At 37.6% G+C, this 118,020-nt stretch overlaps 12 protein-coding genes and 1 long non-coding RNA gene across 19 annotated transcripts; 8 read left to right on the forward strand and 5 right to left on the reverse strand.

The window, feature by feature from the left end:
* Positions 1-7,065: 7,065 nt before the first annotated feature.
* LOC126612078 (mitochondrial pyruvate carrier 4-like) lies at positions 7,066-9,789 on the forward strand. The gene is made up of 5 exons (XM_050280382.1): positions 7,066-7,152; positions 8,643-8,741; positions 9,165-9,217; positions 9,326-9,399; positions 9,530-9,789. The coding sequence occupies exons 1-5, from the start codon at positions 7,098-7,100 to the stop codon at positions 9,573-9,575; spliced, it is 327 nt and encodes a 108-aa protein (XP_050136339.1). The 5' UTR covers positions 7,066-7,097; the 3' UTR covers positions 9,576-9,789.
* Positions 9,790-11,629: 1,840 nt separating this feature from the next.
* On the forward strand, positions 11,630-14,423 carry LOC126610883 (uncharacterized). Its single transcript, XM_050279030.1, has 6 exons — positions 11,630-11,786; positions 12,173-12,421; positions 12,720-13,474; positions 13,738-13,786; positions 13,890-13,929; positions 14,111-14,423. Exons 2-6 carry the CDS (start codon positions 12,179-12,181, stop codon positions 14,248-14,250), a joined length of 1,227 nt encoding a protein of 408 aa, XP_050134987.1. The 5' UTR covers positions 11,630-11,786; positions 12,173-12,178; the 3' UTR covers positions 14,251-14,423.
* Positions 14,424-14,570: 147 nt separating this feature from the next.
* Positions 14,571-18,446, reverse strand: LOC126610884 (protein-tyrosine-phosphatase IBR5-like). Of its 2 annotated transcripts, none has more exons than XM_050279032.1 (5): positions 17,660-18,443; positions 16,844-16,943; positions 15,697-15,754; positions 15,303-15,409; positions 14,571-15,127 (listed from the first exon to the last, which is right to left on the reverse strand). In XM_050279032.1, exons 1-5 carry the CDS (start codon positions 17,894-17,896, stop codon positions 14,811-14,813), a joined length of 819 nt encoding a protein of 272 aa, XP_050134989.1. In that variant the 5' UTR covers positions 17,897-18,443; the 3' UTR covers positions 14,571-14,810. The 2 variants fall into 2 exon arrangements, with proteins under 2 accessions (XP_050134989.1, XP_050134990.1); XM_050279033.1 differs by having other exon boundaries at positions 14,988-15,127; positions 15,290-15,409; positions 17,660-18,446.
* Positions 18,447-24,588: 6,142 nt separating this feature from the next.
* Positions 24,589-27,818, forward strand: LOC126609916 (uncharacterized). Of its 2 annotated transcripts, none has more exons than XM_050277856.1 (11): positions 24,589-24,781; positions 25,397-25,530; positions 25,935-26,016; positions 26,177-26,247; positions 26,359-26,460; positions 26,559-26,648; positions 26,759-26,833; positions 26,934-26,966; positions 27,069-27,149; positions 27,314-27,373; positions 27,463-27,818. In XM_050277856.1, the coding sequence occupies exons 1-11, from the start codon at positions 24,727-24,729 to the stop codon at positions 27,637-27,639; spliced, it is 960 nt and encodes a 319-aa protein (XP_050133813.1). In that variant the 5' UTR covers positions 24,589-24,726; the 3' UTR covers positions 27,640-27,818. The 2 variants fall into 2 exon arrangements, with proteins under 2 accessions (XP_050133813.1, XP_050133812.1); XM_050277855.1 differs by having other exon boundaries at positions 24,591-24,781; positions 26,174-26,247.
* A 1,717-nt stretch (positions 27,819-29,535) lies between these two features.
* LOC126611761 (putative F-box protein At3g58860) lies at positions 29,536-30,576 on the reverse strand. Its single transcript, XM_050280128.1, has one exon. It carries the CDS (start codon positions 30,574-30,576, stop codon positions 29,536-29,538), a length of 1,041 nt encoding a protein of 346 aa, XP_050136085.1.
* A 710-nt stretch (positions 30,577-31,286) lies between these two features.
* Positions 31,287-32,871, forward strand: LOC126609918 (eukaryotic translation initiation factor 1A). The gene is made up of 2 exons (XM_050277858.1): positions 31,287-31,453; positions 32,184-32,871. Exon 2 carries the CDS (start codon positions 32,201-32,203, stop codon positions 32,639-32,641), a length of 441 nt encoding a protein of 146 aa, XP_050133815.1. The 5' UTR covers positions 31,287-31,453; positions 32,184-32,200; the 3' UTR covers positions 32,642-32,871.
* Positions 32,872-32,985: 114 nt separating this feature from the next.
* LOC126609915 (protein IQ-DOMAIN 33-like) lies at positions 32,986-45,737 on the reverse strand. Of its 2 annotated transcripts, none has more exons than XM_050277854.1 (6): positions 45,149-45,737; positions 44,700-45,059; positions 44,169-44,375; positions 43,867-43,980; positions 33,303-33,674; positions 32,986-33,178 (listed from the first exon to the last, which is right to left on the reverse strand). In XM_050277854.1, the coding sequence occupies exons 1-5, from the start codon at positions 45,218-45,220 to the stop codon at positions 33,351-33,353; spliced, it is 1,077 nt and encodes a 358-aa protein (XP_050133811.1). In that variant the 5' UTR covers positions 45,221-45,737; the 3' UTR covers positions 32,986-33,178; positions 33,303-33,350. The 2 variants fall into 2 exon arrangements, with proteins under 2 accessions (XP_050133811.1, XP_050133810.1); XM_050277853.1 differs by lacking the exons at positions 32,986-33,178; positions 33,303-33,674 and adding exons at positions 42,962-43,131; positions 43,256-43,627 and having other exon boundaries at positions 45,149-45,721.
* LOC126609917 (eukaryotic translation initiation factor 1A) lies at positions 40,898-42,793 on the forward strand. Its single transcript, XM_050277857.1, has 2 exons — positions 40,898-41,061; positions 42,137-42,793. The coding sequence occupies exon 2, from the start codon at positions 42,154-42,156 to the stop codon at positions 42,592-42,594; it is 441 nt and encodes a 146-aa protein (XP_050133814.1). The 5' UTR covers positions 40,898-41,061; positions 42,137-42,153; the 3' UTR covers positions 42,595-42,793.
* An 8,031-nt stretch (positions 45,738-53,768) lies between the features above and the next one.
* Positions 53,769-59,087, forward strand: LOC126609914 (transcription initiation factor TFIID subunit 6-like). Of its 2 annotated transcripts, XM_050277850.1 has the most exons (13): positions 53,769-53,937; positions 54,027-54,197; positions 54,439-54,525; positions 54,605-54,706; positions 54,793-54,901; positions 55,394-55,497; positions 55,585-55,722; positions 55,816-55,911; positions 56,370-56,494; positions 56,923-57,055; positions 57,647-57,772; positions 57,852-57,963; positions 58,576-59,087. In XM_050277850.1, exons 2-13 carry the CDS (start codon positions 54,072-54,074, stop codon positions 58,950-58,952), a joined length of 1,635 nt encoding a protein of 544 aa, XP_050133807.1. In that variant the 5' UTR covers positions 53,769-53,937; positions 54,027-54,071; the 3' UTR covers positions 58,953-59,087. The 2 variants fall into 2 exon arrangements, with proteins under 2 accessions (XP_050133807.1, XP_050133808.1); XM_050277851.1 differs by lacking the exon at positions 53,769-53,937 and having other exon boundaries at positions 54,064-54,197; positions 54,434-54,525.
* On the reverse strand, positions 58,511-59,683 carry LOC126609919 (uncharacterized). Its single transcript, XM_050277859.1, has one exon. It carries the CDS (start codon positions 59,623-59,625, stop codon positions 59,197-59,199), a length of 429 nt encoding a protein of 142 aa, XP_050133816.1. The 5' UTR covers positions 59,626-59,683; the 3' UTR covers positions 58,511-59,196.
* An 8,012-nt stretch (positions 59,684-67,695) lies between these two features.
* On the forward strand, positions 67,696-68,432 carry LOC126609920 (glycine-rich protein-like). Its single transcript, XM_050277860.1, has 2 exons — positions 67,696-67,774; positions 68,044-68,432. Exons 1-2 carry the CDS (start codon positions 67,696-67,698, stop codon positions 68,358-68,360), a joined length of 396 nt encoding a protein of 131 aa, XP_050133817.1. The 3' UTR covers positions 68,361-68,432.
* A 10,910-nt stretch (positions 68,433-79,342) lies between these two features.
* On the reverse strand, positions 79,343-85,152 carry LOC126609922 (uncharacterized). Its single transcript, XR_007618322.1, has 2 exons — positions 84,900-85,152; positions 79,343-81,854 (listed from the first exon to the last, which is right to left on the reverse strand). It is a non-coding gene; the product is annotated as an uncharacterized LOC126609922 (long non-coding RNA).
* A 676-nt stretch (positions 85,153-85,828) lies between these two features.
* On the forward strand, positions 85,829-86,909 carry LOC126609817 (glycine-rich cell wall structural protein-like). Of its 3 annotated transcripts, none has more exons than XM_050277737.1 (3): positions 85,829-85,900; positions 85,990-86,189; positions 86,385-86,909. In XM_050277737.1, the coding sequence occupies exons 2-3, from the start codon at positions 86,087-86,089 to the stop codon at positions 86,675-86,677; spliced, it is 396 nt and encodes a 131-aa protein (XP_050133694.1). In that variant the 5' UTR covers positions 85,829-85,900; positions 85,990-86,086; the 3' UTR covers positions 86,678-86,909. The 3 variants fall into 3 exon arrangements, with proteins under 3 accessions (XP_050133694.1, XP_050133693.1, XP_050133695.1); XM_050277738.1 differs by lacking the exon at positions 85,829-85,900 and having other exon boundaries at positions 86,379-86,534; positions 86,610-86,909; XM_050277736.1 differs by lacking the exon at positions 85,829-85,900 and having other exon boundaries at positions 85,972-86,189; positions 86,379-86,909.
* The last annotated feature ends 31,111 nt before the right edge of the window (positions 86,910-118,020 follow it).

Here is a 118,020-nt window from a genome sequence, read left to right on the forward strand (position 1 = left end):
CGGCCGGCTCGGCCTCTTGGCAGGGTCGTTTGGTTGGCACGGCCCGAACAGCAGCTTTATCCTTTTTAACCAGGGCCGATTTTTTCTCGACCATGGCCGCAGCAACAGCTTCCATTTTTCTCGAAAGCCGATGACCTGAGAAGATAAGAACAATTCAGTAAAGCTAATCAATATGCAAGGTTGGAAGGAACCGGTGATAAATGAAAAATTACCTTGAGGTTGGGGAGCCGAGGCCTTCTTCGGACGGTCACTGAAGAGTTTGTTTAGCAGCTCTTCGACCGGAGCGCCAAAGAACTCCCGGATGTAATTTTCCCACCACTCACCGAAGGTGTCGGTGCAATGGGTTTCTGGGGTGGCTGGTCGAAGGCGGAATTTTTGGCAGCGCTCTTGGAACTCCTTCACGGCAGTATTACATTCCGTCTCCGAGGAACGAGGCTCACGTCCACGACTTAGGATTGTTCGCGAGGAGAGAAGGGGGACGGGGCAGCCCTGAAGGTAGCCGAGCTGTCGGGCAAGGAAGTTCGGATGATATACTTCCCAACCCGACCGTTTCCCATCACAGCCGAGAGGGAGGTCGCGAGCAAGCACAAACGACCCCCAGGTCTGACGAAGATCGGCATCTTCCTCCGAACTCCATGTAGAGGTAGGCAGCCTGATGGAGAAAGGATAGTCTCGACGACGACATATCAGGAACTCATCGTTGGAGAAGTCGTCGAGAGCGAAGAGGTACCGAAATACCTCTTCGGCTTGATGGGGAGGTATCGGTCGGGAGGCCAACTGAGGTCCAAGCGCCTCCGTTGGTGAGAAGTCAGCTATGGCCGGCCGAAGGGAGACGAAGTACACTTGTAACCAGAGCTGGAAGACCCAGAGGGGACCATTCTGGTGTGGGTCGACCTTGTGGAGGGTTGCTTCGGCCAGGCAACGGAAGAGTTGGGCGAGAATGTTGGAACTCAGTGCCAAGACGTGACCACTAGCCAGGGCCTCAGCTACCGGCATGTTCTCGACCAAACACTTGTTTGATTTGGTACAACAAATATATTTGTTGTACCAATAGAAGAGGAAGGCTTCATGCTCTCCTTCTCGCAGGTCTTCTTCTCCTCGGCCGGCGAAGTGAAGATAAAGGGTGTTGTAATTACAGAAGTTCTTGTAGAGCTTTTGAATGTCTTCCTTCGACGGGATGTGACCATCGCGGCTCAGGGTCTCGAAGGCTCGACGGTCGAAAAGCGTTTTCAGGTCGATATTCGACGGGTGCCTAGAGAGAGTCGCGTCGACAGGGATCCCGGTTGCCGAAGTCCCTAGAATGGCGGTGATATCCAGGATGGTGGGACCAATAGGACCAAGAGGAAGAACCATTGTGTTGGTGGCCAAGCACCAGAAGCACAGAGCGGCTAGGAGAAGCTCCTTGTCGAGGACGACATCCATGGACGAGATGAGGATGGCGTCGTAGATGCCGAGTGCCTTCCATTGATCGCCGAAGAGCCGTTCCATTCGAACGACCCAGGCTGCCCAGGTTGTGGTCGTCGAGGGCCAGGAGCCCTGGGGTTTCACCGCGTCCCATCGCGACCATTCAAACCCTTGAAACAAGGGTGTTAGGCAGTGCTCCTGGAGGAGGCCAGTGATGGTCGGCGGTATTGCAGCCTTGAAGAGAGGACCCAGGATCTGGTGTTGAGTGCTCATGTCATTTTCAAACCGTATAGTCTTGATCGAGCTCCGATCAAGAATCTTCTGATGCTGGTCACATTCCTTTGAAAGTTTGGAGATGAAGGACGCCATTGTAAGAAAGAATCACGGCGTAAAAGGATTTTCTGGGTTGGGGGTTTAAAGACGAAGACTTGGAATAGAGGGATGCAATAGAGAGCAATAGCAAGGGATTTCAGAAAGTTTTGGGAGCGTAAAGTACAAATAAGAGATTTTCAGTATTTATAGGCTTTTGGCAAGAAGGGTAATCGTTTGAAATTCAAAACAAAGGGGCAAAATCGACCGAAAGAATCGCTGATCATGATGAAAATTTGGGAAATGCAGTTGAGAAGACCGAAGGTTTCAGATGTTGGGGGCGCACGATTGCGTGTGACGGCGAAATTAATGGCGGAAGACGTTTCAACGCCTGCACGATGAAAAGTGGGCTCACGAACTGAGAAAGTGGCTCGCGGATTGAGATAGTGGTCATAATGTCGACGGTTCAGGCAGCCGCACGCCTTGGACGTCATCATTGGGGTTGGTCGTATTAAAGAACGCCAGGTGGCAAGTTTGGTTAGCAGGATCAAGATCGTGCAATCGTGTTCAATAAATGCGCCTTGGAACTCGGGCATTAGGGTTCTGAGTGACAGATTCGCTTCTTCAAGGCCGAAACTCGGCCAAAGAATTCAGGCCGAAGGCCTCAGAAGCGAGGGGGCAATGTTTGGGCCCAAAATAACAGTTTGGGCCGAGTGTAGGGTCATTCTCGGCCCTGGAGGCCTTGCGGCAAGAATATCACGGATCATTCAGTATGTGGGCCTCCAAACCCAGGTCGGCTAGGTCATAACGCAAGAGGTCGAATCCTAGTGCAATAGGGACTCTCGACGAGGTCAATAACCTAGAAAGCGAATCCGGCTCAGTTAAGGACTAGATTCGTAGTCCTAGCGGAGATAGGACTGATCGAGGGGATGTTAATCCGGAGAAGGAGACCTAGTCCGAATAGGATTGGAACTCGGGCTCGATGTGCTGTTACTATAAATACAAGCCATTCAGCAACTGTGAGAGCCCCTGCAAATCAATACAAAATTGCCCTGCGCAAACTCTCACAACTTGTGATTTTTCTTTTCCCTTTTTCGCTGACACATCTTCCGTTGGCATCAACAGCACTGTGGAAGCAACCGGTGATATCTTAAGTCGGCATAGATAGCTCTGTCACCGTAGAGTCAGTCGGTCTCGCAGTATCTTCCGTTGGCATCAACAGCACTGCGGCGAGAACGATTGATTACCTATCCAAGTCTCGGTCGAGAAGGGTTTCTAAATCCTTATTGGTCGAGGTCATCTCATCAGCCTTCTCGGCGAAGTGAGGTGTTACAGTTATTACATTCGGCACATTGAAAGCCGAATTTGATATTGAACTTCGTAAGAATAGTAACCTTATCTTCAGGTTCGAGAGCCCAAGAGGCCGATACGTGTTCCTTTCTCGGCCGCAATCGCAAGACGCAGAAGTCAGTAGCGCGACCCAACGCAACATCAACAAATTTACTCCTCGGCCGAGCTCGGCCGACGAGTTGGCACGCCCCGCATTCACCGAAGGACGTAGTTAGCTCATTAATTACTCGGCCTGCGCGCCACGTAGGCTTTGTAGTTTCTAGGGTCAACACATACTCTCTGTGATATAAAGAAACCGGTATAATCACTGGTGTACATCTCTGTGAATCATGACTTTGTACCCCAATTGTTGTAACTGCCTTAGGTAATTTACCAGGAAAACATGATTCATCAAATACAACACGTCAAGATATAATACACTTCCGAGTTTGCATATTAAAACAGATAACTCCTTTATACCCCATAGAATAGCCCAAAAATATACACATAGCAGATCTGGCTTGCAATTTATTTGCTACATATGGTCTTAACCAAGGAAACACAGCTGAGCCGAAAATCTTGAATGAGTGTACATCAGGTATTTTCTTATATAACATTTGATACGGAGAGGACAATGAAAGAATCTTACATGGCATTCTGTTAATCAAGAATACAGAGTGTGTACATGCAAAATACCAAAACTCAGAAGTTAAACCAGCAACATTAAGAAGTGTGATTGCAGTTTCAACTATATGGCGATGTTTCCTTTCTGCCACTCCATTCTGTTGTGGAGTGTATGGACAAGAAATGAATGGAATTATACCCTTGCTAGCTAGAAAATTAGTAAAAGTTTTACTAACATACTCTCCTCCACTATCTGTTTGCAAACCCTTGATGTGCACCCCAAACTGAGTAAGTACAAAATTATAAAATCTCACAAAGATTGTAAACACTTCTGATTTATTACGTATCGGAAAAATCCACACATATCTGGTATATTCATCAATTAGAGTTACATAGTACCTATAACCTTCTAAGGACTTCACAGGAGAATGACCCCAAATATCCGAGTGTATTTTTTCAAATGGAGAGGTACAAGTAACTGATCTAATTGGAAATGGAGTTCTAGACATTTTTCCTTGAATACAAGAAACACAAACACTAGACTTACTATCTCTATCAGCCACAATATTCGACTTCTGTAACATACAATTCATGATTTCAGAAGTGGGATGCCCTAATCTCTGATGCCAAGTGTCACATTTGATAGCTTTACCCACATAAGCAACTGGACTACTTGTAATAGAATGTACTCCTCTTTGCCTTTGCACAACCAGAATCTGGAACAATTCTTCAGGCTTACTTTTTCCTTGATACACTATTTCCCTTGTCTTCTTGTCCTGCACAAAGAATTCAGATTCATCACATATAAACCAGCTCTTATTGTCAGCACAGAGTTGTTTCACAGATAAAAGACTTCTCGCAATATGTGGAACATGTAATACTTTGTTGAGAATAAGAGAGTGATTGTTAGTTTGTAAAGTAGTTGACCCAATATTTTGGATTGATAGATCAGTACCATTTCCAATGGTTATTTTGTCAGAACCCTCAAAAGGTGTGACATGATTCAAGGAATTGACATCAGCTGTCATATGATGAGATGCACCGGAATCAACAATCCAGGCATCTTGAGGAATGAATTGCGTGGTCTGTTGAGCATGCAATGCAGACAATGATGAGGGTGGAAGCTGCCCTTGATATGAATAATTGCTTCTTTGATAACAATCAAGTGCTGAATGTCCTATCTTGCCACAGATTTGGCATTCAACAACAAAGTTTGAATTAGAAGCATTGATGTTCCTCTGATAACAGTTGGATGCAGTATGCCCCATTTTGTTACAAATTTGACATTCTATCACAGCATTTGTCCTTGTAGAAGTACTCCCAGACCAAGAATTATTACCATTTTGTCGTGAGTTGCTTGAACCATATCCTCATCCCCTGAAAGTGTTATTATTCCTGTAATTATTGCCTCTGTATTGACTCCCATGTGATGCTCGAGGTCCAAATTGTGCTCCCACATTAAGCTGTGCACCATGATTATTTTGATCACTAGGATGACCAATAAAACCATATCCATACGACTCACCAGGATACATAAGAGATTGTGATGGTGGAAGATATCCTGCTGGATACTGTGAAGGAACAGGATAACCAGGATACTGAAATGGTGGTAAAGGCAAAGACTGATGTACTGAATTTTGTTGACCCTGAGAAGTGGAACCATATGGCACTGAAGTAATTGTTCCCGCAGTACTGGCAGGAATATGATTATGTGCCTGAGAATTTGAAGATGAAGCTGAACTTGAACTAGTGCTTAAACTCGAACCTTGAACATATAACGCAGACAAGTTCTGAGACAAAACATTAATCTCTCCTTCAATCTCCCTTTCTGCCGCCAATAGTTGTGCTCTAAATTCATTTAAAGTAATAGATGACTCTCTGGCCAAAATGACTGTACGAATAATCCCATATTCCTTTGGCAAACGAGCAAAACCAGCAATTATTATGTCATTGTCAGATACAGATTCACCTGCAGCAGTGAGTTGATCCCTAATACCTTTCAGATTCAAGAGATACTTATCAATTGTATCAGATCCTTTTTGAATGGCATGTAACTCGGTTTTGAGATGGTTGACTCTAGACTTAGAAACCGATGCATATCTATCAACCAAATTGACCCATGCCTCATGAGCAGTCCGACAACCAAGAACATATTCCATTGCATCATCAGTTAAAGTGGCAAGAAGTAAACTAAGCAACGCCATATCTGTAGACTCCCAATCCATAAACGCCTCAGTAATCTCCTTTGTAACCCCAGCTTCTGCATTAACCACATACTTTGATGGACACACAGTTGTGCCATCGAAATGACCAAACAATTTATACCCCCTCAAAACAGACTGAAATTGAAATGCCCATTTGGCAAAATTATCATCTCTTAGTTTAATGGTAAGCATACCCAGTATTCCATCGACTTTAAAAGGTGAACTACCCATGATTATCTTCAAGCAATAACAACTAATTACCAATTGAGATTATGCACAGAGACTGACACTCTGAGAAGAAAAACTGACACTTTCTTGAACCCACAATTTTCAACTTCTTGACTAAGAAAGATTGACACTTTCTTAAACACACAACTTCTGGATTTAGAAGGAATGACACCTTCTTGAATGCATGAAAGAATGACACTTCCAGCAAAACAATGCTTTCTAATTATCGCAGCAAATCAACATATACAAATCAACAAAAGAATCCAACTCTATCAAATCATTACTCTGCTCAAATTGAAGAAATGAAGGAATCAGAAACCACCTGAACCGAAAAGAAAATCAGAACCACCAATCTTGCTTCAATCGCACACCACCTTCATCAACCGCACACTAATGAAGCGACGAACAGCCACCAAACCGAACCACCAATGAAGCGACGAACAGCGGAGCAAACCAGGATCAAAATCAGTGACTAACCCACACCGGCGATGATACCATATTAACAAAGAGAAAGGAAAGAATAGCTTGTGAAAAACTAGAGAGAGAAAGAAACCAAAGAGAATACTAAAATGTTCAATTTCTTTAGAGAGATGAAAAGATGATTACAAACGCCTTACACATTTCGTTTATGTAGAGAAACTAACTATTACAAAAGTACAATACTACCCTTCTCATATTCTTTATCTTTCTAACAACCCAATCCTACTTAACAAACTTACAACTGTATAACCAACTATTATGATTATTAAGGGCAACACTCTTCTTCACCATTATGGTAGATGATCGCTTACCCTAATTTTAAAATATATTTTTGTCAAATAGCTTTGCTTATATTTTTCTTTTTGGTTTTTTGTCAGAAGATTACTTTGATTATATAATTATACAGTCACTTTCTTTGAATTCAACCACTATATAATGATTAATATATAAGTTCTTATCTCCTTGTTCCTCATATTTGCCGTATATTCAGTCAGATCTCGAGAAGGGATCTGTGTATTCATGGCAAATCCCAAGCTGAGAGCACTTTGGAACCACCCAGCTGGCCCTAAAACTAGTTTGTTTACTTACTCTACAAGTTTTTACTATTAATTTTCTGTTGGTTATTCAGTTATATTGTTCTTAATTTCTCAATGATTATCGTTGATGGATTGTTGATCTTAATCGATCATTTCGTGTTAATCCGCTAGGTGGTGCTTGATTAGTATGAAAGTTATTGAGATTAAAGAACATGTGGTTGAGATTATTGATTTCTTAAGTGAAAACTAAAACTCTTAACGAATTTTAGTGCATAACTGACTTTAGAACAGCTTTAACTAATGATTTTGTGAATTGTGTAGTGAAACTCAGATTTGAGAGTATTTTAAAAGCCTTTAAAACCCTAGTGTAGTCAATTAAAAGATTTTAAAGGATTTTAGAATCCATTCAAATCTAGGTATAGTCAATTAAAAGATTTTAAAGGATTTTAAAATTAATCCAAATCTAAGTGTATTAAAAAAATTAAGATTTTGGAGGATTTCAATAAGTTGTGGATTTTGTGGGATTTGAGAGTAAGAAGTATATATACCAAGACTAAAAAGAATTCAATCTCACCCCCTATGATTTCAAATCATTTTCCATCTGGGCAGTTCTCCAATCTCTACCAACCCCAGCCACATGTAACCACCATATACTTTGGTGGAATCTCTTATTATGACCCTTATACCTTAATTAGGCATGTATGATCATCGAAGGACATGATCGATCTAGGATTTTGGTTAATACTACTCTCTCACCATTAATATATGTAGTACTACAAGCACTACTGAAGTACCATAGCATACGTCTATGGCAAAAGGGCAGTCGGTGGTGATGGTTGTTGGTGGTGTAGTGCTCAAAAGCTCACCAAAGTTATGTTGATCTATCAATTGATAAAGAGATGGAGCTGGGATTGTGTGAAAGGGGACCCGAAAAGGGAGAGGATAAAGTAGCTATCGAGTATAGTAGGTCAAGGGGAAAGATTTTTCCTTTTTCTTTTTGATACAAAAATTATATGAAAATCCACCAAAATCTACAAACTAAATCCATTCAAATTCTTTAAAATCCATATGAATTTTGTAGGAGTATTAAATCCTCCTAAATCCTTTAAAATCTATCACTTCTAAAATCCTTTAAAATCTTAGTTTGACTACAGCCTTAAACTCAATGATTTGATGGCGTGGGCTTGTTCACGCGGCATTTTGCCCGCTATAGTTTTGCTCTTTTGAACTTGTTGATTTGTCATCTTTATGAACTTGGTATATTTCCTTTGTTTCTTGGTACTCAACTTTAATGTAAAGTTAAAGTTTATCTGATGATGAATATAATTTTTTTTTATGAAAAAATAAAATTCAATTAACACTACATGATTATACCATTTACCCCGGTTAGTCTTAGAATATATGGAGTTTTAATAAAGAAATTGTAATATAAAAAATTGTCACAAAAAGAAAAAGAAAAAAAAGAAATTGTAGATAGAACTCAGCCTCTCATATATTAAAAGGTTTTCTGTGTATTTTAATTTTGCAGTCCATTTCTGGGCCCCAACATTTAAATGGGGTCTAACCATTGCAAATATTCTCGACTCAGCAAAACCACCAGAGAAACTATCCTATCCTCAGCAATCAGGTTGGCCATGACTCCCTAATTTGTTTGATGGACTCAGGTTTTTCGACGCTTCTACTAAACAACCAGATATATATTTCTTATTTTCTATATATCTCATTACGTGATCTAACGGCTATCACATAATGAGAGTATTGAGATTTGTTTAATGGCCTCGGTCTTTCAAGGCTTCTACCATACAATTGGAGATATATTTCTTACTTTCTATATATCTCATTACGTTACCTAGCCACTATCACTAATGAGAATGTTGAGAGATATAAGAAGAAAGGGATATTATCGCCGGGGCAGTCAAGAATCTCCCATCTTGTCATTTTGTCGAAAAGTTTACTTACTGGTTGGTAATTGTTTTTGGTTGATTGGTAATTATTTCATTAATTTACTTACTGATAAAAACTTTTGGCATCCCCATTTGATGATCTCCAGCCCTTGCATCCACCGGACTTATATGGGCAAGATACAGCGCAGTAATTACACCAGTAATTGACTCTAAACCTCAAGTTATTAATTAATTACATCAACAGTTTACTGTATAAGTTTGAGATAGATTTTCACATCCTCATAGTTTGTCCATTTTGAGATTGCAGAAGAATTGGAATCTTTTGAGTGTTAGTTTCGCGATGTCTGTAACCGCTATGTATCAACTTTCGCGTAAAATTCAGTATGTTGTCATGTGCTCTCGTATTGAAAATTGTTCTTATAGCGCAATTAACTGCTCTCGTATTTGTGTCTTGTTTTGAATGGCAAGTAATTACAATGAATTGACTGTCACCAATTTTCATATTTTCCAGGCATGACTTATCCACCAAAAACCAAGAAGTTGCTGCAGAAGAATGAATAAAATCTCAATTATAGTAAACTTGGCGTGCTAGTTTCGAGTTGAACGCACTCTGATTCGAGTCATGTAACACTTATAGTAAAACATATTCGTTCTCATGGATTAATGTTCATTAATGTTGGATTATGTTTGAACCTCATGGTTCAATTAAGACCAATGAAAAATATTTTGTAGCATAATTTTGTTTATACAAAGCGACATCTTTATTCGGCACATTTACATAGAGCGCATGCAAGCCATTGAGAGAAGCCTAATTCCGTAGTAAAGAGTATTTATCCGCACACTCGTAGCAGGCACTAACAAGGGCTATGTGCCTAGAGAAAGTACACGATTATTTATTCGCATATTATTCGTGTACTTTAAATAGGAAAGTTATTAGCATTCTTAAAAATAAAAAAAACAGTTTAATCATTAAAGTTCCGTTGGTTAGACAAGGAGCGAGTTGATATGGATGGTTTAGCATTAAGGGCCACGTCCCAAGAAAATGCTCGAAAATTGATAAAAAAAGAAAAAAGAAAAATCTAGAAAGAAAATCAAATCTAGGAAATGTGGGAATTGAATCCTCTCCTAAGCAAATGTTGGGGATCCTCATGACTACACAACACGAGCCGTTTATTTTGATCATACAGTTACAATTATTATAATTTTGGGAAATTTTATTTAAACCCATCTAACCTATTTATACACCCAATTTACTTTTTTCACCCATTTGATTTTTAACTAAACTATTAGTATCTCTTTAAACCCAAATTTAATACCTAATATACCCTCATAAACCCAATTCAATATGTGGATTTATTTTTACACCCATTAAATTTTTAACTCAAAAGCTATCGGCTGTGTCATTGATTCTTCAACAGATATAAGATTGAATCCGTTATTCCACTATAACTTCCTTCTTCCTATTGCTGGATAGTTATGACGATCGTGCTGTTAGAATGCACGAGCTTGTTCGAGATGTTGCTATCTGGATTGCATCTGATGATAAAAAGGCCTTTTCAAAAGGATATGGAGATGAGGTGAAAGAATGGCCCGCTGAGGATTTATTTAAAAAGTACACTATGATCTCCTTAAGATCTTGCAAAATGCCCATACTTCCTGAAGTACCTTGGGAATGCCCAGAATTAAAATTGTTGATCTTGGAGAATAAGAATGTTGGCGACTCCCAGGAAATTCCAAGCAAATTTTTTGAAGGAATGAAAGAACTCAAAGTGTTGGATGTAACCAGATTCCGTATTCAGTCACTACCTCCATCTCTTCAATCCCTAATGCATCTCCACACATTGTGTTTAGATCAGTGCGAGTTGGTTGATATAACTCTTGTTGGACAACTAACAAACTTGAAAATTCTTAGCCTGATACACTCCAAGGTTAAAGAGTTGCCCAAAGAAATAGGGCAATTGACTCTGCTACAGTCGACGAAAACATGTGGAAGAATCGAGAGCATATAGAAGAGATACTATTTTTGCTGGAAAAACCCCAGTGGCCTCAAACTGTAAGTCTAAGCTAAAGTTAATGTAAGGTTTAATTATATTGTTTGGGTTTATTGATAAATTGAGTTTTATTATTAATTTTATTTTGTACTTAATAGTAATTATGCAATAAGATAAAATAGACAATTAACCTTCAAAATTTTAAGTTGGGTGTAAAAAAAGGTTGTATGGGTTTAAATAAAATTTCCCTATAATTTTTAAAGGGACCTCTTGTTTGTTGTGTGGTCATGAGGATCCCTAAATTCAACGGTTACAATTATTATAATTTTTAGAGATACCTCTTATTTGTTGTGTGGTCATAAAAATCCCAAAATCCAACGGCTATAATTATTATAATTTTTAAAGAGATCTCTTATTTGTTGTGTGGTCATAAAGATCCCCACCATTTGCTCGAGGGGATCCAATTCCGGAAATGTGTTCAGTCAACACAGTTGCAGTTTCTCTTCCCACTAATCCCTATGGCGATACGCTAGCACATACGTGACACGCGGTCAACGACGCACATCCGTTAATTCTAGCGGCAATCCCAACCATAACCACTAAAGTACGCCGCCTCTTATCCTACGCTCCCATGCCTATGTAACCAATTGATCGTCCAAATTATTTTACTTTTTTTTTTTTTACGCCAAAAGCATTTTTGCCTGATATTTAGGACAAAGCCAATTCTCAGAAAATCCGCTTCTCAGAAAAACCAGAGAGAGCTCGATCATAATCTGAGTAAGTCATCTTCTTAAATTACGAATTATGTTTCCATAATCTCTATGATTAATGCTTAATTAGTTCCGAAAATCTCTGTTCAATTCAATTTACTTCATTTATTTCTGTGAAAACTGTGTGCTCATTTCTCAAATTTCTTAGCTTTGAGCTGACTTTCGTTGAGATTTAAGATGAATTTTATGTGGGTTTTGTTGGGTTTTTTTTCTTTGTCAGTGGATAAAGTTCAAAACTTTATGTGGGTTTTGTTTGTGATTTAATATTTTGATGGTGGTACTGAAAAAATGATTCTTCTTCTTTTGAGATATTGAAAAGACTGGTAATTTTGGTTTATTGGTAGTTCTGGATAAATTGTTATGTATTAAAAGTTGAAATATTTGGGTTTGTAGGATAACATGGAAGATCCACAAGTGGAGCACAATCTTTGGGTCTTATGGGGAGGAAAGAGGTTTGATGTGAAGATCCATTTGGGTGCCACTCTTAAGGATCTCGGGCACGAACTGCAAAAGTTAACGGATGTTAAAGCAGATACGATGAGGCTAATTGTTCCAAAGTTTTCCGATAAAAGCTCGAAAATGTTGTCTCCTTTCTCTGATGAGCATCAGAACTTGAGTTTACAGGAAGCTTCATTTGTTGAGGTATCTTCTGAATACTTAAAACAGTTACCTAGATATTGCTATTTGCTACTACTTTTGGAGTTTGGTGGTTCTACTTGTTTTTAAGACGCGATAACTGCCCTATCAGAAATTTTTTGTGAGTGACTTAGACGACAAGAAAACTTTAGAGCCCTTCTAATTTATATTCAAGTTTCATAAATGAATATGTGCAATAAATGTAGTGAAGGGGATAAAATGGATGTAACTTTGATGGATTAAATTTCTATAATCGAACTTTTGGAGTTCTTGCATGCTAACTGATTGATTTGTTCTTTTTCAGGGAAAGTCCATCAGAATGATGGGAGTGTCTGAAAACGAGGTTGATGAAGTTTTACAAAATGCAAAGGCAAACTTGGAGGTTGGAAGTTCACACAAACTTCAGAAGAACCCTGATATGGAGCCTGATCCTGATGCCCAGTCTGACAATCAGAACAAGTTTGAGCCCAGTCCTCATGATTCTCAGGGCACTGATGAATCATCATCTCAATTTACGGGAAGCTGGACCTTATTTGGAAAAGAATTCAGTGAGTCTATGATCTGTCAACCTGAGTTAGCAGGGACCGAGTCTCGTGAAGAACCAGATCCTGATAATATGGATAATATGGAAAGCAGGGGGCAAGCAAGGAATAACGTGGACGAACCTGATCCTGATGCCGAGGATGCAAAAGCAGATAATTTAGGATATAGTTCCTATAGAAATATCATAAGACCTAACGACGACAGTTCTTTGGTTACTGAAACCATCAAACATGAAGACGATCCAAGGAAGGCTTATAATGAACCTGATCCTGATGATTCCCAGTCAAATGGAGTCACTCAGGCAGAGCCTGATCCTGATGCTAATTTGGTGCATCCACAGGAAACATCCAGAATGCAGATTGATGAACCTGATCCAGATGATCAAGAATTTCAAAGAATTCAAGACCCTGTTACAATCTTTTGTAAACGCTTGCAGGAGAACATTAAGATGCTGGAAGCTGAGGTTAATCGTGCACAGCCTACCACTGTCCTCCAAACTCTCTTAAAGATAATAAGGTATAGTAATCTAGTTTGATTAACTTGTAGCCTTTCTCCGTACACGTAAAAAGTTTCGGGCAGCATATACCAGCTGGTTTAATCTTTTTAGAAACGCCATGTGATAGGGTCGCGGTTATATTGAACTTGTTGCTCTGAAGCAATGTAGAACTCAGGTAGCACATGAAGTTGATAGAAGATAGAAGATGCATTGTTGGGTCATCTGTAAACCTTTGTGCGTTGAGATGTTGATTGTGGCTTATTCATACACTTTTTTTTTGTAGGAATGTGCTTGAACACCCAGGTGAGACGAAATACAGGAAACTTTGCAAGGTACGGACATTGTTACCAGTAATAATCTTTCATTAAATTTAGCTTGAACAGGTGGAGTTTCCTCTTAAACGTTTCTCCTAATAGTGATGGATATACATTGCAGGCGAACTCCACAATCCTAGGGAATGTGGCAAACTACAAAGGTATGCAACTTCCTGTACATTTAGATTCTGTATTTATTGATCTGGCTTGGTGAAATTTTCCCATCTTTAAATGGGAACCCTGAAGGGTTGGATAATAATCACAGGACGGTCTAATGATCGAGCTGCTGTAGCTTTGTGATAAACTTTTTTGTTTTGCCCTTTTTCAATTTTGCAATAACAGCTGCCATGGAATTCCTTCTTCTGATTGGCTTCAACGAAAGCGTCATGGATGGAAAACAAGAGACTTATCTTGTGCTGAAGCGGGATGATCCGGGATTATTATGGCTTGCCAAGTCCGCCCTTGAGACAAGCGTTTCCTGAAGACACATTTCCAAGCAAAAAGTCTGCTCTCTCTCTGTGATCTCTATGGTGTTGTGTTCCATGTAAATATGTAATGCATGCTTGGCTGTAGAACAATTGTTGTGTATATGACTACTGGGCATAAAATCATGTCAGGTGAACATTGTAATAAAAATAAAAATGGCTGTTTTAGATTTCGACGCTGCTCACTGCCCGTCGCACACCGCTCACCAACTAGTTTTCGGTGGAGTGGTACTTATCTTGCTAGATATACACGAAGAGGTCTCAAGTTCGAACTGCATTTGCGTTTGCAATAACACACCCAAAAATAGAAGTGCATGTAGTGAAAGATAACTTTTGTATTGGATCATACGCTAATGAAGAAATACAGCTCCACTTACAGAAATGAAACCAGAGAAAGAAAATGACAACTTCCTTTATCACCCTGTCAAATCTTATAAGCTTAAAAAGTATGAGCAGTCACTCCCACTTTACATCCAGATATAAATAAAACTCATCCGAGTCGGGATACTTTGCTCCAACAGTTTGATCCGTAAAAGGGGTTTAAGAAACAGGAAAACTCAAGAACCATCCATTGGAATATCACAGGGGTTTGAATTCTGCGGGTTTGCACTGCAAGCGCTTGCTGAGATGTTATTTTGAGGCTGGCTGGCCCTGAATGTAAAGTCTTGAGGAGGAATGGCTAAGGGAGGCCGGGCAAAAACGGAGGTAGCACCAACATTGTTAAATGTAGGGACGGGAACTGGATTATTGGGTCTTGGGAAGCCAAAGCTAAACAAAGGTGCAGCTGCCGGTGGGAAGGCTGGTGGGGTTGGGTTGCTCTTATCAGTTGATCCAAAGATCTTTTCCTCATACTCCTGCAGTTGCCGGTAATAAGCTGCATCCACAAACACAAATGAAAGTCAGAGATGTATAATTGTCCAGAACAAGTGGGCACTACTTTCATGCACGAACATTGCTAGGTAATATTCAGAAGGTTTGACAAACATGGCAGTCCACCATTTGCATTCTGCTCCTTCTAAGAAATGCCGAAACAGACCTTCATTGCATACCTTCAGTTAATTCAACAGCTGGTCTCCGTTCTTTCACCCACTGGTAACTCAGTGCTAGTCTCCATCCTCTAGACTTCATCAAATAAGCAATTACAATAGCCGGAGACCTGTAAAAATGAACATAGTTATTATCTAAAAAACAAACAAAAAAATTTGATGATTAATATTTCATAAAAACCAATAGGCTGGTGGTTTAGCAATATATTAATTGCTTGTGCTATGTGATGCAATCTTTACGGAACACTCTAGACACTAACTACAACAACAACAAAGCCTTTTCCCACTAAGGAGGGTTCGCTATATGAATCCTAGAATGCCATTGCGCTCGGTTCTGTGTCATGTCCTCCGCTAGACACTAACTAAAACGAAAAAAACATCATTTTCAGTAATTCACCTTTTTTGCCCTGACATGCAGTGTACTAAAACGCGAGCTTTGTCCCTTTCACATTGCTCTGCAAGATTAAGCACAGTTTCACTTCGATAAGCAAACAATGCAAATTTGAAATGCTAATTATACTAAGAATATCCAAGCTAGCATCAGCAATTCTGAAATTCAATAGCGAAGCCATTCACTAATAAGTATTAAAATTTTCAGGTCGGTTACAGTAATTAAATGCTATAAATCACTTCAGTGATGTTCTGCAACCAAAACGCACAATAGCTCAGTAACTGCAGAGCATGGACCAGTTATTTTTTATATTAACAACCTAGTAGAATGTGGTTCGCGTAGCTCATCTAAAATTGATCAATTTAAGATTAAAAGAAATATTCTTCCAACAAAGTATCAGAAAGGTGCTAGACTGCCAGTATGAATAAGGCCTGTCTCGTTATTGCCCTTTGTCCATATCTTGATTCTAATTGTCAATTGGGGAAGCTGACATGTAAACCTATGAGGTTGCAAATCTGAACCAGTGGACAGTACCAGAATGTGACAGGTGAATTCAGATATTTGGTCAAATAAAGCAAGAACTTAAACATGGCGGCAGTTAGGTAAGTGTGAATCAAGAAAGCATTCTGTGTCGTGTTATCATAATGATCAAAACAGGGCCAAGGAAAAGGTCTGGGAAACATATCAAATTTAACCATCAACCATCCAATCACCAAAAATAAAAAACTATTAATAATCCTATTCATCAAAATCCAATCCGTTATCATATAAAGATCCCACATTAAAGAACCCACCAACACAAATATCTTAATGTTCCCGTAACCAAGTTTCAGTGGCTCCGTACGTTCTTTGACTTAAATACTATGCCAGGAGGGAAGTCCATAGAAAAATTATGAACCAATTGAAGTAGCAAATGTACTCAGCTAAACTTAAGGCGACAGTGAACAATATGTTAAATGTGTGCATGTAAGCAAATGATGCAAACAGTAGGTCACAACAGCTATATATGAAGACTGAGTTTAAAAGGCAAATCAGTATTAGTGAAAATTATGAGCCAAATATCCCAGAATCAAAACCATATAATGAGCTGAAATCTAGAATACAATAAACAACATATGTGAATTCATTATGGTCAAAAAGAGAAAGTACACACCTAAAAATTGATTTGCATCCTCAAATTGCAAAATCTTGTCATCTTGGAGGTAGTGATAAGTGAAAGAGTTCTTGTAGAGATTTTGACAAGCAGGAACCGTCTGCATATAGAGGGAGAAAAACATCACACCAGAATGTCAAGACTTCGAATGTTGGAGACTGAATTACTATTTCAACCAAAACAATACGACAAGTAATCTACGAATATTAGCTCAGTAGTAAAGATCATCAAAACCAACCCAATGATCATAAATCGTCAAGGTCAAATAGTGAAACCTAAGTCATTATCCAAGTCCATATCTATTCATAACCCTAGACACAGCCTTAATCCACCTTTCTTACTTCTCATATGAAATTATATCTTCTATTGCAGAGGAGTTAACCACCTATGTGACCACTACAGAGCTTATCCTTGAATGCTACTATTCGCTTCTTCATGTTCGCTATCTATCTCAACAGCCAACTACTTCAATCTAAGAGACAAGCTAACTTTTGATCTCAACCATTCCGTTTAACAATGGATGCTCTTGCAGCTATCTCATTGACTTCCCTATTATTTACATAAACAATGCAACAAAAGCACTTCCTCATACCGCAGATAAAATTTCAGCTTTGGCATCTCTTATCCATCATAAATACAGTTCTCCAAAAGCACAACTAATTTGCACAAATCAACATACGAAAACAAATTCGGCTACAGAAATCGAACCTATAAACCAAACTGATCCATTCCAAATAGCAAAACCGAACCAGAAACGCAGTATCGTATTCACAATTCTATAACCAAAGCATACAAATCAAAAGTACAAAATCTTACATTTAGGACACGAGATATTCCCTGAGTCTTGAGAAGTTCAGAGCGAGAAGCGTTATCGTAGCTGCCCAAATAGAGGAACTCCGGCAAGATCTCAGACGGAAAAGCACTAACTTGGATCGAAGTTCTCTCAGAAACCGCCGGCATTCTATGGCCGCAGACCCCACAGACCTCCCCTTCTTCGTATTTGTGATAGTGCCCACAAACCCCACATGGATTCTCCCTCTCCCTCTTCCTCATACCCTAATTCCAGCGAGATTACGCACCGACCCAGGTGAGAGAACGAATTCCAAATCACAAAACAAGCAGAACCCAGATCAAAAACCAGAGAAATCGAAGTGGGTTCCTCAAAGATTGTGTCTTTGATAAAGACTAAGGTGGGAAAAGAAGAGAGGGAGATTTATAGAGAGAGAGAGAGGGGCAGAGAGAGAATTAGAAGGCGTTACAAGGAAGCGTCGTTTTTATCAGATTTATGAAGATTTATGAGCTCTCGGATTCGCGCTTTGGCTTTTGGGCGTCACTCACTGACAAAGCTGTCCTTACTGGCGGTGGGAGACAATACAGTAGAAGAGAGAGAGAGAGAGAGAGAAAGATAGGGTGGGGAGGAGAGAGAGGGGGGAAATCACTTCAGTACGTGTTTATCCATATTGTGTATATACTATTTCATTCCCTATTTATAATGGAGAGAGAAATATGAGAGAGATTTTGGTGTTGGTGTGATTTTTTGATTGATGCCTTGCTTGTTCCTTGTTCTTGCTGAAGGCTGTGCAGAAAAGCCAGACTTCCTTTTATTTTGATAATTCAATCCACAGGGGGTTATTTTCTGCAAAGCCCCACGGCCCCACCCATATTAGTACCCAATCATACTGTTCCTTTGGACCACATATTGTGTGGAGCCCATTTACAGTTTTCTCCAATTATGTGACGACATGTGGATTAGTATTCATGACTCATGGCAGCTTCTAGTTTTTTCATTGTCTTTGTTTTTGGACGTGAACAACTCAAATGGATAATGGAGAAAGTTACTGACAATTTCTTTAAGAAAAAATATGACTTTTACAAACCTCTTTTGGTTTTCACACATCTTTGTTTAAACATGATGTCGAAATCCGTTTGATTTATCCGATTCAATTATTAAAAATATAGAGGATTGTGTAAAAAGCTAAAAGTTTTTGTCAAAGAAGTTTACCTATTATAAACTGTCATGACAACGGTATTTCAACTCAATTATGTAATTAATCAATTTCCCCTTGTACTTGTAAGGATTGGCTAATTCCCCCTCCCCTCAACTTTAATTTTGGTCAATTTACCCTCCTTAACTCTCATAATTAGTCAATTTGCACCATACTGTTAATTTTTTTAATTTTCCATCTATTCTTTCGTTAATTAAGTATCCACATGACTACCTTTGAAAGGCAAAAAAAAGTCAATTTGCACCCTACTGTCATTTTCCATTAAGTAGTTTCCCTACACCTTACTAGAGGTAGACGAGACCGAGAAAGGAGGCGATGGGGTGTGGGCAGCTGCAAACTGCAAAAGTAGCATATCAAATTGATTGGGCTGCAAACAGCGGAGGAGGGAGGCGTTGGCGGCAATCACGGGCTCAGCTTGGAGAAAAGGAAGAAGAACATAAATTTTGAAGAAAAGGAAGAAGATAGAAGGTGTAGGGGAAATGACTTTTTTGCCCTTTAAAGGCAGTCATGCAGATACCAACTTAACTTAAAAATAGATGGAAAATTAAAAAAAATTAATAGTAGGGTGCAAATTGACTAATTATGAGAGTTGGGGGGGGGGATTGGCCAAAATTAAAGTTGAGGGAGTAAATTGACTAATTATGAGAGTTGATGGGGCGAAATTGGCTAATCCTTACAAGTTCAGGGGGTAAATTGATGAATACCTCATTAGAAAAATTATAGCATTCAACGTCAATAATACAAACACATGCCACATCTATATATTTATCTACAATACTATATGATATATTATTGTATCATTAACACGAAGCATTATTAGAAAAACGTAACTAGCTTTACTGATTTTGGTGCACCCAGTGGCTAGGCCCAAAGTCAAGCCTAGTAAGATATCTCAACGAAACAATTGTTTAAAAAAGTTGAACCCAAAAAAAGCCACGACCATTGCTGGCGCTCTGAAAACAATGGCTTTTCCCGCTTGGCACAAACTCTTCACTCGTCACTTGTCCTTTTATTTCTTCGACCCCCTCCACCTCATCGTTCTCGCAGAGTCGTCGTCACATGTACTTTCTATCTCCTCCCTTTTCTGTCTCTCATTCTCTCTGTAATCTTAGCTTGGTACGCTCTGGTATGCAAGGTTGGGCATGGTGACGCCATTGGGTTGCGGGGTGGAGACGATGTGGAAGAGATTCATAGAAGGCGATTGCGTAAGGGCACCGACCCCTGAAGATATCACGATGAACAACTTTGATTCAAACACCCAATCGTACACCTTCGACAAGCTCACCTTCAAGGTTGTTGCAATCGTGCCCTGTGGAAGTAAACCAAGTGAATTCAACGAGGAATTCTATGTGATTTCGATGCAATGTTCAAACTAGCAAATGCCTTCTCCATGCTACTCTCACCATGCCTATCAAGTCTTTGTTCATAACCCTTTAAAATGGCAACCACATCCTGAGCATCTATGGTTTCCAAATCCTTAGTATTTTCTATCACTGCTGCAATACTATCATACGATTTAGGCAAGCTAATTAACAGTATCTGGACAATTCTTTGATTACTCAGATTTTCACCATAGCTTCTTATTTGATTAATCAGATCAAATAGTTTAGCAATACACAGAGAAGGATTCATTATCATTCATGTGAGTATATTCAAAATCTCGTCTAAGACCTTGAAGTTTCACATATCTTACTTGCTTATCAGTTATCACCAACAAATTCTTGTTTCAGAATATCCCACGCAGCCTTTGCACTTTCCTGGGTTGCGATCCTCAGGAAAATTTGATCTGAAACAACACCTTAGATGATTCCCAGTGCTCTAGCATCCTTGACCACATTATTTTGTATCCGCTTCTTATCCACCTCCGTAAGCTCATCCTCCGTCTTCGTTGGAGTATCATAGCCCTTCTTAACCAGATCCCACAACTCATGTGAATGGAAAATGGTCTTCATTTTGATTTTCCAGAAATCAAAATTCTCACCATTAAAGACTGGTGCTCTGAGTTCTCCTCCTCCAGATCTAGCCATGTTAGACTCGATCGCAGATACAAGCTCGAATCATCGCAATGAGCTTTTGCTGTGAATCCGAGCTCAATCCTACACACAGAGACGACGCCCATAGAATTTAGACCTAACCTGGCTCTGAGGCAATGTTAGTGAATTCGAATTAAACAAGAATTATAACAGTGTTTATGGAAGAGAAACCCAGAAAACTTGAGCAAGAAGAAGAAATGTGATTAGAAAGCTCAGAGGATATCCCTCTGCTATTCTCCCATATATTTCGGACACACATTCTAAGCATGTGAGCTCATACACCAACAATATAACCGTTGGAGGTGAGAAAAAGATAGACACATCTCTAAATTCAATCTCAGCCATCCATTTCATACTACACTGAGATTAAGACACTTGTCCATTATCAAGCCCTATGAGACTTAATCAACACATTACATTTTTAACACACAAGCTCAGCCTATGAGCTAAAGCACAACACTAATCAGTTCATCAATCTACGCACTAACAGTTATCCCTGCGGACTTTTAGTGCTGCAAAATATCTAACTAGTTTAAATTTGGAGCATGTGGGAATACAAGGCTTCTCTGGTCTTGTACAACATTTGTCATTAACGTCATGTGTTATGCGGAGCAGGGTCTTTCTTTTTCCAGAATCCAGCCTCAAATACTTGGAAATTATATAATGCGCTGGTGCCAGGTTGATTGTAGTTCGTGCTATGTATCTCGAATCTTTTAAATTTGTTTCAGGTTCAGATCAAAGCTGGAGAATGAGATTGGAAGAGCTCGCGATCATGGGAGCTAAGAACCTGAGAAATTTTGTTTTATGTGGAAGCAAATTCTATGTGAGGGATGCCTTTATTAATCCAAAAGTAACGTTTTTCCTTTTTAATGGTTTTGTGAAGTCGATCTCTTCAATTAAATTGGCTCCTACAGGCTCATCAGAACACTTATCTGCGCTGAGAGATTATCTCGAAAGTTTTGATTGCTCCGAAGACATGTCCCTCTATATTCAAGATGCCAAGGTATATATATCGGTCACTTTACAGTTTGTGTATTTATTCATCTAATATTCCACGTTCTGCAGTTGATTCCTTACTAAAAATTTCCTTTTAATTCTCTGTGTTGTGTGAACGGTGTAGTCCTTCATCTTTCCAGAGAGTTTCAGAAAGACCTGCTCTCCACCATTGCGTAATCTCAAACATAACGTCACGGCCAAGATGCCTCCGGCAACTGAGGCAGAAGATTCCGAGTTGAGGGGCTCCTTGCTTTGGATAGCACCTTCTGCATATATACCACAAATCGAACACTGGACATAATGAAATGGAGGACCGATGATTTTTAGTTGTTTTCACTTTCGAAGTTTAGGGTTTAATACAATCTTCTTCATTTATTCGAAGTTTAGACTTTCAGTTAATCTCTAGCACAAAAGAAATTAAAATTTTTGACTTCTTCATGTGAATGGTTTCGTTGAAGACAGTTCGTATTCACTTCAGTATGAACTAATTTCATGCAGTAATTAATGGATGAGTATACGTAAACTGTTTTCCCGCAATGAATGAAATTAAATCGGTTGAAGACCATTAACCATGTAGCAACTAGCAAGCAGTTTTCTCTAACAAAACCATGTACACCGGAATTGTTACAAACGTAGAACAAGTTATACGTTACAATTTCTCACATTCAACGAGCGGAAGGGTTCTTCTTCTTCCCTCTCATCCTTACATACGAACATTGAACTGCGCTATTCAAAAAGGAACGCTGAGGCTTTAAATCCTCGTAAGGAAAGTCCAGGTCACGAATGATGTATGCATTTAGACAAAGTTGTGCAGAAGCCATTTAAGACTGATTGCGATGCCGCGTATATTACGTCCCTGCAGACCATGATTCTTGAACTCGAGCGTTTTGAAGGGTGAAGCCGTGAATGATTGGTAAAGGGAATACCTTGAGAAAACCGAGACACTTTTGGGAGATGACAACGGATGAGAAGGCTTGGTCGGCAGCTTGGACTTGCAGGTGGGTCGGCGGTGAAAGGAAGAAGGAAGCTATGAGGAGGAAGAGAACAGTTGGTGGCGCCATTGAAGTGTCTGGAGAAGAGAAGACAAAGAGGACTGATTCCTTTTTTTTTTTTTTTTTTTTTGTCTTGATTTTGGCTTCGGCGCAAGGACAAACATCGAAAAGAGCGCAAAGATTTAACAAACTAGGCAAAACTCTTGGTATGTGAAATGTCCAAAACACCCCCAGAGTTTTTGGCGTTGTTTGGTGGGTGAGCTTTTTGGTAGAATAAAACTTTAGGGAGAGTTTCACAACCTGCGGTAGGGCATACCCACCATCTCGAGTCGATATGATTTATGTGTAGCATTTAATTATCAGTTGTCTTTGGTAGTGGCGGATCCAGAATTTTAAATTCGGGGGATCCCAATAATAAAGGTCAAAAAATTTATAGACAAAAAACAACATTGAAAATTTAAATATAATACATTTCATTCAAAAATCATATACAAATTATAAAATCATAATTCAAGCGTCCATTACGAGGTTTCATAAGTTACTAGGGAGTACCTAAGTTATTGATTATCTAATATGGACCACTAAATTTAAAACACCGGTCAAATAAAACTCTCCCCAAACTCCCACTATCTTTCTAACCAAACACACCATTTTACTCTTTTACTAGTTTCCAAACATCCATTTTCTCTCTCACTAAGAACACAGCTGCCATACCTCCACCAATTGCCTCCTTCCCAATTCTCCTGAAGCCATGGCAGCTCCACCCCCAAATTTCACCAACCCATGACAGATCATATCCATCTTACTAACCTTATGTAGGAAATTTCACCCATAAGAAAAATTACTAAGGTGGTTGAAATAATTTGGGGAAATTTGGGCTTATGTACTGCCCCGCCAGACGACAGAGAAAGGTTGGAGGAGAAGTGGGTGGCATCGATGGATGAGACCATGGCAGAAGCAAGGAGGAGAGAGGCTGGAAGGGTCCCTATTTTCTTTCTTCTCCATGCGCGGTCATCTTCTCTGAGAAGAAGACAACCACTGCAACCTGCAACCTACAACCTGCACATACCTCATGCTCGAGTACGAAGGGTCCCTCCCTCCCCATTCTCCTGAAGCCATGGCAGCTCCACCCCCAAATTTCACCAACCCATGACAAATCATATCCATCTTACTAACCTTATGTAGGAAATTTCACCTATAAGAAAAATTACTAAGGTGGTTGAAATAATTTAGGGAAATTTGGGCTTATGTACTGCCCCACCAGACGATAGAGAAATGTTGGTGGAGAAGTGGGTGGCATCGATGGATGAGACCATGGCAGAAGCAAGAAGGAGAGAGGCTGGAAGGGTCCCTATTTTCTTTCTTCTCCGTGTGCGGTCATCTTCTCCGAGAAGAAGACAGCCACTGCAACCTGCAACCTACAACCTGCACATACCTCATGCTCGAGTACGAGGGGTCCCCGGAAAATTTCTAGCAGCGATTTAGGATCGCCGACTGGTCCTGGGACCTCCCAAGTTCATATGTGGATCCGTCTTTGGTCTTCGGTATGAATTTACGTAAGAATTTATAGATTTCACCAATAAAAACTGCTTACAGCGGAACTCAAATGTTACTAAGATTACACACAAGACAACCCTACCAATTTGAGCCAAGCGTTGTTGGCTTTGGTGTGAGCTTTAGGAGGGGAGTAAGTTGGGAAAAAAGTAGAGGGAGTAAAGTGGAATTTCCCCTCCACTGCTGCGAATGACACCACGCATTTGGCACAACTTTTAACTTGCCGTTGAATTAAAAATTGGATCTTTTCCTCGTGTGGGGGAAGAAGAAGAAACAAGAAAAGGAGGCCAAAGCAGCCGAAGATGGCGTTGCAGACGGGGGTATCCGGCTCCAAGGTTCTCATCCTCGTCGGAGCAGGTCAGGATTATTGAATTTTGTTCCTATTTTACCCTTTTTACTTTGTTTTCTTTCCAGTTTGATCTAAATTCTAGAAATTTGATTGATCAGAAACAAAATTCTGAAACTTTGAAGGATATAACCTTATTGAAACTGATATTGCACAGATAGCAAGTAAATTTGGGTACAAATAGCAATTAGTTGGTGAACTGAGTGATAAGTAGTGCGGACTGTCTTTTGGCTGCTATGGCTGCTGGACACAGATTCAGGGTTTAACCTGTTTTTCATTCTTCTGGGTGTGTAGATGTTTGTTTATTTTTGCTATAAACTGTTGTAATCTAATGGGATTGGGATTCGAACTTGGTGCAAGGAGGCCTCCTTGCCCAACTGGCCTAACTCCGCGTCTGCTTTTCTAGGGGTGTAGATTACTAAGTGGATTCTTGTTACTTTCATAAGTAATGATCCTAGTGCTTCAAAAGTATAATTCCTTTCTATTTTAATGAGAATTTTTAGTAGGAAAGGACGGAAAAACAGAATAGAAGACGAACGGTTTACAAAACACAGTTTGTATATAGTTCTTTGTACCTTTCCGTCTATTACTATTTTCCTCTAACTAGTAAATATTTTGCGATTCAGGCTTGACCAGTTCGATAGTTTTGAGGAGCGGGCGATTGTCTGAACTTATTGCACAGCTTCAGGATATACTGAAGGGTGTAAATGAAGCTGATATCTTGCCTGAGAAGTTTGATAGTGCAATTATCAGAGCTCAGGTATTGCAGCTTGAATTCAATTAGGTTTTTATACTTAAAACAGATTCAAAGTTTGCCAGAGATACCGTGCATCATCTCAGATACTGATGTTTTGTCATGGTCAAACGGTGACAAATGCTACAAGTTTCATCAATTTCGGTTTGAATAGTATTAATATGTGATGGCTCGATCAATATTGTCATCTACTTAAAGTCTTAAACCAAAAATTATATTGAAACTTTATTTATCTTTCTTTTTGAACTCTAGAAGTTGAGCGTGAAGTGCTATAATACCGGAACTCTTATGGTTTTGTCCTCTTTTTTCAACTGTTTAGTCCATAAATGTGGTTATATTATGCTTGTAGATACATAATTTCTTTGCAGGGTTTGTATAAGTTAATACTTACATTTGTTTTTTACCTTCAGATTCAACAATTGGCTCGAGAAATCAGGGAGTTAACCTCATCTGGCCCTGTAACCGTCTACAATGAGAATTCTTCCTCTAGTGGTATAAACAGTTCTTCAGAGGCTTTATAACGGTTTTGTGATTTTCATAGATTAAAGTTTCTATGAATTGTTCAGAAACCACTTTGCACATTTATTCTCTGCCTGGGAATGATCGGGACTTTATATCGATAGAGATGTTCACATATTTCATGTCACAGCAGGGAGTTATGCTTCATATTTAGTTCCAGCTGCTGCAATTGGTGCAATGGGCTATTGTTACATGTGGTGGAAGGTACCTCTCCAAAAATTTGTCGTGGCAATCACAAACACATTCTATTTAGTTCTGCACTTGTAAGGATTTGTATCATTGCTGATCTACGGGCATGTCTGTGATATCGTGCAGGGCTGGTCATTTTCTGATGTAATGTTTGTAACAAGGCATAATATGGCAAATGCTGTTGCAACCGTGTCCAAACAATTAGAGAATGTGCATGAAACGTTGGCGGTAAGTCAGATGTGTTGGCCATGGTGTGGTTGGCTTTTCCAGATGGTAATCCTCAAAAGGGTCTGCAGCACGCTGATGTCTCGACTGTCATTTTGCAGTGTACAAAAAGGCATCTGTCGAAGAAGCTGGAAAACTTGGATTGGAAGGTGGAGGAGCAGAAGGAAATAACTCAGCTTATCGCAAATGATGTATGAAACATTATATTTACGTACTTTCTTTTCAATGATGTATTTACATACTCCGATGTAAATAAGTACTCACTATGATCGTATCCATTTTCCATTTCATTTGAATGCAGGTGAATGAGGTGAAAACAAACCTTTCTCAAATTGGGTTTGATGTAGAAATGATTCATCAGATGGTGTCTGGGTTGGTGAGTTGATATATTTTCTTTAATATGTTCTTTTATGTTGCTCAGAAATGCTTTAAGCTTATCAGAGTACTTATGTTGTATTTGTTAATTGGCTCAACAGGAAGAGAAGGTCGACCTTATTGAGAGCAAACAGGTTATATTTCTGGTTATGCTACGACTTTGGAAATCTTCTGCATTTTTCTATTTTCTTTTCGTCTCTGTAGTCATTGATTTGACCCTTTTGTTTTCAATACAGGATGCAACCAACTCAGGTCTATTGTATCTATGCCAAGTAGCAGATGGCGTCAAAGGTCAGCTGGATACTAAACCCTTACAGGTCAGGATATTTTCTTTTTGTTCTTTAGAAAACTGATTACTAAATGAGCTAGGGGATATATCTAGTTAATCGATGAAATGTGCTTACTGCACGTCAACATTGTCAAGGACCCATCGTCCTCCTCGATCAGTTACTAAGTTATCTTAGTAGTTGTATATCTGCAGAATGTCTCAGCTAAGCTAGGAAAGCATTCACCAATGGCAATAGAGGATAAATCACCCAAGGTAGATTGACCCTCATTTTCTTATGTTTTCCACATTACGCTTTTTTAATATTTGGTTGTAACATGTCCAAACTTCGAAAAATACTTTAGGGCCTTCAATTCTTTGCTGACAATGAAGAACAGAGCACAACGGAGAAATCAATGACAAAAAAGAATGATCCCAACATCTTCCCTGGAGAAAAAGTTCCAGCAATAAAAACAAGAATACACCGGTCATATCCAGTTGGCATTTCTTTGACCCGGGACAAAATGGGCTCGGGTATATGATTTTTTTGTTTGTTTTCATCCTAAGTGATTTATTTCATGAAGGGCCGCCTTCGCAATTCATATTTCATATTGATTCTTGCTGTAACTTCTGACTTTTTGTTCTCTGCTTAAGGAGAATTACAGGGAGTGCAATTTGTGGTTGTCATACATGTATAAAATAAAGTTGATTAGTCTTGTAATTGTGATGGCATTTGTTCAATTTACTGCATCAATGTGTTTTAGAAACATCCGAGTACTATATGCCACATTTGTCGGAGTTAAAACAGAAGCCTCAGTCAGTCCCCCGAATCTATGATCGGGCTTGAGCTCATGGCCGGGAGCTCAAGGTCCGGCGCAGATCAGCTCATGGCCGAGAGCTCATAGCTCTGATCGGACTTGAAACTAACGTAAAAGGTTCAAGATTCACAGCGTCAACTCGAAATAAACTCCGATAGTGTACAAGTGTAATCTCCAGAGAATTTGAGATTGGAACATCAAACATGCATAAAACTTGGGCGTAGTGTTGCAAAAAATTCACAGCATTTTGTTAATGGCAAAATCTCGATGGAAGGACATGACCAAGTAAAGGCGAAGAAAGAAAGTTGAGTGATCCAACTCAGTTTCCAGGGACATGGAAGGGTATTAAGAAATGAAATATAGAAATTCTGGTTTGAAAAGGGAACGAGTACGTGATCAATTTTTAAGAGTTTTTATTAAACCATCATTTCCACTTAACGATAATATTGACAAATTTTTCAAAAAAAAAAAAAAAAGTAATGACAAAAAAAATAAAAATGAAGTCATTGACATATACTTGAAGGAATGGCACTTGAAATTAAAAATGAAGAAGCATTCAAAGTCATCGAACTCCACAGTTTTGAAGGACACACTTTTCAAAGATGGAAGGGTCATTGTATTAAAATCTTTGCCCTGTATTATGCTCACATACTCCAAATTTTAACAGGTCGAAGATTTTGCATCACCAACAGTATGCAAGAACAAGGAGAGGTAGCCATTTATTCCGTTCTTCAAAATTTTCTTTAGGGCCCTAGGCGGTTGCCTTGCTCGCCCTAGGTCAGGACGGCGCTATTAATCTTTGGAAGGCTGGTATCCAACTGTTTGACGCCTCCCCAAGTTGCAAAATTTGACCACTTATCTACCATAGTTGCGTCTCCATCAAAGTACCTCACGCAAAGAATGAATTTGTGCGCAAGATGTGCTCATTTTTCTTGCGGAATTAACAGTGAATCGCATCCCCAAATAATTATTCTCTACATGAGAATGTCGTCAAAGTATTATGATGGTCGAATATCTTCAGGAAGTGTCATCCAAGGCAAGAGAGCAGGTTAATGTCAACATATACATAAACTAATAAACTGATCGAAAGTATCTATATAACAAAAAATAACAAGTAGAAGACATAAAATTCATAGGCTAAAACTTTGTTCATAGACAATCTCTGCACTCAATGAAAAAAGTTCTGCAGTATGACGTTGGCTCAACTCCTACTGTGGTATCTCATTGCTCACGGCTCATACCATATCTGTGAAATATTAACGTTAATACTAGCTCCACCTGTTCCAGCGACATACTACTACGGGTAATTCTAACTCTGCCGAAGGAGCCATCCAGTGCACGGAGTTCCTCAACTCGGGAAGTTCTCTCTTTGTTGGAGATATCCTGGTGAGATGACCTTCAGATGCTTGAGATTCGGCAATGGTGGAGAGCATATCTTTCTAAATTTCTTTGGAAAGAAGAGATCCTAAACCATGCACACAAACAAAAATTTGAGAACGGAATGATTCATTGTAGAACTTGGAATATGTTAGCAAATACAAAAATTCGAAAGTGATCAAACCCATCAAGCATGCATAAATAGATACATGTTATATTTATATACCGTAGCATCATGAACTTTCAGTGTAATTTTTCTGGAGCAGTCAAAACTTTCAAGATAATCTCGTAGAGAAGAAAGGTGGTCCAATGAGCAGTTGTGGGTAATTCAATGTCTGGAAGTGTGATGCTAGCCTCCCATAACTTTGCAGCCCAAGCGCTAGCCTTCAAAAAACCACTGAATGATAAAGAAATATTTGGGATAATGATTGTGGCCTCCACATTATCTTGGCCTGCCCATATTACAAAGTTTCTCAGGTGCTTAGCCTCTCTGAGAGTGACGTGCTTCGCTGTGCACCTTTGATCCGAAGTACTTGAAACAAATTTAAAAGATTCCAGATTCTTAGCAGCAACTTCATTCTCCTCACAAGTGCAGAGTATAATTTTCAAGGATTTGAGACTGGACCTTGAAACAGAATAGTCCCGCAAGTTACATGACGTTAATGACAAGTACTCGATGGAAGGGCACTTGAAGTTATGTTTGAAGAAATCAGTGAAGTTATCCAATTCTACTTTTTTCATGGACAAACTTTTCAAGGATGGAAGGGTTATATCAACAGAATATCTCCACTGACGATTTATTTCCACATACTCCAAATTTAAACTAGTTAGAGATTTTGCAGCATTACCAATGGTTTCTAAAGATAAAGAGAAGAACTTATCTGGTATGTGGCAGAAATACTTCGTGTTTGGTTTGCATTCTACCTTGTCCTCCCAGTTTTCCTTTGGAAGGCTGATATCCAACTCGTTGACACCTCTCTCAATTGCAAAGTTTAACCACTTACATACAATAGTTGCGTCTCCATCGAAGTACCTCATGTGAAGCTTGAATTTGTATAAGAGCTGCTTGTCATTCTCACGGAATTGATCTAAATACCTGTCCCAATCTTTGATGAAGTTTCTTGGACGTTGATCATCAAAGTTATGATGAACGTGGCCCTCATTAAAATCTAGTACAAAAACTGAAGACCTAAGGCCTTCCCATTGCTTGGAAAGAATGCTCATCTGGGCCGCGGGTGTAGTGGGAAGGAGTGGGAGGATTCGGTTGATAACAGTCTGGTACATGACGTCGCAGCATCAGTTCGGCATCCTTCATGTTTGGGTCATCTTTATTTTCCTTCATGTCGTCTTACTTTCTGATCTTCTGTGTGGGTTCTTTCGGATGTCGCCTTACACTTTTTGCTTTGCTGGATTTTGTGAATGTCAAGAGAAGAAAGGAGGTTTATAAATAAAGTAGTAGGAAACCTACCTTGAAGTTCAAGCAATTGGAGACTAGGGTTTTTTCCTGGCCTAAATCGAAACCCTTAAGCCCACATATATCTGTATGATTAAAGCAGTGTGAATGCCCACTAAAAAAGCAGTGTGAATGAAGATTTTGAAAGATGATTAAAATTTATTATTCACTTGATGACTTTTGTTCCCATTAATATATTAAAATAACTCATATGATGGATTTGTTAGATCTTGACTTTTGCTTATAAAAATTGAAAAATAAAGGAAAAAAGGGAGATGAGAAACATACGAAAGAAAAGAAAAAAAAAAGGAAGGAAAAGAGAAAAAAAAAAGAAAAAAAGTACTATTGCTGCCCTAAAAACATAGGCACACTCGTCAAACCTCGTAAATGTTGTGTTTTATCAACTTTATTCTACGCACACAAATCCTTATTTTCACAACCAGTTGGTATTATACGTTGAGTGTGATTGTGAGAATTAAAAGTAGAAATTTTGTAAAAATCCTATAGGCATCGCCCTCCCTATTCCTCTAAGCTTGGGTCAAATTAATTTTACATCGACCCGGCCCAACTTGAACCCGCTTGACCTTTCGGGGTACAAATACGAGCTGCGTGCTAGGGCTTTCGATTCGATTTCCAGAAGCTCGTTTTTATCAGATTGTGCTCCTCCGTCGAACCCTCCTTCAAGTTTCGCCTTTTCGCAAACCAGAGGTATTCTCATCCCTATCTTTTTCGTCTTCTGAAATTGTTATCGATTCTAGGGTTTCGTAGTTTTCCTGTAAATCGCTATAGCGGGCTGTGCGTTGAATTTTTTTGGGAGATCTCATCTAATTACATATGGGTTTTTTGAATTTCAGAGAATTTGTTCTTCCTGAGGTTTCTTTTTTATTGGAATTTTTTGTTAATTTTATTGGTATGATTGTTTTTCCCCTAATTTTGATGAATTTTATTTCTTGAAGTTAAATTTATGTTTGAATGATAAAATTTTGAATCTTTTTTTCTTCGAAATCGAAATTAACTGTTGTTTGAGTTAAGCTGAACGGACCCAGAATCTGTTTTTTTGTTGGAATTTAATTTCTAATTCATTGAAAAAAAAAATTTTGATAACCTATATTTTTAGGGTTTTTTTTTTTAAGGAAAACTAACAAAAAAAAATTCTCTTTTAACGAAAAGCCTTTGTTAAAGGGATAGTGAATACGGCCACTTAAAAGTAAAACTATGGTATTTCGTTAAAAGTAAACAGTACCGAAAGTGTTTTACTTTTTTTTTTTTCATTGGTAATTTGAGTTTATATGCTTTATTGTACGTTTTTGTCCGATGAAAATATGTTTTCGTGAACTTTGAGGGTTGTGATCCAGTTTTGGTGTTTGTTGAATAATTTATCAAGTTATGGAAGTGGTTGATATTCATGTTTGAGTACCTGATTGTACTTTGGTTGCAGAAACAGAACTTGTAATCATGCCGAAGAACAAGGGTAAGGGAGGAAAGAACAGGAAGAGAGGTAAGAATGAAGCTGATGACGAAAAGCGTGAGCTTGTGTTTAAGGAAGATGGACAGGAGTATGCCCAAGTGCTCCGAATGCTTGGTAACGGTCGGTGTGAAGCCATGTGCATTGATGGGACCAAGCGACTTTGTCACATCCGTGGTAAGATGCACAAGAAGGTTTGGATTGCAGCTGGTGATATCATTCTTGTCGGCCTTCGTGACTATCAGGACGACAAAGCTGATGTGATCCTCAAGTACATGCCTGATGAGGCTAGGCTCCTGAAGGCATATGGAGAGCTTCCAGAGAATACACGTCTCAACGAGGGTATTGCTGGGGGTATTGATGATGAAGAAACCGAAGGTGGTGTTGACGACTATATTGAGTTTGAGGATGAAGATATCGACAAGATATAGGCTTTCAGGTTAAAACTCTATTTTGATGTTATGTTTTTACCGTTACCGATTGGCAGTTACTTGTCATTAGTATAAGTCAAACTTGGATTGGCAGTTGGCTCTGTATGGTTCTGTATTTCCAGATGGGGAATTGGTCATGTTCCATGTAACATCTGTTATTACTAATACATTTGATATGTTTGTCTTCTTTTTCGAATAACTAGTTTCATCACGGAGGTTCTTCCCTTTTACTCTGTTTACCTTGTTCTGTGTTTCGTTTGTAACAGCGTCGTTGACAACGTTTTGCCTAATTAGTCGTGTGTTTACATTCGTTGGTCTCTTCGGAGAAGATGAGGTTCCTCGAGTTGCATGTTTAAACTCACTCAGGTATCAAGCATCAGATTATATATAAGATATCAGATTATTTACTTGACAGAGATTCTACAGGGAAATCTGTGTTCATTAGAATGCAGTATTTCTGCACTTCCTTCTCCCCGTTTGCTTTTCGTTGCGCTCTTCATCTCTTTTGGGTTCCCTCGAACAATCCTTCTTGCTCACCTGTATCAATGTTGAAGCCAGTCATTGAATTGAACGCCGGAACTTAGTAATTTTGTTCTTCAAATATCGATCCTCTTTTGACAAGCTCAGTTCGGATCATAGCTTAAATGGGACAGATCCTTACCTTGGGATACTCTTTCCCACACTCGTAGCTTGGCATCGATTTTCGCCTTTATAGGCTTCTCGTAGCCTTGAATCTGTTCTTAGTTGGACTTAAACCATCCTTCTCTTCTGCTGGTACTGGAAAGTTATCAAATAGGACACCGACTTCATTAGATCCGCAGCTCTCTTTTTCTTCACCTGCAACGTCGAAGAATCTCTTTCCGATGACAAATCGTTGGCTGCTGTGAATTGGTTCAACGTGGTTGCTTATATGACTTTCTGCGGGGGAGATTTCAGCAGGGCGGGTTGCCATCCACCGTTCTAGCCAGCTCCAACCCATGTTCTGTTCTGTGCCATCAGATGTGGTGTGCCTTTTCTTTGAGCAGATCCTTAGCTTCAAACAAATAATACTAAGTTAATTAGTTTCCAAAACCGTAGGAGGAGTCTTCGAACCTCTTTTGATGTAGTCGGTTATTTATCACACACACACACACTCTCTCTCTTAATCACCGGTTGCACAATAGAATCCCAACTCTTTTAGGAATGAATTTCAGTATCTGTTGTGAAAGGAGTTCGAAGTTTCCTTGGTAATGTGGGCTTCTATCGAAGATTTATCAAGGATTTCTCGAAAATAACCAAGCCTCTTAGTGATCTTCTTCAGAAAGATGTTGTGTTTGAGTTCGATTCTGAATGCTTGTCAACTTTTAATACCTTGAAGACTCTACTTACTTCAGCCCCTATTCTGACAGCACGTGATTGGAGCCTTCCATTTGAACTGATGTGTGATGCAAGCGATTATGCCTTAGGAGCTGTTTTAGGGCAGCGAAAGGACAAACTTCCGCATGTTCTTTACTACGCAAGCCGCATTTTAAACAACGCATAGCTCAATTATTCCACCACAGAAAAGGAGATGCTTGCTGTAGTATTTGCACTTGACAACTTTCAATCCTATCTTATTTGTTCGAAGGTTATTGTATACACAGATCATGCAGCCTTGAGGTACTTGATGTCTAAAAAGGATGTAAAACCAAGGCTAATGAGATGGGTTCTTCTTCTTCAAGAGTTTGATCTTGAGATTAAAGACCAAAATGGGTCCGAAAATGTGGTGGCAAACCACCTGTCAAGGCTTATTCAAGATGGTGAGGTAGAATCAACTGTACCGCTTAATGAAGCTTTTCCAGATGAACACTTGTTTGCTGCCCAACATGGAGAAGTCCCATGGTTTGCTGATTTCGTAAATTATTTGGCTAGTGGTGTGATTCCAAACGATTTTAGTTTTCAACAAAAAAAGAAATTTCTCTCCATGGTCAAGCACTATTTTTGGGATGATCCGTACTTGTATAAACATTGTCCAAATCAAGTGATTCACAGATGTGTACCCGAAGATGAGCAAATCAGCATTCTCAATCATTGCCACTCTCTTGCGTGTGGGGGACATTTCAGTGCCTAAAAAACAGGAGCAAGGGTTCTCCAATTTGGGTTTTTTTGGCCATCTTTATTCAAGGATTCACATGTTTTTGTTGCCTCTTGTGATCGCTGTCAAATGACTAAAAATATTTCTCGTAGAAATCAGATGCCTCTTAATAATATTCTAGAAGTTGAACTCTTCGATGTGTTGGGAATTGATTTTATGGGGCCATTTCCTGCTTCTTTCTTGAACAAGTATATATTGGTAGCAGTTGATTATGTGTCGAAATGGGTGGAAGCTGTTACCGTTCCTACAAATGATGCTCGAGTTGTTCTCCAATTTTTGAAGGCAAATATATTCACCCGCTTTGGGACCCCTCGTGCTATTATTAGTGGCGGAGGAACTCACTTTTGTAATAAGCAATTTGAAGCTCTCTTGGCAAAGTATGGAATCACACATAAGGTTGCTACACCTTATCACCCTCAAACAAGCGGACAAGTGTAAATTTCAAATCGGGAAATCAAGCAGATTATGGAGAAGACTGTGAGTGCTTCGAGAAAAGATTGGTCGAAGAAGTTAGACGATGCTTTATGGGCATATCGCACTGCTTTCAAAACTCCAATTGGCATGTCTCATATCGGCTTGTTTTTTGTAAAGCATGTCACTTGCCGGTTGAGCTGGAACACAAGGCTTTCTGGGAAATCAAGACATTGAATTTTGACATGGAAGCAACTGGGAAGAAAAGATTGTTGCAACTTAACGAGATGGAAGAATTCCAAAACGATGCATATGAAAATGCCAAGATCTATAAAGAAAGAACTAAGAAGTGGCATGATCAGAACATTCTACGAAAATAATTTTATGTCGGACAGAAGATGTTGCTGTACAATTCCAGATTAAAGTTGTTTCTTGGAAAGCTTCGTTCTCGGTGATATGGTCATTTCGTGGTAGTGCAAATTTATCCATATGGCATGGTGGAAATTCAGAATTTGGAGTCGAGAAGCATATTCAAGGTTAATGGTCAAAGATTGAAGCCTTATGTGGAAACAAATTTTGATACCATGAAGACGGTGACCTCGCTTCGAGATCCAGCATAAACATCATATGGTTCGGCTGAAGACTATAAATTTAGCGCTCTATAGGAGGCAACCCATGCTTTTATCATCCTTTTTATTTGTTTTATTTAATTCAGTTTTGATGTTTGTTTTCTGCCTTCTTTGTTCGGCTACTTGCTGATAGATTTCTGTTGGTGTAGGGACGTCTAGCTGCCACATCATAATGATTGAAACCATGAATGTTTAAGTTTGGGGGTGGCTACTGCATTGAACACCATGGCTGCCATGTGAAGCATAAACCAGGGGAGTTTCTCTGTCCAAGTGATATTACTCATTCATCTTCCCTTTCTTCTTTTTAAGTACCTTATTTCTAGACATTGAGGACAATGTCTCATCCAAGTTTGGGGGTAGGAGTGAGATTTTTAAGTCCAGGTATCAGAAATTTGTTTAGTGTGAGTGTTTCATTTGAAATAAGCATGTTGTTTTTAACTGCCTGGATCCTCCCTTTTTAATTATTTACTTTTAGTTAGTATTTTGGTTGAAAAAAAAAAACTAAAACAAATCAGAAGCATTCAGTTTCAAAAAAAAAAAATATTGTTTTTATTTCTTGTTTTCAGTGAGATTTTTGTTAGTTTCCCGACCCAATGATGAAATTAAATTGAGTTTGAACCATGGTTATTGAGAAAGTCGTAAGCATGTTTTAAGTGAATCTCTTTATTCTTTTGTTAGCTTTGCTTTGTACATGTTCGATCATCCTTGGAAAACTGAATGCACATAGCCTTGTTGATGTAATACTAAAGCATGGTTTAACACTTCATATGTGAATATAGTGACTTAATGTAATCCTTGTGAGCTTTTGAGCCTATTCTATGGTTGAACTATCATGCATCAATCACATTTATTCTCGTGCGTATGATCTCATTGTTACATGTATCTCTAGAACTTGCTTTATACCTCTCGAATCATTCATCAATTCATGCAATAACTTGGAAGTGATATAGGCTATTTTTGGATCGTTTGAGCCTTTCATGCCTACCTTATATGCTATCTTTATCTTTAGTAGCCCGTTGAGCCTTTAACTAAGCCATTTCTTTGCTAGCCACATCTCTTTACCATGCTTCGATATTGGAGTTGAGCTCATACACAGAAATCGATCCCTTATTGTTTTGAGAAAGTATTACAAAGGTTGTGCTTTTGGGGTTTTGTTTATATAGAAAAAGTGGATGGAGCATGTGTATTACAATGAAATGTGAATTTGAGGGGTGATGTAGCTTTGCAGATTTGAGCATGATTAAAAAAAAGAAGAGGGAAACGGTTAAAAATCCGCAGGGTACTGTCATTAGTTGTGGTGGTATGAGTTTCAACATTAAAAAAAATTAAAAAGAAAACAACAAGAAAAAAAAGAGTGCTGAGATGTTGAAAATGTGTTTTGCACAAGCTTACTTCTAATCTTAAGTGTCAATGTTATCAAAAGTAAAGCTTGAGAATGCAGTTGTATGTTTTAGAGGACTAATCTTTGGATGCAAAATATAAATTTTCATTTGAAGTTGAGTAGGGGAGCAGCAAGTGCTACGGGTATGTTGTTTGCTTTCAATTTGAGTGGGTGTGATATTGGTGTTGGAAAACTACTAATGTGTACTTTCTCAAAAATTTTGGTTTCCATATCCTTTCTTTCATTAGCCTATCACCCATAGCCCCATTACAACCCAACTAGAGTCCTATAGATTCAAGTAATTACATGATATTAATAGCGAGGTAGGTTGACAAACAAGCATTTGGCGGCATGTTTGATTAAGATCACTTGAGTGAAACACAGTACCCAGAAATATGAGTGAATGAATGTATGCCCGGTGAGGATGTTACTTGTTTGCATATGATGATTTTAAGAAGCTTAGAATTGCATTGGCATGGTTATCGCACACACTACACTTCAAGGATGATTGAAAGGTTTTTGCTAAGAATTGGAATGTGGTTGATTCACTTGCTTTGTGCTTACTATGGATTTGATTATGATGTATCTTGAAAAGAAAAAAAAAAATTCGATGAGGCTCACGTAGAGGGAAACTAACGCTTTCCATGCTATTACTTTTTCATGAATTTCTTTTGTTTGCTCGAGGACAAGCAAGATGTAAGTTTGGGGGTATTTGATGAGCGCATATTTTACTACTTATTTTATTCTGAAAGCTACATTTTCTTGTGTCATGTTTGTTCTAAATGAATGAAATTACATGGTTTTGAGAAAAATATGAATTCAATCCTTTTAAGTTCAATTCAAGTAAAGTAGCTGGAATTTGGTTTTGTTTAGTAAGTGGATTGAGTTGAAGTGTGTATGTCATATTTTATTTTTTTAAGTCAAAATTGGTCTTAAGTGATATTCAAGAGTTGGGAAAATTTTAATTACATTTTTGGCTCATCCAAATCTTATGCAAATCTTTCCTTTATAAATTATACAACAACTTATTTGGTTGAATTTTTCTGTAGGGATCATATTGCTTTACAAGTCTAAAAGGAGCGTTGACTTGTCAACTAGACCATTCACTTGCGCGTGACTTCTTACCAATTGCATGGAAAAGAGTTTTTATTGTTTTTTGTTCCAAAAGAAAGGGAAGGCTGCGTTCACCTCTCGCATTCTACATGAGTAGCCAACCAATTCCATTTCAAGAAAAAGAAAAGAAAATGATAGTATTCAATTCCACACACCACCAGAGATAGTACTTCACACACACTAAATTTTCAATCGGTGGATCTCTGCAAGAAGATGAATTTGGAGCATTGGGTTGATTATCTTAACTTTTGGAGTCTTGGCAATTTTCGAAAAGTGGCAAAGACAACCTGGAAGGTGAAATTTGAGTTGCACAATTGGGGGAGAACGGAAAAGGAAAGCAGAGGAATGTTATTCCCATATTTTCTTGCTCCTAATTTGTTTGATTTTCTTGTGGTGTGTTCTCTTATATTATGGGTTTTGGCGTGAAGGCATTAAAGAGAGATTTGGCCGTTGATGTTTTAAATGGATTTACTGAGTTATTGAAATCAAGGGGTAAACAACAACAGGGAGATCAAAGGCACAAGTTTGATGCTAATAGAATCAGAATTCATTTGGGTGCTTTAATGTACCAAAGAGTGGCCAACACATAATTGAAAACTTCTACCGTTTCCTCTCTTTTACTGTAAGCAATCAATTGGGGTTAAGCTTTCATCGGTTACGGAAACGTAAAAGGGGAAAAGAAGGAGAGGAATAACGGATCAGACGGAAGGGACAGACGAAAGAGAACAACAGCAGCAGAGCACAAGGATTTTTTAGCGTTTTTTCTAAACTCAATTTTTTTCTCATTTTTATTATGAATTGAATAATATTTTTTATTATGTTTCGGAACTAATTTTCCTTAGCTAGGGCTACGATGTAGTCAGGACTATGAATGCTTATATTCTCAAGTGAATTATTTCAAGTTTTTAGTTTCATTGAGTATCGTTTGTTGTGTTTATATGCTTGGTTTTAATCTTGGTGATTAGCTACCATCTTGACTTTTACTTGGTAAATTTGATGCAAGTTGTGCAGATGCCATGTTTTCAACTTGAGTGATAGCTTCTTGCAAATAGATACTATGAATTACCTAGTATTTGATGCCATACTCTAGGATTTGTGTAGTCTTTATATAAATTTCTATTGATCGTAATGAGTTTCATGATGTTAAACTGTTCCAGATGCCATGGATGGTTGCAAATTGGGATATACGTAATAGTCTAGATGCTGTAGATATTACATGTGTTAGGGAGATTTGACTATCAATGAGGTTGAGTACTTGTTAATAGTTCACTGCAGAAAATAAGTTGGATTGGTTATGGTGAGTCGGATGTTCTAGCGTTTTACTCGATTGAATTACAATTTGTGTACTTGGCTGCCTCTTTTTGCATTGTAATCAAACTTTCTTGTTTTCATTTGTTTTTACTATTAGTTTCAATTCTCAAATCCATCTTTCATCAATATTTGCTAATTTTACTTCATTGTAATTGGATTTAAGTTAGTTGATAAGAATTAAATCATTTTCGGAGGGACGATATTAAATGCTTGCTTTCTATATTATCAAACGATTCGTATGCTTGCGAGCATAAAATTTAGAACTAAGTTGGGCTAATTTTGGTTAGTTTAAATTTCGCACCACTTACGTACAATAGTTGCGTCTCCATCGAAGTACCTCATGAATTTGTACAAGAGCTGCTTGTCATTCTCACGGAATTGATACCCCTCCCAATCTTTGATGAAGTTTCTTGGACGTTGATCATCAAAGTTATGATAAACGTTGCCCTTATTTAAATCTAATACAAAAACTGAAGACCTAAGGCCTTCCCTTTGCTTCGAAAGAAAGCTCATCCAGGCCGCGGGTGTAGTGGGAAGGAGTTGGAGGATTCGGTTGATAACACAGTCTAGTACATGACGTCGCCGCATCAGTTCGGCATCCTCCATGTTTGGTTCATCGTTATTTGCCTTCATGTCGTCTTGCTTTCTGATCTTCAAACCTTTTTGTGTACGGGTTCTTTGGGATGTCGGCTTACACTTTTGCTTTGCTGGAATTTGTGAATGTCAAGAGAAGAAAGGAGGTTTATAAATAAAGTAGTAGGAAACCTACCTTGAAGTTCAAGCAATTGGAGACTAGGGTTTTTTCTGGGCCTAAATCGAAACCTTTAAGCCCACATATACTTGGATGATTAAAATAGTGTGAATGCCTACTTAAAAAGCAGTATGAATGAAGATTTTGAAAAATGATTAAAGTTTATTATTAATATATTAAAATAACTCATATGATGAGTTTGTTAGGTCTTGACTTTTGCCTATAAAAGATTGAAAAATAAAGGAAAGAAGGGAGATGAAAAAAAATATGAAAGAAAAGAAAGAAAAGAGGAAAGGAAAAGAGAAAAAAAGAAGAAAAAAAATACTATTGCTGCCCTAAGAACGTAAGCACACTCGTCAAACCTCGTAAATATTGTGTTTTATCTACTTTATTCTACGCACACAAATCCTTATTTTCACAACAAGTTGGTATTATACGTTGAGTGTGATTGTGAGAATTAAAAGTAGAAATTTTGTAAAAATCCTATAGGCACCGCCCTCTCTCTCCCTACTCCTCTAAGCCCAAACCTCTAACATTCGGGTCAAATTTATTTTATATCGACCCGGCCCAACTTGAACCCGCTTGACCTTTTGTGGTACAAATACGAGATGCGTGCTAGGTCTCTCGATTCGATTTCCAGAAGCTCGGTTTTTTCAGATTGTGCTCCTCCGTCGAATCCTCCTCCAAGTTTCACCTTTTCGCAAACTTGAGGTATTCTCCTCCCTATCTTTTTCGTCTTCTGAAATTGTTATCGATTCTAGGGTTTCGTAGCTATAGTGGGCTGTGCGATGAATTTTTTTGGGGGATCTCAGCTAATTACATATGGGTTTTTGAATTTCAGAGAATTTGTTCTTCCTGAGGTTTCTGTGTTATTGAATTTTTTTGTTAATTTTATTGGTTTGATTGTTTTCCCCTAATTTTGATGAATTTTATTTCTTGAAGTTAAATTTATGTTTGAATGATAAAATTTTGAATCTTTTTTTTCTTCGAAATCGAAATTAACTGTTGTTTGAGTTAAAGCTGAACAGACCCAGAATCTATTTTTTGTTGGAATTTAATCTCTAAGAGTAAACTGTCGATTTGCCCCCTGAACTATCACCCAACTTTCGATTTGCCCTGAACTTTTTAATTGGAAAATTAAGGACTTAAACTAATTTTTTTTGGCCGATTTGCCCCTGCTGTTAATTTTTCATTCATTCCATCCAAATTTCTGTTAAATGGAAGCATATGCACAACATGTGTGGGTAGTTCGGTCACTTCATTCTTTAAAATAATTGAAAACCTTAGATTTCTAAAATATAAACCTATGCAAATATGTGTGATTCTATAGCTTTTCTGTCTGAAGGTCTAGTGAAATGACGCTTTTGTCCAAAAATGAGAGTTACGTGGTTTGCACATGATAAGAGTTAACGTTAATTTGGATGAAATTTATGAAAAACTAACGGTAGGGGGGAAATCGGCCAAAAAAATTAGTTTAAGTCCTTAATTTTCCAATTAAAAAGTTAAGGGGGCAAATCGAAAGTTGGGTGATAGTTCAGGGGGCAAATCGACAGTTTACTCAATCTCTAATTCAAAAAAAAATAATTTGTTAACCTATATTTTTAGGGTTTTTTTTTTCATTGGTAATTTGAGTTTATATGCTTTGTTGTACGTTTTTATCGGATGAAAATATGCTTTCGTGAATTTTGAGTGTTTTGATCCAGTTTCGGTGTTTGTTGAATAATTTATCAAGTTATGGAAGTGGTTGATATTTAAGTTTGAGTACCTGATTGTACTTTGGTTGCAGAAACAGAACTTGTAATCATGCCAAAGAACAAGGGTAAGGGAGGAAAGAACAGGAAGAGAGGTAAGAACGAAGCTGATGACGAAAAGCGTGAGCTTGTGTTTAAGGAAGATGGACAGGAGTATGCCCAAGTGCTCCGAATGCTTGGTAACGGTCGGTGTGAAGCTATGTGCATTGATGGGACCAAGCGACTTTGTCACATCCGTGGTAAGATGCACAAGAAGGTTTGGATTGCAGCTGGTGATATCATTCTTGTCGGCCTTCGTGACTATCAGGACGACAAAGCTGATGTGATCCTCAAGTACATGCCTGATGAGGCTAGGCTCCTGAAGGCATATGGAGAGCTTCCAGAGAATACACGTCTCAACGAGGGTATTGCTGGGGGTATTGATGATGAAGAAACCGAAGGTGGTGTTGACGACTATATTGAGTTTGAGGATGAAGATATCGACAAGATATAGGCTTTCAGGTTAAAACTCTATTTTGATGTTATGTTTTTACCGTTACCGATTGGCAGTTACTTGTCTTTAGTATAAGTCAAACTTGGATTGGCAGTTGGCTCTGTATGGTTTTATATTTCCAGATGGGGAATTGGTCATGTTCCATGTAACATCTGTTATTACTAATATATTTGATATGTTTGTTTTCTTTTTTGAATAACTAGTTTCGTCACGGAGGTTCTTCCCTTTTACTCTGTTTACCTTGTTCTGTGTTTCGTTTGTAACAGCGTCGTTGACAATGTTTTACCTAATTTGTCGTGTGTTTACGTTCCTTGGTTTCTTCGGAGAAGATGAGGTTCTTGGAATTGCATGTTTAAACTCACTCAGGTATCAAGCATCAGATTATATATAAGATATCAGATTATTTACTTGACAGAGATTCTACAGGGAAATCTGTGTTCATTAGAATGAAGTATTTCTGCACTTCCTTCTCCCCGTTTGCTTTTCGTTGCGCTCTTCATCTCTTTTGGGTTCCCTCGAACAATCCTTCTTGCTTACCTGTATCAATGTTGAAGCCAGTCATTGAATTGAACGCCGGAACTTAGTAATTTTGTTCTTCAAATGTCGATCCTCTTTTGACAAGCTCAGTTCGGATCATAGCTTAAATGGGACAGATCCTTACCTTGGGATACTCTTTCCCACACTCGTAGCTTGGCATCGATTTTCGCCTTGATAGGCTTCTCGTAGCCTTGAATCTGGTCTTAGTTGGACTTAAGCCATCCTTCTCTTCTGCTGGTACCGGAAAGTTATCAAATAGGACACCGACTTCATTAGATCCGCAGCTCTCTTTTTCTTCACCTGCAACGTCGAAGAATCTCTTTCCGATGACAAATCGTTGGCTGCTGTGAATTGGTTCAACGTGGTTGCTTATATGACTTTCTGCGGGGGAGATTTCAGCAGGGCGGGTTGCCATCCACCGTTCTAGCCAGCTCCAACCCATGTTCTGGTCTGTGCCATCAGATGTGGTGTGCCTTTTCTTTGAGCAGATCCTTAGCTTCAAACAAATAATACCAAGTTAATTAGTTTCCAAAACCATAGGAGGAGTCTTAGAACCTCTTTCAGTGCAAAATCTTGGATGTAGTCGGTTATTTATCACTCTCTCTCTCTCTCTCTCTCTCTTAGTCACGTGGTTTCTCTTATCTCTCACGTCGCGTGAGAGAGAGAGAGAGAGAGAAGTGTTAATCACCGGTTGCACAACAGAATCCCGACTCTTTTAGGAATGAAGTTCAGTACCTGTTGTGAAAAGGCGTACGCCAGTGCTCTCTCCCGCCTAGTTGTTGCTTCCAATCTGTTCTGCATTCTCATTCTTGATATGTTGCTACTAACTGTGCTGGCATCCCATTCTTCCTGTAAGTTTTTACGAATGTCAATGATCATACGTGATTCAATCTCAACACGTGCGTAGATACATAAATAACTTGTAAAATCCGAGTTTGAATTCACTCTTAAATCTCAATGTGGTTTTACCACATTTTTTTTAGCATCACATAGTTCTAACATATAAGAAAGAACGGTAAGAGTTGTTTCTGATCTACCTTCAACTTTAGCGCCTGCACTCTAGCTTTCTCTTGTGTCCGGTGGTGAGCAGCCGAATTTTCTCCTTGAATCGAGTAAACTTGCACAGAATTTCCCGTTTGAACTTCTACCGACGTGCCTAGAGACTCCCTACTTGGACTTTCCGCTCCAGCAATAAGCTGCTGCTCACCATCCTTGGATATAACTCCTCCATTTCGACACCTAATCTGAAATCCAAGCACTCTAATAAATATTAGCCAGAATTCCGTGTGCAGTAACGCATATTTTCCTCAAAGTTATCAATGAATAACGAGTTAGCATTTTCGAAACAATTATGGGATGACTGAGTTTTCTCTCGTAACTTAAATTGTAACATAAACCTGCAGATCGTGGGCGTAGGCACATGACTAGAGCTGACATTGTCCATTCAAAAGAAAATTGTAACATAAATACCATCAAAGATCTTTGAATACTTGTAATTTCTGTTGAAATTAAACTTATTTTTTTCTACAAGATGAGCAAATTGAAGTAATCTGATAGTGTCAAATTACCCGAAAGCCTCTAAATGCTGACTGGATGATGGTTGCTGCATGCTCCTCAGACATTGTTTTGGAGACTGAAGATTCTGTCTTTGCCACTTCCACATCTACCTTAGTTGCTTCTCTTCGGGTGTTTCCCTTGTCTCTCAAGTCTTCTGGCATCGGTTGCATGACAGTTGCCTCGGATCTCCTAACCGAACTAGAATCTTCGTCTGCAACGGCTAAAACTGAATTGAACTGTGTGGTGGCAGTAGCCACGGAGCTCTTAACTGAAGCGGAATCATTCTCTGCCATGACTGAGTTATATTCATCCCCACACAGGTACGATCTAACCGAGCTCCATCTTCTCCTCTCTGTCACATTGCTCCTCACCTAAATGCCATCAAACAAAAACACGAATCACATTAATACATAACACAACTAACAGGAGAGGGTTGATGCATTGCATGGTGGCAACTCACATTGCTCTCATGTGTCCCGAAAGATCGGTTTCTCGAGAAAACACTCCTGACCAAACCTCCACTGATGCCCATCTCAACTCAGAAGCTCTAAGAAGATGCTCAAAAGACCGTTGCCAATTACATATATATGCTTCAGGAAAAGTTTGATTAGTGCACTGAGATTCTCACTCAGTTATACTACTAACCATAAGTAAGAATCAGTGTAAATTTGTTCATAAAGCAAAGAAATAAACCCGGGATTGGTATTAACACTCCGAAAAATCATCCTGCAATACTCTCTCCCTCATTTTCTTTACCGACGAGGAATGTAGGATTGACTTTTTTGGAGTGCTAATTATACAGCTAATAAAAACTAATGCATTTTTAATTAGGAGAAAAGTACTTGTTAGATAGGATTAAATTAGAAGAATTGCAGAGAAGAGAAGGCTTTTAGAGCTGGATGGATCTGTACTTTAATCACAAAATAATAGAAGATGAAAAGTGAGAGATTAGATGATGAGGGGGGCAAGGTGTTTTTGCTTTTTCATCCACTTTTTGCACATGGGTTCAGCACTTTGGCCTCACTTAAAGCTTACTTGCTATTAGGGTTATGTCTTCCTTTCTGGTTACTTCTTATGCTCTTTTGTGGAGAAAAATATAGGATGTCATCTAACAATATCTACATCCACTTATCTGAGATATCTCACCTATCGTGTGATTTTAAAATATACTTCTTATAACATGTGATATAAGAATCACATGACTCTAACATATCACTCTATCTCACTCATTATACGACTTCTTATGTCCTCTTGTGGAGAGAAACTTGGTATACATACATAGGCGAAATATATCTCTATCACTTATCTCATTCATCACGTAACTTTGGATCATATCTCATTCACCACATGAATTATTATGTCCATTCGTAAAAAGATCTTTGAGTGTGACAAGAGTACATACCAAACACTGTCACTCATTGCATGACTTTTGTACCCCTGGACCAAATGAAAATCATGCCGACAACTTCAGGAACCGTTTGAGAGGCCAAAATCCAAAAAAATGTATTTCGGGATAGATATAAAATGTGTAGAGAAAAGGTGAAATACAACACTAATCTGTAGCAATTTAGTTCCTTGTGTGTTGTTGTGCTAGAAGAGGAAAATGAGCATTGGCTTTAGACAGATCCTTTTTTTTTTTTTTTTTTTTGTGAGATTAAACTTTGGAATTTTTAAGTAACTTAGACAGATGCTTTCCCCTTTCAATCTTTACCATCAAGTTTTTGCTGCTTAAAACCGAGACGAACTTCTACATTCCGGCGTCAGTTTCTCCGTCTTTGTCAAGAAGAACTTGCACGTTATGAGTTCATACCAAAATCGGTAGATGAGGAGATAAGTAGAGAGGGGACGATGAAGAGATAAAAATGGGAGATACTGGCACCAGAATAAGAAAGTATTTTTCATAAAAACAGGTATGTGATCTAAAAGGGAGTTTTAACGAAATATTCTCGGTACTGTTCATTTTAACGAAAAATGATATTTTTACTCTAAAAAATCACTCAAAATACTATTTACTTACAATACATTTTTGTTATTTTAATTAAGAGGTATTCATCAATTTCCCCCCTGAACTTATGACTATTGATCAATTTCCCCCCTCAACTTTAATTTTGGCCAATTTCCCCCCTCAACTCTCATAATTAGTCAATTTCCCCCCTCAACTTTAATTTGGCCAATTTCCCCCCTCAACTCTCATAATTTGTCAATTTGCACCATACTGTTAATTTTTTAATTTGATCATAATTAAAAAAGTGTGTGTAAGAAACTAAATAAGATGTATGTTAATCATTTTCCTATGTCTTTATCCTATTACAAATAGATTAAAATTTAGAATTTTACAATTTATCATAGATAGTATTATTAGTCATAATAAATCAGTATGGAGTAATTTTATTTGATTTTTTACTATACAAAATTGATAACGAAAATGATTGATGTGTACATTTTTGTATGTGAATACAATTTTCTTTATAAAAGTGAAAGCTAAGTTCAATTAAATTGCGGAGAATCGAGCTTTAGTGCAAAAATGGCTAGTCAATTCATAATTTTCGACTCCTTATTAAGAATAACCAATTTTATTGAAATATGTCTGATCCATGAGTTTAGGATTATTATTTCTTCTTCTACATTCTTTAAACCCGATTCATAACTTTTTCTTATAATCAACCCATATCACATACTAATTGTATTATGTTTTTGTACATTTTACCCTATATTATGCAGGTGAGTTTATGTTAATTTTAGTACTTTATTGGAAGTTATTAGAAAGATTGAAAGAAAAAAAAAAGAATAGATGGAAAATTAAAAAAAATTAACAGAATGGGGCAAATTGACTAATTATGAGAGTTGAGAGGGGAAATTGGCCAAAATTAAAGTTGAGGGGGGAAATTGACCAATGTTCACAAGTTTATGAGGGGAATTGATGAATACCTCTTTAATTAAAACTTAAAAATTTCAAAGCTTTTTCATTAATTTTCTTATAATTAAATCCAATGTCATCAGCTCAATCTGGTGGTCCTGATCAGGCACTTTTCCCTTCAGATAATGATTCTTTCAGTACATATTTTTTGCCATTAGGATTGTTGGATTATAAATAGACTGTGGCACATGCTCTGCACTAAGGACAGTCATCATGGGACTGACATGGTGCCCTAATAAGTTAACAAGAAAAAAATCTAGCACCACCAAAAACATGAAAAAAAATAATTTATTTCATAGTTTAATTAGACCATCTCCAACCCTTGGACTAAAAGTCAAATTTTTTAACCCGGAAAATTTGGCTTTTAACCCAGAAACATCTTTTCTGCTCCAACTCTTCTAGCCTAAAATTTTAGCCTGGAATTATTAAAGAATGAACTTAGGCTAATTTTTTTCTTAAATCAATTTTTTTTAAAATAAATAAATACGTAGATTATTGTAAATTAATTTTATGAACATTTTAATCTAAAAAAATTTAAATTCCGATAAACATTTGGCATTTAGCCCGGGGGAAAAGCTGAGGGGTATTTGGCCCAGAAATAACATTTGACATTTAGCCTAAAATTTTAACATGGATTGGAGAGTGTTTGGGGGGTAATTTGACTTTTAGCCCAGGTTTGGAGATGGTCTTATGAAATGATGTGACAAATAATATCACAATGTTCAGATTATTAAAAACTAAAAGTGGGTGACTAGCTTAAAGTGTGTTTTTATACGTCAAATGACATTCTACAGGAGTTAAAAAAAAAGAATTGGGAAATTTGGATAACTAGCCATATTTTGTACCATGAAATGATTTTTAGCCTACTTTTTATTTTTCTTACAAATTTAACCAAAAATCCATACAAAAGTTCTAAATTGCCCCCTCTTCTCCCTTGTCTCTTCCCCCTTTTTCCTAGCTCCCACACAACCCGTCTCTTCTCCCAAATCCACCACCACTGCCAAACCCGCTACTACTAATGCCAATCTCAGGTATTGAATTATGGACTGCAAACTCTTTCATCCTCCCATCTTCCCTATATGGCCTTACGACTACTCTTTAACATTCATGGATATCACAAAAACCTTCTTTTTCGAAAGCCCGTATTCGATTATTTAAAATTGGATTTGCAACATCTTGTTAAGCCTGGGAAAGCCTTCTATGTAGTAAGGTCAATTTATGTGAAAAAGGAAACATATGCTTACATTGCTATCACCAGACAATAGTGGGGCAATCTTCTTGCTACTTCTTTTGTTTTTTCTATATATTTTTTCATTCCGACACACATATTACCTTGCATCAGTTTTGAGAGGCTAACTGGATTTGGGAGAAGAAACGGTATGGGTGGTGGGGCTATGGCGGACTGGTGGGAGTCGAAGAGAGGGGGAAGAGAGTTAAGATACAAAGGAGAAGGGAGGGGCAATGTAGAACTTTTGCATGCATTTTTGGTTAAATTTGTAAGAATAATAAAAAGTAGGCTAAAAATCATCTTGTGGTACAAAATATGGCTAGTTATCCAAATTCCCCAAAAGAATTAGACAATTTGTTTTATCTACATTTTAAAAGGGAAAATTTGAAAAAATAACTAAAATTTGGATTTCAAACAGAATTATAGCTATCCTTTGAGATTTGTAATAATTATAACCAAAAGTTGATATGAAAGTACCAATATATCCTTACATAATAATTGTATCAAAATAAAAACTTAGAAAATGGATATTTAAATCTATTTCCACTGCAAGTTCAAAGACAAAACATACCAAAATCATATAATGCAGAAGAGGAATGGCAAATAAAAAATGATACTAAATTCGAAATCGACAAAACCCAGCTTATAGATAATCATCTTCTTTTTTATGCTAGTTAGATGCCCCAAACTTGTAAAAAAAAAAAATTGTGAAATGTAAACAAATCAATGTGTGTGGTGGGGTGGTGTCGCAGTAAATCTATGTGGACATGCTCTCCAAGAGGTATCAGACATGAGTGTTCACAAGTTGGAGCAATCTTCCTCAGTGGTCCACGAGGCATTCGCGGAAACAAATGATGTTCGATAGGTGTTGCCGGAGAAATGACTCGATGTGAACTGGATGTGCTTGAGCGATGTCAATGAAAATGCTGCTAGCACAAACATAATCCTCTCACTGGGCAAACACGAAACGAAGAGAGGAAACCATGTCCAGAAAACTAGGATACCCATGATGTTCAATCCTTTGTTCGGGACATTCTGCCTCGAAAACAAGAGCAAGATGTCTGGACAAACAAATTAACCCTCCCCACCACCTTAACCAGATAACAAGTTTTGTTTATCACGCACAAATCAAACTGAGAAAATCCTCGTGTTTGAGTTCTTTTAGATTTGTATTCAAACACTCTCCTTATCTCTTAATTTCTATTTTAAGGTATATTAGTATTTTTATATCAATTTTTTGTTATAATTATCATAAACTTAAAATTGTGGCTATAATTCTCAATGGGATCTAAATTTTGGTTATTTTTTCAAATTTTCCTTTTAAAAGCTTGCCACACAATCAATTTTGTGCATGTTTGAGACTGTTTATGAAACCGTTAAAAGTGTTTTTGGGCAGTCTAGTACGAGATAGAAAACGTAATAGTGAATTTGAGTTATAGAAATACTTTATGGAAAAGCACATGTCAAATAATTTTTTAGGAAACACCTCCAAATATCTTTTTATGAGTAATATAATTTTGGCTTTTTAGCCAAAATGGTCATTGAGATTTGCCTAACTCTTCTGTAGACATCGAAATTTCGGTAAATAAATGTTGATCGATAAATCAAAGTTTCAACGCTCATGTATTACATAAATTTTACACGTAGCGTGTGACTCGACGAAAAATTGAAATGAGTTGGAAAAGTCATCAAACCGGACACGTGTCAACACCTGGCAGAAACGACTTATTTCATCTGGAATATTATATTCAAAATTAGGCCTTGGAAATTTCTATAAATAGAAGGCTAATTCATTCATTTGAAAGGGACCAAAATCATTAGACAAAACTCTTGAAGCTCTGAAGCTCTGAAACTCCGAAGCTCTCAAGCATCCAGGTTCCCGAAGAATCAAGAAAGCTCTCTTCGTTCTTCATTCTTCGTTCATCATTCATCCTAAGATCAAGCCCAAACGGCCTTTTGGATCAACAATCATCCACCAATTCAAGATCAAGCCTCGATGGCCCTTGAAGAAAGTGTTCTTCGTTCTTCGTTCTTCGTTCTTCCAAGATCAAGCCCCGACGGCCCTTGGATCAACAATCCACCAATTAAAGATCAAGCCCCGACGGCCCTTGAAGAAAGTGTTCTTCGTTCTTCGTTCATCGTTCTTCTAAGATCAAGCCCCAACGGCCCTTTGGATCAACAACATCACCAAATCCACACAACTGTTCATCCTAAGATCAAGCCCCAACGACCCTTTGGATCAACAACATCAACAAATCCACACATCCAACCGTTCTTCAAGATCAAGCCCAAAAGCCCTTGAAGATCCGTTCATCACTGTTCTTCAAGATCAAGCCCAAAAGCCCTTGAAGATCTGTTCATCACCGTTATTCAAGATCAAGTCTCAACGACCCTTGAAGAACTCATCCTCAAGATCAAGCCCTAACGGCTCCTTGAAGATTCGCTCAAATCCACCTTCAAAGATCAAGCCCACGACCCTTGAAGAAACTTCCAACAGTTCATCCAAAATCAAGCCTCAACGGCCCTTGGATCAACGAAACATCCACAAATCAACACCTTATGGAGATCGAATCAGATGATCAAATTTGAGAGAGATTGTAACCCAAAATCATCAAAATACTAATACTATTTTGTGCACGTTGTTCTTGTCTCTTTTGTTTCGAGAATTTTTCGTGTTCACATCTTCACTTTGGTCTCTGAGATTTGAAATCAATAGAAGTAGTCACTGAGATTGTCCAACATCAATCATTTTGGTCATTCGGTGAAAAATTATGTTAAATAAGAATCCAAATAACAAAATTACCCTCAATATAATAAACAATAGTCCAAAATGATTTGACAAAAATTAAGGGTATTTGTCACACCTCGGTCCTGAAAAATATATTTTTGGGAATAATCCCGTTAATAGGCTGAATTTGAGAATCATAAATAATTTACTTCCATTTATCACCTTTCATTACTTAAATAACTCATTCACATACAAAACTATCAATATTAAATAAATATCAAAACGTATAGTTACAATACCAAATTGATGTAATAACATTAATTATTATACTTTATAAAAATTTCTTCATTTCCAATATGATTCATAAACATTATTATTTTATCAACCATACAATTATAATCTCAAGATATTTCCATTTTCGTTCAATTGACCAATGTTCTCAAAAGAAGAATAATTCTCAATTGAAGGAAAATTCTCGATTATTTAAGGCTGCATCTAACACTGTTAGACTGCCTCCGTACCTTTGAACGGGATCAAGCCTTTTGTAGTTCACCTTTCAAAAATTCAACCAAATCCCGAATATATTCCATTAATCCAACATATACCACAATCGTATTAATATCCAAACCTCAGTAGTTAGTTCTCAGAAATATAATTAAAATAACGAAATTTGGCATAAAACACAATGTCGGCTTTCTGGCTGTGCGCCGCTGTGGGTGGCGGTCGGCCACCCCAGCTCGTCGGAAAATTCAACTATTTCTAAAAATTCCCAAAAATTACAGAAATGAAGATCTCAAAGAGTAGAGCAAACTTTATACATGCGGCAACCAATTTGGCCGGGAAAAGCTCTAATTTAACTAAAACCCGATGGAACCCTAGAAATTGGTGGCCTCGAATTCTCAACTACGGTGCTCCACCGCCCTTACCATGGTTTGGGCTTTGTTTTAGGCCTCAAGGGGAGCCCAGCAATGGTGGTAATTGGAAGGAAACCTTTCACAATTGTTTAAAATCGAGCAAGGTTTCTGCGGCACCCGTGAGGGGTTTTCCCCAATTCTAAGACCAATTTAACTCCAATTTGTGATGGAATAGGTAAAAGAGATGATGAGAGATAACTTTTAGGTGGTGGGGGACCTTAATTTCGTCGAAAATTGGTCGGGAGACCATAAATCTCGCCGGTTATGTCTCACGGGTCAAAAGACCCGTTTTTCCCCCCTTTCCTTCTTTCTCCCTCCTTTCTTCCTTTTCTGATTGGGCTGTGCCCATTTCCTCCACTCACCATCCGCCACGTGGCTACACACACCCTACTCCAAAAGATCTGGAGCTCTCCAGAAAATGGTCAAATGACCATTTCGTCTCTGACTTTGTTTGTTTATAACTTTTTCGTTATAACTCTGTTTCACGAACGGTTTAGGCCTACGCGTTTGTAAGATCGAGCTCTAATAAAAATATAAATTGTGACCTCGAAGGGTCTATGAATTTTAAATAATAAATTCCCCAAACTTGAAACTTCGTAACCAGTTTACTTTAAGACTAATCTCAAACAAATTAATATAATTTCTCGAAAAATAACCTAAAATCTTAATAATACTAATACGTAGATTATCATAATTACTAGAAACAAAACTTTACAATTTTCCCAATTTTATTTTCGTACCCGTAAATCGGTTTATTTTCGATTTACTTCACATATTCATATATTTAAATTTTCAGGGTATTACAATATTTTTGTTATTTTATTCTTATTTTATTGAGATTTTTCAAGAAATGGCCAAAATGATTGATGATGGACAAACTCAGGGACTAATTTTATCAAGTTCAAATCTCATGGACCAAAGTGAGAAGTTATGCAAATCTCAAGAATCATTTTGGCCAAAAAACATATAGTTTTTAATAAAATTTCAACTTGTTTTCAATAAAACCGTTTTTAGAAAATGTCAAAACTTAGCTGTAGTATTTTTTATGGGCTCGTTTGAAAGTATTTTCTATAAGTTTTAAAAGCATTTTAAATGCTTTTTAAAAAAAACACTTCAAATGCTTTTCAATAATTCATTTAAATTTTTAATAAAAATTAGTTTCAAAAAAATTTCACAAAACTATTTTAAAATCATTTCTAAACAAGCCGTAGATAAGTACCGGCAGGTCGTGTTTATCGCTAGAACCCAATTTGAGGCCCGACCCGAATATTTGACTTATTAACCCGACTCGGATGTTAATCGGAAACCCTCTCATTTCATTTTTCTTTTGGCCCGACTCAATCTTCTTCTTCCTTTCCGAGCGAACGAACGAAGCCTGCAACTACTGTTGCTCAAGTTGACGTTTTTCAGTTTTTACTCGTGCGGATTAGGGTTTTGCTTGGCTGCCCAGAAAATTTGAAGGGTAAGAAATAAAATCTGTTTACGTTTTTGCTTTGTACTGAACAAGTTGAAAATTTTGATGGGAATGACTTACTGTCGTGATTGTTTCAGGGACACTGTTGTGTGACTGAGGTCGAGAGGAAGCATTCGAGAACAATGAGCATTGTGCCCAAAGAGAATGTTGAAGTAATTGCACAAAGCATTGGAATCAGCAACTTGTCTCCAGATGTTGCTCTTGCTCTCGTCCCCGATATCGAATACCGCCTCCGTGAGATCATGCAGGTAAATTTTCAACTTTTCCGGCGCAATTCTGATATGGGTTTGTTTTGACATTGTTGTTGTCAATCGTTTGAGGTTGTACTAGTAAAATTGGTAAAGTTTGGGAATTGGGTTTACTTGTTTATGTGGTAAAATTTAGATTTGTTTTGATTAGTTGGTCAACAAGATAGTGCAATTATGTTATTTTGTGGGATTTGAGACATTGGAGGGTTGAGTGTGATTTTTCCTTGTAATGGAAGTGCAGGAGGCTATTAAATGCATGCATCACTCGAGGAGAACTAGATTGACAGCCGAAGATGTTGATGGTGCACTCAACTTAAGAAATGTTGAGGTGGGGCTTTAAAATGATTGAATTAGCATGTGTGTGTTTATTATTTGAAATCTCATTTTGCTTATCCTGCTTGCACCAGCCAATCTATGGTTATGTTTCTGGAGGTCCTTTGCGGTTCAAAAGAGCTATTGGGCATAGGGATTTGTTTTACATTGACGACAAGGATGTGGATTTTAAAGATGTATGTGTTACTGAGCAATCTGATTTCACTTTCTGTTTGATTTTGTATGTTTCCTTTTCATTTTCCATATTTATGTTTGACTGTAGGTGATTGAAGCTCCTTTACCAAAAGCACCGCTTGATACTGGAATTGTTTGTCACTGGCTTGCTATAGAAGGTGTACAACCTGCAATTCCAGAGAATGCTCCTCTAGAAGGTTTTTCTCGAAGTTTATAGATTATGCTAATAATTATTACTCATAAATCAAACTTCCAATATAGGAGTTTTGATTGCTTTTGAAGGTTAATTAGTATTCTAGGAATTAGCTGTAGTAAAAGAAAGCATTCTATGAGTTTTGTAGCACTATCTAGACTTTAAAGTTGTGTGAAGCATAAAATGCCTAATATCTTCCTTCTTAAAAAATACTCGGTATATCAACTTCTTTAAAAAATACTCAGTATCTCCAATATACCAGAGATTTTTCATGATCTTGTGAGTGGAAGGTGGTCTGCAGTGTATTTCACATTCTTATTTTTTGTTTGTCTGGAATTCAATCTACATAAATTGTATGGTGAAATGAATCTTCTATTCACTGATAAATCTTTTTTGATATAATTATGAGGAACTAGAGTTAACTCCATTTTCGACTTTTCTACTTTTGTTAGCCCAAGTTTGTCTCACTTATTGAGTTTTTGTTCTTCTTCTGTAGTACTTGCACCTCCTTCTGATGGTAAAATTTATAACCAAAAGGATGATGGACTTCCCGTTGACATTAAATTACCTGTTAAGCACATCTTATCTAGGGAGCTTCAGGTACATATTTCCCTTGTCTGATCTTATACTGGAAGTACTTCAGTTTGCAGCTTGTTTACATGTTCCTTCTTTTTGTTGCCTTTGCAGCTATATTTTGACAAAATCACCGAGCTTGTTGTGAGTAGATCTGATTTGGTTTTGTTCAAAGAAGCATTAGTGAGTTTGGCCACTGATTCGGGACTTCATCCATTAGTTCCTTATTTCACATGCTTTATCGCTGATGAGGTGATGATTCTTGACACTATCACTGACAGCTACAAGAAGAGTATGATATGTAGCCATTGGTTATTTATACCAACCTTTCTTAACATATATCAGGTTTCTCGTGGCTTGAATGATTATGCACTTCTATTCGCTTTAATGCGAGTTGTTCGGAGTCTTCTCCAAAATCCTCACATACACATAGAACCTTATGTAAGTGCTTCTTTCTTCTTTCTTCTTTGTTTCTTTTTTTTCCATAGGAGAGCCTTATGTGAGTAGTTTAAGTTCTAATTGTCTATTAAGGTATTTATAGTCATGTGTACATCTTGATAATGATGTCTAAGTTGAATTCTGTAATTTTGACGATTATGGAGGCTGATTGTAGTATATCACCTATACTTTTTCTGGCCTTTTTCCTGCCCCTTTTCAGTTCCTTTCTAATAAATGAACAAATCTGCAGTCGTTGTTTTTCTATATGCATGTATTGGTAATCATAGTTTATCATCTTTGAACTCATGCTATTTATGTCAAAGGGGTTCTCTTGTCTGGACTCAGTTTTTCATCACGAGACTGAAGCATGTAAGGTGGTGATCAGGGTAAAATGTATTACTTATATGGAAGTTTTATTCTGAGACTTTAATTTTTTCCCGTTCCTTTTGGCTCTTGATCAGCTGCACCAATTGATGCCATCTGTGGTCACTTGCCTTGTTGCGAAAAGGTTAGGCAACAGGTTTGCTGACAATCATTGGGAACTTAGAGACTTCACTGCAAACCTAGTTGCTTCAATCTGCAAAAGGTTAGGCTTGTTATTTTTGTTTAAATGCATTTTACCTTCATGCTTTTCTTTCACCTGGCCTGCTTCCCTTTTCTTGCACTTTCTCTGGCATCTCTTCTTGAGATATCACCTACTTTTCTCTTGTGACTTGACCTCGGTCACGTCCTTTTCACACTTTTGTGATCCTGGTGTATTAAGTAACTTAACATAGGTTGAGTGCATATTCTATTCAGATTCTTGTTAATATTTATGTTTTTTCTCTACATTATGTTAAGTGAAACTGAGCTAGCATATTCAATGCTATCAATCTGCCTAGCATAACTGTTGTTTTAAAAATTTCTCCTGACCATGGAAGCAGAGCTCTGTATTTTCTCTTAAAATTCCATGCATATATTTTGGTGTGAATTTGTCATCTTACCTATGAGATTCAATATTTGAATCTGTTGCAGGTTTGGGCATGTATATAACACTCTCCAGTCGCGTCTTACAAAAACTTTGGTCAATGCATTTTTGGACCCAAAGCGGACATTGACTCAACACTATGGTGCAATTCAAGGTTTAGCTGCTCTAGGGCCCAGTGTGGTAAGGCCTCATGCTCCATGCAACTAAGAACATCAGTTCACCATTATGCACAAAGCCTATGTAAAGGAGTTTTGGAATATGAATTCAACTTGAAGTAATATCTCTCGTGTTTCTTCCCATAAGTTTCTGTTAGCCTATCCTTGTTATCTATTTTCATACATTGAAAGGAGAATCTATACTTGTAAATAAAGCTAGCTGGATCCGGGCCCAGGTTTTCCTGTGTCTGCAACTGGATTATCTTTATTACTCTTTATTCTGAGTCTGAGTCCTAGAAGTTCAATATGGTGGAATGGAAGATATTTGCAACACCTTTTCTCTTTTCCTAATGACTTGTACTTAAATGAAGGCATTGTAGTAAAACAAATCTAGAAAAGAGAGAGACATTACTCCATGCAACATATGAACTCTTATTCTTCCAAAGTTCATTTACCCCGCTTTTCTAGGTTATAGTGATTTCTGGATCTTTTTTTCATTGGAAATCTACTTCCATTATTTACTCATCTTCAGATATTTGTGTTTTCTCGGAATATGCATTTTTTTTAACTCAAAAGAAAGGATTCTCAACTGTTGGGTGATTATTTTTTACTATAGGTTCGCCTTCTTGTACTGCCAAATCTGGAGTCATATCTGCGACTACTTGAACCAGAGCTGCTTCTTGACAAGCAAAAGAATGAGATGAAGAGGCATGAAGCGTGGCGTGTGTATGGAGCCTTGTTGGTGAGTCTCCTTTCATGCCTGTATGTATATACTGTTTGAAAAATCTAAGGCTTCCTAATGAGAGCATGCACTTTTCCAGAATGCAGCAGGTCAATGCATATATGATAGGCTCAAGATGTTCCCACTTATGTCGTCTCCAACGCCGCAATCTTTTTGGAGGGCCCATGGAAAACTTCGTATTACTCTGCCAAGTAAGACATTCAATGGCTTATGTTTTCTTAAATGATGGCACTTCAACCACTTTGAATGAGTAATTATACAAGCATAGAATCAGCATATATATGGGTTTTTGGTTTTTATTTTTCCTTATACCTTTCTTCTACATCTTTCCCACCATCCTTCCACTCTCCACATCCCTCAAATTTCTCCCTTGTGTTTTGCCTCCATCTCTCACACAAAGTGAAAACCAAAAACCAAAAACAATATCAAAGGGCCCATAAATTGCTAGACTGATTCGTAAGTTTCTTGCAATAGAATAGATGATACTGCTCAAACGGGTATACAAGAAGCATAAGCACTGTCACATATAGCAGTTGAGCACCTTTAAGCTACAAGCCTATTGTATGTTTTCCGATTGTAACACATCAACCATGCAATGGTGCAAGAAAGAGTTTCCGCTTTCCTATCCCCCTGCAATCCCTTTCGGGTATGGGATTCTGCTCTTATATGTACTAGGCTTTGGCCATAATGAAGGAAGCACCCCTTGGAATAGGGTTGCTTGTCCAGGAAGAAGTACCCTTCACTTTTCAAGATTTATTATTTAGATAAAGTCTTAAACACTGATTCTTATGTACATAACCAAGATAAACGCAAGCGAAGTGTGGAACACATGGAAGAGCAACCGCCCCTGCAGAAAATTGCAACTGATGGGCCAACAGATATAGCGATAACTAATTCTTCACCATCTCACATGGAAGTAGACACAGCAGCTCCAGCTCCATCAGGGGATACTGATGCAGGCCCCTCGTCGTCTTCTCAGAAAATGCCGGATGAGAGCATTTCACACGGCACAAGTTCAAGGGGCAAGCCTGCTGGTCAGTCTCTAAAGAAATCAGCTATCCTCACTCAGGTTTGGAAGGATGACTTGAATTCTGGGCATCTCCTAGTGTCGTTGTTTGAGTTGTTCGGTGAAGACATTCTCTCTTTTGTTCCAGCCCCCGAGATGTGTTTGTTTTTGTAACTATCTGTAGCACTCTTGAAACTCAAGATTGGTGTACAAAAGTAAAAATAGAAAGAAAGATTTCAGTGAGAAATTTTTGTATAAATACAGTAGAAACTTAGATAAAATCATATCGATTTACATTTATTTTAGCTATCCTTGGTCTGTTCATCCTCATTTATTTGTGATGGAACTTGAACATAAAAATCGACAACGCAGAAGGCTCTTTGTAATTAAGTACATAAGTACAATCTCTTAAAAGTGCTTAATTAAGCAGCTGCTTAGTTTTGGCACTGGAGTGCTCCTTTTCCACTGCTTTCCTCAGCAAGCTATCTTCTTCCAACACCATTTGAACTGGCAAGAACCCCATACCATTGGCCATAGCCAGCATCATCCTCTTGGTTTCAGCCTTGAACTCCTCCAAATCAACCGTCCCGTTGGAGTCATGATCGAACTGCAAGAACAGCGAGTCGTAGACATGAGCAATCTCTTCCGGGTTTGGCTTCACATCAATGCCATAGTGGGTCTCGAAGACCCGTAGAGACTGAAGCTCCTTCAGCATCTCTGTATAAGAAAGCAGACCATCGTGATTGGTGTCGAGACAAGCAAAACGGTCCCGTACTGAGCGGGTGAATGCTTCTTCATCTTCCACAAAGTTGACAATGGTGGCACCATCCAGCACTTCTACACTCATCTTCTCTTATGCTAGCCTGGGAATTGATCACAAGGAAATTAGGATTGATTTGTATTTTGGTTGCAAATTAAAGAAGTGATGGAATGCTAAGTATTTATAAACACATGCATGGGGCACTAAGTTTTTTGTTTTCTTTTTGGCCCCTTGTTTCTGTAATCCATAAGTTTTATGGACTTTGTTTCTGTGAAGTTGATGGATAAACGTTTTACCTACTTTACAAGCGGCTAGCCAATTAAACGGAAAAAATAGACAACCAACTTGCAAGTGCTGGCTTAAAGTAATAGTACGACGGTTGAATTTTATGAGAGAGGATCCTCACTGGATCTTTGGGAATTCTTCAATCACATTCGTTCATCGTACATCGTGTGGTCAATAATGTACGATGAACAAATGTAATTGGAGAATCTTCGGAATCCTCACAAAGAATCATCTCTCAAATTTTATGAGTAGTTACGACTGCCCAATCTTTCGTTTTTTACCAACTACTGTTTGCTTCTAGTTTTTTCACCTTATGTACTGGTTTGCTAAATTTGTTTAATAGTTCGGATTAGTTATGAGCGATTATAATTGAATTGAGAGAAAAAAAACATTTTTTTTCTTACTCTCACCAATTCAATTGATTAAATGACGAACTACTCGGGGACTATAAATACAAATCCTACTTTAAGTCAAATAACTTGAATTCGTACATATTCTGACCTTGGAATTCATATAAATAGGATGAGGATTCTTTCGGAATTCTCTTCGTGGGGATCTAGGGATCCTCACATCATGCTCGTTTATTGTATATTTTACGATCAGTTTTTGTTAGGTGCTATTTGTGTTTAATTCTAAACAAAAAATTTTAAAATAATTTATGACTGCATAATGTACGATAAACGGCTAGATGTGAAGATACCTAAGCTCTTCACAATTTGGATTCGAATGAGATCCAAATCCATATAAATATTTATTTATATTATATATATATAATTCTAGATAGTTATATTACATTAATTAATATTAAAATGAAACAACTAGATGTCTTCAAGTTTTGAAAAAAAATATTGTTATTTGAACCTTCCTATCCAATTGGCCCTAGACAATTCTGGAAGGTCGAATTCAGAATAATTTGACCACGCACACAGATTAAGCTGGTGATGAACTGACGCGTGGGCAAACCGAGCAGAAAATCAACTTCGGTGAGAAAACCCACAGATTTTGCATATTACTGTGTGTGTTATTATTTCTCTTACTTTTAGTCTCAAGACAAAATATGTACAAGGGGCAATATTGTAATTACATCATCTAGAGATATTACTTAGTGGTTAAGAAATCGGTTAGTTTGTTGTATTTGCTTCCTTTAGTGGTTACAAGATACTTGTGTGTGTGTGTATATATATATCAAAAGTACGTATAACATTATTCTCTTGAGAAATGAAATCATTTTTGCCAAATATAGTATCACATGCCTTTTTGTTTAACGACTTCTCTCTCTTCGATCCAAACACTGCCGCTTCTCTCTGATTTCTTGATCGATTCTTCAATCGTGTTCGAGCTCTTCGAGCTTTCATCATCAATTTGGCAATGGTATCCCCTTTGTTGGAATCGGCTTCTCCAGTTCATCCTCTTCCAATTGCACCTCCAAACCCTAATTCTTTAAGCTCTGCATCAATCACGATCCAAAACATCGGATCTATGGTGCCAATCAAGCTCACCACCACAAATTACTTGACATGGAGTGCTCTCTTTGCTCTAATCTTTCATCACTACAACCTTACCGGTCTCATTGATGGATCTATGGCGGCGCCGCCTCAATTTCTTTTTGATTCTTTAGGAAATCACACTTTCAATCTTACCTATGTTTCTTGGTATGAGAATGATCAAAATATTCTCATTTGGATCAACTCCACGCTCTTTAAATCCCTAATTCCCTATACCTTTGGTGTGAATTCAGCTCGTGAACTTTGGGCGAAATTGGAATCAAGACTTGCCACGGCCTCTCAATTTCACATCCATGAGCTTCGATCTTGCCTTCGTAATCTTACCAAAGGTGATTCCACTGCTGCTCAATATCTTCAACAAACTGAGGTAATTGTTGATGCCCTTGCCATTGCTCGCTCTCCGATTGAATATTCTGATCTGATCTCTGTCACTCTACATGGTCTTCCCCTTGAGTATGATTCGTTTGTTGATGCTATTCAATTTTGACTCAGATCTACAACCATTGATGAACTACATGATTTGCTTCTTAGCAAAGAGATACAATTGGCTAATTGCAAGAAAAACACCTCTGAATCATCATCTTTTTAGGCTCTTAATACTTATGCTGGCATTCTTCCACTTCTTGCACCAAACCTTAACTTTCAGGCGTTTATTGCTCAATATCCTTCTACCTTTAACAATCAAGGTCGTGAAACGGATTGCACTTACAATCATGGCAATCTTAATCGCAACAATTATAGATCCTATAATAATCTGAGATTAACCAATTATAATCGCCAGAACACCACTAATCAGCATTATAATCGTGGAGGTTGAAACAATTTTCCTTTTTACAACAAGAAGAATTTTTGCCAGAACTATCATTAGTTTGATCATGAGGCATATGATTGCCTTTATCACATGAATCCGACCTATGGTGGAAAAGCCTCTCATTCAACAATGGTTGCTAACACCTCATCCTCAAATCTTACTTGGATTGTCGACTTCGGAGCCACATCACACATGACAAACTCCTATGCAACTGTGCAAAATCCTGAAGCTTACATTGGTCCAGAACAAGTATACATTGGTGATGACAAAGTTTGCCCATCACTCACTCTGGCTCTACTATTTTGAATACTTCTACTAGTGCGTTTAAACTCAATATAGTGTTATATGTGCCTGATTTGCAACATAATCTTCTCTCAGCAAATCAATTTTTGATTGATAATCAATGTTCTCTGCATTTTTATCCTTCTCACTTCACTGTGAATGATCTTTATTTGGGGATGATGCGTTTTAAAGGACCTGTCCAACAAGGTTTCTATCATTTCCATTTATACTCTTGTATAAATGGTCATCATAAGGCACTCACTGCATCTATAAAGGATTCAAGGGATGTCGGGCACCAATGATTTGGCCACCCCTTTGTCAAGATTCTAAATAAGCTTGCCTTGCAGTCTTGTATTTTAGTTTTAGCTTATACAAATAAGTCATTTTGCTTAGATTGTGCATTAGGAAAATGTTCTAGGCTTCTTTTTGTCTCTACAATTTGTACAACTAGCAAGCCTCTAGAATTTATTCACATGGACGTTAGGGGACCATCACCTATAGCTTCTTCTCAAGGTTTTAGGTATTATGTCATTTTTGTGGATGACTATACTCGATATTGTTGGTTATTTCCTTTGAAATACAAGTTTGATGTACTGTCAACTTTTAGGTAATACAAGTCTTTGGTTGAAAACTCTTTGTGTACAAAGATTATTGCTTTAAGGTTCTAGTGGAGAGTACTTGGGTAGTAATTTCTCAACTTTCTTGGCTACACATGGTATTCAACATCAACTCACTTGCCCCCACACCTTTGAACAAAATGGGTGTGCATAACGCAAGCATCACCATTTAGTTGAAATTGCTCGCACTCTTTTGGTAGCTTCTAAAGTATCTCACATCTACTGGGTTGAGGCATTTCACACAACAATTTATCTTATTAACAGATTGCCCACTACATCAAGACCATTTCCTTGGGAATTTCTGTATCAAAACTACAATTTTTTGAAAGTTTTTGGTTGCGCTTGTTTCCTATGGTTAAAGCCTTACACTTCCCCAAAGTTGGATCCCAAGAGTAAGGCTTGTGTATTTCTCGGCTACAATTTGAATCATAAGGATTACAAGTGTCTTGATCATACAACCAACATAGTGTACATTTCAAGGCACGTTCTATTTAATGAATCCAGCTTCCTATTTCACCATATATCAACCTCCTCACCCCCACCTCCAACCTTACATACTAGTGCCAAATCAACCATTCTATCCACCCTTACCTTTACATTTCCTATTTCTCCTACACCTGTTCATACCACTTCAACCTCACCTAATCTGTCCTCCTCACTTCAACTTACCATTTCACATATCAATTCTCCTAATACAACCTCAAGCTTTCTAGCGGCAGTTCTATAATCTATTACCACCAACCCCATTCCACCAATTACCACTTATCCAATGCAAACAAGTTCTAAGTCTGGCATCTTCAAACTTAAAGCCCTGACTGCCACTAAACACCCATTGCCCTATCATCTCTCAGTGAACTATATACCCAAAACTTACCTTCAAGCCTCAACGTTCCTTCATTGGAGCCAAGTGATACAAGCAGAAGTCAATGCCCTTATCAACAATGGCACATGGTCTATTGTCCCTAAGTCTTCAACACAAAATATTGTAGGCTGCAAGTGGGTTTTCCGAATCAAGAGAAAGCCTGATGGCATTATAGATGGGTACAAAACCTGGCTAGTTGCCAAGGGTTTCAATCAACATGAAGATTTAGATTACACTGAAACCTTCAGTTCTATAGCCAAACCAGTTACTATTAGACTTCTACTTACTCTTGCAACTTAATATGATTGGTTTTTAAACCAACTTGATGTTAGCATTGCCTTCTTACATGGGACACTCACTGAATCAGTTTTCATGCAATAACTTCTTGGTTTTGAAGATTCTACTAAGCCATCTCATGTCTGTCACTTGCATAAATCCTTGTATGGTTTAAAACAAGGTCCAAGAGCTTAGTATGAAAAGCTTTATGGTGCTCTTCACTCTCTTGGCTTTGTAGGTTCTAATAGTGACCATTCTCTATTTATCAAAAAGGCTCCAAATGTGGTTTTCATCCTAGTCTATGTTGATGATATTTTGGTCACTGGTCAAAATTTTGCAGCATGTCGAAAAGTAATTCAGCATATTAGCTGTATGTTCCCAATTAAGGATCTTGAACCTCTTCATTACTCTCTTGGACTTGAAGTTAAAAGATCCTCATCAGGTATATCCATATCTTAGACCCAATACATATTGAATTTGTTATCCAAAGCCAACATAACTGGTGCCAAAAACCATGCAGTACACCACTCATCACCTCTAAACTTGATCATGAATCTCCCTTATTTGAAAATGTTTATGAGTATCATTCTTAGTTAGTGCTCTCTAATATCTTACATGGACAAGACCAGATCTCAGTTTTGTAGTCAATCTTGTCTGCCAATATATGCACAATCCCATAATTTCACATTGTCAGGCAGTCAAGAGAATCCTCAGGTATCTTAAGGGTTCTATCAATCTTAGTTTATGGTTCTCGAAGTGTTCCACCACTCCCACCATCACAGCTTTCTTAGATGTCGATTAGGCTGGCTGTGCTCTAGATAGAAGATCAACTGGAGGTTATTGTGTTTTTTTGGGAAATTCACTGATTAGTTGGAGTGCTAAGAAGCAACCAACTATTGCATGATCTTCCATAGAGGCAGAGTATAGATCTCTTGCCAACACTGTGTTTGAGATTACCTAAATATGTCAACTGTTGGTTGAGAATGACTAGTGCTTGCCAAGTTCTCCCCAACTCTAGTGTGACAACATTTCTGCCATATCTCTTGCCAAGAACCCTATTTTTCATGGTTAGACAAAGCATGTAGAAATATACTATCATTACATTCGGGAAAAAGTCTTGGCTAAACAAATTTCTATGCATTTTGTTTGTAATCAAGATCAGGTGGCTGATATTTGCACTAAGTCTTTGTCTAAGTCCAAATTTATATTTCTTCATGACAAACTTCAACTTTGAATTCCTAAGTTTCGTTTGAGGGGGGATATAAGGGGCAATATTGAAACTACACCATCTAGAGATATTACTTAATGGTTAATAAATTTGCTAGTTTGTTGTATTTGCTTCCCTTAGTGGTTACAAGATACTTTGTATATATATATACCAAAGGTGTAACATTATTCTCTTGAGAAATGAAATCATTTTTACCAAATAATATGAAATCATAATACTCGGAAAGAAGAAGAAAGAAAAAGAACGATAAAAACTATAAAGACGTCGCTTTCATTTTTGTACGAGTCTTGTGATTCAGTTCAGTTGATTTTAAGCATTCTTTTATTACTCAAAATTCTGATTTTATTTTTGAATATGGTATGTTTTTGAAACAAAGATATTACCTAGAAAGCATTAAAAAAAAGGATGGAAAAGGCTGAAAAAGGAGAGAAAACAGTATACCAAAAATGGCTTACAACGAAGTAGAGCAAAAAAAGAGTAGAAAATATTTGAAGACGATTTTTGTCAATTATAAGTTGGTTGAAGTTGTATGAGATGAGCAATTGGTATAAATTGCAATTGGCAGGCTCCCCATATCTCCCTATCCTTTCAAGATAGACACTCATGCATGAACACGACTATTTGTACAGGGTAGTCCCCATCATCCTTCTCTCACTGACTCACTCTATATGCTCAAGGCATGTGTAAAATTTGACATGGAGAGCCCTCCCTCCCTCCTTCTCCCACCCAAGTAAATGAGATATGATCATAACATCAAAGTTACAATGTCATTCAATTTACGTCACTCATGACGCTAATATCATCTATATTTTCTATCCTAATTCCATATCATCTATCTTGGTTCTAATCTACAAATTACTTTGAAAGTATTCCATGTTGAAAATGGAAGTCTTGTTTAGTGTTTAACAAAAGCAGTGCATATATGTCCACTCATCGTTGATTGATTTTGCAATGAACGCGCACATTCTCAATTTTTCTAATACCAAATTAAATAGCCTTAACACTTTAACACATAGCTTGTCCTCATCAATATTATTATTCAGAAAAAGAAAATTAATGAAGCAAAAGCAATGAGAAGTACAGTCCAGTTATTAAGAAAATATATACGTGTTTTAAATTTAATAAATTTGGGGAGGCAACTCCTCAACCTCCAACTACACAGATGGTACATATACACAATTCCCAAGTACAGATTTATCGTACACTGCCCTCTATTTCTCTCTATAAATAGAGGCAAGAATGCTCCTCAATTCCCAAGTATTATACTTTCTTTTCAATTGATCAAAATGGTTTGGCTTTTTAGTCAAAATGGTTCATGAGATTTACATAACACATTTTTTTGGTCCCTGAGATTGAAAATCAATAGAAATGGTCCCTGAGATTGTCCACCATCCATTATTTTGGTCATTCTGTTAAAAACTCCGTTAAGTGTTCCGGAACTCTTAGCTGGAAGTTTGGGCAATTTTCAAAGATTTGTAATTCAATCGTTTCTTAACCAAATTTGACCCATAATATATCAAAATGAAGATAGTAAAGTGTAGAACAAGATTATACCTATTTGGAAGCCTAATGGTTGATAGCTTGAAATGTGACTGGTCCGCGGGAAAACTGGAAAACTCGTCGGAAACTGGGTAAACTTTAAATGTTTATAACTTCTTCAATACTCAACGAAATCAAGTGATTCAAAAACAAAAATCATACTTCTCAACGAGATGAAGAGAATGTTACATTTCTTGATTGGTAATTCATCGTGGTTTGGCCGGAAAACGGCTCAAAAGTGGCTAACTCAAGACCAAAACAGCTACTTTTGAGCAGTTTTCTGGCCAAACCACGGTAAGTTAGCCATAAAAAAAGGTATCATTCTCTTTGTCTCATCGAGAAGTATGATTTTCATTTTTCAATCAATTGATTTCGTTGAGTATTAAAGAAGTTATGAACGTTTAAAGTTTACCCAGTTTTCCCACGGACCAGTCACCTTTCAGGCTATTTTCTCGCCATCTCTAGCAACCATTGGGCTTCCAAATAGGTATAATCTTGTTATACACTTTCCTATCTTCATTTTGATATATTATGGGTCGAATTTATTGGTTAAGAAACGATTGAGTTACGAAGCTTTGAAAATTGCCCAAACTTCCAGCCAAGAGCTCTGGAACAGTTAACAGAGTTTTTAATGGAATGACCAAAATAATGGATGGTGGACAATCTCATGGATCATTCCTATTGATTTTCAATCTTAGGGACCAAAATGATGTGTTATACAAATCTCAGTAACCATTTGGCTAAAAAGCCAAATGGTTTCCAAGACTTTCATTTACTTTTGTCTTTTGCTTGTCATTGTCCTTCTCATTTCCTCTGAAGTGGCCACAGACGGTGAGCCTAATTTTCCCTTCAAATATTTGTAGAAATTGTATAGTGCTACCTAGTGTCACCAAAGTTGCTAAGCAAATAAAGTTATATATACACAATTCGTGAGCTTAATTCGTTGTACTTTCCACGACAATAATACTATAACTTCATTTACCAAATGAACATACGCAAGTGTTTTGCTCAAAATTAAATTAGGTTCTTAAATTCAAAAGATTTGAATAAATGAAACATTGTCACGTCATTTAAACATATGTTCATTACCTGACTTGCAGCTGCAGAGGCCACTATGAATCCCAATGGTGTACGTGATGCCAAGTATGGTGGCGGGTACCAAGGAGATCCTGGGCGAGGCGAGTATGGTGGCGGGTATCAAGGAGATCCTGGGCGAGGCGGGTATGGTGGCTACCCAGGTCGTGGTGGATATGGCAGTCGTGGGGGTTTTGGTGGAGGAGGTCGTGGCAGAAATGGAGGAGGGCGTTGCTACTATGGTTGCTGCAGATGGAGTTACAGTGGAAGAGAGTGCGTAAGGTGCTGCAATCATCCTGGTCAAGCTGTTGATACACAGCCTCACAACCAGTCCATTAGTTAATTAGGCTTCTGCATGCCCATGCATGCAGTGTGCTTAATTAATTAACTAATTAAATGGATATTATGTTGTATTGCATGTGCTTGATATGCTTGAAGCACTTCCCTTAGGTCGTATTCCTATGTATGAATCGAATAAAACTCCACTAGTGAGAGGCAATAAATATTAAAATTAATTAATCACGAGTGCTAGCTGGGTGGAATATTTCTACTCAGTTATACACTTAAGGTTTGACCGCTCTTTAATTAATTTTGTGATCAAATTCAAGTACTTGTGTAATGCAATGTCATCGATCGATGATATACGAAATCAGTGACAGATATAAGTAATGTTTGTATGTACTTTGTTCATTCTCTTTTGTTCTACTTCATTTTATTTTTCGGAATAGGGTTGGGAAATTAAGTTAGCGGGATATGTGTTTAGAGAGAAAGAGCACATAAAAAACCTAGAGGAATGATACCATACGAATTTGGAGAATTATATAATTAAAATTATTACATAAACCTTAGGGGTTAAGATACAAGAGGCAACTTGGTTTATGAGATATTAAGAATACAAATACATACAACTAGGGTAAGTTATCATCTCCTAACTTTAGGAGGAGATAGAATCATTAGAAGATTTTCCAACACTGCTCTTATTAGCTGGTACAGGAACACTATGATCTCTGTTCATCTTGGATGTCAGATATCACTGAGGAGATCACCGGACTCATGCACCATACCACCACCATACTGCAAATATATAGGAAACAATTTACATAACGTTGATTCATTATATAATGATGTTCTAACATAAAATTGATCAGGTGGATTCTAGTCCGTGTATTTGAAGCTGGTCTAAGACTGTTCTTACATTTTCCACTACGTTAATTTGTACTTTCCGAAGCTTTGGATCCTGAACTTTTTTCTCTTCCTTGCAATTTCAAAATCTTCGAAAACAAAAAATGAGTTTAATGGAGTCGAACCAATCCAAACCCTGTACCTATTAGTAACTGGTATATCTGTTGTGGCTTTCACTGACGAAGGTGTAACAAGCTCTCAGATTTACTCTTTGAAGATTATTATGGGTTTATCTGCTTTTGAAAATCCGACATTGGGTGCTGAAAGAATCATGTTAGTTCACAGAGGTGACCCCCATAGGCAAGGCGAGGCATGCGCCTTGGGTCTCGCTTTAAATTAAGTCTTACATTTTCTTCATGCCCTTGTTGTATATTATAAAATTTTCGCCATTCATTTTATTCTTGACTCGAAATAAAGAAAAATAAATTTCTCATTCTCATAAATCTAATGCATCACAAATTCATATTGTTGTGAAAAAGTTATATTATGGTACTAAATTGGGAATGCCTCAATTCATTTTCGTCTTAGACCTCAGTTTGCATGAGGGCGGCTCTGGTAGTTGGATAACTGCATTTTAGCAATAATACCCATTGTTTGCTTTATTTTGTTATTGTACCATGAACTTATTATAGTAATAATCAAGGAAGAAAATATCGGTAATATCGGAAATATCGGTAGTCTGAAAACACGGAAATATCGATGGAAATATCGGGATAATATCGATATCGATAAAAATTACATGGAAACCACGGAAATTGTAAGAAAAACTTGGAAATTTTTAATGAAACTTTGTAGGATGTTTATTTAGTCAATTATCTATTAGTTTATCACAAAAAATTGGAAGGAAATGCATTGCATGATGGATTTAATTGATTTAAGTTGATTATATAGCGAGCTGGCAAACATTGTGAGTGTAGAAAATATGTAGTAATTAATGAAAGAAGTTTAAACACACCATAATCATTTATATATAATTAATTAGTACAATATTTGGAGGTTTTATTTAGGATATTTAAAAAAAAAAAAAGGGAAGTGAATAAAATGATGAAGAATAATGTGCCGAATTTGACACTTTAAATTTCTTACACATAAGCATGCGTCTAGGCGTTGAAGTTCCAAATTATAGTATATCAATTAACGATTGAAAATCAATACATTGAATAAGACTAAACTTTAATTTGGATGCCGATTATGTTTTTTCAAGTTTATATAAAGTAAAAGAATTGAATTTTGGAAGCCAGGAGTGTGTCAATTGAATTTTGGCCGGCGTGCAAGGTATCAATCTCTTCGTCTCGTCGAGTAGTACAACTTTCCTTTTTGTTTCACTCAATTTCGTTGAGTATTGAAAAAGTTATACTCATTTGAATCTTACCCAGTTTCCGGCGACCTCAGTGGCTTTAAAGGCAATTTCCGGCCAAACCACAACGAGTCAGACGTCGTGTGAGGTACCATTCTCTTCGTCTCTTCGAGGGATACAACTTTCCTTTTTGTTTCACTCAATTTCGTTGCTTATTAAAAAAGTTATACTCATTTGAATCTTACCCAGTTTCCGGCGACCTCAGTGGCTTTCGAGACAATTTCCGGCCAAACCACGGCGATTTGACCGGCATTCAAGGTATCAATCTCTTCGTCTCGTCGAGTAGTACAACTTTCCTTTTTGTTTCACTCAATTTCGTTGAGTATTGAAAAAGTTATACTCATTTGAATCTTACCCAGTTTCCGGCGACCTCAGTGACTTTCGAGGAATTTGCCGGCCAAACCACGACGATTCAGACGTCGTGTGAGGTACCATTCTCTTTGTCTCTTCGAGGGCTACAACTTTCGTTTTTGTCTTGCTTGATTTCGTTGAGTTTTGACAAAGTTATGGCTGTTTAAAGTGGGTGTAAATTTTCGACCGAAAATTCTGATTTTCTCTTCCATTGGGCGAGTCCCACATCGCCCATGTGAGTGCAGTGAGCAAGCAAATTTTCCTATAAAACCCACATCCCCCTGCTAAGAAAATCCAAGCTTGTTCGGCCTTTGGGCTATGATCAAGTGAAGTATGTGTTGAGTTTTCTCAACATATTTAAGTATATTTTAGTATTATGTTGCGATATTATCGATAATATCAAAAATATCGCGATATTATCGATAATATCGTGATATTTTGACGAAAATCATTTGGATAGTTAAAAAAATTTCGGACCTCAAAAAAAATGATAATATTGGCGATATTTCGCCGATATTATCGATATTTTCTTCCTTAATAATTAAAGGAATGTCTACTTTTCTATTGAATTATTTGGGAAAAAAAAAAGGAATTTTCAGGGAGTGTTTTGCATTCTTTAATCACAAGCGTTAGCAAATTCTACGTGAAGTAGCACTTGGATCAACAGGATTAACAGCATTCCAGCATGTGTAAATTAGGATATAAATTTTAGATCTCGTCAAATGGGTCTTTCCGATGGAGGCGTGTCAGATTTGGTGGTGGATGTGTTAGAGTATATTAGTGGTCAAGATTGTGACATGTGTCATTGGATTATATGAGTTGAGATAGATAGGTTGACAAGTATTTATAGTGAAATATCTCTTGTAATAGATGTGAACTGAAGAAATAAAAAATCAGTTACAATTTTCCCTCTCTTTCTAAGCTTTCTCTCTTTCTCTCTCTAGTCTTTCCTGATCTTTCAGATTCCACAGCTATTGTTAACATGGTATCAGAGCCGATCACGGGTAACACCATTGATTGACGATCCTCTGCTTTCGCATTGTTTTGTTGTTCTCGTCGTTCGTCGTTCGTCGTTGATTGGCTTTACTGCTCGTCGTTTGCGTCGGTTGTTGAAGGTTGCTGGTGCGATTGATTGTCGGTTGAGTCGCGAATTCTATCTTTTGGAGTTCTTCGATTCGTCGCTGGTGTTTCGGCGGCTGCATTCTTTCATCTTTGAGCTTCAGGAAGGTGATCTTGTTTCTTCTCATACCTACTGCAGTATTCTTGCGATATTGATAATCTTGATCCCGTATTGTCTGAAAACCCTAGATTGTGGAATCTTGATCCCGTATTGTCTGAAAACCCTAGATTGTGGAATTTTGATTTCTGCGATTGTACCGTCATTTGTGGATTGCTTCTGAGTGTGCATTGTGTATATTTGCATTACTTGCTTTGTGGTATTTTCTGGTTAAACAATGGTTACAACGGCTCAATTGGCTCTTACTCAATCCCCAATTTCGTCTCTCATTCCCACTGTGGGTAATATTGTCACTGTCAAACTTGATGATTCTAACTATGTGACTTGGAATTTTCAAATGGAGTTATTGCTGGATGGCAATGGCATTTTTGGTTTTCTTGATGGATCTGTTGTATGTCCTGATAAGACTGAGTTGAATTCTGATGCTTATGATGTTTGGAAGATACATGATAAGGCTTTAATGACGCTTATTACTGCTACCCTGTCAACTGCTGCTTTATCATGTGTTATTGGGTGTAAGAGTTCTAAGGAAATGTGGACTAGTCTTCGAGAAAGATTTGCAAATATGACTCGGACCAGTATTGTTCAAATGAAGATTGATCTTCAGAATATTAGGAAAGGTTCTGAATCCATTGATGCATATCTTCAGAGAATTAAAGATGCTAGGGATCATTTAGCTGCTGTTGGGGTTGTTATTTCTGATGAGGACATTGCTATTGTTGCATTGCGGGGGTTACCTCCTGAGTATAACACTATTAAGTCTGTCATTCGTGGACGAGAAACATTGGTCTCTCTAAAGGAACTGCGGTCTCAACTGAAAGCTGAAGAAGATACGTTGAATGAAGTCACTAAGCAAGTTCCTCTTATGTCTGCTATGTTGGCTCATAAGTCTTCCTCTGCGTATGAAACTGGAGGTATCTCTGGTACTAAGGATGGTTCATCTAGCAACTATGTTGGCTCTCAGTCACCATATTCCTATGTGCCTCTTCAACAACCTCCTCAGTATTCTCCTATTCCTTTCTCACAACCTTTTTCACAGCCCCAATTACCCTATCCTCAGTTTCACCAACTTCCTTTTCCTGGACCCCTGGCTTTTGTCTCTCAAAGTGGTTCCGGTACATACAATAATTTCAGAGGGAATAATTTCAAACACAAAGGCAAAGGCAAGAAGTTTTATCAGGGTAATCAAGGCCAGTTTCCACAACAGTTGTCATTTGGTGGAAATCAGTATTCACCTCAGCCTCCTTTCCATTCAGTATCCGGTCCACAACAACAACAAATGCTCTCTCCACAGAGTTATCAACCATTGCAGCAATGTCAAATATGTGATAAAAAGGGTCACTCTGCTATCAATTGTTTTCAACATGGTTGTCAGATTTGCCATAGAGTGGGGCATACGGCTGCAACCTGTTTTGACAGAAATAATTCATCAGCTCCAGGATATCAGTCATCTCAGCCGTATTATCAACCACCATTTCCACAGTTCCATTCTCAACAGCCTTCGGCCTCTCACCAGTCTATGAATTTCACTGGTCAGTCATCTGGCATGCATTTCAATGATCAGTCATCTGGCCTGAGTGGTTCTTCTTCTTCTCCTGTGGCTATGACAGCTCAAGCTACTCCCACTCCATCTGCACCTCAACAAGAGTTTTGGCTTCTTGACTCCGGTGCTACTCATCACATGACCTCTGATATTTCTAATCTTCAGATGGCTTCTCCTTATCCTCATCCGGATACTGTCACTGGTGCTAGTGGTGAAGGTTTGCTTATTGCTCATATTGGCAATTCTACCCTTCCAACCAAGTCTCATACTTTTCAACTTCAATCTGTATTGCATGTTCCTCGTTTGTCTCAACATTTATTATCTATGCATCAATTATGCAAAGATAATAATTGTCGATGTATCATTGATGAGTTTTCTCTCTGTATACAGGACAAGATCACTGAGAGAATATTGTTCCAAGGACTGAGTAATCATGCTGTTTATCCTCTTCCTGTGCTTCCAAAATCAAAGGTCTTACCAGCAGCATTTCTTGGTCAAAATGTGTCTTCTTCATTGTGGCACTGTCGCATGGGTCATCCTACTAATCACATAGTTAAGGTAGCTCTTAGTAAGTCTGCCATTCCTTTTCATTGTACTGCACACCCTCAGCCTTGTACTCCCTGTTTGGAAGGAAAGTTTACAAAACTTCATTTTCCTTCTCCTGCTTCCAAATCTGTACTCCCTTTTGCAGTTATACATTCCGATGTATGGGGACCTGAACCTTGTATGTCCATTGAGGGGTATAGATACTATGTCTCTTTCATAGACGAATGTACTAGGTATACATGGATTTTTCCACTCATCAATAAAGCTGCTGTCTTTGGTCTTTTTGTGCAATTTCATTCCTTTGTATTGAATTCTTTTGATGCTCATATTAAAACACTTCAGAGTGATGGGGGTGGGGAATATATTGGTGCTTCTTTTCAGTTTTTTCTTCGGGAAAAGGGTATCACCCATCAAAAGTCTTGTCCTTATACCCCTGAGCAGAATGGGTTAGCTGAGAGGAAAAACAGGCATGTTGTTGAGACTGCCATTACTCTCTTGCAGCAAGCTTCATTACCTTATAGGTTTTGGTATCATGCTTGTGCCACTGCAACCTATCTTATAAATAGGATGCCAACCTCCACTTTACTCATGAAGTCTCCCTTTGAAGTCTTGTATAAATCACCTCCTCAACTTGCTCACTTACGCATTTTTGGTTGTACTTGTTTTCCTTCTTTGAAACCCTACAGAACAACTAAACTTGATCCAAAAACCACTGTTTGTATTTTTTTGGGGTATGCATCTCAGTATAAAGGTTATATTTGTTACTCTGTCAAAGATCACAAGTTAATTGTGTCTAGACATGTCCTGTTTGATGAAAGTCACTTTCCTGGTTCCACTAACCTTCATCCTCTACAGTCTATTTCACCTTTGTCTTCCGGTGTTCCACTCTCTGGTCTTCATTCACATTCCTTTGAGCATCCTTCCTTAAATCATACTGTCTTACCTCGAGCCAGTGTTCCTGCTTTTTCCCATACTCCTAGTCCTATTACTCAGTCTCATATTCTCAATCAAGGTGATCTTGTCTCCACACCGACGGACATCTCTGGTTCAGTCACAGATTCTGCCATGGGTTCATCCTTACATCCAACAACTCCTCCGTCTCAACCTCCTATGGTTTCGGACTTGCATCCAGATACTACTACTTCTCAAGCTCCGGAATTACACCTTGTTCCCTTGACTTCTCAGAATTTCCATCCTATGCAGACACGGTCTAAATCGGGGATTTCTAAGAAGAAGAAGGTGTATCATACTACCATTCATCTTGATTCTGTTAAAGAACCGACATCTTACTCTGCAGCTTCTAAGTCTCCACAGTGGCAGCTTGCTATGCAGGAGGAAATGAATGCCTTACTACAGCAACATACCTGGCACCTTGTTCCATTGCCACCAAATAAAAATTTGGTGGGTTGTAAATGGATTTACAAAGTCAAACGCCATCCTGATGGGTCAGTTGCTAGATATAAGGCTCGTTTGGTGGCCAAGGGGTTTTCTCAAGAAGCTGGGTTGGATTATTACGAAACATTCAGTCCGGTGGTGAAGCCTACTACTGTGCGCCTTATTCTCTCTCTTGCAGCCACTCAAGGATGGAAACTGAAACAACTTGATGTCAAGAATGCCTTTTTACATGGCTTTCTTGAGGAGGAGGTGTATATGTCCCAGCCACAGGGTTTTGTTAACAAGGCTCATCCCGACTATGTTTGCAAATTACAAAGGTCACTTTATGGACTCAAACAAGCTCCCCGAGCTTGGAATGACAGGTTCACTACTTTCTTACTCTCATTGGGGTTTAAGTCTTCTTATGCCGATCCTTCCATGTTTGTTCAACATAATGGTACCAACATGGTTGTGTTACTGTTATATGTGGATGACATCATACTTACTGGTGATAGTGATGCTTGTGTTCAGTCTGTTATCTCTCAGTTAACCACCGAGTTTGACATGAAGGATTTGGGGATTCTTCATTATTTTCTTGGCTTGCAAATTGACTATCACTCTTCGGGCTTATTTGTGCATCAGTCTAAATATGTTCATGATCTGTTGCAACGGTCGAATATGCTCGAGTGTAAACCATGTCTCACACCCTGTCATCCTAATCAGAAACTTCTCACACATGGCAGTCCTAGTTATTCCGATCCCACACATTACAGGAGCATTGTCAGAGCACTTCAATACTTAACATTTACACGGCCCGATATTGCCTATTCTGTGAATCAAGTGTGCCAATTTATGCATTCTCCTCTGGACTCTCATTATGTTGCTGTCAAGCGGATTCTTCGATATCTTCGTGGTACTATTGGCTGGGGCATCTTTTTTCAACCTGGTTCCCTGTGCTTACGAGCTTACACAGATGCTGATTGGGCTGGTGATCCCAACGATAGGCGGTCTACTACAGGTTTTGTTGTCTTTTTCGGCTCTAATCCCATTTCTTGGAGCTCTAAGAAACAACATACTGTTAGTCGGTCATCGACAGAGGCTGAATACAGGGCTATGGCCACTACCACTGCCGAAGTTGTTTGGCTTCAACAACTTTTGAAGGATCTTCATCTTGACATTTCCTCTCCTCCCAGTTTACATTGTGACAATGTCTCTGCTATGGCTTTGGCTACCAATCCGGTTTTGCATTCTAAAGCCAAACACATCGAGGTGGATTGTCACTTTGTGCGGGAAAGGGTTCAACAAGGTGTTATATCTCTGCAATTTGTTGCTTCCCAAGCTCAATTTGCCGATATTTTCACCAAGGGTTTATGTTCCCCTTTGTTTACCACTCATTGTTCCAATCTTATGCTTGGTTTACCTAAGACATAAGATTGAGGGGGAATGTTAGAGTATATTAGTGGTCAAGATTGTGACATGTGTCATTGGATTATATGAGTTGAGATAGATAGGTTGACAAGTATTTATAGTGAAATATCTCTTGTAATAGATGTGAACTGAAGAAATAAAAAATCAGTTACAATTTTCCCTCTCTTTCTGAGCTTTCTCTCTTTCTCTCTCTAGTCTTTCCTGATCTTTCAGATTCCATAGCTATTGTTAACAGGATGCTGGTTTCCTCTTTACTTTTATGGTTTTTGTTTCTTTTTTGTTATGCCTTTTGGGCTTTGTGCTGTATTTACTCTTTTCCATTAAGCTTGTATTTCAGTTGTGAGATGCCTTTTGGGCTCTCTTTTTCTTATATTAGTCTCTTTGTTTAATGGAAAAGTATTGCAGTTTGTCCAAAAAAAGAAAAGAAATTATTTTATTGAAATGGATAATGTTGAATGGAAGAACAAATTGATTCACACAAGCAGAAGTTGATACCGACAGAACAGTCCCGGTCGGTATTAATACTGAAAAATTCAACTCTGTATTCAAGTTCACTAAACTTTAATGCTTTCCCAATTAAAAGAAGTACAAGTTGTACATTCTTCCGTGCCCCAAATCTCTTACATATAACATGCATACAGCTCCCAGTTTCGAGGTCTAACTTACACAATACTGAATATATTGTCGTTCTGTATTAATAATACGATATCATGTGAACAAAAATTTATAACGTATATTTATATTATTAACACAAAATACCACGATAATGACCCATGTATCCATAGCATCAATATATTTCTCCTTAACATCATATAAGATTTATTTATCAGTGTCATACGTAGTATATCTAAGAAGATATTAAGAATATCATCAAATTTAGATTAGATTTTATAAACCACGTATAGTTAAATCTTTTAAAATAATTTAAAAAAGAAATTAAACTATATATCAACCGTTTTGTGTATAGAATGGATTGATCGGAGCAAGTGCTAGATATTACTCATTGAGATAACATTCAATAATGACCAAAAAGAAAAGAAAAGATAAGATTCAATAAATTGAGAGTACACTTGACGCCCAAGAACCAGCAACACAGAATGTACGGATCCACTGGCTTCATGACCAGTGACTCTACCCAAATTGGCAGCAACTATCAATTTTGGCAGCTTGACCGAGACTTCTCGTGGATATCACAAGAAAACGTGGTTACATTCAGTATGCATATGGGATCCTTATTTTTCTAGTTGTCTTTGGCGCTTACATATACATAAACACACACACACACACATATATATGTATGTATGTATGTATGTATAATATGTAAGATTTTTATTTTTATTTTTTACTTTTATACAACGATTACATAATAATACGAGTCGTCTGGTTGTTTATCTTTCTTTAAAGATCATATCCTTACAAAAAAATTAATTCAATTTAAAACTATTTAACAACTCAAATAAATGGTTGTCAGCTTTTCAATTTAGTATTTTCTTAAGAGGTATTCATCAATTCCCCCTCTGAACTTGTGACCATTGGCCAATTTCCCCCCTCAACTTTCATAATTAGTCAATTTCCCCCCTCAACTATAATTTGGCCAATTTCCCCCCTCAACTCTCATAATTAGTCAATTTGCACCCTATTGTTAATTTTTTAAAATTTTCCATCTATTCTTTTTTTTTTCTTTCAATCTTTCTAATAACTTGGAGGTCGCACTTGGTGCGATGGCAAGTGCCTTCACCCATGAGCGGTAGGTCTCAGGTTCGAGACTTGGGAGCATCCTCTGCATAAATAGGGGTAAGGCTAGCCGACATTTACCTCTCTCAGACCCTGCGTAAAGCGGGAGCCTTGTGCACTGGGTACGACCTTTTAATCTTTCTAATAACTTCCAACAAAGTACTAAAATTAACATAAACTCACATGCATACTATAGGGTAAAATGTACAAAAACATAATACAATTAGTATGTGATATGGGTTGATTATAAGAAAAAGTTATGAACCGGGTTTAAAGCATGTAGAAGAAGAAATAATAATCATAAACTCATGGATTAGACCTATTTCAATAAAATGGGTTATTCTTAATAAGGAGTCGAAAATTATGAATTGACTAGCCATTTTTGCACTAAAGCTCGATTCTCCGCAATTTACTTGAACTTAGCTTTCACTTTTATATAGAAAATTGTATTCACATACAAAAATGTACACATCAATCCTTTTCGTTATCAATTTTGTATAGTAAAAAATCAAATAAAATTACTCCATACTGATTTATTATGACTAATAATATTATCTATGATAAATTGTAAAATTCTAAATTTTAATCTATTTGTAATAGGATAAAGACATAGGAAAATGATTAACATACATCTTATTTAGTTTCTTACACACACTTGTTTAATTATGATCAAATTAAAAAATTAACAGTAGGGTGCAAATTGACTAATTATGAGAGTTGCGGGGAGAAATTGGCCAAATTAAAGTTGAGGGGGGAAATTGACTAATTATGAGAGTTGAGGGGGGAAATTGGCCAAAATTAAAGTTGAGGGGGGAAATTGGCCAATAGTCACAAGTTCAGGAGGGAAATTGATGAATACCTCTTTTCTTAAAATAACGTCTTGCTTCAAATTTCTCATTGGAAGATTGTCTAATGTTACGAAGCTATCTTTAAATTGAGAATTTAGAAAAAAATAAAAAAAAAAGAACATTTCATCACATCATTCAAATAAAACAGGAGCAAGCGTCACTAAGTGTCTCCTCAGATAAGGTTATTAGATCTCGCTTATTATAGAAACAGAACAATATATTTAAAAGTAAAAAAAGACCTTAGACGAGACACCCCATACTACGTTTGGTCATAAAACAGCAGGTGAATTTTACTCTTTTGTTTTCAAAATTTTAGTTCTTTTTAATGCTTGTTATGAGATTTGTGGGTTTTTGGGTTGATTTCATCCTTGTAACTTCCTTTGCATGCTCTGCCTCTCTGCTCCTCTCCCTCTACCACAATGGAAGGTAATCTCTCTTTTCCTTTTTCAAAATTTGGACACAATAATCAAATGAGTAGTCCTCATTTTCATCAGTCCCATGTATACATTTTCTCATAATTAGTGGAGAGAATTTAAATATTGGATTATTCGAATGACACGAATGTACATAACTTTGCTTGGTTTGCTTGAAACTATCCGTATATAAGTATTGTTAAAGGAAAATAGAGTTGATGTGCTTAACAATTAAATTAGATATTCTTGTTGATACATATGTAAGTCATAATACTCCAAATATCTTGTAATGAAGTGGTGCTTAATTCCTTTACTCTTCAAACGACATGGTATTAAAAAGGGGGTTTTCGTCGTCTTTGTGCCTAGGAGATTAAGGAAAACATAATGCTAGGGAGACTAAAATTTCAAACCAAATTTGAAAATCAAATGATGTGTCACTAGTAAAAAATAAGTACGTTAATCAACACTTAAGTAATAGTATCCAATCATCAACAATCACATTATTTGGTTTACAAAATATAGCTTAAGAATTTGGTCTCCCCAGCCTTACCCTTACAGAAAACCTACTTTTTGTTGATATTAGTTGATGGGACGACGATTTTACGCAAAAACGTCATCTGGTTGCTTTTGGGATGGGGGTTTATAAGAGAGTAATGCTAGGGAGGCAAATTTTTTTTAAACCAAATTGCGAACCAATGACATGTCACCAATTAGAAACAAGCACGTTTATTGACATTTAATTAATAACTCAATCGTCTACAACCACATCATTTAGTTTAAAAAATTTAGTCTACCTAGCATTACTCTTTATAATAAACCTACAAAATTGTTATCCGGTTGTCCTTGGAGCGACAGTTTGGGACTATACTGGATGACGGGTTTTTACCGTCGTCTAATACTCTTCTTGGGACCAATTCGATCCTCCAACATGATTTTTTGGCATCTTGAAAAGATTTGGAAGTGGGCACGGAAAGATTAGAACTTAATTTTATATGAGGAATGATTTTCCATCATTATAAGAAGAGCTAGCTTAAGACTAGGACCCAAATACTTAACTCCCTACTTGTATATTGATCGAGTTAATTAAACATTTTCGATTGAGATACGTAGAGTAATTTTAATGAGTTTGACATATTTGATACGTGATATATCATTTTCTATAATGTAATATAAATAAGTGACATGATTGAATATCACACTTTTTAACATATATGAAAAAATATGCGTTATAATTTAAGTAAAATATATTTTGTTATTGTAATTTTAGGAAACTTCATTCTAATCCTTGGCAAAGATGACTTTTAGACTAAAACCATGAGTAAGATTAAAATCTAATTTTAATCATTTGATACATTAATCACCCCATTTTATTTAATTATATTTTGATGGTTTAATTCTTTCTCTTTTTCTTCCTAATTTTAATGTATTAATTATATTTCATTATAATTATAATTTTTATTTCATTCATCGTAATATATTTTGTTGTAAACATTTAAATTAATTTTTGTTATACAATATATTTCGATATTGACACACCTCGACCCGGGATGTCCACTTGGACTCCGAATCGAGCTGCGCTGGCTAACAACAGGAGGGTGACGAAACCACAAAGTGTAGTGATGTGGAAAATGTGAATAAATTTAAAACCTAAAAGAGCTTAAATATAAGAGCGTGCTTATGAGCGGGAATGAACCTATTTCACACGTGATGTCGGAGCATAAGTAAAGTATAGGAAAATAGGATGAGAATTATACCATCGAAGGTAATCACCTAAACCAAAGTTTGCCAAGAATTCTCGTTAACACGAAATCTCAGCCACTAAACCTGGAGGGGCAAAAAACAAGTGTAAGTGGGCCTAAAAATAAAGTTTTATGAAAACTTTTTGAACACATTATAACCCATCGCCGTAAAACAAGTATAGTTTCCAAAATATACATACTACGTATAGTAATACTTACCGTACATGCAATATCTCAAGAATTCAATATGTCACAGATTCGTAAATAAACACGTGATATCCGTAATCACATAATCTGGCATAAGCAAACATATCATATCAAGTGCACATCGATAAAATCAATTGCTCATCCATCTATGCTAACACACGAGTTCATTAAGAGAAATTCTAACATGAACAGGATTGGGTGTAATCATAATATAAACATACGCTCTAGTACTACAATCACGTGAAGACTAACGCTATACGCAGCATATACAAGTCTTAGTTGCCTATTGCAACCTAGGACAGGATTGGCACCTACAATGGATCCAAGGTGAGTGTACGGTACGATGTGAAGCTTGACCCTGGCCCAGGGCGAGTACTAACACTGGTGCAGTAAGCGATGAGTAGATAAAAATATAGTCATGCCACAGTGATTTGATAATTCTAGTCAACGTAATATTTTTCATAGCCGTAAATTTAATTAAGACAATCATATAGAAAATTCTTTATTATATGTAAATATGGAAACTAAACATATATATGTATATATCAAAGAAAAGACCCACTCACAAATCATGTTGTAACCCCTCCTCGGTCCGTATGCGCTTGGAGAGCTCAATTCTCAAATGAGGGTTGGTAGTTGATATAGTAGTAGTGGTTTTATTTATAATATGGAATAAAGGAGTACAAAGATAACTCTCACTATTTTCTCCCTATTCTTTCCCTCTTATTTCTTTTACTTTGTACTCTCACTATTTTCTCCCTATTCTTTCCCTCTTATTTCTCTTTCTTTCAACCGTGTTGACACACCCCAATCCTTATATCCCAAGTATCAGGATAGACACTTGCTGGCCAACACTCGAGGGTGACGAAGCCATTTTAACATGCATGCAAATTAAAATATGTGAGTAGAAGGAAATAAACTAATGCAGAACTATGTTCAGAGTATACAACTAATAAAAAATAATGTGAAAGAATTATTATAAAAAGATACGAGTCGAGGGATGGGTCCTTCATAGAAGAGACTCGAAGATGCTTAAGTGGAAGTGCCCTGATGCTAAGATCATGTGCCTCAACTCTAACTCCTGAGGGGGCGTAAAATCGAAAAGGTGAGTGGACCAAAGTTTATAATACTAGTACTAATAATACGAAAACCATTTTATATATGAACATATTAACCCCCTGTTTTGAAAACACCTATATAGTACTATATAGTAGTTTTTCAAAAACTTTACATGCCATGAAAACGTTCATAAAACATATACGTGTCAAACAATACTCAATAATGGTGTTATCGCCGTCTGAAGGCAAATCTGTAAATCTCATCAATTCTGTAGGGTATCATAGTGGCCCGAAGGGATAACCATCACCAGAGGTGAAGCTGCACGACACTGGGTTACGCTAGTGAAGAAACCATGGTCCATCACCCAAAGGTGAAGCTGTACGACTTCGGGTTACGCCAGAGAAGAAGATATAACATATATATGTATATATAGTGAGTCCATCACCCGAAGATAAAGCTATACGACTCTTAGTTACGTCAGAGAAGAAATGGGGGGTCTAACACCCGAAGGTGAAGCTGTACGATTCTGAGTTACGCCAGAGAAGAAACATGTACATATAACATATCACACCGATACTAGCCCCGGGCTAGTGAAACTGAGGGTATGTCATCAATATCATCAACTATGTCTTATGGCCATAGACGTCTACATACCTGATTGTATGTGCTATATGATAACCTACTAGATAAGCACCGAAAACACATCTCAAAATCTCATATCAATCTGGAGCTCAAAAGCTCAAAGTCTCATCTCATGAATCCATAATAAATCATATTCATAAACCATAAGTAAGTCCTATTCATAATCCATAGAATTTCATATACAAAAATCCAATAATTCATAACCTTTTGCAAAATCGTATCGAGAAATCATAAATAATGCATAAAATGTAAAATCGTGAAATTATGCTTTTTGTGAACGCAAGCCTAATATTTTATAAGAACATGCAAGTTTAGATTGAGTCATCACACATATATTTTGTTGCCGGGAAGCCGCTCGAGCTAGCGAGGATGGAGTCATTTCCCACCGATACACCTAAGCATAATTAGAGACCACTTAGTAAAGCTTTACTGAAACGATGAAATTTGGGAAAACAGAAAGCGGATTCGTGTTCAGATTCGGCACGTCGAGAAACCTAAGAAGGGACCTTGGTTTGAAAGCCACGCGCCACCGCACGAGCCTAGTTGGGTCACCGAAAAGTTCGTCGAAAATGTCGTCGGCGTTGCCATGGACGACGGCGGAGCACAATACCACCGGTGGAGGCGCGTGTGCTCCACGCATCGGCCATGACATGCACCAACGTGCTGATCCATGCGCGGACCATAAAACTGGGATAGGATCCGGGTCAGATTCGGGTCTGGGCTTGGTTTAATGGGTTAAGCCAAGTTAGGGTAAATGGGTCTGGGTTGGATCCAGTTTTGGGCTACTGGACCAAGGGCTTTAGGATTGGGCCTGAGTTCGGATTTGGGTTTAGGCCTGGATGATGGGTTGGGCTTAGATTGGGTGGCAGGTCGGGTCTAGTTAATTTGGCTTGTGGATCACCGAACCTAACGAAGGGGAAAGCCAGAATTTTGGCCGGGAAACTTCCCCAACTTTGATTTGTTTCGATTATCAACCAAAGTTCACCATATAAGTGCCAAATAAAGCTAGGAGGATAGAGATTCGAGTTATACCACTTAGATTCACAACCATGGCCATAAAGTGGTCAAAAATGCCCTGCAAAACCTTAGGGTCTTGCTGAAAAAACTGGGGAAATATCCTCCCATAGTTTCAGTCCTTAAATCCTATAAATATAGGCCTAAATCTTCAAAATCATTCATAAACAACGAGAAAAGACGAGAGAGAAGGATTCACGAGACCTACTTGATCGAGAAAGTTATGAACTTTCACTGGGAAGTATGGCAATGATGGCAGCCTTTGCTGCATCTGTCCATTGAGCACAGTATCAACTCCGAGAGCGTTTGAAATGAGCAAGAAGGATATAGGTGCTTTAGTGGTTCGCCGGAGGTTAAACCACGATGGTGTGTGGGTGTGCTCGGGGGAGGGAGGAAATGGTAGTGAGAGAGGGTAAGTGTTTCTCGAGGAGAGACCCAGAGAAGGAGATGGAAAAGTGAAAGAAAAAGGGTTCGAGAGATTGGGTGAGGAACCCACGTTGCAGAAGAAGAGTGGGGAGTGTAGTGTAGATGTGGGTCCAATGGGTCAGAATAATATTAAAATAATTAAATGTCCAACCCTAATATCTAGAATAGTGAATTGACTATTTTGCCCTTCTACTTCGTAGTTCCATAAAACGTTCATTGTAATTCCAAATCCGATTCCGCTTGCACTCACACGCTCGTAGCGACAAGTGCCACAAGGATGTGCCAAGGAAATAAACCTTACGTGACACGACAATGGGGTGAAAAAAAGTCAACGTTTTTGCCTTAAAGGGCATTTTCGTATATTCACACATTAATATTATAAAAACCGTAATAATTAGGAACGGGTCGTTACACGTGTATTGTTCTCTCTTTTCCTTCCTCTGTATGTTGTCATTTTATAGTAAAAAGTTTACCGTAGCAACACCTTTTACTTTACAAAAATTTCCTCAAATGAATAGTGCAAATACCATGCATGAATAGTAACCCGTCTGTTTTTCTTCTTATGAATAGTAACCCGTATGTTTTTCTTCTTATGAATAGTAACCCATTTGATTTTTCTTATTTTTTTCCTCATATGAATAGTAACCCATTTGATTTTTTTCTTCATATAAATAGTTACCCAGCTGATTTTTTCTTCATATGCTGAGCTCAAAGTACACAAATGTCTTTTGCTTGAAAAGGTATGAACCATCACTCGTAAACATGCATAATGAAGAAAAACAGGTGATTGCCAAAGCTTTTTTTTTTCTTCATATAAATAGTAACCCAGCTGATTTTTTCGTCATACTGAACCCCTTTATTTTGTCGTTCAGTAGTATCTTCAAGCATATAAACAGGTGATTGCCAAAGCTTAGAGCATTCCCATATTTCTTTGTGAGAATTTTGAGCAGCATACGAGTTCGAGAAATCATGAAATATTTCAAGTCTTTGATTTTGCTAGGCCTTCTGCTTGGCACCCTAGTTTTCGTCTCTTCCACTGGTGTAGCTGAGACATCCAAAAATGAGAACAAAGGTTAGTTAATTATATAGTGTGGTGTGTCTGTATATAAAAATATACAAGATATGTATCCTTTACTTTGCGTATTGACACTGATTTATGAACGTATATACACAAACATATATAACATTGTTATCTAATTAAGTATTGTCAAAATATGAAATCTTAGACTTACAATGACTAGCTTAATTTTTTACAACGCAGCAACAGAGTCAAAAACAGTCGATGATAGCACTGAAACAAAGCCTAATGGATATGGATATGGAGGTGGCGGCTATGGTGGTTGGGGAGGCAGAGGAAGTGGTGACTATGGAGGTGGAGGCTGGGGAGGAGGTGGTTGGGATGGTTGGGGGAAAGGTGGTTGGGGAGGCAGAGGAAGTGGTAACTATGGAGGTGGAGGCTGGGGAGGAGGTGGTTGGGATGGTTGGGGGAAAGGTGGTTGGGTAGGTGGCGGGGGGGAAGGCGGTAGAGGCTGGAGGAAAGATAGTGGTGGAGAAAACTAAAGCCATATGCCTTCACCAGTCTCAAAACACTACTTTATGAGAACTATGCATATATATATAAGTAGAACACCGTCCGAGCTAGCAAATATGAATAAGCTGCATGCATGCATGCCATCATGTTCGTATGTAATTGCTAGTCTTATCATATTTGTATCTCTTTAAAATGTGTCGTTTTAAAGTTTCTCTTAAGGGTTAATCTCAATTTACTACCATGAAGTTTTTTGGTTTTTAATATTTGGTACATGAAGTTTTTTTCATCCTAGAGTAGTACCTAAAGTCATAATTTTGGAACACTTTCATACATATGTTAAGTTTTCCATCAGAACATTCGTTAATTGATGACGTGGCACCCACATGAACAATGATTAGACTAAAAAGGTCGTACCCAATGCACAAGGCTCCCACTTTACGCAGGGTCTTTTCTCCTCCCTTTTTTCTTCCCTTATCTGTCCGACTCCTCCCTCTTCACCACATCCATTCTCTCTCCCCAGATCAACCTTCACCCACCCTAATCCAAACTATGCCGACTAGGGGTGGGTTCAAAAAATCGAAAAACTGAAAAAAATCGAAAATCAAACCGAACTGGAATCGAAAAAATCGAACCGAACTGAAAAAAAAAACCGAACCAAATCGAATATGATTGGTTCGGTTCAATTTCTGAGTTTCGAAAACAAAATCGAACCGAACCGAACCAAAATGTTGTAAAACACGACGTCAATTTATATTTAGTATTAAAAACGGTGTGTCGTTCTGAAAGTTTGTATGCATATTGGTCGACGACGTCATTCAGTGACTTCAGTCTGAAACCTTAAAGCTAAACATCGATCCCTCATTCCATCACTCCTCCTATCTGATCTTCTCTCCTTCCCAACCTCTGCCGCTCCGTGATCCCTAATCCCTCTGTCTGTCTGTGTCCAGAGCTGGACCCTCCCATTCCTTCATTCCTTCATCCTTTCATTCCCTCATCCCTAATCCATCTGTGACTTCAGTCTGAAACCTTAAAGATAAACTTTGATCCCTCATTTATTCCCTCATCCCCCCTATTTGGAGTCCTGGACCCTCTCATCTCCTTCCCATCCTCTGCCGCTCTGCGATCCCTGATCCCTCTGTCTGTCTGTATGTGTCTGGACCCTTTCCTCTCCCTTTGTCTGTCGGAGTCTCAACCCACGACTTTGTTTGCAAGGTTAGTCTTATGGTAATTTCTCTTATGTTCTACAGATTTTTTTTTTCAATTTCATGGGTTTTGCAGACTTGTGGTGTGTTAATGTTTTGCTTTATCTCAATTTCCGGTACCATATGCTGAAAAACTAGCGAATCCAGAACACCCAATAAAGCACAAGTTGTGATGCATTTTCACTGGGACAGTGAGATTTCTAAACCTAAATTTAGGCGCAAGATGTGTGCTTGTATAAAATAATTGTTAGAAATAAGGTACAATCTGAGTGTGTGTGGATGAAGGATGTTTATTGTGATTCCTTCCTTAGTATTGCAGGTGCAAGATGTGTGCTTGTCATTCTGGATCTGAGTGCCGTTTGTATTGCAGGTGTGCTGTGTGCTGCCCAATTATTCTTGGCAAACAAAAAATTAGTTTTAGATGCGTTTGCAGTTTAGTGATGACCGAACCGTGTCAATGTTCACAGTTCAATCATTACTCATTTAAAACATGTCATCAACGCCGACCCCGTCGCCTTCCTCACCGTCATCGCCCAAACCTTAAACCTCTGTAGCTGTTCCTTGAGCACTGTCTCCAACACATCCTCGGTTCTCCAAATCTGAAATGTTCGAAGGGAGACTAGTTGTTGCAAACCCAGTACTCCACTTAAGGCCTCAGTTTCTCACAAACCCCAACCGGGCATTGTAACTACGATCAATCAAAACATTTGCAGACTTAATATCTCTATGAATTACATGTGGACTCGATGAATGTAAAATGTCAATTGCCTGTAAATCATAAAACAATTAAGCCAAGATCATCGAACTTCATGATTTTCACATACAAATAATTTACGGAAAATACATTAAACAATCAAGCGTACCTTGATCCATGACAACGAACGCGAAGAAATCCCAAACTGATTCTGTCAGCGGCGGAGGAAAAAAAGGGTGTTCTCTCTCTTGCCTCTATTTGCATGTGAAAACCCTAATCATGTTTTTTCTATCAAGTGCATATTAGATGGGTATATGCAATATATATAAGTGAGGCAGAGAGAGGACCCGTTTCCATTTAAAGCCCATAATTAATTACCACCCATCACAGTAATTCGATAGAAAACATTTCTCATAATTTGACCAATAGGATTATTTATAAATGATAATATCAGTTAAACCCTACATATCATATGGACCGTGTCATATGGACCACTTTAGAATATTAAAATATTCTTACATTCTCCCACTTGGTCCATAGTGACACGTGTTCCTTTTCAGGTTTAACAAATAAACATTGAGCGCGCAGTAAAGTTCGAAATAATCCTTACTATCAATTGGTTAACATAATTACTGATCTTAAGTAATTCACTAGTGTGAGTCATGGCGGTTGTACATCAACGAGCGACATAGTCCCTTCCATGCACCACAGCACTAGCAATTACCTAAAACAGTCTGTTAGTGAGAAATACATATATAGGTCCGATAATGTCTTTGTCAGAGACATTCCTGTTATCATTCATCCAATCTCATAAATGTATACATATAATGGAAAACAGGAAATACTAGAAACATGTTCAATTATCGAGCTCAGAGTGTCAAGCACAATATTGTCATTAAACAAATTCTCATAAACAAAATAAAAAATGACAATCATCATGGACTACGACCAAGACCCATTCTTTCAACATGATCATTAAATGCCTTCGGCCCCAGTCCCTTTGTCAAGGGATCTGCGATCATAAGCATTGTGCTTATGTGCTCAATAGACACTCTTTGTTTCTGAACCTCCTCCTTAAGAGTCAAGTATTTTATATCCATGTGTTTAGCACCATTAGAATACTTGTCATTCTTGGAGAAGAAGACAGCGGCAGCATTGTCACAAAAAATTCTCAACGGCTTAGCAATGGAATCAATAACGCCAAGCCTTGAGATAAAATTCCGTAACCATAATCCATGATTTGTAGCCTCAAAGCATGCTATAAATTCAGCTTCCATGGTGGATATAGCAATAGCATCTTGCTTTGTACTCTTCCAAGAAATTGCTCCTCCAGCTAAGAGAAACAAGTAACCAAGAGTTGATCTTCTGCTATCAAAACATCCAGCAAAATCTGAATCTGAATAACCAATAACTTCTAGGTTATTAGATTTTCTATACGTGAGCATATAGTCTTTCATTCCTTGCAAATACCGCATCACTTTCTTTGCAGCTTTCCAATGATCCATTCTTGGGTTGCTTTGGTATCTGCCTAACATCCCAACTGCAAAACTGATGTCTGGTCTGGTACAAGTTTGTGCATACATTAGACTTCCTACAATAGATGCATAAGGAATACTTTCCATTTGTGCACACTCCAATTCATTTTGTGGGCATTGCATAAGGCTAAACTTATCCCCTTTCTGAATTGGAGCAACACTGGATGAACATTTTTCCATACCGAATCTCTCTAGAACTCTCTCAATATATGCTTTCTGAGACAAGCCTAACACTCCACGTGATCTATCTCAGAATATTTCAATTCCTATCACGTAGGCCGCCTCACCCATATCTTTCATTTCAAAGTTCTCCGAGAGAAACTGCTTGGTCTCATGTAATAGACCAAGATCACTACTAGCAAGCAAAATGTCATCAACATACAGAATTAGATAGATAAACTTGCTCCCACTGACCTTCAGATATGTACATCGATCAGCGATGTTTGCTTTAAAACCGAAGGATACAATGATATTATCAAACTTAAGATACCATTGTCGTGAAGCTTGTTTAAGTCCGTATATTGACTTCTTTAGTTTACAGACCATGTGTTCCTTTCCCTTTAATGCGAAGCCTTCAGGTTGATCCATGTAGACTTCTTCTTCCAAACTCCCATTCAAGAATGCTGTTTTCACATCCATTTGATATAACTCTAAATCATAATGAGCTACTAATGCCATAATGATTCTAAAAGAGTTTTTCTTTGAAACTGGTGAGAAAGTCTCTTTGTAATCAACGCCTTCTTTCTGAGTAAAACCTTTGGCCACCAATCTGGCTTTATATCGTTCTATATTGCCATTAGAGTCGCGTTTGGTCTTAAAAACCCACTTACACCCAACTCTCTTACAACCTTTAGGCAATTCAACGAGATCCCAGACTTCATTTTTGTCCATTGATTTTAACTCATCACTCATGGCATCAATCCATTTACTAGAATCAATACAGTTAACGGCTTGTGAAAACGAAACCGGATCTTTATTTATTCCTATATCAACGTCAGACTCTTGTAGATATACCACATAATCATCTGAAATAGCACTTTTCCGTTCTCTTTGAGATCTCCTTAATGCTATTTCTTGTGGTTCTTCCACTACATGTTCATTTGTGATAATCTCATTCTGGAGTGGATGGTCATTAATTTGTTGTTCAACATTGTCTAACGGTTCAACATGTGTAGGAACAACAACTTGCTTAGAAATTATAGGTGTAGGAATCTGCACCCTAACTTCATTAATGACCAATTCTTTAGGTTTTTCGCTCCCACTGATTTCACCACTTTCAATGAATCTGGCATTGCCGGTTTCAACAATTCTCGTACTATGATTAGGACAGTAAAACCTATATCCTTTGGATTTTTCTGGGTAACCAATAAAGTAACCACTAATCGTTTTAAAATCCAACTTCTTTTCATGCAGATTATAAATTCTTATTTCTGCTGGGCAACCCCAAACATGCAAGTGCCTTAAACTAGGTTTCCTTCCTGTCCACAGTTCAAATGGTGTTTTGGGAACTGCCTTACTAGGAACCCGGTTTAACAAATATACAGCAGTCCTAAGAGCATACATCCACAATGATATAGGCAAAGATGCATTACTTAACATACTCCTAACCATGTCCATAAAAGTACGATTACGCCTTTCAGCAACACCATTCTGCTGTGGCGTACCTGGCATAGTGTATTGGGCACATATGCCATGCCTTTCAAGGAGTTTTGCAAATAAACCAGGACATTGTCCTGATTCATCATATTTTCCATAAAATTCACCACCTCTATCCGACCTGACAATCTTCACCTTTTTATCTAATTGTCTCTCAACTTCAGTAATGAATACCTGAAGAGCATTCATTGCTTCAGATTTTTCTTTCAATAGATAAATATAGCCGTAACGTGAAAAATCGTCTATAAAGGTGATAAAATATTTTTCTCCACCAAAAGATGGAGCATCAAAAGGTCCACATATGTCTGTATGAATTATTTCAAGAAGCTCTGAACTTCTTGTGGCTCCTTTCTTGGTGTATTTGGTTTGTTTGCCCTTAATACAATCCACACATACACCGAGATCAGTAAAATCTAGGTTCGGAAGAATCTCATTCTTTACTAATCTTTCTAACCTTTCTCTGGATATATGACCCAGTCGTTTATGCCACAAGAATGAAGAATTTTCATTGTTTAGGCTACGCTTAGTTCCAACATTATGATGCAAGGTCAAAAATGTTTCAGCAAAACGATTATTGAGCTTTAAATTATACAGCTCACCTATTAGAATACCAGAACCAACAAAAGAGGTATTATTATATAAACTGAAACATTCATTACCAAACTTTATAAAAAATCCATTACGGTCAAGCTTCGAAACTGAAACCAAATTTCTGGAACAACTAGGAACATAAAGTGTTTGAAATAAATCCAAACAATATCCAGTATCCAAAATTAAACGAAAGGTTCCAACAGCTTCAACTGGAGCTTTGACTCGATTCCCCATGAAAATGAAATTTTCATTTGGATTTAAAGTTTGGGTCGTAAGGAATCCTTGCATCGAATTAGAAATATGAGCCGTAGCACTAGAGTCAACCCACCAAGTATTATAAGGAACCTCAGTTAAATATGATTCAAAACTTACATAAGCCAAGGGCTCACCTTTCTTTTCGAACCATTCTTTGAATTTCTGACAATTCCTTTGATAATGCCCAGGCTTCCTACAGAAGCGACATAAATCACTTTTTTGTTCCTTATCATGAGCCTGAGTAGCATTAGCAGGTCCATTCACCTTGGGTGGTCCTCTTTTCTTTCCCTTTCCAGGCTTTCTTCCAAATTTTCTTTCAGCTCCTTGACTTACTAAATGAACGGAATGCTCTCCTTGCTGCTTAAGCCTTCCCTCATCTTGAACAAGTTTAGTGGCCAATTCATCAACATTCCACTTGTCCTTAATAGCATTATAGTTGATTTGAAATGGCCCATACTGAGGAGGCAAGGAGTTCAAAATAAATTGAACAAGAAAGGAGTCATCCACATTCATTCCAAGAGTCTTTAGCTTTGCTGCTATATTAGTCATTTCAAGGACATGCTCATGCATGCTTCGCATACCATCAAATTTCTTGGTGGTAAGCTCAGCCATTAATGTCCCAGCAAGAGACTTGTCAGCAGTCTTGAAATGAGTCTCAATATTTTTCAAGTATTCCTTAGCAGTTTCAGCTTGAGGAAGGCCAGTCTTTATGTTGCTCGCTATAGTCATTCGCATAAACATTATGCTCAATCTGTTCGATCTCTCCCAGGCATTATAGAGAGATTTTTCCTCAGTGCTGCTTGTATTCGTAAGAGCAGCAGGTTTATCAGTTCGGAGTGCTAAATCAAGATCCAGAACACCAAGGTGAAACTGAACTTGCTCACTCCAATCTGAGAAATTTGTTCCATTAAGTGAGGGAATAGATGGAGCAAGCGAATGAAGAGAAACAGGCACTGACACTGCAATTCAAAAGTGCTCACAACATTAATGCTTTGAATAATAAAAAACACGTGTAATAACAATAAATGTATTATCATATTCTCCTTTGGGTAGATACTACAACAATACAAACAATAATCGATGCATAATACCTTATTGATAATTGTACATCTCTAATAAGACATGTTTCGTTATCTTTGGATATCCGAACAAATAAAAATGAAATATACAATTCTCAACACATTCATATCATCAATCATATGAGCAATTAGTCTACCTTTGGGTGACCCTTAAGAACTTATGACAAATGAAAAACATATTACTCACGTACAAACCTTTAAAACATAATAACATTTTGTTCGTTCATATGCATCATCCTACCATGAGTAATTGATTAATCATCATTTAATTTGAATCCATGTGATCTTTCTAGTTTGGCCACTCTGGTGACTAACAAATAATTTCCATAAGACGAATTACAAATTAAATGAATGACGTTTATAATCCTAATGATCGGTCATAGGTATTCAAATTACTTTAACTAATTCCAACTTAAAAGGATCGCCCAGATTGCATCCATACCCAAATATGCAATTCGGCAAAAAATATAATCATGTCTGCCTTGATCAAACATTGAACCCTTATTAACCAGCAAGCATACAAATAAAATGCTAACAGTAAGCAGCAACATACAAATTATGCTTATAGAAAGCAGCGGCATACAAATTAAAAACAACGATTAGGTTATTTCCAAAAAAAAAAAAAAAACACAGCGGATCATAATTTATTTCGAAATAAAACCCTAATCAAGTCGATTCAGTTAAAGTTCATAATCGTAAATGGAAAATCATGAGGGCTCTCAACTAGGCTCTGATACCACATGTAAATCATAAAACAATTAAGCCAAGATCATCGAACTTCATGATTTTCACATACAAATAATTTATGGAAAATACATTAAACAATCAAGCGTACCTTGATCCATGACAACGAACGCGAAGAAATCCCAAACTGATTCTGTCAGCGGCGGAGGAAAAAAAGGGTGTTCTCTCTCTTGCCTCTATTTGCACGTGAAAACCCTAATCGTGTTTTTTCTATCAAGTGCATATTAGATGGGTATATGCAATATATATAAGTGAGGCAGAGAGAGGACCCGTTTCCATTTAAAGTCCATAATCAATTACCACCCATCACAGTAATTCGATAGGAAACATTTCTCATAATTTGACCAATAGGATTATTTATAAATGATAATATCAGTTAAACCCTACATATCATATGGACCGTGTCATATGGACCACTTTAGAATATTAAAATATTCTTACATTGCCTTCGCAGTTTGTAAAGCTAATCTAATCTTACGACCCCAATTTGAAGCTTGATTCATGCTCTAATGTAAAACATCGTACAGTGTACCGTTGCTCATGAACTCTACCACCAAAAGCCTGTCTTTCGAATCATTTGAAAACCCTAAAAGATTGACCAACCTCGGACTCTGAATCTTGGACAAGATCTCGATCTCGTTGTTAACCTCGTTGGCAGTCTCCGGCCCAGAACATGAGTTGGGTCGGAGAGTCTGGTTGTGAGCTCTAGAGGGTCTTTTGACAGCAACGAGACGGCCGCGGAGCATAGCTTTGTAGACGTAGCCATGGCTGCCTTTGCCCAAAAGCTTCTGATCGGAAAAGCCATTGATGGCGGCGACAAGATCACTGTAGTCGAAATGTTGGATCTTAATGGGCTTTTTTGTGGTGGCGGTGGCAGTGGTTTTGGACGATGATGTTTGGGAATTGGCGACGGAGATGAAAGTTTGGGGAAAACGCCCAGCCGCAGCCCATGTCTCCCAAAACAAACCCCAACCGCAGAGGTTTAGGGTTTGGGCGATGGCGGTGAGGAAGGCGACGGGTGCGGCGTAGTTTGGGTTAGGGTGGGTAAAGGTTGATCTGGGAAGAGAGAAATGAGGGGGTGAAGAGGGGAGGGGTCGGACGGATCAGGGAAGAGAAGAGGACAAATTTTTTATTATTATTGTTTTTTTATTCTTTTATTTCACGTGAGCCAATATTGACATGTGATGCCTAATCATTGTCCACATGGGTTAACGTAGGTTTTGACTGAAAACTTAACGAATGTATAAAAGTGTTCTAAAATTATGACTTTAGGTAACACTCTGGGATGAAAAAAACTTCATGTATCAAATTTTAAAAATCAAGAAATTTCAGGGTAGTAAACTGAAATTAACCCTTCTCTTCTCTTGCATGTATTTGACTCCATCAAAGTTTTTCAGAGCATTTTCACCAAATTTAATTAGCCTAATTATCAACTTTAAATTCATCCAAAGCATAAGAATTACAGTAAACTATATAATTGGTATCTGAAATGTTACCATGGTTTAGGTTTTGTATCTGACTTAAAAATTAATTAATTTTAGTCCCTAAATATATTTATTTAAGGTAGATCATTGGTCCTTCTATAGACCATTGATTCTTCTCTGAACTAAAAATTAATTAATTTTAGTCCCTAAATATATTTATTTAAGGTAGATCATTGATTCTTCTATAGACCATTTATTCTTCTGCATTAAAGTTTCTGTCAAAATCGATCTGATTTTTTATTACAAAAATTCTGAAAATTAGTTAAATGAAAAATTAAACAAATTTTTCCTTCAGCCACCCGCAACCACCCCAGATCCCCAGCCTACTACCTCACTCCCGCCATCCAATTCCACCCTAGCCCCTACCTCCAACAATTCGCCCCACCCTTTCCTTTAGGCTCCCGCATCCATACCACCTTTAGCTCTTATTGAAAGTAAAATCGGTTATCATTTGAAATCCCATTTTAGGGGAGAGAGAGAGAGAGAGAGAGAGAGAGAGAGGTGGAAATAAGTGTTGGTGAGGTCGCATGAATTTGCTGAGAAGGTTGGGGAGGTGGAGAGAGGAGAGAGGTCTGGGTATGACCACAGTTTTAAAATTTTCAAATACTAGTTTGGGAGCGTTATCTATAAAAATGAAAACACAAAATATATTTTATAGAACTCTACTAGTTTTTTTTAGTAAATGTTAGATATACGTACAAACAGGATATAGTGCATACAGTGGGTCTTGATAAAATCCTTATCGGAAATTTCAACCCTGACGAAGAGAAAAAGAGTATCATGCACCATGAGAGATTACATCTGCTTACTCTCCTCAAATAAAAATTCTATTATTATATCAGGAGATTCCTCGAACCAAGCTACCAGAGTATCGAGAGTTAAACCCACTCTTGTCAATCGGAGTACCGATGATCATGACAGCATTCTTAGGATTTGTAATATTTCAAGGATATGGGGACAAGTTTGAAGAATAAGGAATGAATTAATTGCGAAGAAATAAGGTTCAGAGTCCTAAGTTTGGTAGGAGTGGCCAAATCAGGTTTATCCAGTAGTTTGGATCAGGGAGTGAAATACAATCTGTGTGGGACTCTACTTCGGCACCAGGTGAAAACTACTCCTATAAATGGAAGAAGGTCTACAACATTCAAAATTCTCCTCAGCTTAACATATCACAAATCTGCCTTGCATTTCTCGCTTTACGCAAAACTCTCTCATCTTTGAGAACAACTATATCTTCCCTAACCTCGTCAAGCACATCTTATAGTTTCCATTGGACAACATTGTGGTTGACAATTGACATCTTATAGTTTTTATTGGACAACACTGAGCTGTAGAGTCAGGCGAATGTGAAGAATCTTACAATTTATATTGGACAACACTACTCTAAGTTTGGTTGACTATCTATTCAAGTCTCTATCAACAAGGGTTCTCTGAGTCCTTGTTGGAAGAGGTCACTTTATTAGCGAAGTGAGGTGTTACCATGTTACATTGTTCAGCACATTGAAAATCACACCTATTTTATGATTGGATATTCACAGGTACATTTCAGAGTTCGACATTCCGATAGCAGAACCACATTTACGATCAAAACGCTTATCTCATTTAAGTATTTGTATCCATACAGTCTGGTACCGATTCGGTGCACTTATATTTGCACAAATATAATTGAAGCAGCCGAGCCCGATGTAAGCGATTCGTGAACTTCACAGTTACTAGCAACCTTGTCTTCAAGTTCTAGAACCCAGAGGTCGAGATGAGTTCCGTCCTTGACGCCAATCGCAAGATACATAAGTCAGCAGCACGTTCAACACCATCACCATATTCATTCACTCACCGACCGAGCTCGGTTGACAAGTTGGCACACCCCGCATTCAACTAAAGCACGTAGTTAGCTCATTAGCTATTCGATCTGCATGGCACGTAGGTTTGATAATTTTAAGATCAACATATATATAATAAATTCATAACATATCAATGTTATTGTCAGAGACGGCATCATAATTTTTTTTCCTGGCGGGCTATAATCTATGCTGCATAACTTATAACAAGAGCCTCCTAATATAGTTTCCAAAATCCTTGACTAAAGTATATATACATATAAAAACTCTTGGGTATAAATGAAATCATAATGAACAAATATACATCTAGTAAGGGGGACATAATGAACCTTGTCCTTCAAAATATTCATATAAAAACATACTATAAAGGCAACAAACTTAAGCTTAGTTTTAATGTATATACTGAGAATATACCTCAAAGATTCAAACAATTAACAACAAAAGCTCCACAAACATAAACAACCTATCCTAAATAACATATTACAGGAAGACTAATTTTGAGATGAATTTTGTAAACTAAATGACATGAAAGTTGATGATTGGATTATTATTTAAGAGTTGATAAACATCCTCATTACGATTAATAACACATCATTTAGTTTGCAAATTTTTATTAACAAATTTAGTTTCGCTAGCATTATCCTTAACCGAAACATGTGAGGCATTCAAATTCCTCAACAATCACTCAAGCTGACTGAGTTGGACTAAATTATCACAACTACTACTTTTTTTTTTTTTGACTGGGACTGTAGCTCAACCTTACCCTCAAATGGATCCCTAATTATTATCTTACTTATATTATAACACACTAGCCTTCATGCACGCGCTCAAGCGTGTGCAAAAGGCATTTTTTGAATTCCGGTGTGCTACACGCGACTTACACGTTTTAAATGAATAATATTAGACCATGCTAGAAGAAACCTCTCATAAACTAATCAAAGCAGCTGAATCCACATAATAAAATCAGTCCTTGAATTTCGATTTACATTAAGAATAGAGAAAATAATATTTAAATAAACAACTGATTGAATTACATTATTGTACCCATTGTGAGGTACTAATTATAAAATAAAAAACACTGTACAGGACAAAATTAAATATTAAAAATATTGTTTATCACTGTACAATAAATAGTTAAATATTAAAAATACTGTTTACCAATGTTTATATGATGAAAATACCCCGGCTATATTTGATGCATTATTTTGGGTTACTTTTGATATAACGACTCGTCCCTAATTACTATGAAATCTATAATTGTAAAATATGAAATTACGAAAATACCCTTCAAGGAAAATGTGTTCACTTTTGTTGACTGTCGTTGTGTCACGTAAGATCTGTTCCCTTGGCGTATCCTAATAGTACTCATCGCTACGAACACATGGATGCAAACCAAACGTAATTTGGAGTTATAATGAATGAGTTATTAATGAATGCAAAAGATGGCAAAATGATCATCTGACCATAAATCTAGAAGGCTCCAGACTTTGCTGGAGTAATAAGATGGTGCCACGTGTGTGGCTAGGATGGAAGGATGAGAGGAAAAAGAAGGAAAGAAGAGAGATGGACGGAGGATATGAAGGGGAAATAAGAGAAAGGAGGGCGAGTTGCCCAATCGGGAGAAGGGGGAAAACAGTGGACCAATGGAAGAAGAGAGAAATGAGGGGAAATGAGAGAAGAGAGAAACACCGAATCCTTTGACCCGGTTCCTACGTCAACCGACCCGATTACTTCACACACCCCGACGCCTATTCCAGCGTTTTCCCGACGAATTGATCATCGCCACCACCTGCAACCTACTCAATGACCTCTCCTCTTCCATTTTCATTGATTAATTGATGGATTTTAGGCCTAGGTTTCATGGGTTTCGCGTTGACAGCTTCAAGGACACCACAATGTCGTTCTGCAAACACCACCATCGACCACCACCCTTGTTTGACTCTCCTTGATGTCTGGATGAAACCCTAAACAAGTTTGGGGATGGCAGAGCATCGGAGGAGACAGATCGACAACCATCCATTTTTTGGGTTTTCGACAGTTCAAAGGATATTCAGGCCACTTCTTGGCCTAATTTGACTTCGGCCTAGGTATGAAAGTTGTTCCTCTCATTGAGATCATCATTTCTGTAAAATTTGGGAATTTTTGGAGTTGTTGAATTTTCCGGAGAGTCGGGGTTGCTAACTGTCGCGGTCTTCTGGGCCGCGACGGCTTGTGCAGTGGCACGTGGGGGGAAACCCGAGGTCCCTTCTTAGGTTTTTCGATGTGTCGAATCTGAATCTTCCGTCTGTTTTCCCTAATTCTAACGTTTTTGTAGAGTTTTACTAAATGGTCCCTAATTGTGTTTAGGCACGTTCGTGGGAAGCGACGTTATCGCTAGCTCGAGCGGTTCACAGACAATAAAATATATGTGAGTGGACCCCTTCTAAACTTGCATGTTTTTATAAAATATTAGGCTTGCATGCATTTCATATTTCATGCATCGAATATGTTTTATATTACATTTTCCGGATTTCTACATTTACGGGTTATGAGATATTTATGATTTATCGAATTTACATCTTACAAAAGGTTATGAATATGATTTATATTGTGGAATTTCGAATATGAGTTATGAATCTTTGAATTTTCGTATATGAAATTCTATGGCTTTCGAATATGAATTATATTACGGATTTATGAATATGGATTTACGAGATGAGATTTTGAGATATGTTTTCGGTACTTTATCTAGGGGGTTATCATACAACACATCCACACAACACGGGTATGTAGATGTCTATGACCATATGACACAGTTGAGGATATCTATGTATATATTTCTTCTCCGGCGTAACCCAGAGTCGTACAGCTTCACGTTCGGGTGATGGGGCCTGCCTTGTTTCTTCATTGGTGTAACCCAGTGTCGTACAACTTCATCTTTGGGTGATGGACAGGTACTGCCTTCAGGTGAATGAGGAGTTAATGATATTGATGAGATACCCCCAGCTTCACTAATATAGGGCTAATGTCGATGTGTGATGTTATATGTTTCTTCTCTGCGTAACTCAGAGTCATACAGCTTCACCTTCGGGTGATGGGGTGTACCATATTCTTCATTAGCGTAACCTAGTGTCGTATAACTTCACATTTGGGTGATGGACAGGTACAATATTGATGAGATTTACGGATTTTCCTTTGGGCGACGATAGCACCATTATCGAGCATTATTTTACACATACATGTTTACGAACGTTTTCATTGCATGCTAGAGTTTTCAGAAAACTTACTACATAGTACTATATATATGTTTTCAAAACAGGGGGTTAGTATGTTCCTAAATAAAATGGTTTTCTTATTATTAGTATTAATATAAACTTTGGTCCACTCACATTTTCTCTTTTGCGCCTCCTCAGGAGTTAGAATCGAGGCACACGATCCCAGCGTTAGGGCACTTCTGCTCATGCATCTTTGAATCTCCTTTGTGTAGGACACATTCCTCAGTTTGTACCTTTCCATAATAATTCTTTCATATTATTCTCGATTAGTTGTATCCTCCGAACACGATTCTGCATTAGTGTATCCCTTTCTAATTACATATTTTATCGGTATGCATGTTTTAAATGGCTTCGTCACCCCCAGGTGTCGGCCAACACGTGTCTACCCTGATATATAGGGATATCGGGGTTGGGGCGTATCATTTGAAGTTTTTTGTTTGAAGGGCATTTCTTTTCAATCTTTTTTTTTTGTGAAGCTTGTGACCCCAAAAATTACTGTTCAAAAATCCTACCGGTTTTATATATAGATAGATAGATAGATAAATAGTTAATAACTTCGTGTGAGCAATATCCATCTTTGTGAATTTTTTTTTCGATCCAAACTGTTAGGGAATGACTTAGGTTAGTGCCAGGTGTCGTTAGTAGAGTAAAGAATATGGAGTTAGTTATAAGGTGGTTGTATTTATATATAAGTGAGGTAAACATATTGTAATGAATATCTGGAAATATACATAACATTTCTTTTACTCTCTCTCCTTCCTCTCTCTACATTTTCTCTCTGTACTTTCCTTCATTACTGTTGACATGGTATCAGGATTCTGATTTCTTGTCTATTCATTTGCGATTGTTGCTGCGGTGGGATTGTTGAGATTTTCTTGATATTATCTTGATTGGAGTTTCTTGTGTTGCTTGATCTGGTTTCTTGATGTGCCTCTTGCTTGCTTACGTATTGCTGTTCGTCTGTGGAGCATCTTGTTGATCAATTGTGTGTTTTTAGTTGTTTTCTGAGTCTTGACGATACATTGATCTTTTACAGTTCTCGTCATGGTTACAGTTGCTCAATTAGCACTTACTCAGTCACCAATTTCTTCGCTGATTCCTAGTGTTGGTAACACTGTCACTGTCAAATTGGATGATTCCAATTATGTCACATGGAATTTTCAAATGGGGCTTTTATTAGAAGGAAATGGAATTTTTGGTTTTGTAATGCCTACACCGGTCTTGTCTATGAAGTCTCCCTTTGAAGTGTTATATCATTCTTCACCCAAACTAGATCACTTGAAGATTTTTGGTTGTGCTTGTTATCCGTCATTGAAGCCTTATAGATCTCATAAGCTTGCCCCAAAGACCAGTGAATGCATATTTTTGGGATATGCTGCTCAGTATAAAGGGTTTATCTGCTTTAATCCTACAGACAATAAACTAATTGTCTCTAGGCATGTTCTATTTGATGAACGTCATTTTCCTGCAACTCTTATGGCTCGTCATTTTGTCTCTGGTTCCAAGGTGGCTTCCATGTCTTCCACTGTACCCTCCAACACTTTTCATCATCCTCCTTTAGCATCTATACCGGTTCCACAAGTGTTCTCCCGGGATTCAAGTTCTTCGCATAGTCCTCCAGTATGTTCTTCAACACCACGTGAGTTTGTTTCTTCTGGTACCATTTCCTCACTACCAGGGGATATTTCCATGGGTCACCTGTCCAGTGCAGCTTTTTCTGGTCAAGCCATGTCTGAGTTACATCCCGATACTCATCTGTCTCAAGTATCTGAGTTGCAACAAGTTTCTGTTGCTGCTGTTAACTCTCATCCTATGCAGACTCGGTCCAAGTCGGGCATTTTTAAGAAAAAGCAGGCCTTTTCTGTTAACGTTCGAGCTGGTGCTCCGGAACCTCAGTCCTACTCTGCTGCTTGTAAATTGTCCGAGTGGCGAGAAGCAATGCAGGACGAGATGGATGCTCTTCTTCAGCAGAAAACTTGGACCTTGGTTCCCCTTCCTCCCGATAAGAACTTGGTTGGGTGTAAATGGATTTATAAGATAAAAAAACATCCTGATGGTACTGTTGCTCGGTACAAAGCTCGGTTAGTGGCTAAGGGATTTTCACAGGAGGCGGGGTTAGATTATTATGAGACTTTTAGTCCTGTGGTTAAACCTACCATAGTGAGACTTCTTCTTTCTTTGGCTGCTTCTAATGGCTGGCAACTCAACCAATTGGATGTCAAAAATGATTTTTTACATGGCTTTCTTGACGAGGAAGTATATATGGCTCAACCTCAGGGTTTTGTCGATTCTCTTCACCCCACACATGTGTGTAAACTCCACAGATCTCTATATGGGTTGAAGCAGGCTCCCCGAGCATGGAATGAGCGTTTTACTAAATTTCTTCTTACTTTGGGCTTCAAATCCTCTTATGCTGATCCATCATTGTTTGTCAAGTATGAGAATCAGTCTATTGTTGTTCTTTTGTTGTATGTGGACGACATTATTCTTACCGGTAATAGTGTTGCTGGGGTTCACAGTGTGATACAACAGTTGACTGCAGAGTTTGATATGAAAGATCTTGGTCTTCTGCATTATTTTCTTGGGTTACAGATTGAGTATCGTTCCAGTGGTCTTTTTGTTCATCAATCCAAGTATATCACGGATTTGTTACACAAGGCAGACATGTTCCATTGCAAGCCGTGCCTTACTCCCTGTCATCCTAATCATAAGCTGTTGACTCATGGCAGTCCCTCTTTCTCAGATCCTTTCAAATATTGGAGTATCGTTGGGGCGCTTCAATATCTAACTTTTACTCGCCCTGACATAGCCTATTCCGTGAATCAGGTTTGTCAGTTTATGCATGCTCCTCTTGAAGATCATTTCATTGCTGTTAAAAGGATCTTGCGATATCTCCGTGGCACTATGCAGATTGGTATTCATTTTACCCCTGGATCTCTTGATATTAAAGCATATACTGACGCTGATTGGGCTGGAGATCCCAATGACCGTCGTTCCACCACTGGTTTTGTTGTGTTTTTTGGTTCTAATCCTATTTCTTGGAGTTCCAAGAAACAACATACAGTGAGTCGCTCGTCTACTGAAGCTGAATATCGTGCTATGGCCACCACTACTGCTGAAATAGTATGGCTTCAACAGCTTTTACGGGATCTGCATATTTCTTGTCAATCTGTACCCCTTCTTCATTGTGATAATCTTTCTGCTATGGCATTGGCTACTAATCCTATCCTTCATTCCAAAGCCAAGCACATCGAGATAGATTGCCATTTTGTTCGTGAACGAGTTCAACAAGGGACGATCATGCTTCAGTTTGTCTCTACCACAGAACAGTGTGCTGATGTGCTCACCAAAGGTTTATGTTCCTCTCAGTTTCAGGTTCATTGTTCCAATCTTATGTTGGGTTCTTCCCTTCATAAGATTGCGGGGGAATGTTAGGGAATGACTTAGGTTAGTGCCAGGTGTCGTTAGTAGAGTAAAGAATATGGAGTTAGTTATAAGGTGGTTGTATTTATATATAAGTGAGGTAAACATATTGTAATGAATATCTGGAAATATACATAACATTTCTTTTACTCTCTCTCCTTCCTCTCTCTACATTTTCTCTCTGTACTTTCCTTCATTACTGTTGACACAAACCACATTGGCATTCAACTCTGAACTGAGACGTACAGTAAAATTTGCTTCTTTGGCATTGTTCTCCCTGGGGCCGCACACAATACCATCTTCAAGAAAAAAAAGAACCATATATCGGGTTGGATATGACCAAGTACTATATATACATTAATAAATGAGATAAGATTGAAAGAATTGGTTAGTCAACTTGACGTCCAACAACCAGCTACCGCACCGAGCTACTAAATAAGGTACTTTGGCTGGGACTTTCTGATCTAGAATATGATCAGAAAAACTTGGATTGTTGTTTCTAAAGGGTCAAGTATGAAAATAATCACACCAGAACATCAATCGTTCTGTTCTTATTCACGATGTATCATCTTCTTGTATTATAATTTAATTAAAATAATAATATTATGTGAATGTGTTTTGAGACCATGTAAAAATTATTTGTTATCAGCGATCGTTTGGAGGCCCATTACCTAATACAACTTTGATGAGTTTTTTCGTCTAAATTCACTGCGTTCAGCGTTTAACTCTGCCCTTTTAATATCATTTGAATTAAATAATAAAACGAAAATTGGTGTGTCTACGTGGTAAGTGTGTGCACGTGTCCAAATTCTCGTCCACGTGTCCAAATTTGCATGCACGCGGAGCTCAAACTAGACACATGTCTTTGCTTGAACGCCTGAACCACCTTTGTTTTTTGTTTTTTTTTGTTTTCCCATATATCAAGCGGGGTGTCATGATAGGAATCGAAGATGCATTGTTTATTCTATTAAAGTCAAGAGTAAATTGTAGCTATGGTCCCTTAACTTTAACTTAATTGGAGCAATGGTCCCTCAACTAAAAATCCATTACCTTTGGTCCCTCAACTTATCAAAACGTACAGCTATGGTCCCTCAACCAAAAATCAATTACCATTGGTCCCTGAACTTTAATTCAAGTGGAGAAATGGTCCTTTAACTTTAATCCAATTGTAGCAATGGTCCTTACAATATAACTCGTTTTGACAAATTTTTTGACATAGTTGACGAAAAGAACCATAATTATACACTTTGATGAGTTGAGGGACCCTAATTATATAAATGGTCATTCCAACATAGCTTATTTTGACAAAATTTTGACAAAATTGATGAAAAGGACTATAGCTACACATTTTGATAAGTTGAGGGACCAATGGTAATGGATTTTTAGTTGAGGGACCATTGCTCCAATTTGATTAAAGTTGAGGGACCATTTGTACAATTTACTCTAAAGTCAAACATACGTGCGTACTATTCCTTTCATACTGCTAACATAAAATCTGCGTCCTCACTCGTAAATATGCACCACATACTTCCATAATGTCTACTGTCGTGTAGTAGCACTCCCAGCACTATAAATTAACAATGGTGATCGTCCAAGGCTTAACATTCACATCCCTCTTGTCTTTCTTGTGGGATTTTTGAGTAGTGTACGAGTTAGAGAATGATGAAATATTTCAAGTCTCTTATTTTGCTAGGCCTTCTGCTTGGCTCCGTTGTTCTTGTATCCTCTGCTGCTGAAGCTGAGACATCCAAAGATGAGAAAAAAGGTTAATTATTATGAACTTATGTATGATAGTTAATATTCGTTTATATTTTAAATGGTTAATCGCTCTGATAAATATATTTTTTTCAATTCACTGTCTCCATTTTAAACAATTACACATTTATATCAATATTGTTTACACGTTTACACAACGTACCTGTGCACCCCTTACATTTGCACGACTGACTAAAACCACATGTATGCACCCAATTATTAGACTATGTCCAATCCTGACCTAAAACCTAAAAATATTTAGCCCAGAAAATTTAGGTTTTAGCCCAGAAACAGCTTTTCTACTCCAACCCTTTTGGCCTAAAATTTTAGCCCCAGATTATCAAAAAATGAATTAAGGTTATTTTTTTTAAATTAACTTTTTAAAAAAAAAATTGTGTAGACTATCCTAAATTAATTTTATAAACATTTTAACCTAAAAATATTTAAATTCCGATAAATTTTGAAAAATCACTAAATCAATACATGAAAATCATGATAAACCACATAAACTTAAAAAAAAAATTATTCTAGCCGTTGGAAAAAAATATTTAAATTCCGATAAATTTTAAGATTATTCTAGCCATTGGATTTAAACTTTGACCTTTATATCTTTTTTTTTACCGTTAGATTTGATTATATTCGATTTAAGCCGTTGGATTCAATAAATATATAAATATAAAAAAAAATTGAATGTGGACCGTTGGATTAACCAACGGTCCAATTACCACCACCACCCGATGAAGAAAAGTAGCCATTGGCTACAGGACAAGGTCCACTTTTCACTCTCATTTGTGGGTCTCAACAGCTTTTGTGGGCTAAATTTGTAACCTATATTTACCTTCATTTTAAGTTTTAGGTTTTAGGTTTGGTTTAGGTTTTGGGTTGGAGTGGATTTGGGGGGAAGGGGAAAATTTAGGTTATAAGCCACCATTGGAGATGGTCTAAGGGCGAAAAAAGAAAAGGAAATGTACACAAGAATTTGATTCTGTTTCTACTATAAGTTCATAACAGTGTCGTACAGTTCGTAAATTACATATATAGCTAGGGTTTTTTGTATTCATACTGCTCCAATATACTCGACATATACTTGCTAAGTCGACTAAGGCTAAGAGATATATATGTGTTTGTATATGGTGCAGTGGATGAGCCAAAGGAAGTTAACCAAGGTGGCGGGGGATACTGTGGCCGGTGTTGCTATCGCTATGGCCGCTACACTTGCGGCGGACATTGTTGTTGGCCTGAAGTTGCTGATCAGTCCGAAGTATAGTAGTTACCGATGACGCGGTAGAGGACAATTTTGAAACAAAGCAGCCTGATGGATATGGAGGCTGGGGAGGAGGCGGACGTGGTGGCGGAGGTTGGGGAGGAGGCGGACGTGGTGGCGGAGGCTGGGGAGGAGGCGGACGTGGCGGAGGTGGCAGCGGGGGAGGAGGTGGACGTGGTGGAGGTGGCAGTGGGGGAGGAGGTGGACGTGGCGGCGGTGGTGGCTGGGGAGGAGGAGGACGTGGCGGAGGTGGCGGCTGGGGAGGAGGGGGACACGGTGGCGGCGGAGGAAACTGAGGCCATATGCCTAAAAATATAGGCTCGAAGCTAGACCAACAACATCACGAGAGTCTATATAATTAAGCACATGTACATCGTTGTAGAAAAATATGAATAAGCACCGTGCATGCACGTATATGCATGCATGGGATCATGTCGTATGTAATGTTATATGCACAAGCATGAAGGCATGGCATAAGTGTCAAATATCACTTGGATAAATTTGACTCTAGCTAGCTCCAAGGACTGATGATAGTCCATGTAGCTCCTTTGTACTCGTGAACGGTAATGTTATATGAAGCATTATACACATAGCACTCTTTCTAGTGTTTTATATATGGGATACTTTGGATGTGGTCCTTAATCCTTAACATTCTTTGACTAAAACTTTAATGATATTCAAAGTTTGATTAAAGTCCCTTGACTTTGTACACCTCATTATATTACAATTAATATTTATATTTTTATAGTTTTGACATTAATTGTTTGATATTTTATGAGATCTATAATCCTATAAATTTAAAATCCCTCATTATAATACTATTAGAAATGGTTACAATAAAAAAATTCAAACATTTTGATTGAATAAATGGATAAAAATAATGTAAAAATAAGAAATAATAAATGGCAAAAGAATGTATCCATAGTGTTAAAAAAATTGGTACATTTTACAAAAAAATTGGTACATTCACATATAACAAAGTGGTACATTAATAAAGAAGAATGGGTACATTGTAAATAAATTAGGGTACATATAAAAGATAAAAAATTATGAGAACAAATGAATTTTTAAAAAATAGAGGCGCTAAAAGAAATTAATACATGGGTACAAAATAAAACTAAAAAGAAAATACTACAAATTTAAAAAAATGTTGCAAATTAAAAGTGGGTACAAACTAAAAATATAAATATATGATACAAAGTTTAGGCATAAAACATAAATATATCATATGTAATTTTTCTATTATTGATTAAATATACAATGTGACGTAACGGTATACATATGAGTACAAACACAAATAAAATTTAAAAAATATGGGCACAAAAAGAAACTAATATATGGGTACAAATTAAAAATGAAAAAAAAATTGGAACAAATTAAAAATAGGTACAAACTAAAAATAAAAATATATGATAAAAAATTTAGCCATAAATATAAATATAAATATACTAATTGTAACACTTTTAACACCAAAGGAATATATTTAAAAATAAAAATATTTTATTATTCAAATAATTAATGATATTATTAATACCCAAGGACCTTGATCAAAAATTGAAAATGAATAGGATTTTAATTAATGGAGTATAAAAAAGAAGGATGTGAACCTAATTTCTCCTTTATATATACGTACTCTTTTTTGCGCGACTATGATAGATTTTTAGATATGCCTATGTTTTTTTTTCCTTTAATAAAAGGAGACCTGCCAATGGCTTTATCACGGCAGTTTACTTTTTGTAAAAAGAAGAGAAGACTCAAACAGGTAATTTAGCCTCTTCTTAATTATTACCATTCACTAGTATCAGGAAACAAGTTAAGAACGTGATGTGTGAAATATAAATATGGAATTTATCTCCAACTCTGAGGCCGTCGTCTATGATATGCATATGTTGTTTAGTCGAATAAAAGCTCGTATATTTTTTTTGTTAGTAAATTTTGGAAATGAGACATTAAATGTTGTCCACATCCATGTTACACCATCAAAATGGTACGCCATAGTGGAAAGTGTTATGATGAAAATAAAAGATAAAAACCTCCTGACTACTTCCAAAGTTTGGAAGTAAGCAAGTCATTTTCCTCACTTGATGAAATCCGGGAGAAAAAGAAAACCAACAAAATACAGAAAAGTAAGGTCCAGACAAATATGCTCAGCCTTTTCCTTCTTACTGTAAGATGCTCAATGAGACCCATTACCGTGAAGTCTATCAGAGACACAATTTTACAATAAAGAGCATTTTAAGGGGTGATTATGAATTTTTGGTAGCACCTAAAAATTAAAGTAAATCGGCTGGGACTTTCTGTTCTTGAATATGAGCAGGAAAAAACTGAATGCTTGTTTCTAAAGGATCAAGGTTGAAAATAATCAGACCAGTAAAAACTTAGTGCTCCGTTATAAACTGATGAAGCATAATCACTTCATTTCTTCTTCATTACTCTATCTCTCTCTTTATAATTCTGCTGCTTCTTTGTTCATCAATCTTCATCAATTCAGTTCTGTAACGATGGTATCGAGCCCCTGATCCTGTAGGTTGCTGTTTCTGATCAATTGGGGGGAGACTCTTTGGATAAATATTTACTCAAACTCAAATCTATAAGAGATAACTCACTGCTGCTGGTGAATCATTTCAGATAATGTAGTTATAGCAGCTTAGCGGGGTTACCAAAGGAGTATGCCCTGGACTGTCATTGATAGATAGCCTGCTATCACTATGAAGGAATTTCGTGCATTACTTGTGGGAGCTGAAAGGGAGAATGAAATGACTATTAATACTCTGTCAAATGGACTGTCTGCAATGTATATGCAAGGTTCATCCAGTTCATCAATGCACTCTATGTTTAACAATGGAGCTTATAGCTCAAATTCTGCAGATGTTGATTCTTCTTGTACTGGGGGAAGAGTTATGGCTACTCCTGTATTGCATTATAGCACCATCCACAGCCTTCGGGTAACTCCCAATCTCATTTTCCTGTCTCTCCAACTTATGGCTTTGGTTTTGTGGGTAACTTCACTCCTTCTCATGACAATGGTCCAAGATCAATGGATGCACCTCAATATTTTTCTCAACAAAGACCATACAATGGAGGCCAGCAAAGAGGAAATGGAGGTTATAAATCAACCTATAAGGGTAAAGGTTAGAACACTTACAAACCAAGCAATGGATGGTCGGTAATATTGATTCTAGAACAAATGCAACCAGAGTGTCAAATCTGTTAGAGACGAGGACATACATCCCCTAACTGTTTCTTCAGAAAATGAATGCCATATCTATAGAAAAAAAAGGGATATATTGCCTTGGAGTGCTCTCATACAATCAATTTTTCTTATCAGGATTCACTTCTACCACCATCTCTTGCTTCACAATATTCTGTTCAAAATCCAATTCTACCACTTCAGAATTCAATAGCACTAGCACCATTTGCCGCCAATTACTCCTATCAGGTGCCACATCAGTCATCATCATTGCATGTTGATCATTGTCATCAACCTTCCTCTTCATTGAATGCTATGGCAGCTCAGAGCACACCAACATATCCAAATTCTACAACTTGGATTACGGACACAGGGGCATCTCACCACATGATATCTGGCCTTGCTGCTCTCTACCAAGTAAAACCTTTTTGAAGGCTCCGAGAAGATTACATTAGAAAACAGCGAACGTCTGCTTATTCAAAATATTGGTTCTACAGTACTTGAAACCTCTTCTCATTCCTTAGTTTTGAAGAATGTGTTACATGTGCCTACTAGTGATATTAATTTAATGTCTGTCCAAGAAGTGTGTAAGGACAATCGATCCTGATTTATTTATGACGATAATTGATTTTTTATGCTGGACAAAGTGACAAGGGAGATATTGTTCGAAGGTAGGAGTAGAGCTGTAGAGTTGTGTGAGATTCCTGTTTCTACATTCAAGTATGCAAGAGCTCTTCTTGGACAGCTAGTGAAGTCTTCCGTGTGACATCAAAGAGTAGGATATCCTACAAATGAAGTCATGTCTGTTATGTTAGCTAAGTCTCAAATCTCTCATTCTTTTGATAATAATCATTGTATGTGTACTGCTTGTATTCAAGGGAAAATGACTAGGATACCATTTTCTGATGAGTCTCATGGATGTGTTTTACCATCTAAAAGGATACACTCAGATACTTGGAGTCTATTTCCTGTAAAGTCCTTTGAGGGATACAAGTATGTTGTATTGGTTGATGATTGTGTTAACATAAACATATCACCAGAAACATGCAATATGAACCATAGTACTTCAAATACAAACCCATGTTCATAAACCCTTCAACACATAAGGAAAAGCTTACCTGCAGATGAATTCGAGGAGGCAGCCATGTTCAATTTCTTCAGCAAATAAGCAGTGCACCTTCTCCTCTCTTCAGTAATTAGATTGCTCTTAACTAATAATAGGTCTTAGTCCAAAAGAATAGAGCACAGTAACTGTGAGAGCAGAGGCCACTTTATATACATCATATCCTAGCCAAGTCTCATAAGGATTCCCCTATTAGAATCCATATAGACAACCAATTCATTATACATAGTGTTTCAGCATAACATGGATTACAAATCCATTCTCAATAAGACTTCCTATCCAATCTTGAATCAAATAACTTAATTCACATATTCATACTCATGCTCATATTCTAACAGATTGTACAAGATATGTATGGATTTTTTCAGTATTCATCAAAAGTACTTTCCATCTTTGTCAAGTTTTACAAATTTATAGAAGTGAAATTTGGAATTAATAAATAATGCGTTCGTGGGGGAGGCTGGGGAGGAGGTTGTCGTGGTCGCGGAGGTTGGGGAGGTGTGGGACGTGGTGAAAGCGGAGGCTGGGGAGAAGAGGGATGTTGTGGTGGCGGAGGCTGGGGAGGAGGGAAGGGGCAGTGGCAACTGAAGCCACGGGCCTATAGGCTCCGAAGCTAGACCAACTTCATGAGAATCCACATGTACAAGTGCGTAGTTCTGCTCTGTTGTAGGAAAATATGAATAAGCATTCATGCATATGAATGTATATGAAGGGGATCATGTACGTATGCAATGTTCTGCACTTTGTGCTCATTATCCGTAATGTTGAATGAAGCATTACATATTGATCTCTCTCTAATGTTTTGATTTTTTAAAACCATACGCACTCTTCTCTACGACTATGAGTATATGAGAAAAACAGAAGACAGAAAATAAGGTCCAACGAAATCTTGGGAAAAAAAATTGTATAAAAACAAGGTAATTAGCTACAATAGATATATTTTTGACATTTGGTTGTAAAAATTATCAATGTTTACTATGTCATCACTATAACATTACTGTGTTGTTGTTGTCATCATTGTATCAACAATATACGATTGTATATCGTTGTTGCTGAAAAACAATAATTTTTTCAAATCGAATATCAATTTAGTGTAGCTAATTTTCCAAAAACAAAAGAACAAACTTTTGCGTTTTCTTCATCTTTTCTCTTTGGTTACGTTATTCAGTAATTCTACTATGATTAAAGTGAAAATGTTAGAAAAGTTTTTTTTTTTGCCAATCGTTAGAAACGTATTAAAAGCCTTACATGCATATTTTAATTTAGATAAGTTGATTAGAGCAATGTGAATGGTTCCCATATGATTAGAGCATTACATACCTATTTTGGTCAAAATTCACTCTCTGTGGTTTAAATAAATTTAATACAAAATTTTACTTAAAACATTACATATTTTGAGTCATAATCTCATCCAAAGAGCATGTACGTGGACAAGCTCCATTGGCTAGAGAACAAAGCACATTATATCCTCGAACAATTTTTCCTTTTTTGGTCCTTTTAATTGTATTTCCTTCTGGTGGAACTGAGTACTGGTGGAGCTTGCACAGCCAAATGGCAAGGAAGAGATTAACGGTGAGAATCTTTGAACTTCACTTGCGCCAATGAGAAAAGAGATGAAGATATTCGAAAGATAATGACCCCTACCCTCCAAGCCTATACATACACCCAACTTCTCTGCTCAAACCAAAACAAGCATTCGGCGCTCCCACATTGTCTTGGAGACAGAGCTCCAACCCTCAATACAGTTTCATGTTTCCCAAATGGCTTCTTCAACAATGGCTCTCTCCTCTCCTTCTTTAGCTGCATAGGATGAGAGTTAACAGCAGCAACAGAAACGGGTTGCAACTCAGAAACTTGAGACAGATGAGTATCAGGATGTAACTCAGACATGACGGGACCAGAAATAGCTGCACTGGACATGTGATCCATGGAAATATCCCCTGGTAGTGAGGGAATGGTACCAGAAGAAACAAACTCACTTGGTGTTGAAGAACATACGGGAAGACTATGCGGAGAACTTGAATCCCTGGAGAACACTTGTGGAAACAGTATAGATGCTAAAGGAGGATGATGAAAAGTATTGGAGGGTACGGTGGAAGATATGGAAGTCACCTTGGAACCAGAGTCAAAATGACTAGCCATATGAGTCGCAGGAAAATGACTTTCATCAAATAGAACATGCCGAGAGACAATTAGTTTATTGTCTTTAGGATTAAAGCAGATAAACCCTTTATACTGAGCAGCATATCCCAAAAATATGCATTCACTGGTCTTTGGTGCAAGCTTATGAGATCTATAAGGCTTCAATGACGGATAACAAGCACAACCAAAAATCTTCAAGTGATCTAGTTTGGGTGAAGAATGATATAACATTTCAAAGGGAGACTTCATAGACAAGACCAGTGTAGGCATTCGATTAATAAGATATACTGCTGTGGCACATGCATGGTACCAAAACTGAGGAGGAAGACAAGCTTGTTGAAGAAGAGTGATAGCTGTCTCAGTAATATGCCGATTTTTCCTCTCTACGAGCCCATTTTGTTGAGGAGTGTAAGGGCAAGACTTATGATGCAAAATACCTTTGTCCTTAAGAAAATTCTGAAAATTAATCCCAATATACTCTCCACCACCATCACTTTGCAATATTCTGATATGAACATTAAAGAAATTTTGCACAAAAGCTTGAAATTGGACAAACAGACCAAAAACAGCAGCTTTATTCATGATAGGAAATATCCATGTATACCTTGTACATTCATCAATAAAGGACTCATCAATAAATGACACATAATACCGATATCCTTCAATAGACAAACTAGGTGACGGACCCCAAACATCAGTGTGAATGACTTCAAAAGGAACTACAGACTTTGAAGCCAAAGAAGGAAAAGGTAGATTGGCAAATTTGCCTTGTAAACAAGCTTTACAAGTATAGGAAGAATTGAGACACTTAAAAGAAATATCAGCCTTAGAAAGAGCTGCCTTGACTACTGAAGGAGCAGGATGACCCAATCTGCAATGCTAGAGTGTAGAATTTATTCTTTGTCCAATATATGTTGTGGGAGAAACAGGAGAAGACTTCATGACTAGTAAAGGATAGACAACATTGTTACTCAATCCTCGATACAGAACTTCCTGAGTGACCTTGTCCTGTATGCACACAGAAGACTCATCAACAATACACCTACAATTATTATCCTTGCACAGTTGATGCATGGACAATAAATGTTGTGATAATTGAGGTACATGTAAGACAGATTTTAGACAAAGATTATGAGACTGTAATGGAAGAGTAGAATGCCCAATATGAGCAATATGTAAACCTTCTCCATTAGCACCAGTGACAGTATCAGAGGATGAGTAATGAGCAGCCATTTGAATGTTAGACAAATCAGAAGTCATGTGATGTGTGGCCCCTGAGTCAAGTAACCAATACTCTTGCTGTGGTGCAGAGGGAGAAGAAGTAGACCGCGAAGTCATAGCAACCGGAGAATGATTTTGAGAGCTCATCATTGCAGGATGAAACTGAAGAGGATGAACCATATGGGCTGGTGGAAATGGTGCAGGAAAAGTAGCATGTTGAGAGGGTTGAAATTGCTGTGGAGAGAACCCTTGTGATGATGAAGAAAACTGGGGAGGCACCATCGAATAAAAACCACTATTTCGATCAAAACAAGTGGCAGCAGTATGCCCTTTCCGATTGCAAATTTGACACCCTTTTTGAAAACAATGAAGAGCACTATGACCTTTCCTATTACATATTTGACAAATCTGCAACGGTTGATACACTTGCTCAGTAGGCAGAGGAGAATGGAGAGACTGAAAAGAAGAGCCCTGATGAAAATTATTTGATGAAGACTGCTGTGGAAATGAAGCACCAGTTTGTTGAGGTTGCTGAAAATTAGTATAAAATTTCTTGCCTTTCCCCTTTGGTTTGAAGTTATTCCCCCTGAAATTGTTATAAGTCCCTGAACCACCCTGAGATACACAAGCAAAAGGACTATTCATCTGGAACATTTCACTAGTACAAAAACATGTTTGCGCGACGGAAACTTGCGCGACGCAGCAAATTTCGTCGCGCAAAGTATCTTTGCGCGACGCTAAACACAAAACGTCGCGCAAAGTATCTTTGCGCGACGGACCTTTGCGCGACGAAGGAATGCGTCGCGCAAAACAGCTTTGCGCGACGAAGGTGCACCTACGTCACGCAAAACCTCTTTGTGCGACGCATTCCTTCGTCGCGTAAAGTTCCGTCGCACAAAGATACTTTGCGCGACGTGGGTGGCGTCGCGCAAAGTCAACGACTTTTTTTTCTTAAATAACCACACATAGGGGCCTTTTTCTTCACACTCAACCTCTCTCCTTCACTCTCTTTCAGACTCTCTACCTCTCTCAACCTTCACCATCTTCACCTTCAAGTATTGTATTTATTTGATTTATTAATTACATTTATGTTTGGATTTTTTTATTTTTATGTATTTATGTTTTTCTTTAATTATCTTTGTCAATGCTAGCTTATTTTTAACAAGTTGAGTTTTGGTTTTGAACAATTGAACGAGTAGAATGAATGACTAGGAGTATGAAGGATTTTGATAGGTTTAGGGAAACAAAAGCTAAGAAGAGGGAAAAAAAAAAAAAAAAAACTTTGCGCGACGTAGGTACACCTGCGTCGCGCAAAACAGCTTTGCACGACGTAGGTGTACCTACGTCGCGCAAAGTTTTTTTTTTTTTTTTTCCTCTTCTTTTGGGGTTCTTGCATTGCCTTTTTCTATTGTGGTATCTACTTGTGTAAATGTTTTAAATTGACGATCAAATTAGTTCATTGTATTCATATAGGGTTAAAGAGTGTAGCTCTCAAAAATCATCAAAATCGGAGTTAAAACTACCGTTAAATCGTGTTTTTTCGTTTATAATCGTCGAAAAGTTTTGTCCCGTTACTTGATCTCTGAATGTTTGTTTTTTGCGATTTTTGGCGTACGCGATCTCAAAGCATATACAAACACGTTTGACGGTTGGATCGTTGAAACTAGTTTCGTACAATGCGTATCTCATTAAAACGATACATTCACTAACACTTGGAGTTTATTTATATTTTCATCAAGTATAACATAAGATTTTGTGGTGTCCAGTAGTGTAATATTTTAAATTGAAGATCGAATTAGTTCATTGTATTCATATAGGGTCAAGGAGTGTAGCTCTAAAAAATCATCAAAATCGGAGTTAAAACTACCGTTAAATCGTGTTTTTTCGTTTATAACCGTCGAAAAGTTTTGTCTCGTTACTTGATCTCTGAATGTTTGTTTTTTGCGATTTTTGGCGTACGCGATCTCAAAGCATATACAAACACGTTTGACGGTTGGATCGTTGAAACTAGTTTCGTACAATGCGTATCTCATTAAAACGATACATTCACTAACACTTGGAGTTTATTTATATTTTCATCAAGTATAACATAAGATTTTGTGGTGTCCAGTAGTGTAATATTTTAAATTGAAGATCGAATTAGTTCATTGTATTCATATAGGGTCAAGGAGTGTAGCTCTAAAAAATCATCAAAATCGGAGTTAAAACTACCGTTAAATTGTGCTTTTTCGTTTATAACCGTCGAAAAGTTTTGTCTCGTTACTTGATCTCTGAATGTTTGTTTTTTGCGATTTTTGGCGTACGCGATCTCAAAACATATACAAACACGTTTGACGGTTGGATCGTTGAAACTAGTTTCGTACAATGCGTATCTCATTAAAACGATACATTCACTAACACTTGGAGTTTATTTATATTTTCATCAAGTATAACATAAGATTTTGTGGTGTCCACTAGTGTAAATATTTTAAATTGAAGATCGAATTAGTTCATTGTATTCATATAGGGTCAAGGAGTGTAGCTCTAAAAAATCATCAAAATCGGAGTTAAAACTACCTTTAAATCATGCTTTTTCGTTTATAACCGTCGAAAAGTTTTGTCTCGTTACTTGATCTCTGAATGTTTGTTTTTTGTGATTTTTAGCGTACGCGATCTCAAAGCATATACAAACATGTTTGACGGTTGGATTGTTGAAACTAGTTTCGTAGAATGTGTATCCCATTAAAACGATACATTCACTAACACTTGGAGTTTATTTATATTTTCATCAAGTATAACATAAGATTTTGTGGTGTCCACTAGTGTAATATTTTAAATTGAAGATCGAATTAGTTCATTGTATTCATATAGGGTCAAGGAGTGTAGCTCTAAAAAATCATCAAAATCGGAGTTAAAACTACCGTTAAATCGTGCTTTTTCGTT

Source organism: Malus sylvestris, chromosome 17 (assembly GCF_916048215.2).
Source record: "Malus sylvestris chromosome 17, drMalSylv7.2, whole genome shotgun sequence".
NCBI classification, from domain to species: domain Eukaryota; kingdom Viridiplantae; phylum Streptophyta; class Magnoliopsida; order Rosales; family Rosaceae; genus Malus; species Malus sylvestris.

Coding starts and splice junctions, on each gene's coding strand:
- LOC126612078 (XM_050280382.1), top strand. CDS start 7,098: ATGGCAAATCCCAAGCTGAGAGCACTTTGGAACCACCCAGCTGGCCCT. Junction 9,218..9,325: donor ACAGCGCAGTAATTACACCA/GTAATTGACTCT, acceptor TTGAGATTGCAG/AAGAATTGGAATCTTTTGAG. Junction 9,400..9,529: donor CAACTTTCGCGTAAAATTCA/GTATGTTGTCAT, acceptor CATATTTTCCAG/GCATGACTTATCCACCAAAA.
- LOC126610883 (XM_050279030.1), top strand. CDS start 12,179: ATGGAAGATCCACAAGTGGAGCACAATCTTTGGGTCTTATGGGGAGGA. Junction 13,475..13,737: donor ACTCTCTTAAAGATAATAAG/GTATAGTAATCT, acceptor TTTTTTTTGTAG/GAATGTGCTTGAACACCCAG. Junction 13,930..14,110: donor GAATGTGGCAAACTACAAAG/GTATGCAACTTC, acceptor TTGCAATAACAG/CTGCCATGGAATTCCTTCTT.
- LOC126610884 (XM_050279032.1), bottom strand. CDS start 17,896: ATGAGGAAGAGGGAGAGGGAGAATCCATGTGGGGTTTGTGGGCACTAT. Junction 16,944..17,659: donor GAATATCTCGTGTCCTAAAT/GTAAGATTTTGT, acceptor CTCTATATGCAG/ACGGTTCCTGCTTGTCAAAA. Junction 15,128..15,302: donor AGCTGTTGAATTAACTGAAG/GTATGCAATGAA, acceptor TTGTGGATGCAG/CTTATTACCGGCAACTGCAG.
- LOC126609916 (XM_050277855.1), top strand. CDS start 24,727: ATGGCGTTGCAGACGGGGGTATCCGGCTCCAAGGTTCTCATCCTCGTC. Junction 25,531..25,934: donor GTGCAATTATCAGAGCTCAG/GTATTGCAGCTT, acceptor TTTTACCTTCAG/ATTCAACAATTGGCTCGAGA. Junction 26,248..26,358: donor ATTGTTACATGTGGTGGAAG/GTACCTCTCCAA, acceptor GATATCGTGCAG/GGCTGGTCATTTTCTGATGT.
- LOC126611761 (XM_050280128.1), bottom strand. CDS start 30,576: ATGTACCAGACTGTTATCAACCGAATCCTCCCACTCCTTCCCACTACA.
- LOC126609918 (XM_050277858.1), top strand. CDS start 32,201: ATGCCGAAGAACAAGGGTAAGGGAGGAAAGAACAGGAAGAGAGGTAAG.
- LOC126609917 (XM_050277857.1), top strand. CDS start 42,154: ATGCCAAAGAACAAGGGTAAGGGAGGAAAGAACAGGAAGAGAGGTAAG.
- LOC126609915 (XM_050277853.1), bottom strand. CDS start 45,220: ATGGGCATCAGTGGAGGTTTGGTCAGGAGTGTTTTCTCGAGAAACCGA. Junction 43,981..44,168: donor TGCAGGCGCTAAAGTTGAAG/GTAGATCAGAAA, acceptor AAAAACTTACAG/GAAGAATGGGATGCCAGCAC. Junction 43,628..43,866: donor CGTACGCCTTTTCACAACAG/GTACTGAACTTC, acceptor ATTTGTTTGAAG/CTAAGGATCTGCTCAAAGAA.
- LOC126609914 (XM_050277850.1), top strand. CDS start 54,072: ATGAGCATTGTGCCCAAAGAGAATGTTGAAGTAATTGCACAAAGCATT. Junction 54,198..54,438: donor GCCTCCGTGAGATCATGCAG/GTAAATTTTCAA, acceptor ATGGAAGTGCAG/GAGGCTATTAAATGCATGCA. Junction 55,498..55,584: donor TCTTATCTAGGGAGCTTCAG/GTACATATTTCC, acceptor TTGCCTTTGCAG/CTATATTTTGACAAAATCAC.
- LOC126609919 (XM_050277859.1), bottom strand. CDS start 59,625: ATGAGTGTAGAAGTGCTGGATGGTGCCACCATTGTCAACTTTGTGGAA.
- LOC126609920 (XM_050277860.1), top strand. CDS start 67,696: ATGGTTTCCAAGACTTTCATTTACTTTTGTCTTTTGCTTGTCATTGTC. Junction 67,775..68,043: donor CTCTGAAGTGGCCACAGACG/GTGAGCCTAATT, acceptor CCTGACTTGCAG/CTGCAGAGGCCACTATGAAT.
- LOC126609817 (XM_050277736.1), top strand. CDS start 86,087: ATGAAATATTTCAAGTCTTTGATTTTGCTAGGCCTTCTGCTTGGCACC. Junction 86,190..86,378: donor ATCCAAAAATGAGAACAAAG/GTTAGTTAATTA, acceptor TTTACAACGCAG/CAACAGAGTCAAAAACAGTC.